We start from the raw sequence: 106,827 nt of genomic DNA, 5'->3' as shown, positions 1-106,827 counted from the left end.
TATTTATAAACTTACAAAAATCAAACTCAACGGATTTCGGGACCCATTGTCTCCAAGGTCAATACTTATCAAAAGTGAAGGTCAAAGGCTTTGATATTTAAATTGTTAGAGCTGGACAGTAGAAGTATTGAATGAATTACTTGAATTAGCATTATTGTCATGTACACTCGAATGAGTGCAGTGAAAAGTTTGCAATGTCACCACTTATTTAGTGCCTTCTTAGGTACAAGATACCTAGGTACTGACACTTAAGTGTTTGGCACAAAATAGAAAAACTATTAAATAAAAAGTCCAGTAAAAGAATGAAATGGAAGTTTTTTTTTTAAGAAAGTGCTTAATTTACAGTCATTCCACCCCAGCCTGTGTCACCTCTACACCTATACAGAAACTTTTAACTTTCATTCACCCTAAGAAGCACAAGAGAGAGCCCATTCAGGTTTATAATGCCTGCATTTTAAATTTGAATGCTTGATTTATCCCTTGAATTTCCGCTCAAAACCTAAACACGTACTTTGCCTTTAAAATCCAATTTCACCTGTGCACATGTCTGGGTGCAGGAAAGCATGAGCACGACTGCTTGCGTACTTCAGCATGTTGTGTAAATGTACGATGTACCAAATTTTATCTGAAATTGGCTAACTTTTGATTTCAGGGAATTTTTTTGTGGAGGGTTACTCTCGCAAGTTTTCCCATGTTGTACAGTAGAGCTAGCCTCATTCACTACAAACACACACACACACACACACACACACACACACACACACACACACATACACAATCACATACCACTATGACACTCTGCTGACATCATCTTGCAATCCAGTGGCAGACACACTTGCCAAAAGTGGGAGCTCTTAGGATTCTTGCAGTCGGCTGCCATGCACCAGATCAAGTGCATTCCATTCAGACCTGTCCTGCATGGTTCCTGTTTGCGAGGTATTATCTTGGAGATGTACAATAGAGGCATGTTATCTACCTGCTTCACTGACAGGAACATAGAGGTCCCGGTGAATGGAGTGGTACAGGAATGTGCCATCCACTTTCTTCAGAAATGGCAGAGAACAGCAGTCTGGTCTGGAATTACCACCCTTTTCCACAGCCCAGAGAAATGCTCAGCAATGTAGGTAGAAGGTTAATGGCCTGTCCTCAGCAAGATCATGTGCTACCATCTTCTCTGTGCTACCTCACATTCACCCTAACCCTGCAACCTACCTTTTGTGCATACCACCCTTACCATTGCATGCAACATCTTCCCTCACTTGCTGTTACCTATCCAAGAGCTCCCATTTCTAAAGTGATGCAACCTCCATGCTGCCTACTCACTTACTCAGGACACCTCCCCACCTTTTACCTTGTCATCTGATCCCTTTCAGACAGTGTTACATTGTAGAAACCTTGGGCAGCATGACATGATGCTGTGACCCCCAACCTTGGACAGAGTGTTGCACCAGCATCCCTCTCTCATCTACACACACCATTCTACTGATGAGGAGTCACTGTAGCTCTTCTGCATCTTTGCCACATCATGAGGGCAGCTATAACTGCAAAAGGGGTAGGTTTCATATCAACGGCAGGCTGATGTTGGGCTTGGTCTTCCAGACGCACAAGTTCCTTGTCCATTTGTATAGCAGCCCTTAAGTGCATTGTACACAGGGATGATCACAGATTGCCTAGATCTACTAGGGATGGTTCCAAAGAGCTTAATGTGGACAATAAAAGAAACAAAGCAACTCCATGGCAATGTGATCATTCAGCAGCACCCATGCAAATAACATTTCAACAGCATGCTCCAAACATTGAAACTTTGAGACCCAGGACAAGGAAGCCAATGGGATGCCTCTACATGGACATGGTACATTATTGCCTCAGTCCACATATAGGCATTGTTCCTGAATGAGAACCTCTCCTCCCACCCTTAACATCCTCAGGACTCAACAAAGGCAGTGTTGCACACTGCCTAACGATGCCAAGGTGAAGTGAGCAGTGAGAGTGGGATGGGGTGCCTTGAACCTGGTTCAGGCCCCCCATTTGACAAGAAGATATGGGGCATCAATGAGTGGAGACGACTGGGGAGGTGACCAGGCCCTCCAACTCCACCCTACCTCCCCACTTCTGATCCTTGGAAGTGCCAGCCAAAGAGGGTCGACTTGTATGATTGGCTCATCCTAACACAAATGCCCTTAGGGTTTCCTGACCAAACCCCCAGGGGCAATGGGGGTCACTACAGAAATGGGGCCCTCCACCCTATTTGCAAACCAGGCAAGCTCAATGCATCTCAGCAGGAGGGAGAGGAAAAGGAAACTCGACTAACGGCATATGTGGGTGACTCAGGAAAACTGATGCAAATAATTTGTGCATTTACAATGTGATTGAAGGAGTTTTTGTTTACAATACAACTTAATGTACAAACTTTGTTTTGCAAACAATGCCATGTTGAAAGTTTGGTTTTCAAGCAATGTTAATTCAATAGTTATGACTTTTCATAAACTGTTATGTTTCACTGTTCATCACTCATTGGCAATTAACAAGGTTCAATGTTTGGGAGTGAGCAATGATCTTCAAATACATCATGTGGGCGCAGGGCTTGCAGTGTGTGTATATGGTACTAGCTCACTCCAACGCTTGAGGACTCCATCCCCAATCTCCATTACCCGCTGTTTGGCTGGTTGTACGCACAAAATCATACACCTGAGGAAGTTGCCCAGCAGGAACAGTAATAGGGAACTGCAAGGGAGATAGTCAATGATGTAGGATGGCCAGGGAGTCGGGATTCTGAGTACCAGTGTGGCCAAGACATGGAGATGTCAGTGTTAGACTGGGATGGACAAGGTCAAAAATTGCATGATACCAGGTTATATTTCAACATGTTCATTTGAAAGCACAGGCTTTCGAAACTCAGCTCCTTTCGCAGGTGTAGTGTGAGAGAGAGTATAAGACACAGAATTTATGAGGAGAAAGGTAACAACCCTAAAACTAGCTGCCTCTTGTTGAATCTTTAATCAGTTAGAAAGGAGTCGACTGATTGAAACACGAAATCCAGATTCCTCTCAAGTCATTGTCCTGAGATAATTAAAGGATTTATCAATGTATATAAGAGGTGACATCTCAAGTCAGACGCTGCATTTTAGGTGTGAAGTTGTGCTTAGAATCTGTCTATGTTTTAAACTGGGGTCAGATGTTTTTTGAGCTAAACAGAATGTATTTGCAGCTACACAAAATCTTGGATGAGCTAATTCATGTGTGTGTCTGTGTATGTGTGTGTGAAAGAGAGAGAGAGAAAGAGAGAGTATGCGTGTATGTGTGTGTTTGACAGAGACTATGTGGGTGAGAGAGTGTGTGTGTCTGTTTGTGCATGTGCGTGTGTGTGTGTGTATGAGAGACGGCCTGTGTAAGTGTGCAGGTGTGTGTGCGTGTTTGTTTGAGAGAGAGTGTGTGTATGTGTGCGTGTGTGTGTGGGACTATATAGTGTGATGGGGTCACCTGTAGTGTGACATGAACCCAAGCCCATGATTGAGGCCGTCCTCATCGGCACCAAACTTGACTATCAGTCTCTGGTCAGTGATTTCGTGAAGTCCATCTTGGAGGAAACTTACCCGAAGATCAGAGGCTGAATGCCCTTGACCCTGAAATGTTTCCCCATTGATTGTTACGTGGTGTCCTTTCATCCATTGTTGTAGCATCTACATGGTCTCACTAATATACTATGCCTTGGGTCGTCATTGCCTGCATCATATGAAATAGGCAATGTTGGCTGTGTCATATGAGTGCCTGCCATGCATGTGGTGGGTGATATTCCCTTGTGTGATTGTAGTATCCATGTCAATGATCTAACATGTCTTGCAGGAATTGCCATGGCAGGGTTGCATGATATAGTAGTCGATGTCATCCAGAAGGCTGGGTAGAAGGGCATGGAGAGGAGGAGCATGGAGAGGAGAATGAGATGCAAATAAATGGGAATAAGGTAGACACTATTTATTAGTGAGATTAAGAATTTGCTGTTCAAACTTTAATGAGAAAAGTGGAAGCTTATCCTTACTATTAAAAATAAGATTTTAGAGGAGAGGAGAGGAGATAATAATGAAATGCAACAAATGGAAATAAAATAGATACCATTTATTAGAGAGATTAAAAAATTGCTTTTCAAACTTTAATGCAAAATTGGAAGTTTATCCTTATGATTAAAAATCAGGCTTTTATCATTCTTGCTGTATTTTTCTATGATTCTTACTGACACTACTGAATGCTTGGGAAAATTCTGCTCAAAGTCATTTAACAAATTTTACTGGATAAATTGCAAATTACAACAGAAAATTCTGGAAAGAAACAAGAAGTCTTCAGCTACAAGCAGGAGGAGCAATTAATGAACTTCGTCAGAATTAAGGATTGGAGGAGTAGCAACAATTTCAGTAAGTTTGGAAAAAGTAGAAAAAAAGGGCAGAAATGAAAGGAAAAGAACTAAAAGAAATGCTGATTACATAGCAAGCTAGTGGTAGAAAATATAAATTATCACTGAAATCATAGAATTTTACAGCGTAGCAGAGATCATTAGGCCCACTGTGTTTCTTTGAAACAATGATCCAATGAGCCCAATTTTTCTGTCCTTCCCTCAAGGTGCAGCAAATCTATCCATTTCAACTACTCAGAGAATGCCATTTAAAGGTTGCTTATAGCTTTGCTTACATCAGCCTTCCAGGTACCACATGCTAGATCACATCAGCCTACTACATGAAACTAATTCCTTATCCACCCTCTCATTTGTTCTTTTCTGTTACCAATCCTCCAGCCATTGGAAACAGTTTCATCTTGTCTGCTCTCAAAACGCATTGTGACTTTGATACCAGTATTTCCTCTTAATCTTCCCTTCTCAAAGAAAGATAAACTAATTTGCATTAGAGTTTTACAGCCTTTGACGTACTTTTGAGGTGTTCTGAAGGGGAGTCATACTAAACTTGAAATATTAACTCTGTTCTTCTCTCCACAAATGCCGCCAGACCTGCTGAGTTGGCAATTTCTCTTTTTTCTTATTTTTGAGTGTAGTCATTGCAGGAATATAAGTAAAAAGGAATAATCCAATGATGTCTAACTTTTTCAATAACTATGGTTCCCCTCACCTGGTACAATTTGAATAAATCTCTTCTGCAACATTTGCAATAGCTTGACATCCTTATTGTATGTCTGTGTAAGACTTTTCTGTTCTTTCGGGATAAAATCCTGATAGGCGATGATTTGGGGAAGCATAAAAGGCATAAGTAAAGCCAATACCATCAAAACAATGAGTTGATCGGGGCAACAAAAAATGGAAAGCAGTCAAACAGTTAAAAAGCAAATCTAATATTAAAAATCACTTCATGTTAGAACCCAACTTATGGTTCAGAATTCCTGAAGGCGAAAACCTTTCCCACTTTTCACTTGGGTAATTTTAGATTCAAATATGAATGTTCAACATTGTAGATTTGGAATCCCTAGAAGGATTTTATGGACATTTTCATGTGCTGCTCAATGCGTTTGTTAAAAGATTTTAAAGAATAACTGAGCAGCGCTTTTGTTGCGATATTATGGGTGGAAATATAATTGTGTGCTTTTATTTGCCATTGAATTGATTCTTAAATATTTCTGGCCTAGGAGGATTTGGATGGTTTAACTTCTGTCTGTCATTGCATTTAATGATCAGATCATGCTGCGATAAGGATCAATAGTATCAGACAGAGTGATGTCAAGCAGCTACAAAATCCCTCCAGACTTAACCTCTACAACAATAAATGAAATCAACCTGAGAGTACTTGAGGCTTTGCTTAACAAACTCTAATTCATGCACACGTGGATTCTGCATCCAAGGGCCAGATGAGTGCTGTAATCTATTAGCTCTAATGACTGTTTTGTGGTTACCCAAGTGCTATTTATAGCTTTCAAGCTGTGATATTGAGTTAATTACTGTAAGCAGCCTCAATGCAGCATCATTAGCAAGCAATGTCTTCATGTGAACTTTTACAAATGCTTCAAAGTTACACATGAAGAAAAAATTTACCTAATCAAATTTAAAATGCTGCGACATGCCCAGGAGGTCAGATTGCAACTGAAACAGAGAAGCAGTTGATAAAGTTTCATCAGAAATTTGCTTATTTGGTTTATAGCCAAATGTTTGGCTGCATTAAATTCAGTATGCCACTCGTTTGCAATAGAATGGAAGTTTTTTAGAACATAAGAGATAAGGGTTTTTCATATAGCTCCTTAAAGCTGCTCAACACTGATATTTGATCTCAATTCCACATCACCAACCAATCTCCATGCCTCTTTTGTTTGGATTCTAAGTGACAGATTTTTGTAAAGGAGATGATTTGGTTGAGTCAGAAAAATTCCCAACCGTTATAGGCCAGTCTACTTTAATACAGAGAACAATACTGTATCTATCCCTCAGACTGTGCTGTCCCCTACCACTACTAGATCCCTTTTTATCACTACATTTGAGTGGCCTTCTGTATCATTGAGTCATGATCACATTGATCACCTTTCCTGCAGTTTAAGTCTTCTGGGAGACAAGCTCCTAATTGGCTGCGTCCTCATTCATCATTCTGTTGTCTGTTCCGCTTAAAAGAAGTTGCAGATAACTTGGACCAGAACGTTATGAATGAACTTGCCCAGGTGTCCCCTCCAATACCAAAGCAGTCAAATCAATACAAACACAAGCCAATACCAAAGCAAAACATTCCCACTTTATTAGAAACAAAATTACTATAATTTTTAATAGTAAACATACTACTGCTAATCCTATTTGGCCGCTTATGGTTGCAATACTTCCCAAGTCTCTTGAAAATTTACATAGCCACGCTCTCTGTGGCTCTGTTCTGAGTCTGCAAAGCTGCCTTCTCCCTCTGTCTCTCTGGATGGTCAGCTGGTCTATGCCTCTTACCATGCTGGTCTCCTCTGAAGGCCGTAGACAAGCAGTCCCAAGAGAGACTCTGCGAGAGGTCTGTGGGTGAATGCTGTTTTTATACCTTTTTAAAGATCTTCTGGAATTTTCTGTAGTTCTGACTAATCAGGGAGATATAATTAATAGTTTGAAACAAGAGTCAATCATTCAGATGGCATGCTACTGTTGAGTTTCTTTCTGAAGCAGGACCTGGTTCCTTTCCCTCTTGGCAGCCACTGTTTAGTGGATAAGTTGTTGGGGGGTGTCTATGCAGGCTAACAGTTGGCTTTTACATTATGCTAATATTATTAGCACCTGGCTGCTGTGTTTGCTCTGTATCTGAAGTGTGCATTTTGTGATTTCAGAGTTTCACTTGGCCAATGTACCCAGAATCCCTTGCCGTTTGGTTTAAGTTGGCAATCTCTATTTTTAGCAGCCAGGAGGCTGTGTGTGCCTATGACTTAGGAAGGACAGGAGCCCTTACCCTTCACTATACCTCTGGTATGGTAAGCTTGAAATGGGAACTCCTCAGCATACAGTTTTGATACTGACTTAACTTACCTTCCTTTCAGTTTTGCCGTGAAATGACCAGACTGATAAAATTGTGCCACTTACCTCTGCTGATCCCAGTTGAGGATATTGTTCATTCCTCTCTCTGTTCCAGCTGTTTTAATGGCCCTTGCTCACAGGCACTGGTCCCACTTTCGCAGTGCTCTTTCTCTCTATCCATTCATACTCCTGTTATCCCTCCTGCATTGGAGATTGTACGGAAATTATTTACCAGGATATTGCCTGGTTTGAAGGGTATTATCTATGAGGAGAAATCAAAAAAAATTGGCTTGTTTTCACCTGAATGTCAAAGGATGAGGAGTGACCTGACAGAAGTTCATAAAACTACGAGTGGCATGGATAGAATGGATAGTCAGTCTTTTTCCCAGAATAGAAATGTCAACTACTGGGTGGCCTAGATTTAGGGTAAAATGAGACAAATTTAAAGAAGATGTGAGAGGCAGCTTTTTTACGCAGAGGGTGGTAAGTACCTGGAATGCGCTACCAGAGGGGGCAACGGAGGCAGATACAACAGCAATGTTTAAGAGGCATCTTCACAGATCATGAATAGGCAGCAAATAGAGGGATACAGACCATGTGGAGGTAAAAGGGTTTTACTTTAGAAAGGCATCATGTTTTGACACCGTCTTGGTGGGCCAAAGGGCCTGTTCCTGTGCTAGACTGTTTTTCATTTTTTCTACTATGCTTAACAGAGGAGTGATAGGCCAAATAGGCCTCCTTCAGTGCTGTCACATTCAAGCCTTTGTGCTCCTGAGATGCTGCTTGGCCTGCTGTGTTCATCCAGCCTCACATTTTATTATCTTGCACTTAACCACTGTTGTCTTTGACCTTTGCTTCTTTCATTCCTACTTTTTCTGACATCTGGACACAGTTGAAATCTCCCATTGCAAATTTTATAAATCAGCCAGGACTTATGATTCTGTTCCACTTCTCCCAACATAATATTGTTATCTTCCATCTACTGATTCAATGGAGTTAGTTGCACTCCAATTTCAGGTTTATTCCAATTAATTCCAAGAACATTTGAGAAACACCAAAATTTTATCCTTATTGTTAGTGATGAATTGAACATTAAAAATAAATTGGTTCTTAGAAATCCTTCAATTCTAGTCAGGCGCAGAAGAAGACTTGGAGTAATGACATGAGAATAAAATGCTGACTATTACGACCTTGCCATGCCAATGTTGATTTCAAAGACTGATGAATGCAGTTCTGTTTTTGATAAAGTGACTTCATAAACTGTGCATGTGAGCATTGACGCAAATGTAACAAGAAGTAATAAATAATATTTTATGCTGGCAGTACTGTTGCATTAGAAAACAATTTAACTGGACAGTGGATGCAGCACCAAATCTTTGTAAGGTTTATCTGAATTGGAGATTATAGTATTGACCCAAATTAAAGTCAGGGGTCCACCACAATTCTACTTCATCAGGGATATTTACGATGCAATGTAAGTTTGGAATGCAATGATTTTATTCATTCAGAAGAATAATGGCTGTTATTATTAAATCATTAGACTTGATTTTTTTATTTCAGTGGCTTTCCCTGCGATGGGCCTGAAAAAGAGGAATTTATTATTTATTTATTCATTTGTGGGATGCGGGCATCTCTGTCTGGCCAGCATTTATTGTCAACTCCCAATTACCCTTGAGAAGATGGTGGTGAGACTTTGTAGAGATTGGTACAACCGAATTGATTGCTAGGCCATTTAAGGGGGAACTTTAGAATCAACCACATTGTCTTTGGTCTGCGGTCATATGTAGGCCGCACCAGGTGAGAATGGCAGATTTCTTTCCTTGCAGGACTTTAATGAACCAGATAGGATTTTCCTGATAAATGGCAATTACTTTATGGCTACAGTAGATTCTTAATTCCAGATTTTTTCCGTTGAATTCAAATCCCACCATTCAAATTCAAACCTGGGTCCCCAGAACATGAGCTGGACTAATAGTCTAGCGATAATACCACTTGGCCATTGCCTCCCACATTTTAATGGTCTAGTGTAATGCTACCTTTTCTTCGGGGTTGACAATCAATTAATGTTCACTGCTGGGACTATGCCTGGAAGAATAAGATGCAATGATTGGATGACAATCTCTCTACCTGAAAGTGAAGATTCAGAGTATTGGGGTCAGCCAATAGTGAGTGTGGCGTTGGAAAAGGCAGATAGTACCACTGATGCAGGGCTGGCTATTGCTAGAGGGCTGTCCCTGGAAAACTGAATTGGATGGATGGAATCCAGTCCACTATATTTGGTTTATTTCTAAAATAGCAGATAGATATCCAACAGGTAGATATTCTGTTATTGGACCATCACAACTTCACCTTGTATCATTCTTGGTCATTGTTTGGTTCCCAAGACAAGTCATGGAAAAGATGTGTGTCTTCCTGATTTCTCCCCCGTTTTATTCAGGAGTAATCCACTGTGACACCCATATTGTTACTCTGGTTGAGGTTAACTGAACTATCTCCAATCGGAATTTGATCCAATGCCCTGCTGATCTGTGCAGCTATGAAATGATGTATATACTTAAATGCATGTACAACTTCAAAGACCAAAATAAATTATCATCTGCTGATATACTGACATCTATGGCTTGCCATATTTTTCATAGAAAAACATTCAAAATAAGCATTTGAAATTGTAGTTACATTAGCGATTCCAAAATAGTTGCAAATGAGAGGGCAATGGCACAAGAATTGTTCCATAAAGAAAAATAAACAACAGAAAGGACACTGAACCTAAGCAAGTATGTACAACAGAAGTCTGTGTAACTGCAGCAGAAGGCGACGAAGAAAAGTAACTTAAATAGAACTATTTCTTTGGCACTGGTTCTTGTCTAAATTGGAATATTGAAGGGAATCTAGTTTAGTCTTCTAGTGTATGATGGCAGCAGAGAAGCAGGGCGGAGCTTGGGTCTGGTCTGCTTCCATCTGCTTTAAAGCCTAGACAGTGACAGGTGAAGGAGGAGGTCTCCAGCAGCAGCGACACCAGGACAAGCCAGGCACGGCTTCAACCCAGCCTGGGGTCTCCCGGCGAGCAAATGGCAGACAATATTATGGCTGAGCCCGTCCACAGCAGACTGGCCACATACATTTTCTCTCTCTCCTTTTCATTCTTTTCTCTTTTCCTTCAACTTTCTGACACCATGAGGAAGCTGGAGTGGTGTCGGCAGGGACTTCTGGCTTTGTAGGCCCAATGCTTTGACATCCAGGAATGGCAGCGGGGCATTGGCTACAGCATTGGTAGAATGGGGACTCCTGGTTGTAGTAGGCCCAGAGTGGGAATCTTGCAGAAGTCCTAGAGCCATGTTTGGGACCTTGGCCTTTGAAGATTAAATCCATGTAAATACTTGCGTTTATTCTTCTTGAACCTCGAAATGGCACTGGATTGAGGAAACAATACTTTTCACTGTATCTTCCAGATAAATGTGACAATAAATAAATCATTCATCATTGTATGACATATGACACAGACCCAGGAATCACATCGGAACACTATTGAGATGAAATGAGAAAGACAAGCTCAGGGTATATGTTTATGGTTCAGTTTTCAAAACCAAAATGTACAAAAACATAAAAACGTCCCAAAAATTCCAAATAATGGGAACTTGCCAAAAATTCTAAATAACGGGCAAAAAGGGGAGAGGAAATACATACAATACCTATCGCTAGAGTAAAAACATTAAGGAACGAATGGGACCAAAGATTGACAAGTTCCCTAGACTTGGTGGGATGCATCCCAGAATATTAAAGGAAATGGTTAGAGATAGTGAGTGCACTGGTAATAATCCTTCATGAAGCCTTAGATTCTGGAAAAGTCCTGGAGGATTGAAGAACTGCCAATGTGACAACCTCATTCTAATAGGGAAAAAGACATGAGAGATATAGGTCTTCTAGCTTGAAAGAGCTTATATTTTAATAAGAAGTAAAGTAGTTCTATCTTAACGCTATTTAAAGACTATTAAAAGATATATACTCATAGAAGCTGATACTATTGTTTGTCTGAATGCTTTGATATCCACAACTGTTGGCTGGCTGATCTTCAAATAGGTTTCTAAATATCTGCTGCGGACATCTTACAGTTATTCATTTATAGATCAATATCAATGCCGTACTCAGCCATCTGCACCCCCAACCCCCCCCCCCCCCCCAAGTTTGGATAATGACCTCACTGCTTTCTATCACCTAGACCAAGGCTTCTCGCACTGTATTTGAAAGACTGGGAGACTCTCTTTGACCTATTGCTTAATTGAGTCTTATTGGTTTTTCTGGAACAGTTCCAACTGTTTTTGGAGCCTGACTGCACCTCTGTTTATGAAGTGCAAGCTGGAGACTGTGTTGACTTGGTTATTGAGTTATAAAATCATAGAACTGCACAGCACAGAAACAGACTTCTGGTCCAACTTGTCCATGCCAACCAGATATCCTCAGTTAACCTAATCCCATTTGCCAGCATTGGCTCATATCCCTCTAAACCCTTCCTATTCATACACCCATCCAGATGACTTTTAAATGCTGTAATTGTACCAACATCCATCTCTCCTCTGGCAGCTCCTTCCATACAGCCACACCCCTCTGGGTGAAAAAGTTGCCCCTTAGGTCCTTTTAAATCTTTCCCCTCTCACCTTAAGCCTGCGATTTCTTGTTTTTGACTCCTTACCCCAGGGAAAAGACCTTGTCTATTTACCATATCCATGTCCCTCATGATTTTATAAACCTTTAAGGTCACCCCTCAGCTTCTGACACTCCAGGGGAAGTAGCCCCAGACTATTTAGCCACTCCCTGTAGATCAAACCCTCCAAACTTGGCAACATCCTTACTAATTCTTTCTGAACCCTTTCAAGTTTCACAACATCCTTCCTGTAGCAGGGAGACCAGAATTGCACACAATATTCCAAAACTGGTCTAACCAATGTCTTGTTACACCTGCAACATGACCTTTCAGCTCCTATACTCGATATACTGACCAATAAAGGCAAACATACCAAAGACCTTCTTTATTATGTTACCTACCTGTGGCTCCACTTTCAAGGAAGTATGAACCTTCACTCCAAGGTCTCTTTGTTCAGGAACACACCCCAGGATGTTATCACTAAGTATATATGTCCTGCCGTGATTTTCCTTCCGAAAATGCAGCACTTTACAATTATCTAAATTAAACACTTTCTACCACTCCTTGTGGGAATCCATTTGTCTCAGAGCAAAGGCATCACTGCTTGAGTTCCTTGGGATAATGTCTTTTCCACTGCTTAATCAGTGACCACTATCCATTACAAAGAATATTTAGCTGATGATTGCATGGTATTCAGGACCATTCACATGATTCCTAAAATAGTCAAGAAATCCATGCAGCAAGACTCAGACAACATTCATGTTTGGGTTGATAAAGTGGCAAGTACCATTATCATGAGCATCCTGCAAGTGAAAACCATGTTCTCTGTGAGGGCCAAGCATGCATGTGGACCCCTGTTGTGTGTGCATCCTGACGGAAGCTCATTCATTATTGCATGCACACTGCAATCATTGATGTGAAACAGGCATAACAAATTTTGTGTACAGTCTAAATCAATGCAACCAAGCATTGAGTAAGTGTACATGCTCATTCCCATGCCTATTTACAGACCTAACCAATTTTGTTAACCCAAGAAGGAAATGACCTGAAACCAGAGGGAAATCTACTTCTTAACAATATATTTTTATAAAGGGGCAATTATTCCACTTTATTGATCAAGCTTCTATATTCATCATTGCACTAAATGCACATTAATTGTTGAGACACAATGTTTCCGCATTTTACATATTACCATCCAATTAATTCACAGAGTGAGCAATGTCACACACTCCAGAATTTCATCATGTGAAAGTATTTTCTGATCACAGTGTTCTTTCACTGAAACATAACTTACAGGAGATAAGAAAAAATATATTTAGAAATCATGTTTTTGATGTAATAGCGTAGAGCTAAAGGAAATTAATTTGAGTTAATGGTTTATTACGCAATCAGTTTACACAATCCACAATTATTTTCAGGCTTTCCAATATTTACAGCATCTCACTCTGTTAACCTTAACTCCAACTTTTATTTGTAAGGTCAAATCTCTTTATTTCATCAAGTCAATACATTTCCAACTGTTTTTTGCTAAACACGTCAAGTTTCTGTCAACAATTTATGCTCCCTCACCCGAGATGTGCAACTAAACCTGAACTATGACATGCCTTTTTCACAACTTGTAAAGGCATGCTAGTCTTAGATAAAAGGTTAGATAACAACATCTCATAAAGGACCAGGAGCATGGAAAATGTCTGAAAATGTAAATTGGCAACAAGAGTTAGGTCTTTTTCCAATGGAAACAAGGGTGACTAATATTAGCTTTGACGAATAGACTGTAGATATTGACGTCAACAGCAAACAGACAGCTGTTTTTGATTTCCTTTTTGCTACATTCCTGATCTTGAACTGAAAATAAAATTTAAGTGAATTCTTTAGCAACGTCCAACTGTCTGAAACTGCTAAGGCGTAGGACAAAAAGCATTTTAATAAACTGTTCATTTCCCAATTTTTTTTCCAGGCGGTTGAATTAAATGTGTGAAATAGGTCTAACTTGTTGCATTCCACCCAAATTATATTTCTACTTGTCTTGAAAGTTTATGATGAAACTTTGTGATAATATGCTAATTATAAAGGCAATGACAGATCATAGATTTCACTGATTAGATTTCACTTACAAGGCAGAGTATGGCTCTGAAATAAATCAAAAGATTAATGTACATCTCACCTTTGCTATTTGGCTATTTTTCTTATGTAACAATTTGGCTTCTACTCCAAGGTTTGTCATGTGCATTTTTTTTATGAAAAGCCATAATAGGAGCTTTTATAGACATGTAAAAAAGGAAGACAGAGATCAAAGTGAGCATATGTCCCTTAGAAAATAAATTTGGGGAGATTGTTTTGGGAAACAGTGAAATGGCAGATGAGTTAAACAGATATCTGGCAACAGTCTTTAGAGTGGAAGATACTTCAAACATCCCATTAATACAAAGCAAAATTACAGTGGAAGAATTAAGTATCATAAAAATTACTACATAACTGTATTAGACAAAACACAGGGAGCAAAGGCAGGTAAGTACCCTGGCTCTGATGGCTTATATCCTAGGATCCTAAAAGAAGAAGCAACAGAGATAGTGGATGCTTTGGTTGTAATTTTCCAAAAATTCATCGGATTCTGGAGAAGTACTAGAGGATTGAAAAACTGTTGATGTGACATGCCTACTCAAAAAAAGAGGGAGACAGCAAGTGAGTTACTATAGGCTGATTAGCCTGACATCTATTTTTGGAAAAGTATTGAAATCAATCATTAAGGAAGCAATAGCAGAATATATGGAAAATCATCTCATTGAGCAGAGTCAGCATGGCCTCATGAAAGGGAAATCATATCTGACTAATTTATTAGGGTATTTTGAGGAAGCTTCAATCAGAGTGGATAGAGGGGAATCAGTAGATATGTTGTATTCAGGCTTCAAGTGAGCCAATATTGTTGCAGGTAGCATATTGGTATGGATAGAGAACTGGCTAATGGACAGGAAACAGAATGGGGATAAGGGGTTCTTTTTCAGATTAGTGACCTGTGACCAGTGGGATTCCTCAGGGAACAGTGCTGGAACAATACGTATCAATGTCTTGGAGGAGGGAAGTCAATATACTGAAGCTAAATTTTCAGACAGCACAAAAATGGGTAGAAAGGCAGGTTGTGAGAGAGATGCAGCAGTTTACAGAGAGAGGTTAACAGGGTTAAGTAAATGGGCAAATGTTGATAAATGGAGTATAATTTGGGAAAATGTAAAGTTGTTCATTTTGGAAGGGAGAATAAAAGAACAGAATATTGTTTTAATGGATAAAAAGTGCACAAAGCTGCAACATAAAGGGAATTGGGGCATACTTGTGTAGGAAACACAAATCTAGCACACAGGTGTATCAGGTAATCAGGAAGGCTAATGGAGTGTTGGCCCTTATTTCAAGGGTGTTGGAATATGACAGTAGAGATGTCTTACTGCAACTGTCAAGGTACTGGTGAAGCACATCTGTGAGCAGTTTTGGTTGTCTTATTTAAGGAAAGGTATCATTTCATTGGAGGCAGTTCAGAGGAAGTTCACTAGGATGAACCTAGGTATGGAGGGTTTGTTTTATAAGCAAATGCGAAACAGACTGGGACTCTTCTCATTAGAGTTTAGAAGAATGAGAGGTGACCTCATTGAGGTATATTGGGTTCTTAAGGAGCTTGACAGGGTAAAAAGGATGTTTCCCCTCATGGGAGAGTGTAGGACCAGAGGGCATAAAGGGACACCAATATAAGAGAGAGATGACAAGAAATATCTTCTCTGAGGGCCGACAGTCTTTGGAACACCTTACCAATTTGGTTGGCAAATATCTGTTTAACACCTCTTCATTTCATAAAACACCAGAGATCTGTGGAGTAGGAGTTCTTGTGTATTATTATACCTGAGATTGATTCTGGATTTCTAGGGGAATCAAGAATTATGGGAAAAATGCAGCAAAGTGGACGTGATGAATGTCAGATCAGCAATGATTTAACTGAATGGTGGAGTATACTCAACGGGCTAAACAGCCTAATCCTATTCCTATTTCTTATGGTTTTATGGTCTTATTCAGAGATATGAAAAAAGAAGATATGATGTTCCTTTTCACCATAAAGAACAATTCTGTCTTAATGCTTCTTCTAAATCTGTGCTAAGCATACAGTCTCATAGATGCTTACAGTACAGAAGAGGCGATTCAAACCATCATATTCATGTTGGTTAATAAAGATCTGACTGCACTAATCTCACTCTCTAGCTTTTGGCCCATAATGGAAATGCAAATTAACATGTAAATACTGCTTAAAAGTTACAAAAATTCCTGATTCAACATCCTTACAGGTGGTTGATTCCAGATTCTTAACATGCTCTGTTTGAAAAGCATTGTCTTTGACTCTTCTCTTACCCTTCAACCTATTACTTTAAATCTATCTGTCCCGGTTTATCAACCCCTTCACTAACATAAAAAGGTGCTTTCCTATCCATCTGGAATTCACATAATCTCTGTCAATTTTCCACTATCGATCTTTGATGGTCCAAAGAAATCAACCACAGCCTAATCAATCTTTTCTCATAGCTTAGTCCCTCCAGCAAGCACACCACCTCTACCATATATTGATCAGAATGCATGCAGTACTCTAGTTCTGATCTAACCAGGGTTTTAAACAGTTTCAGCATAACTTCCTTGCTCTTAAATTTTCTGCCTCATCTAATAAAACCTAGTGTCCAATATACCTTCCTAACCTCCTTTTCTGGGTGCCCTGCTACTTTCAGGGTTCAGTAAATGTGCACACCAAGGTCTCGCTGATCTTCAGGCATGCTGTAATCTTGTGCTGTGAGCCAACCGTAACAGCATTCCCTCATGTTTTCCTGAGATTGAAATCCATTTCCCACTGCTCTGTCCAGATGACCAGTCCATATATTCTTTGTTTTCTGTCATAACAACATTCATGCAAATAAAAAGCAGCAAGAAAAAAAATAAAAAACCTGTATCAAGATTCAAGGGCCGTAGTGCATGGCCATTGGGTGAATTAGGTACTAAGAGAAGTAAGGAACATGGAAGTAATGTGTGATGATGCAGTTGAAAAAAATGATCAGTCTTGATCTTCCTGAAAGACTTGAATTTCTGAATAGCCTATTCCTGCTATTTTTTCTCAGCATGTTCCTAAACACTTGGACATCCCTGCAGATGAAATTTTATTTAATATTCATTGTGTCACAGCACAATGACAGATTCCTGACTGGCACTACCTTATAATGACCATAAAGAATATTTATCTCCAAGAGACAAAATGTAATTACAATGCTTTCAGCATTGAATGAACTCACAGCGAGTTCAAAGATCCTAGTGACAATCAACTGACTTGAAAATGATTTATGAATTATATGGAAGATGTTAGCAGATTGAAGATGTTCCTGGAGTAAACTATCTATAGGGGCCCAGGCTAATGTTCTGGGGAGAGGGGTTGAAGTCACAACACAGCAGTTAGAAGAAGATAAATACAATGAATAAACCTGTAATTGAAAGTTAGTCACATGAAAGTGACCATGAAACTGTTATTGATTATAATAAATGTCTAGTTCACTGATATTTTTAAGGAAAGAAATGTGTCGTCTTACCTGGTCAGGTCTACATGTGACTCTAGGCACACAGCAATTTGGTTGACTTTAATTACCTTAGGAATGGGCTAGAAAGCAACTCAGTTCCCGAGCAATTAGCGAGGGGCAACAAATGCAGGCCTAGTCAGTGATACCCACCCACCATGGAAGAATAAGGAGCATGTGCGACAAACTAAATGAACTAGCCTGGCCTTTTCTCATCTAATGTGATCAGAAACAAGACTAATCCAAGAGGATTTGTTCTTCTTGTGGATACATTGCTAAAATTTGATTAAAAGAGTTCAAAACTAACCAGGAGCCAACACAACAATCCAACTTCACAGAATGGGAGTAGAAGAATGTTGCCACAGTATCATTGTTGTACTATTACACAACTCTCTGAAGACACTGTACCTTTAAGATAGCTAGATGATATAACAATGAAGCTTAAGTGCAAAAGGTACTTACTGTGCATTCAGTAAGTAGTCAGCCTACTGGTCAGTCAGTTAGTCAGCAGTTAATAAGGTATATAATGGGCTGAATATTGTGACTTCTTTGGTGAAGTGTTGGTTTTGTTGACTTTCATGGAGGGTTTCTTTCTATGAGGCCTACATCTTACCAAACTCTCCTCATTAAATCCCTGAACCTGGCATGCCTCTCTTGCCTGTGACACTGTCTTTGGAAAAACTTGCTACTGCTGGGATATTTCCAACTGACCCAACATCCTTGCAGTGGCGCCAACTTCAAAAGACCTTTAGGAGAGGTGATGGGTTAGTGATATTGTTGCTGGACTATTAATCCAGAGACCCGGGTAACATTTTGGGGACCTGGGTTCAAATCTTGCCAGGTGGTGGAAATTGAATTCAACAACAATGTGGAATTTAGAGTCTACTGGTGGCCACAAATCTATTGCCAATTGATGGAAAACCCATCTGGTTTAGTACTGCCCTTAAGACAAGGACATTTCCATCCTTTCAAGGTCTGACCTACGTGTGACTCCAGACCAACAGCAATGTGGTTCAGTCTTAACCACTCTCTGTTAATTGGGAATGGACAATAAATGTTGGCCTGGCCAATGATGCCCTCATCCTGTGAATGAATTAAAGAAAATAAACCGTTTTGTGGATAGGTACCAAGAGGTCACTGAATGGCATAGTGCAAAGAATCAGGATTGGCACCACAGTGGAAGCTGCAACAACAGACAATAGTCTGAGGTTGCCACCTGGGTCAGTGCTGTCCAGTGGGATGAGCAACACTGGATGAGGAAGGTCAATGATTGCCGGCACTCTGACAGGGTATGGGCTACCATTGTTCCTCTAATACCTTTCATTCACTTTATTTCTGTTACTATAAGCACTTCCCGTTGAGACTTATACTGTACCACTCACATCATTGCATGCAACATCTTCCCCACTCACTCTCATCCACCCTAATCCACCAACATCACTAATCCCACATTCCATGCCCTCTGTGCTGTCTACTCACTCACTCAGGACACTTCCCCTCCTTTACCAACAGTAACAGCTATGTCACCCACTTTCATCTCCCATAATATCTTCCTTCTCTCATTCCAGAAGGAATACAATCCACAATAGGGCAGAAAGAGTCAAGGTGGATGTTTGCAACCCAAAATTTAGTACCTCATGCCTTAGATGGAGAGGACACTGACCTTGACTGACCCAAGTGGCTGACTGGCTGTGCCAAAGCCACTGGACTGGTATTGGAGGCTGCCTTTGACTTCCTGTGCTAAGTCACCCTAACCAAAGGCTATCTCCCTAGATGTGACTCATATCTGACTCAATAAGAATCTAACCCTCTATGGCATGTGTTACATGAGCTAAATATCAAAAAGCACAAAATACATCAGTCACACCACAAATAATACAGCAACACACAAATTGGTGAGAAGTTATGCAAACTATGCCAAGCTTCCTGACTTAGTGTCTACACTAAATGCCACAGCAATACAGCAATACTCTGAGCCTGATATCTCTAGATGAGGGGCAAGGCACATAAAGGCAATGCAAGGCTAGATGTTCTGTGCGTCGAAGTGTGCTTAAAGTGAAAAAGCACTAAGAGAGCAAGTGAAAAGTTTGGAGATGCAGCCTGGTCCCGTCACTGAGCTGGGTCTGTGTCATTGAACATAGTATCCTTGCTGCAGCATTACAATAATAATTATCATTGTGGCCTGAGGTGCAGCATTAAAGTGCAAATGTGTGGATCACAGATATGCCATTAGGATCCTTAGAGACTGGCACATGTTGGATGCCAATCCACATGGGCATGGAATGGTTGTAGTCAGTGCCCATAGAGCTTACTGTGTAATATTGATGCATGGTGCCCCACATGGAGACCTATTGGATCAAGCAGCAAGCTGAAGTCACCAGGTGCCTGTTCTAGGCTTTTGATGTTGAGAATTCTAATACATCTGGCTTACTGACAATGAGTGGTATGCTGCAAATACTAACGGGGTGAGGTGTGCAGTTAAGAAGGTTATTACAAGCAATAAACACCATCACTCATAAAATTGTTACACTTTAATAAGAATATTGCCTTGATGCTCACAACTTAGTTTTTAAGTTGCATTGAGTTGTTATAGACGTTGAAATAGGCTTTGCTGGATTTTCGCACAAGTCTACCACATTTGGCACCATAGCCCACATTGTTTGAGTCCCTGTAAGATTCTGCCCAATGTAACTATCATCTAAGTAAGCATATAACCTGGATTGCTTATGTATCTTTGAGCTGCTATGTTCATGTTCACAGTTATATGTTAATAGACTTCCAGATATCTGACCCAATAAGAAGTTGGCTGTCTGTAGTATATGTTACATGAGCTAAATATCAAGAAGCACAAAATACATACAAAGAAGATAGCAACACGCAAATTGGTGAGAAGTTGTTCAAATACTGACAACAAGCAGGAGTTAGACCTGAGCTGACAAAAATTAAAGTGCAATTTTGCGTAATGCAATTCTCCACTGATGCAATCCTGATGATGATGGCAACATTTTCTGTGGGCTTCTTACAGTGTTTCATCAAGTGTATAATCATTTATCTGTGTAGGAAATCTGCTGGCAATGCTATTTACTAACACTATAAAGAGTCAAGTAAAAATAAATTTAAATGAAGCCCAATTTGACTGAAGCAACACAGCTGAAAAGAATAAACAATGTATAAGCAAAGCTAATCAGGATATGGAATACCATTTTTCTGTAAGTTGCGGAAAGTCGGGAACGTGAAGATGTTGCACTCGGATCAAGGATGAAACACTATCTGGTGAGTGGACATTTTGCCTGTTGAAGACCTTAATGCTGATGATCTGCAGCAGTTTTCCTGGAATGTTCCAGAACATTTCATAGATCTTTGGATGAAAGTGAGTGAATCAGATTGCCCATTGCAATGACCCAAATGAAACATTACCAGAGGAATGTTAGCAGCAATTTGACAATACGAAGGCAATCAGAGAACTGGTGGAAAGTGCAAAAGATGGTTGATTGTTCAATTATTCACTCCGAATGGACATGAACAACCCATTTCCAAGTCATAATAAGCAATGAACTGTGAATTAAATTAATGGGAATAGATGTAAATGAGGGGAGTCCCAGACAATCTATAAGTGCTCAATGTGAAAACATATACAGGAAGATGTGAGAATTATCATAGTGTATTGATAAAAAGAGATAATGGGCAATAATTATTGGTGAAGCTATTGGACATGAGGGAGTTGGAAACAAGTTAACATGGAGTTTCTTTTGAATCCTCACAGTTTCCTTCTGAGGGTGTTAAAGGAAGTAGGGGGAGCACACTGTAGGCACTCCAACTATAATCTTTCAGAGTTCCCAAGTTACAGCAGACAGCCCTCTGGACTGGAAATTTGCATATGCTACTCCGCTTTTTAAGAAGAGCGAAAGAGGAAAACCAAGGAGTTATAGACCAGAGATAGATGCTGGAGAATCTGAGATAATAAGGTGTAGAGCTGGATGAACACTGCAGGCCAGGCAGCACCAGAGGAGTAGGAAGGCTGACATTTTGGGCCTATACCCTTCTAGCCTAAGATCTGTCAGGGAGAATGTTGGCATGTATAATAAAGAATGGGGTAACTGAACATCTTGAATCCACCGGGGTGGGTTCATGGTTATCCCATTGAACTTGTTTAAAGGGATGACCAAGGTAGAGGGCAGAGGAATGTCTATGGATGTTGCTTATATGGACTTCCAGAAGGCATTTGATTAAGTCCCAAATAAGAGATTGTTAACTTAGGTAGAAGCCCACAGAACTGAGGGAAAAATTACTGATGTGGCTGGGAAATTGGTTGAGTTGCAGACAACAGAAAGTAGGTATTCTGATAACAGGTAGGTACTCATGAGGCAGACAATGACCTAGTGGTATTATCAGTGGATTGTTAATTCAGAGTTCCAGATAATGCTCTAAGTTCTGGGTTCGAATCCCATCATGGCAGGTTGTGGAATTTGAGTTCAATAAATACCTGGAATTAAGAATCTACTTGTGACCATGAATTCATTGTCAATTGTCGGGGGAAAAACCCATGTGATTCATGAATGTCCTTTAGGGAAGGAACATGTCATCCTTACCTTGTCTGGCCTACATGTGACTCCAGACCCACAGCAATGCTGTTGACTCTTAACTGGGTTGGGCAATAAATGCTGCCTAGCCAGCAATGCCCTCATCTCGTGAATGGATAAAGGGTAAGAAAACTCAAATTAGCAGGATGTGACTAATAGTGTCCCACAAAGATCTGCGTTAGGGCCTCAGTTATTCAAATTATGTATCAAAGATTTGGATGATGGAATAGAGGGTCATATATCCATATTTGCTAGTCACACAAAGTTAGCTTGCATTGAAGATAGTGTAGAATAAAATTACACATATTCAGATTGTTTTCTCTGGCCTTGGAGGGAATAAAATGTAGGTTTACAAGAATGAGACCTAGACTTCAGGGATAATGGGAACTGCAGATGCTGGAGATTCCGAGATAACAAAGTGCGGAGCTGGATGAACACGGCAGGCTAAGCAGCATCTTAGGAGCACAAAAGCATGAGAAAAGTGGTCTAGGCCTGAAACGTCAGCTTTTGTGCTCCTAAGGTGCTGCTTGGCCTGCTGTGTTCATCCAGCTCCACACTTTGTTATCTCTAGACTTCAGGGGCTTGGTTACGAGAAGAGATTACACATATTAGGACTTTTTTTCTAGAATTTAGAAGGTTAAAGGGTGATCTGATTGGAATCCCTGAGTCTGTGTGGGTTTCCTCCAGGTGCTCTGGTCAGGTCTTACAGTCCAAAGATGTTCAGGTTAGATGAACTGGCCCTACTAAACTCTCCCTCATGTGCAGGCGAGGTGAATTAGCCATAACAATAAAAATCCCATGTGGGGTTAATGGGTTGAGGTGGGATTCTCTTTGGTGCTGACATGATGGACTGATTGGGCTCTTTCTGCACCCTAGGGATTCAATTCTATGATTTTTCTGAGGATGAGGTTCAAACATTTGACTGCTCAGTACGCATGCATGCCAACCATGAATATTTTGGCACCAGCTCAGTTTGTTTGCTGACTAAGGGTCAATGTAAACCAAGTTATCTCTCCATGTTGCTGCTGTTTCTCTCATTCCCTCAACAATGCCCACCCTGACTCCTCAACTCCACAGCTTGCTCCTCCACTATGTACAGAATAGGTTCCTAAGGGTTTGCTCCCTCATTAATGTTGCTAATGGCAGCAACCCCATTCGAATTGGACTACATGGGACACTCATCCAATCCATTAACATCAGGTGGACACTGGATGGCAATGACTAGTATGTGGCACAGAGAAATGATGGAGGGAGAAAGGCTAAAGCTAAGGGACCACTTAGAGGTGCAGATGAAGAAAAATTCCAACATTAAGACAAAGTGACACATGACGATAAACTGCCTCATTTGTTGCTTATAGCATTGTTGTGATTATTTTCATTCCTTCACAGGTGATCAGCATCTTGGTGCTGCACTTCCTTCCAGAAAACAGATAAGCTGGCTCATTGATCTCACATTCTTAGGGAAGTGGGTTAGTGTTGGAATTGTTCAGGATCAATGGTTGGAAGGTCAAGCCCACTGGAATTCTGATCAAAAGAGAAAAACCTGGTCCTTGTCCATATGGAATAACCATCCCACCCCCAAGTATTAATCATTTCCTTTATCAGAGAGTGCTTTGCTTAATGATACCTTCTGGAGACTCGAGCATAAAATCAATTCTGAAACTCCATTGGAGTACTGCCAGAGTGCTGCACTCTCTTTTGTAAAACAACGTCAATCTCTTGGTGGATATAAAATATAATCTGTTGCCAAATTTCAAAGAGGAACTGAATATTCTCCCTGCATTCCGGCCAGAATTTATCAGCCAACATCACTTAAATGCATTTAGTGATCATCATCACACCATTTTTCTAAACATTTCTAACAAGGCTGAAAAGCTTGCAGTTCTCTTCTAATGTGTGGGTGAACGTCAAGGGAATAGGTAACATGCCACTCTCTCAAGCACCTAAATTTCTGTTTCATTTTCTATTTGTGACTACTTGAATGTATTAAAATTCAAATTGTCCCGAACATACAAGAGAGGGGATTCTTAATTACTTTGTCCATGAAAAGTTGAGCATGTAATTACTCTGTCCTAAAGTAGTTAGAATTGAATGTCATTGAGGTTGTTTAATTGAAGAAGCAAGGATTCAAGACCGCAATTGCTGCTGCAATGCAAGCAGTTTATAACCCAACTGGTAAAATTATTTCAAGTGAAAACGGAAAATCAGGCCACAAATGCTGACAGGCTCTTCCTTCACACCAGTAAAATTGCTCTGTCAGTGTTCTTGCCAGCATCTAATATTGCGATAGTGGATACTGTGACAGTGAGGTTCCAAGAAGTGTATGTGTAATGGAGTACGTGTTTTGCTTCAGTGATTTAAAGAAGTTATTTGCAACTTAGAAATTCCTCCCTGACAATATTACTTTTTGTTGCTTGATGTAGAGAAAAGAGTCATGCACCATTTTAAAGTGGATGATCATTATTTAAATTTATACATTTTATTTCAAATCTCAGTCCAGCAAAATGGTTATGATATGCAAGTATGAAAATTAATATTTACTGCAGTCTTCGCACAAACATAAAATTCCATATTTGCCATCCATAAGTTGAACTCTGTCTGATTTTCATGTGCTTTTGATTCCATTTTATGATAATTTTCATTGAATGTTTAGTGGTCAATGCAATGGGTGGAATCTTCCAGTTCCTGAACAACGTGGGTGTTGGGCAAGTTATTTGGGAAAATGGGGTGACATTGTTAGAAAACAGATTCTCAACAGCAAGAAAAGAACTCCAATTCTACATGCAGGTTTTGATCAGTGAGATGAACATCTCGCTAGCGAGCAGTGAGAGACTTAATTGTATCCATTTGCAGGCATGAGCATGCTATTATCTCCTAGTCATTCCTCACTAATATGCAGTCTCCCATTCTCTCAGCTATTGGATAGAAAGTAGACAGTTACGATTCATGACACACAATTCAGAGTATCTGATGATTCCAGATTGCCCCTTGGTCCTTCAGGTCTCTATCTTTGACAGTGGTCCCCAAACTCTCAGACCATTTGCCATGGACTGCCCTCAAACCTGATCCAGGGAGGTAACCAGCCTCACCGCACCTTCATAGCACATCTCTAATGCACTTATAGTGCAGTTATGCAACTCAGTGCTTCACTTTGGTGTGAGTTACATTCAGTGTAAAGTTGTAGCCATGGCACTTAGAGCACCAGGATAAGCACCTACTTTCTGAATTCGACCAAAGTGAATTTCAGGCCTCCTCATTTTAGCACTCACTCATTTTGAGCCTACTTGGATGCAGACGTCTCTGACTTGCCTTGCCTTTTTGTGTTTTGCTGACACAGCCAGAGCGTAAAGGCTCACAGTACTTCAGTCTTGCCTCACTGTTTAAAGCAGGCACAAAGCCAAGAATCTTGCCAACAGTCATCTCTCAAGGGAATGAACATGTTTCTGTACTAGGCTACATCAATATCACTCTTGAAGTACGTGGCAAACATACTCAACCAAATGTCTCAACGTCTAACCGGAGCAGTCCTCAGTCCAGCCAAGGAAGACAGCATTCACTCAGGGGGCTCCTGAAACAGTAAATCAAGAGCATTGCCCACTTTCAATCTTGGAGCTTGGATGGAATTAGTCAGCTATTTGGGGTGGTCAGGGTCATGAGTATCACTGCAGTCCGGGGAGTGGGCCACATTCAGTTCTGCAGGTACAGTGCAATCAGTCCAGGATTTGCAGTAAGTCAGTCAGCAAACTGTACATGGATCAGTCAGCATTCTGGACTGTCATCATTCAAGGCGATCCATCCAAGTCAATTGGGGTGTTAGGGGGTTTGGAGCCATCGTAAGGATCATTTCAATGAAATTTTAGGGGCTTATCAGGAGCACTGCTCTGGCAGGGAAGCTGAGGTACACAACTATGGGGATTGGAAACTGCATGCTGAAATGCAGAGGGATCAATAATTATATGTGGAACTGACTCAACATCTAGATGGGGGCATTGATGGACATGGATGGGTTACTATGGGAGGTGTGGGGTTCAATGACATTCACAGCCAGCCTCAACATGGGGGAAGGATGGGAGTTGGGGGTCTGGCACTGTGCATTATCATGGTTGGATCGACTAAGCTGCAGGACAGGGCTCAGGCAGCAACGTTGGGAAATAAAGTGGTAATCCATTGAAATATGTAGGAAGATGCGAAAGCTCAGGGCTGATGGACTTGACAGTGAAGGGAAAGAGCATCAAGATTTGGAGGAAAGACGGGGGACTGGTTTATCAGGCAGATCTTGCAACTCACTGTACCAAACTCAGCCTTCATTACCTTCTGTACTCATTGCAAATCATAAATGTGCACTGAAAATACAAAACAACTGTGAATACACCCACGGCAGGTGGAATAAGTATTTCTTTTCTGTCTGAGCGTTTGGGCTCTACATGTGAGTGACGTGAGAGGCATTTGCATTAATCAGGCACTTTCACATTACAGATTGATGGTCACCTGTAATCATAACACCCTGCATGCAAAAGGTACACAGTGTCCAGCTGTGTTGGATTCAAATCCTGGTCGCAAGTAATTGTGACATATCAGTGGTCATTGAAGATTGACGATAGTTATCTTTGTGAAACAGAAGCAATTGCAGATGTTCTTAAAGGTTGCAAACCACAATTCACAAAGACGATCCAAGATCTCACAGGCAGCACAAAGATGCAATAGCGCACATTACTGGAGCTAGATCCCTATGCCAAAGGGTCATAATGAGGAATTACACAACCCTCTTTGTCAGAGGCCTCCATGTTGCACTATATGGAAGAGTGCGGTAAGCTGGGAAGGACAAGCTGCTTTACAAGGATGGTCAGTGGGAGACAAGGGTTACTCTCTGTAACCTTGGCTGTTGACTCCGTTAAAAAATCCCATGGATGAGTAGGTACACTTTTTGACCAAGGCCAGCATAGAGCAGACAGTGACTGCGCTGAAGGTAAGTTCTGATGCTTGGATCAGCCTGAAGTGGGGCAGGCATGCATGAAACTCCAGATCGAACATGCTGCATAATCATTGTTTGTTGCACTCTGCACAGCTGTAGCAGGCCGGTAGGGGATATGATGGACACTGAACAGCTAGGAGAACCGAAGCAGACTGTTGAGGAGGAAGAGAAGGCAACAAGGAGGGGTATCACACTCACCATAACAAAACAGTGCAGCATGAGGTACAACATACCAGACAGTTCATAATTGACACTCAATTCCAACAGGTATGAGCCAGGTGCAGTGATCACTTATCGACTTACTGTAAATATTAACAATTTGAAAGATAACTGCCCCCGGTCTGTTTCGGGAAACAAATGCAGATTTTATCCGTTAGTTTCCTGTTTGCTTTTTCAGTTTCTGAAGAAAAGTGAATGTTTTCAAATATTTGAAGGCTTTCAGAACATGATGGTTCCACATTCAGCAATGATAAGATGTTGGGCTACACTCGGCATTTGCGAAAGAGTAGCGCTCCCTTAGACAAATGTTCTAATTTGGCATGATACTAAGGAAGACATTAAAAATGACACTAGTGCTGAGAATACCAGGAGGTCCCAGGAATGGTGAGTACTTCTAGCTCTGGTGAGAGGGAAGATAGGACAATTGTGGTGTCATAGAGGTAAGGTGCTTTGGCAAAGTGGCAAGTTTGGGAAGATTGTGTGTGTGAGAAATCATTGCTCATGCTGATAGAGAGAAACCCTCCATTCAAGATACCAAAATTAACAATTGATTTCTGGTAAAATTCTAATGCCTCGGAATGCCTCGACTTTCCATTTTAACCATGTATTATTTTTATATTTCTGGCACTCTGCACATCATGCAGTGTAATCCTGTTTCCCATGGATTACTGAAATACCACACTGTCAACAGCCTTTCTGTTACTAATAGGTTCCAGATTTAACACGCTGTACGGTTAAATAAAACCTGCTGCATTTTGACAGTGGATATGTAATTAATGTAAACACCAGCTTTCTTATTTTGAATAGCTTAAATATATGGCTTTTGTTACGAAACATGGGTAATTTTAGATCCTCAATAACTTTGTGAGATCACTTTTGACTGCGTATTTTTAGAAATTGGAGCAGTATTTGACTTCTTGTCTCATGCTGTTGATGATGATAGCTTGCCAAGTACCTCGGGACATTAGACTTCTGTGAAGAGAGATTAAGTTTTCATTACTTTATGAATTTAAATGTTAAAAATGAAAGGGAGAATTTTATTCAGTTTGAAAGGTTTTAAAATATGTTTTTCTTTTGGCAATAGGTAATAAAAGAAAAAAACAGGACAGTTTCTTTGAAGTAATAGTTGAAAGGAAATAATGCCTCCCAATTTATGGTGCTGATTCTCAGTCAGGGTAACTTACAAGCATAAACAATATTTATATCGAAAGGATTGGACAGTAATTTAAATGCAGGGAAACAATCTTTATTTTTGACCAATTTTTCTTAAAGGGCGCTGATGAAGATTAGATGTCCAGAACACGACGGAAGGAGCCAACAGTAGCCACAATGGCTCCCCAGTCAGTGTATCTCCTGTATTCACCGGGTCTCATGAAGTACTGCCGCCCTCCGTAGTTGGGATGTTCATAGAAGATCCAGTAACCGTCCATCACGTGGCAGGAGTGGATGTCACGGTAACGGAAACGATCGTAGACAGATGGACAGTCTTCCGTGAATTCCATCATTTGTCCTCCAAAATTAGGCCTCTCGTGAATCTTTATTTTATATGAAGCCCCACTTGCCTGTGAGATGAAGCATTTTATTGCTTAACTAGATAAATCAAATACAAATTCATCCATGCTGGAATATATTATTCGTGAATCAGGCATACTAATTCAATGTAAATGAGACATAGATGATCACCAAAACAAACTTGTATCAATGAACTTAGAGGTTATTCGGGATATTAAATGGATAATGAAACTGACCCTGCTGTGACTTCTAAATTGCATTCAGAGGAGAATGAATTCATTTATTTATTTTGGTATCCATTTCTTCTTCTGCATTCCTTGAAGCAAGGACTCTCAGTGGCTTTTAGCTGTAGATCCAATGAGCATCTTTCAATATCTAGACTGAGCAGTGAGATATTTATTTGGGAGTGTAATGACTTCACTAGATTATGGGACCGAGCTCGTGTAGCAATCCTACATTCACACAGATATTCTAATAGCCCAAAAAATAATGAGAAAGAGGAGTCCCAGCCAACATTTTCCTTGTAACTTTGCAACCCAATGCTCAGGTTCTCTCCAACTGAGATCAGCTGATTCAGCAATGAGTGGGGATTTATGCAGATTAAGTAAAACCTGACGGTGGCACAATGGTTCACTTTACTAACTTACAGCAGCATGGACCTAGGTCAGGATCACCATTTGTGTGGAGTTTGCACGTTTTTCCTGTGTTTGCATGGTTTCCATCCAGGTGCTCCGGTTTCCTTCCACTGTCCAAAGATGTGCACGCTAGATGGATTGGCCAAGGGAAATTGCCCAAATGTCGAAGGATGTGCAGGCTGGGTGGGTTAGCCATGGTAAATCAGGGTTACAGGGACAGGTTGGGCCTGTGTGGGATGTTTTTTCAGAGGGTCAGTATGGATTCAATGGGCCAAATGGCTTGCTTTCACACTGTAGGGATTCTGTGATTCATGAAAGCACAGAAACTATCCATCTTTTTTGACATAGACATTCAATTAGTTCCATTCCCTTGCTTTTTCCTCACAGCACTGCAGTCTCTTTTTATTTAATTTTAAGCATTCAAGCAAACAATTTGGACTTGAGTATCAAAATAGTGAAATTTAAAATTTGTAGATGGTACCAAAACAGGGGAGTGACGTAAACGCAGGGCAGGATTACGATAAATTAAGGTAATACTTTAATAAGCTTATGGAACAGAAATGCAAATGGCAAATTAATTTCAATTCTTTTAAAACCAAAATTGCATCAAACAGCCCTTGCCAGGACACCATCATGAAAATGCAAACTTTTGATTAACACAAACTTATTAAACAGGGAATAGAAACGTACTAAATCAAAATGATATTTTCTGAGGTGATAATGTACTTCAGGCCCTGAAGTGCCCACCGGTCTCTAAAGGTCTCTATCCCACTCTCATCGCTATTCCCAGCTATTGCCTCTGGCCTTAACGATTCAGCAGTAGAATTCTCGCCTGCCATGCAGGATGCCTGTGTTCAATTTCTAGCCAATGCATGGGGTGGCATGGTGGGTCAGCGGTTAGCACTGCTGCCTCACAGGGCCAGACCCTGGGTTCAAATTGACCCTTAGGCAACTATCTGTGTGGAGTGTGCACATTCTCCCTGTGTCTGCGTGGGTTTCCTTCCAAAAATGTGCAGGCTAGGTGGATTGGCTGTGCTAAACAGGCCATAATTTTCAGGGATGAGTGGATTCGAGGGATTGATCTGGGTGAGATGTGTGAGGGTCAGTGTAGACTTGTTGGGCTGATGGGCCTGTTCCCCTACTGTAGGGAGTGTATTATTTTAAGAACTTCTATAACAGTGGACACCACATGCTCCATCTAAAAGGAGAACTGTGCTCACATGCAACTGTTAAAATTGAGGGCAGAGAGTGAGGTACAATGACTCCGCCACAGCCCCCTGCCTGGACCTGTTAATGGCCACTTTGGCCAGGCCCAGGAGCAGACCCATGAGGAGGCCCTCTGACCTCTTCTCCCCTCCCTGCCTGGGGTGCCCACAGTTCAGGAGGCATGGGGCTGAAGTGCAACCAGAAACTGAGGAGCAGCACCTTCCAAAAACTAAAACGTGGCAGCTAATGGAAACATTCCACGTGAAATGTACATGAGTGTTGAGTTGGTCATTTTGTTGAGAGAATTAGAGAGCCCCTTACTCCTTGTGAAATGATTGTTTATAAGTGGAAAATGAAAAGAAGTATTTGGAAGTACAGATGCACAAATTAGTAAAATAGCAACAAAGGTTACCAAGGCCATTTAAGAAAAATGTAGACAAAGTATTGGGCACGTTCCTCGTAGGAAAGAATTGAAAAGCAAAGAAGTAATGTTAAATTAGTGATCAATCTCAATTAGATCGTACTACTATGAACATTTATGTTCCCACTTTATGAAAAAAACACTGGTAATTGCAATAGAAAGAGTTGATATGAGAATTCAGCTGTAATGTCGATCAGAATAGATGAGAAGGCCATGGTTTTAGAAAGACAAACACTAATAATGGTCTTAAATGATTTGCTCAGCTAATAAAGAGGTGTTTCCTTCTGAGAGAGTGATAACAAAAAGAAATTATAATTATAAGAGATGGTTCAACTGGGAATGCAAGTGGAAATGCTTTACTTTGAAAGTGGTTAAAACATAGATCTCATTACCAGAAGGAAAAGTTGAGCCAAAAGGATGAACACAAGTAAGAGGAAGTTAGATAAACATGAGAGAAAATGAACAGAACGACGTGGAGTTGAATGAAGAAGGATATGGAGACAAGCGTCTTACAAAGCATTATCATTGATACAAATGAGTTGGACTGAGTAACCTGCTTTTGTATTGTGTATATTTTGTCATACTCTGCACTACTACATTTATCTAATGCCTACAAAATTGAATCTACTTTCACCATATTTTTAGGTGTCGCTTCCAGACTGCAAGAACTCCTGCATAAAAATACTTCTATGCATATCCTTTCTGGAATCTTTGTCAATTATTTTAAATTTGTGTCCTCTGTCACTGACTAATCCATCTGTGCAAACAATGTTTTCTCTTTTAATGATCAAAAACCATCATAATTTCTAATTCCACAATTAAATCACCCCCAAGCGCATCAGTTTTAAGGAGAACCTTTGCTCTTCTGTCCAAAAATCGGGAACTAGTCCTTCTTGGTGTATTCTGGAAAATCTGCTCTGCATCTTCTTCAAAGCTTTAATATCCTTCCCTGAATGATAGTGCCTGGTATCAGGATTATTTCTCCAAGCTAAGGCTTAACAAGTGATTTATGAAGAAAAAAAATCATGATGGAATTGAACTAGAGTTCTCTGATAAGCCTTGCTGAGTTTGTTTTTTGATTGGAGCTTTTGATAGAGGACTTAAATGACAGTAAAGAATTTGGACTCTGATTGCCCTGTTCCTTTGTTCATTGACTTGTGCCAAACATCAGGGTGAGAATGAATGGAATTTCTTATTCTATGCTTCTTATCGTCGAACCTACCAGTAAGGAACAAGAGTAGAACACTTGTCCGTTCGAGCTTGCTCCACCATTCAGTAAGATCATGGCCCATCTGATTTTAACATTAACTCTATATTCCTGTATATGCCCAATAATCTTTCATCCCTTTGGTATTCAGGAATCTTAAAAATAATTAAAGTTTCACATCTGCTGCTGTTTCAGGAAGGGAATTCCAAAGACTCACAACCTTCATATGAAACTAATTTCTGAATCTGTAGATTGTTAAGGCGCAAACATGGCCTTTAGTAGAGTGACATGCTCTTCCTGTCAGATGTGGGAGATTAGGGAGAATTTCCATGTTACTGGCAGTTAAGTCTGCAGGAAGTGCATTTGGTTGTGAATCCTATTAGATTGCATTCATCATTTGGAGAGGAATTTACAGGAGCTAGGGAGTGTGATGGATGGCAGATGCAGGAAGGGAGGTAAACTGAAGATACAGTGCAGTCAGCTAGATGGGTGACCTCCAGGAAAGTAGGACAGGGAGACAGATAGTCTAAGAGTCTCATGTGGCTATCCCCATCTCAAACAAGTATGGCATTTTGGCAAACATAGAGGGTGATGGATGCTCAGGGAATATGGCACTGACAGCCAGGTTTGTGGTACCAAGACTGGCTCTAATGTAAAGAGGGGTACACCAGGTTCCAAGCAGTCAATTGTGATAGGAAACTCTCGTGTCAGAGGCACAGACAGATGTTTCTGTGGCCAACAGTGAGACCGGAATGGTACGTTGCCTCCCTGGAGCTAGGGTCAAGGATATATTGGAGAGGGTGCAGAATATTCCCAAAGGCGAGAGGGACCAACAGGAGGTAATTGTACACATTGGAGCTAATGACATAGGAAGTGACAAGGACAAGATTTTGAGAAGAAAATGTAGGAAGTTAGGTGGAAATTTAAAAAAGTAGGTCCTTGAGGGTAGCTATATTTGGATTACTCCTTGTGCTATGAGCTTGTGAGGATAGGAATAGGAGGATAGAGCAGATTAATGTGAGGCTGAGGAGCTGGCGTAAGGGAGAAGGATTCACATTTTTGGATCATTGGAATCTCTTCAGGGATAGAAGTGAACTGTATAAAAAGGACAAATTGCACCTGAATTGGAAGGGGACTAATGCACTGGCTGGAAGATTTACTAGAGATTTTTGGGATGATTTAAACTAGGAAGGGGGTGATGGGTCCCAGGGAAATAATGAGGAAAGAAATCAGTCTGAGTTTGGTACAGTTGCGAAAAGGACTAAGTCAAACAGTCAGGACAGCAGAAACTAAACTAAGTATGAGGTAGGACTGATTAACTAAATCACATTTACTTCAATGCAAAATACCTAACAGGTCAGGCAGATGAACTTAGGGCATGGTTGGGAATGTGCAACTGGGATATCATAGCAATTACAGAGACGTGGCTCAGGGGTGGACAGGACTGGCAGCTTAATGTTCCAGGTTATAGATGCTATAGGAAGGCAGGATTGGCAGATGGAGTTTAATTTATATGAATGTGAGGTGCTGCATTTTGGAAAGGCAAATCAGGGCAGGACTTACACACATAATGGTAAGGTCCTGGGGAGACCATGGGGTGCAGGTTCATTATTCCTTGAAAGTGGATTTACAGTTGGATGGGATACTGAAGAAGGCATTTGGTATGCTTGCCTTTATTGGACAGTGCATTGAGTATAGGAGATATAAATGTTTTTTGGCTTTGTTGTGGCCATCCAGGATGTTGACTATGGTACTTTTGGAGTATTGCATGCAATTCTGGCCTCTTTCCTATGGGAAGGATGTTGTGAAACTATAAAGGGTTCAGAAAAGACTTACAAGGATGTTGCCAGGGTTGGAGGGTTTGAGATATTGGGAGAGGCTAAATAGTCTGGGGCTATTTTTCCTGGAGTGCCAGAGGCTAACAGATGACTTAATAGAGTTTTGTAAAACCATGTATGGCATGGATCGGGCAAATAGGCAAGATCTTTTCCCTGAGGTTGTGGAGTCCAAAACTCGAGGGCGTAGGTTTAAGGTGATAAGAGAATAACATAAAACGGACCTAAGGAACAACTTTTTCATGCAGAGGGTGGTGTGTGTTTGGAGTGAGTTGCCAGAGGAAGTCGTGGAGACTGGTACCATTATAACGTTTAAAAGGCATCTGGATGGGGAAATGAATAGGAAGGATTTAGAAAGATATGGGTCAAATGCTGGCAAATGGGACTAGAATTATTTAGGATATCTGGTTGGCATGGATGAGTTGGACTGAAGGGCCTGTTTCCGTGTTATATATCTCTATGACTCTAAGTTAGAAGATAACAAACATACTCATTTCTTGTACATTATACAGCTTAAAATTTCACCTTTGTCAATGTGACAAGAAAGTATATGGATAATATTTAAAAGTAACACTTGACCTATGAAGATGCAGCAAATTTCAAATGATAATATTGGATCACTTACATAGCTATAAGTGCGACATGACCTGATGTTGTCATTGAATCCCATCCAGTGCTGGCAGTCAGGGTACTCTCCTTTGGTCAGAACATACTGGTATCCCATGTAATTGGGTCTCTCATACACCACCCAGCAGCCACGCTCAACACGGATGGAGTTACAGCTGCTGATGTAAGAGTGAAGGTCGGCACAGTCACTGCTGCACTCATAGTGCCGACCCTGGAAGTTCCTGTCCTCGTAAAAGATTACCTACAGCGTTAGAAATCTGTTAGATAGGCTGGAGCATAACTAATTTTAACAGAACAAAGCATCACAATAATAAGTTAATTTTTACCTTAACCATTTTGAAGACACTGCCAGAGCTACTCCTGTGTGCTAGGAGTTGGAGTTCATGGCTTTTTATAGGTCGAACCTTTGTTATTTCATTAAGGAATTCCAAGTCAGCAGATTCCACCATGAAATGTCTTGTAGTCTTTAGAGGCACTCATTTGACTTAATGATGGATCAGGGCTTTGTTCAGTAGATTTACGCTGGCATGCCACAAGTACAATATATATCTGATTTCAAAATAAAGTATTGAGGACTTTAACCATTAAGAATCATGAAAATCAGCTGGGGTAACAAGATTAAATTGAGGATAAAAATAAGATTTTTTAAAATTGGAATAATTTTAATGTGTACATGGTTAGAAAATTTTCCAACATATTTTGGCACTATTAAATGATGAAAAATTCCTGCAGCAGCAAATTATGTATTTCATCACATCACATACAGAAACAGTCCATTCGCTCAAACATTTTATGCTGGTGTCTCACCTCCATGTGAGCCTCCTGCTATCTTACTCTTGCATTCTTTTTGCTGTCAGTACATGGATTATGGACTTGATTCATGTGCCTTTTATTATATTTCTTTCTTGTTCAATTTCAGGTTTACTTGGCAAAATCTGTCAATCACACAGGAATTTGATCCTGATCAATCATGGCCTCTTCCATTGTGTCTAGCTTGCAGACCACTAACTATATTGTGTTGTCTGCAATGATATTCTTCTGAAGCAGTAGAAGCATCAAACCGTATGCACAATCATCTGTATCTCCTAAAGGACATCCAGAATGCAATTAGAAAGGTGCTGCTTTTGTATAGCTTCACTTGCTTGTAGCCACATCTTACACCAAGGGTGATGAAGATTTACGCGTATGCAAGATGTGGTAAAATTTCTTCAGTGGTTGGAGTAGGGTAGTGAGGTATCTTCAAATCGTTAGGTAAACCATTTGTGTCAATGTATGCTCTCAGCTTTCCAAGTGGCTTCATTACTACCATGCTGCTAATCTTCTATTTGGTGGGAGTTAAAACTTTCTTGATTACTCCCATCTTTTCCAGCTCTTTTTTAATTGTCTTTAAGGCTCCAGTTGGCAGTTTCCTTGTTAGATTGAGTCATAGGGTCATAGAGTCATACAGCACGGAAACAGACCTGCTGAGCTAAGTTGTCCACACCGACTAGACATCCCAATTTGACCGAGTCTCAATTGGAAGTATTTGACCCTTACCCTTCTAAACCCTTCCTATTCATATTCCCATTATATGCCTTTTAAATGTTGTCATTGTACCCACTTCCACCACTTCCTTTGGCAGCTAGCTCCACATACGCACTGCCCTCCATATGAAAAATTTACCTCCCAAGTCCTTTTTAAAACTTTCCCCTCTCACCTTTAACCTATGCCCTCTAGATTTGGACTACTGATCCTGGGGAAAAGACTTTGACTATTAACCGTATCATGATTTTATAAACCTCTATTTTGCAGTTTGGTTGGGATTCTGTTGTCCTTTTGACTGTGATTGAAGAAAGTCCCTTTTTTTGTCTTATTTCCTTCTTTCCAGCTTGCAATATATGGACGATGATTGGATACTTCCTTGACCCTTCATAGCATACTAACAGTTGAGTCTGGGCTAATACTCTTGGGTAATATAATCCCTTCACTCCCACAAACTCACTCCATAGAGTTGAAACTGGCTTTTTAATCAATGTCTTTCAGTATTCCTCAAAGGTATAAACACAGCATGTACCTGCAGTTTTAGGTATAAGAGGGGGTGTCTTGCCGTTAAGCCAGGTGTCATCAGGCCCTCATTAATTTAGTAATCACACGAGATAATAATCCATTCAGTTTTAACTTCCCTCCTATGAAGGGCTGTTATTTGCAATTCACTTTGTATAAATGTTGCATTTATATTGCATCCTCCACTTTTTGAGGATATATTCTCCTTGAAAACGCCTTAACTCTGTTAACACATTGTTGTACACCATTAGGATGTGCTACATATTCAACAGCTTAGTGCATTGCAATACATTTACCTGTTCCAGCTTTAGACTTGCTTCACCTGAGATGACCAGTACTTGCTTGCCATCGATGACCAGAAACTTCAGCTCCCCATTCAAGTTATGGCATTGAGCTCACAGAGTAATCTGTCCTCTTGGCACATGTATGGGGCCATCAATAAACTTACTTCCAAGGGTTTTGTTTTTGACTTATCATGTTGAGCCTCATTGCACAGGTCAGTGAAGGACATGATGTTGCAATCATGCAATGTCTGTTTGAATATTTTGTTGACCTGGGGTGTGCCCTTCTCCAGTCTTGTTTTTTTTTAACAATCATTAACCACACCTCACTTATCAACTTGACTGAACTAATTTCTTGCACAGTGATTGATCAGAACCTTCAGTTGATATCTCTCCAGTGGCTATCTGGACCTGCTTGTATTAATTCCATTCAGCGACACACAAGTACAAAATTATTTGTTTACTTACATTGAGGACATTGATTTTCCCATACTGTTTGTGCCTTTTGTGCTTGCACAATGTCTTCTGTAGAATTTGCATCTGCCCTTTTGCCTGTGATTGTTTTGCGTTGTCTATCTAGAGCATCTGTCGACATAATGCAAGATCTGGTTTTTCTGCCATGGATATGGTCTATCTGTTGATTCATAACTTGGACACTTCTGCAAAGGTCAGTTGCTCTCCTGAGTCTGTCTTTTCTCAGTAGGCATGCTTTCATGTTTGAATCTCTTGTTCCAAATACAATCCTGTTTCTACTTAACTCATCTTTTAATTGAGAACGTTCACAGGTTTCCGCAAGCTGAGTTAATGATGTTACATATTCCTCATTGTTCATTAGTAGTGAACATGTACTGTTCATACTAATGTTCATTTAAAGTTCAAAATGTTCTATCAATGCTTTTAAAGCATCTGCCATGTGTCTCTTTCTACTTTTCTGGCAGATTTAGCATGGATAATATTTTGAAACTGCTTCTTCCCAACAGTGATAAAATATGACAACTTGGACTTGTACTGGTTTGCTCAATAAATCCTTTATCAGCACATAATTCTGCTATGGAAGAATTCCCAGTACTAACTCATATCCCCAATCATCCAAGCAGGAGCTGGTAAGGGAGAAGCTGCAGCCATTCTTTCTTAATTAGTGTTTTCACAGTGGTCTTTGCTTTTTTTTTTCATTTTTTCAGTGGCAGCTCAAAGCTAAGTAGCTGTTCTTTTTATTTCAGTTTTGAACAATTGCCAATTTTGATACAGGATTTCAGGCATGCAACACAGCAGAGTGCTCAACTTGGGAAATTTACTTAAGTGAAGCTGAAGATGTCTGCCTATACTGAAGGTCCCTTATGGCCCTCACTGGACCTGAAACATTAACTCTGATTTCTCTCCCAGATGATACCAGACCTGCTGAGCTCTTTCAGCAATTTCTGTTTTTGTTTCTGATTTCCAGCTCCTGCAGTTCTTTCAGTTTTTACTTGATATATAGATGTTGTTGCATGTTCTGACATGCATTTGAACACTTTTCGGCGACTTAAACTAACAATAAAATTTGGAGTACTTACAGGGCATGTGACATTCATTCACTGAAGTTGTATTTTTTCATTTAGTGCGATTTAACATGAGAGAGAAAGATTTAAAAGGGACCTCAGGGGGCAACTTTTTCACGCAGAGGGTGGCTGGTGCATGGAATGAACTGCCAGAGGAAGTGGTGGAGGTGGGTACAATTACAACATTTAAAAAGCATCTGGATGGGTACATGAATAGGAAGGGTTTAGAGGGAAATGGGCCAAATGCTGGCAAATGACCTCGATTTATTTAGGATATCTGGTCGACATGGACGAGTTAGACTGGACGGCCTGTTTCCATGCTGAATGACTCTATGGGATACACAAATTCAGAAAATTGTATCCATGCAGAGTTACGTTACATTGAAATCTAGAATAAAGGAAAATTTAAGAAATATTTTGATGCTTATTTTAGGTAAAAGTTACATTGTGGTGATCTCAGCTACGTGAAAGTACACTCAAAAAATGGGTGAAAATCTGCTGAATAGATAGAGATCATTTCAAGGAAAATATTTATATCTGGAAAAAAAATCTGACAAAATTTATGCACCTTTCTTCTATATAAAATTTGTTTTCTGTTTTAAGAATTAAAACAAATATTTAAGATTTACTACTTTCAATTGATATAACAAAAATCTAATTCAATTTTGCTATGCCCAAAAAATCCTGATGGTATAATTACAGGATTGGGCCACTAGATGACTCTGTAATGTGAATTTCTAATGTTTCTTTCTGAGTACATTAGCCACCTGGCATTTTGAAAGACATTTATTTTTATATCAACTGATATTGGGCAATAGGCAATTCCTTTGTGCGGTTTTAAAAGCCTTCCTTATTCGCTAATTTAGCAATTTCATTCAAATGTTGAAATATCCTCCTTGAGAATAAATAAGTTCCCCAATTGCCTACAAATGTCAGCACTTTCGGGCTCAATGTTAACAACACCCAGTAGTGTTAAATAGTAATAAAACTCTAGACAGATGTCAAAAGACTTGCCAACACCTACTTTACACCACCCACAACTTCAAAATCCATCTCTCCAATTTGAAATTTAAATCTTCAACCTGTTAAAACAAATGTAAGAAAAAATTATTGCGTGACTTTCCGATTATTGAATAATCAGTATAATAGGTGGTATAAAAGAGTGTGATGTAATTTTTCACAAATTAAATATAAGTTATAGAGTCATAGAGCTGTACAGCATGGAAACATTCCCCTCAGTCCAACTTGTCCATGCTGACCAGATATCCTAAATTAATCTGGCCCCATTTGCCGGCATTTGGCCCATATCCTTTTGAACCCTTCCTATTCATATACCCATCCAGATGCCATTTTAATATTGTAATGTACCAGCTCCACCACCTCTTCTGGCAGCTCTTTCCATACACTCACCACCCTCTGCATGAAAACAATTCCCCCCAGTTCCCTTTTAAATCTTTCCCTTCTCACCGTAAATCTATGCTCTCTAGTTTTGGACTCCCCTAACCTGGAAAAAAGACTTTGGCTACTCAACTTATCCATGTGTCCCATGATTTTCTAAACATCTATAAGGTCACGCCCTCAGTTTCCGGCTCTTCTGGGAAAATAACTTCAGCTTATTCAGCCTCTCCCCATTGCTCAACCCTCCAACCCTAGCAACATCCTTGTGAATCTTTTCTGAACCCTTTCAAGTTTCACAACATCTTTTCCATAGCAGGAAGGACTGAATTGAGTGCCATGTTCCAAAACTGGGCTAACAAATCTTCTGTACAGCCTCACCTTGACCTCCCAACTCCTATACTCAGTACACTGAAGTTGAAAAATCAAAGTTGATTGAAATATCACAAAAATTGCCTTCCCTTTATTTCTTCTGTAAACACGAGTGTGACAGTTATTTGACCGTATGAATGATTACAAAATTTAGTTTAACGCACAATGATCAAGACTTCCATTGTGCAAAGTCTTCAGGTAGGTTTGACACATTCATCAATTCCCCTAAGCCGCTGCTTAGGGAACTAAAGTTGGGAATTATACAAGTCGGTGAGACTGAGGTGAACATATTATATATGAAGTAACAGGAATTTAATCTTTTGAATAGGTCAGTGGAAATGTGTAAGTTGTTTCTCATTCTTTTCATTAAAAAGGCAATTAGATTGCTTGTTTTGTATCAATCCAAAATGGCTTGGGCTTCTCACTAACTCTAAACTGGGTGGAACAGGTGGATATGGCATTACTTCTCTTGAGCAGTGTTGGAACATTTCAGTCAGGCAAGTGTCACACAGCTCCATCTGTTTACCAGCTGAAACTCGTGGTTGGTCTGCCCGAGAGACTTTAAAATAAATTTGAAATGTTTTAATAATCCTGCCAGTGCTCTGTTAATATTCAATTTTACTGGTGAATCCATTGCTGCCAATGATTCTAAAATATTCAGAAAGAAAAGAACATGAATTGATAAATAATGTTCAAAAGCTCAGTGGTATCCCAAACTTTTGGGGATAACCAATGAAGAAGTTTAGATGTGTGGCCATTGTTAATTTGTAAATCCAGCAGCCAACTTTCATATAGTGAGGGAGACAAATGTACAATTATGGAATGATTTCAGCACAGAAGGAGGCCATTCAGCCCTTATCTTCATGCCGTGCCCCTGTGAGAGCACTTTTACCAGTGTCACACCCCCTGCCTTTTTCAATGCTAACAATTATGCAATTCTCTTTGAAGGCCTATTTCCATGACACTCTGAAGGCACAACTATGTGCAATAGATCTTCCTCATGTGGTGCATGCTTCTTTATTAAATTGGTGTCTTCTGGTTCTTGGCCCTTCTGCCAACAGGAACAGAACTCAATCTGCTCTGTCTAGACCCGTTATGATATTGAACATCCATATTAAATATTTTCTTAATCTTGTCTTTGACAATTCTCCAATCTATGCATATTGCTGAAGTTCATCATTGTTCTTAGAACAATGCCCATAAATAATTTTTATAGCCTCTTTTACACTTCCAGGTTCTTCCCAAAACCTGTGGGTCAGAATAACATCCTTCCTACAACAGGTAGATCAGATCTGGACACAGTACTCCAGAAGAGGCCTTACTAACATCCTGTACATCTTCAACACAATATCCCACTTCCCATGTTCAAAGGTCTGAGCAATGAAGGCCAGCATGCTAAATGCCTTTTTAACCATCTTGTCTACATGCGATAAAAGCAAGATTGTCTTTTGTTGGAAATGATCATTGCTTGGCACTTACGTGACATGATTATTACTTGTCATTTGTCAGCCCAGGATATTGTGCAATCTTGCTGCATTTGGATGTGAACTCCTTCAGTATTTGAGGAGTCATAAATGGTGCTGAACATTGAGAATCAACAGCAAAAATTCTTGCAGTTGGTTTACACATTTTGCCTCTGAGGGAAGAATCTTGAAAAATATCTCATACATTTAAAGGAAGAGATGAAAGAAGGATAAATATTGATCCTGGCTGAAAAGAAACAAGCAGTGCAGCACTCCCCATGGAACTTGTTGGAGCAGAATGGAATCACCGTAAAATGGAACAACCCTCATTTTATGGCACAAGCTGCCATGTGGTAAATGTAAATTTTGGGTCTTTATATATCAAGGAATGAAAGAGTAAATGGGTGACTAAATGAATGGGCAAATTGTGGAGTGAGTGAAGGGTAGGTTTGTATGTGGGTGACTGGGTAAATTCTGGGTCAGGGTGTGGAGTAGTTGAAGTGGATAGGGTGATTAGATGGGTAGGTAGGTGAGGCAGGCAGGTTGGTCCTCGAGTAGTGTGGGTAGGTGCATGGGTGAGTGAATGATTGGTGGATTGATGGGTGAATGGGTAACTGGGTTGGAGATTTACTGGGGATAGTCATGTATTCCTTGGAGTAGTTGGGCATTTGGTGTGTTGTTACCCAAGTATTAGACTGGTCTTTAAGCTCTCTATCATTTCCTGGACATCTACTCAGTTACATATTGTAGAATTGTCCAAATATTTTGACTTGAACTCAGAATCAGCAATATTACAGAGAAATCCAAGACCATTCCCATGTATATCTGTACTACAGGACTTCCAGGGGTTCCCAAAATGCATTTTCATTTGTACAGCAGTCTCTGAAGATCTGTCCTTTTATTTGACAAATATTGTTACAAAAATTTGTAAACAAAGTTTCAGGGTCATAGTATTATGCCACAAAAGCTCACTGATAGTAAATAAGAACAATATCCCAAATCTTAATTTTGAGGGTTAAAATATTCCAAAGTAGCTTGGAACTTTCCCATTTAAGAAATTTCTTATGTAATTTTGGAAAGACCAGCCTTTGCATGAAAGTGGAATTTGAGATGCTTCAGTGATCAAAGTCCTTCAGATTCCTTGTAAAAATAAGTCTGTTCTATTGATTTGTGAAGATGATTTCATTTAACATTCCTGGCCTATTGTACCATGCATTTTCCAATTCCAGCCCAAAAAGAAAGCTCAAAGGGCTTAAGTATTGTTCTTATGCCAGTTCAATGTGGAACCTGACTCTCTGATGCCTGATCAAGCATTAGCTACTGCTATTTATTTTGCACATGAGGAGGGATACGTCAAACCTTTAGAGATCATGCTGCCCAGAATGCTCATTGACCTTGGTTCATGACTGGATATATCCTGAAAAGTTAAGCTGAGTTATATAGTAAGTTCCGTGGCACTCAGTTAGTGAATACTCTTGAAAAGGTTATACAGGCTAAAGGGTTTTAATCAACTGAGATGGGTCTATTTGTGTACTGGTAGCAGGTTAAATCACCTGAACTGCCAGAGTGTTGGGAAATTAACAAGAGCCACTGATTTCCATCTTTAACTACAATGCATTCCCCACTACACAAGCAACCCCCTTGGGACAGATGGGATTACCATTAAAATATGCTACATGATCAGTAGCTTCATTATTAATTCACAGGATATGACTATTGATGCCCATCTTTGAGACGGTGGTGATGAGCTGTTAGAATTGTAGTTTCAACTCAGGGTTTTGACATTAACTCTGAATGCATAATCCTGGATTTCCTGGAATTTAACAGATGATAGCAGGAACTGACAGAACTGTAATTGACTGTCAAGAAAAGCTTTACAAATGGCTTCAGTTTCCATGTCTAAATTAATGCTTTTTTTTCTCTCAGCTCTCATACTGAAAGTGTGCTTTTACGGCTTTGGAGGCAATTTCCAAGAGTGATATAACATTTCTGCTACCTTGAAGTCTATTACTTTTGCTCTGCTCTTTTCAGCTGTATATCTTCAGAAGAGAATGGGAGAAGCTTGTTCACCTCTACTTTCAACTCAGAAGAAGGATGAGGGGAGGAGTAGCACCAATGCTGAAGGCAGTGGGAAAAGTAGCAGCAAGAACAGTAACCCTTGTTCGAAGACACAAGGTGGAGGAGATGAATGCAGACTCCAGCTGTCAGGGATAGAGGGTCTTGCTTTAAGGGATGCAGATCAGCCTCCCAGACATGAATGAGCACCAGTGCCTCAAGAGGCGCAGGCCTTCCCAACAGACCAATGTTGACAGGAGCAGTCTCCTAGAAGAAGACGACCTTCCAAGTGGACCAAGCTAGTGCACCTACTAATAACTATTAAGGTCATTCCTACTGCAAAAGCAGAATGAGGGGACCTTGGGAATTTGTTGTTCTGGCTGAATTCTTGCTGGTCATGGACACACAAAAATCACTCAGTGTATTCGTTATCAAAAGTGATTTAACTCCATCAATGTTTCGGTGATCCATTTCCACTGAAAAATCCATATGCATGTTTCTGTAATATTCCCTGAGAGTTTCCATTATGTATTCATCCTACATCATTCAATTCTCCCATATTATTCACTCCTTAAGGAAGGGGACCGTAAGGAAAAAGGCCAAGATTATCATCTACTCCATACGTTTGGCTACAGGTGGATACTAATGCTTCAGCCTTGCCTTTTTTTATTGATACATACTCATTAATATTTATCTTTGACAGGTACGTCATCCAAACACTTTACACCCCACACTCACTGGCCCACTCACTCTTTTGCCAACAAAGTGACACCTATACCTATTATTTGGAACAGGCTTGAAGAGCTGAGTAGCCTACTCCTGGCCCAAATTCTTATCTACCAATTACTGGAGGCAGTCACATCTAACACACAGGGACAGTTATGAGGCATTTTCTCAACCTCACAGAGGAGGCCGTGCTGAATATTATTACAGCAGTATAACAGAGGCCGCCGTCAAAAGTAGGTTTCTTTCCATTATAGATTAAAGTATGATTTTGCCTGATATATCTTATCACATCCCGCTTCTCTGTCAGTCCATAGCATCATTCGCTAGTCAAGCTTCAGATCTTGTAAATGTGCATCTCCGGCTTTCCCATTTGTCTCTGATTGCAAACCTTTGTCCTTGTATCAGGTGTAAAACAACATTTTTTGTATTCACTACAGCAGGCTTAGATTGATATTTGGGAATTTCTCCTGATCACCCTTTTTCACTCCTACTCCTCTCTTTGCAAGCAGATCTTCTGTGTCACCTTTGCTCAGTTTCCCTTTCATAGATTAGTGCAGCACAGGATCTTTCAGTTCACTATGTCTGTGCTGACTATGATGCCATACTAAACTAACCCCATCTGCTTGCACATTGGTTGAATTCCTGTGTTACCTGCCTGTTCATGTCTCTTTAAATCTCTATTAAACATTGCTGTTGTATCCACTTCTACCCCTTCCCCTTGCAGTGTTCCAGGAGCTGACCACTGTCTGTGTAAAAAACTTACCTCACACATCTCATTTAAACTTTCCCGCTCTTACTTAAACCTATGCCCCCTAGCAATTAACACTTCCATCCTGAGAAAAAAAGTTCTGACTATCTATCTTATCAATGTCTATCATTATTATATATGCTTTTGTCAGATTGTCCCTCAGCCTCTGATGCTCTCGTGAGAGGAATTTAAATTCATCTAACCTCTTCCTGTAGCTTAAACACTCTAATCTAGGCAACAACCTGGCTAACCTCTTTTGCAACCCTCTAACGCCTCTACATCCTTCCTAAAGTGTGATGATCAGAACTGCACACAATACTCCAGCTCTGTGAGGTTGGCATTAGCTGGAATTACAAGGCCAATAATGCAGAAGCTAACACCCATAACTTCCGTTATCTTTTGGCTGATGGAGCAAGTTGTAGGTAGGCAATACCAGGGCTGGATGAGTCTTCGATGATGTTTGCAGCTTTCCGGGGCAATGAGAGGTGTAAATGGGGAGATGATGGCCTTGTGTTATTATTGCTGGACTGTGAATCCAGAGACCCAGATAATGTACAGGGGTCCCAGGTTCAAACCCCGCCATGGCAGGTGTTAAATTTGAATTCAATAAAAGACACCTGGAATTTAGAATCTAATGATGACTGTGAAAGCATTGTCGATTGTCAGGAAAAACCTGTCTGGTCCACTAATATCCTTTAGGGAAGGAAATTGCCATCCTTACCTGGTCTGGTGGACATGTGATTCCAACCCACAACAGTGTGGTTGACTCTGAACTGCCCTTTGGGCAATTAGGGATAGGCAATGAATGCTGCTTAGCCAGCGATACCCTCAACCCATGAATGAATAAAGAAAAAAAATTGAGTCCATGGATGGGACATTGGCTTCTGTGATGGTCAGGGCTGTGCACACAGCCTTAAATAGTTTCTTACGGTCTTGGGCAGAGCAGTTGCCGTACCTGGCCATTATGCACCTGGACAGTGCATCTGACGAGGGACCTTATGGCCAGATTTCCTGAGCTGCCTGAGTAAGGAGAGGCGCTGTTGTGTCTTCTTGACCGTTGCACTTATGTGGTAAGTTCAGGACAGTTTAGTGATTATTATCACTCCTAGGAACTTGACATTCTCAACTCTCTCAACCACAGCATCATTGATGTGGATGGGGGCATGTTCTCCTTCTTTCGTTCTGAAGCCAATGATCAGTTCTTTAGTTTTGCTGACATTAAGAGAGAGGTTGTTCTCATTGCACCACGTCACCAAGCCCTTTATTTTGTTTCAACAGTTTGCTGACAACACCATTGTGGTAAGACAATATCAAACAACTTGTAGATGGCGTACATTCAGAAATTGGCTACACAGTCTTGGGTGTACAGGGAATACAATAGGGAGCTGAGGATGCATCCTTGTGCTCCAATGTTGAGTGTTATTGTGGAGGAGGTGCAGTTGTCTATTCTTCACTGATTGTGGTCAGTGGGTCGAAAAGCTGAGGATCCAGTTGCAGAGAGTGGAGTCGAGACCTGAGACTCAGCGTTTTGAAATCAGTCTGGAGGTTTTATTGGTGTTGAAGGCAGAGCTCTCATCAATCAACAGAAGTCTGAGGTAGGTGTCTTTGTTGTCCAGATGTCCCAGGGATGATTGCAGGGTTAGGGAAATGGAGTCAACTATGGATATGTTATGTCAGTAGGCAAATTGCAGGGGACTGAGGCAGCCTGGGAGATTAGAGCTAATATGGGTCATGACCAGTCTCTCAAAGCACTTCATGATTATGGAGGTCAGAGCACTGTGTGGTAGTCATTAAGGTATGTTGCATGTACTTTCTTAGGTACTAGGGTGATGGTGAGTCTTCTTGAAACAGGGGTGACGTTAGCTGGTTGGAGGGAGAAGTTGAAGGTGTCACTGAATGCCTGTGCCAGCTGAGCCACACTGGACCTCATGCAGAGCCGGGGACTCCATCTGAACCTGTCACTTTCTTTGGGTTGATTCCCAGGGAGACCGATCTGATGTCTGCAGTGTTGACAGAGAGAACATATGCATCTGGGGCTGTTGGGGCAGGTGTCACACTGCTGGTATTCTACTTGAACCAAACGTAGAAAACATTGAACATTGAACGCATCTAGGAGGGATGTGTGATATCAAAGTGTGGGGCTGGATGAACACAGCAGGCCAAGCAGCATCTTAGGAGCACAAAAGCTGATGTTTCTGGCCTAGACCCTTCATCAGAAAAGGAGGGTTGTGTCTTTGCCTGCTATTTTGCTCTGTTTCATTTTGTATCCCAGTATGTTGTTTAGGCCTTGCTGCAGGTGGTAGGATCTTGGATGGTTGCTTCAGGTCTCTAATTTGGTCTGCAGTACCTCTTGGCATCTCTGATGGGTTTGCGGAAGTCATATCTGAACTTTGCTGCATAGGTCTGGGTCATATGCCTTGAATGCTGCAAACCTGGTCTTCAGTAGGCAGTGGATTTCCTGGTTCATCCAAGATTTCTGGTTGGGGAACACCAAAATTGACTTCGTTGGTACACAGTCCTCCATGCATTTGCTAATGAAGGCCATGACATTGGTGGAGTGCTCATCTAGGCTTCCAGCTGACTACTTGAATGTAGTGCAATCCATCGATTTCAAGCAGTCCTGGAGACAGCCTTCCACTGCCTCCAATCAGCATTATATTTCTTTCCGTGAAGGATCCTCCCATTTCAGCTTCTGCTTGTAAACTGGGAGAAGGAATATAGCATTGGATCTGATTTTCCAAAGAGTGGACAGTGAACTGGAGCAGTCAGTCTCTTTGATGGCTGTGTAGCAGTTCCCATGGAAGTTCAGTATTCTAGTGGGGCAGGAAATGTTGGTGGTACTTTGGCAGCATCCACTTGAGGTTGGCTCGATTGAAGTCGCCGGCGACAATGAATGAGGTCCTGGAGAATTTTGTCTCCAGAGTGTTTGTGGCAGTGTAAATTTTACCAAGAGCATTCTTCACATCCACGTGACTGCTGCCAGGGAGGTGAAAGTGAACTCGTGTGGCAGATAGTAGGAATGATATTTTACTGTAAGGCATTCCTGTTCTGGGGAGCAATGGCTCACCAGGGCCACCACATCTGACTGCCAGGAGATGTTGATCAGGAAGCATACCCCACTGCCCTTTGCCTTACCTGAGAATGCCCGGTGATTTATGGATAACACCCCCAGCTTGCAAGGTACATTCAGGTCTGGCAGGAGTGAGCCACGTCTCTGAGAAGCAGGGCACACAGCAGTCTCTCAGTACCCTCTGGAATGTAAGTCTCGATCTAAGTTCATTTATTTTGTTTCCAATAGCTTGGAAATTTGCTAGGAGTATTCTGGGGAGCGGAGGACTTGAAACTGTGTTGTTTCAGCCCCAACTGCAGGCCAGCATGTTGTCCTCATTTCCACACATGCTGCCTGCATCTGGACGGTCCTGGGAGTCTGTGGTGCGAGTCTGCCACCTCGGGAGGCAAAGTGAGATGGATCCCATCGAGCTGGGTCTTCCCTGGGCTGGGACGCTGCGCGGTCAGGGTTTGGGCCTGGGCTGGTCTGGCATCCTCGGGGGCTAGTCATGTCGGAAGGAATTTCATTCCTGGATGGTCCTGAGAGTAGGTGGCGGGGAATGTTCTGCTCCAGAAGGTAAGCGAGTCGGGCTTGGTCAGGCTGGTCCTCCTCAGGGTCAAGTAGATGTGGGATCGGGGACCAGGCCTTGGCTGGTTGGGCTTCCTCTGGGTTGTGTTGCTGTGAATCCAGGGTTAGCTCCGGGCCTGGTTGGGCCTTCACGGGGTTGGGTCGCTGTTGGTGCCAATTCCATTTTGGTTCGGCGTCAGGTCACTGTTGGGTCAGGGATCGGATCTTGGTATTGGGTGTCCTCGCGGGTTCCGTAGGAAGCGGAAGGTTTTCCCTGGGCCTGGGAATCCAGTGTCAATCATACTGGGGTCTGGACATCCATAGGATCATCAAACCTGTAAGTGGATTTGAACAAACATTATTGGCCATATTTACACACTTAGAATTTCGGTTTAAAAGTGTAGAGCAGTTATAAGAAATGTTAGAGTTAAATCTGCTGTAGGAAGCTCGCTAGGGCTCCCCTGGTGTTGCACCACATGGTGAATGTGCTTCCAATATTCCGTATGCGCCAGAGAGGTGCAGGATGTTGATCCAACAATAATGATAGAATGGCAGCATATCGGGATGGTGTTTGTCTGAGAGGAGACTTTACAAGTGCTGGTATTCCTTCCAGGGCTGCAGAAGTCACAGGGTTGGGAAATTCTGTCAAAGAAACCTCAGTGAGTTACTGCTATGCATCTTTTAGATGATACACCCTGCTGTCACTGCATACCTCTGACATAAAAAGTGCTCTGTGCACACAGGATACTTGAAAGTGATCCAAAAACCTTCCGTGTGGCAGGAGTGAAATTCATTGCAGTGCAAATAATAAGAAGTGGATAGGCAATTACTGCTGAATTCCATCAGATATGTTGGAAAAAGAGCTGTCTCATTAATTTAGATTTGACATGGATAACTGATGCATAACGTGAAGCTAACTGAGTATAAGTTTGCAATCTAATGACTTTACAACGAAACGTTTACTGAGACAAGCAAGCATATTTCTTAAATAATACATACAAGAAACAGTTTTAACAAAGATAATGAGGCATAACTGTCCAAATATGAATAATTTGCAGAGATTTTCAAAATACTCATAATGTAAAACTAAATGATCATTTAATATGATCTGAAGTAAACACTCTGTTCCAAATGGTATGAGGATTACTATCCCACTTAGATGCAGCTGGGGTAACTAGACAACGTGGAATGAATTTGGGCAGTTTCAACCCTGTGGGCAAGAACATGAAAGTGGCTGCTTTAACAATAGTTGGTGTGGGAGACTTTGATATTTGTGCTTTCATTGTCTGTTTTTTCATTAACGTATCTTTTTGAAAGACACTATTGACTATACTTACATAGGAATTGAAAGGGCAGTGGAATCAGATTCAGTAGAAGGTTTCAAAAGGGAATTTGGGAAACATTTGAAAGTGAAACAATTCAAGGGCCATTGGGAAAGAGAAATGGAATGGGATAACGCTTTCATAGTGCTTGCAGAGGTACAATAGGCCAAAATGCCCCTTCAGTGCTGTAAAATCTTATGATTCTAGAAATGTAATTATTTACATCATGTGCTTCAAAAGGCATTTAAATCCTTCTAAGTGCTGACTGAATATATGTTTTGTTCTGCAAAAGCATTACGCAGAAAGAAAGACTTGATTGCCTCTAACGTAAAGTATAACTTTATTACTGTTATGAGATTTTTTAAAAAAATCACAACTTTTATTGTTCCTACAAATCATGTATTGAAATAACTCTCGGACAGTATTATGTAATGACTGAAGTCCATACTTTTTAACAGCGAGAGCTCCCTCCGTGTTGATTGTGCTTCCTTATATTCTGCTATACTGGGCATTGACAAAGTAATTTAACTGTACCTCACAAAACATTACCAACTGTTTCTCTTTGTTTCACAGCTAATAAGAAAATGTGAAAGTTAAATTAGACATAATTACTATTGGGTAAATAGTTAGATGTAATTGTGAAGATGAAAGTTAAGCCGTATTGATTCGTTTACCAATGGCAATACTAATAAAACTGCAAACTGTCATCTTTTATGCTGAAAGAGTCAAATATTTATCCTTAGATGATATAAGCAAAAACGTTATTGCGAATTATCAATATATGTAATAAAGAAATTCACTTGAATTGTGTGATAAATCTGTCTGAGGTGATTAATATTCCAGGGGAAAGATTATTTTCAAGACAAGTAGAAAAAATTGGAATTTATATTTTCTTTTAAGACAATATCATTAATTTAATGACAGAATTGCAGTCAAACCTATATTCAAATCAATATTCCTACTGATATGCATTAGTCTCACCCAATTTGAACAGAGAGCAGCATTTGTAATCCATTCATGACTAGGATTTTCCTACCTGGTGAGACAGAAGAGGATGATTATTATCATGCGTTATTGGCTTGAAATGGAATCTTGGCATTTATTGCAAAAGGGCTGGGTTATAAGAGTAAAGAGGTGTTATTACAATTATATAAGGGCTTGGTGCAACCAAACCTAGAGTATTGAGTTCAGTTTTGGCATCCTACTTGAGGAAGGACGTGGTGACATTGGAAGCAGTTCAGAGGAGGTTCACTAGATTGATTCCAGGGCTGCCATGCGAGGAGCCGTTTAATGTCTTGGCTTATACTTACTAGAGTGCAGAAATATGTTGGGATCCTGATTAAGGTATATAAAATGCTAAAGAAAATTGAGAAGGTGGACATCGTACAGCTTTCCCGTTCTCTGTTCCCACGTTCAACATTCAGTTCTTTCTAAGACCCAAACTGCTGACAACTCCAACATAATGGAATGAATATTGCTGCATTTCCTTCCTATGATTCCTTTAGCAGTATGGATACTGGACAATTTCCAATGCTTTGCATCTCCAAGGATGATCAGACATTTGATATTTATGTATTACTCGTAGAGTCATGGAGTCCTACAGCACAGTGACAGGCCCTTCAGCCCAAATAGGCCCATGCTGACCAAAATGTCCATCCACGCTAACCCCATTTCCCTGCACTTGTCCCATATCCTGCTAAACCTTTCCTATCCATGTATTCGTCCAAATACCTTTTAAATGTTGTTCATGTACCCACTCAACCATTTCTGCTGGCAGTTCATTCTATATACCAACCTCTGTGTAAAAGAGTTGCCCCTCAGATTCCAATATATTCTTTCCCCTCTTACCTTCAACTGAGGCCCTCTTGTCCTTGATTCCCCAACCCTGGGAAAAAAAAACTGAGTTCATTCACCCTAACCATGCCTCTCATGGTCTTATACACTTTTATAAGATCCCCTCTCAGTCCTTTGCTCTAAAGAAAAGAAGGTCCTAACTCATCCAACCTCTCCGTATAACTCAGTCACTTGAGTCCTAGCAGCATCCTTGTAAATTTCTTCTGCACTCTTTAGAGTTTAATGACATCCTTGATACACATCTGTTGAGTGTCTCCCAACTCCAGCAGATCCCATGCATGATAAGCATTTCTTGTAATGGGTGGCCTGCTGTGTGTGATAGGATTGCAATTTATCATACCCTGCTTGGTAATTATGAAGCCCTAACTGGAACCAATTTTGTCGGCAAGACTGGTATCAGAGCCTTCAGCTTCCTACCTGTTGGCAGCTTTAATGGTAACTAAGATCACAGTACAAGGGGTGGGCATTTAATTCAACAGTGTTGCGTAGAAGTCATAATTTTTCAAAAGAGGCAAAGCATTCAGACCCCCACATTCAATATCCCCATTAGATTGTGAATGCACTAGTGAACTTTTGACATGCTCAAATTCAGAACTAGGTACAAAGTGGCTGGAGCACTTATTGTCAAGTTGGCCCAGTTGGCCAAAACAACCACGTCAGGTATATCATGCGTATTCTTGTGCCATGAATAACTCCTTCTGTGGTTGTTGTATGTACCTTCTGAACTTCATCCCTCTTGGAGAAATATATGATGATGGAAGCATTGAAGACAAGCAGATCCACCCCCAAAACCCCACAGTCTAGTGGGGATTTGGTGGGCACAAAATGTTTTCTATATTTTTGCCTGTACAAGAAACATACATGACCATTTGCCATGACTTTTGCAAAGTCATCGGAGCTCCCAGAGCACCTTATTGATGACTCAGCTCTGGTCCTGCAGTCAGTGATTCCTATGTGAACTTGGTAAACCGCCCCTCTTGACAGATGGCCACTATTCATCACGCATTGGTATGTGATCAACGATGGTAACAATAGTCCTGTGTCGTATATACATCTTCATTGACACCACTGCCAATTGTGTACGGCTACCCCCCGTGTGGTATCAGCTGATGGTGAGCCATTCCTTATCTTTCACTTGTTGAATCTAGCTAAGCAGAACATGACATGCTGGCCACCGTGCCGCTGTTGATCAGGTGTATGACTTCATGTTTTGAGTGAAGTCTACTTTGCAACTGTTAAGGCTGTCAAACATCGCTTTGGAGAGTGAACTATCAGAGTCTGCAGTTTCCTCTGCACATAACGTTTTGTGAGAGAATCTCATGAAGTAACATTGAAATCTTTGTATTCTTGGAGGTTTCTTGTAAGGTTCTTCAGGTCCAAGAGGTAAATGAAAAGTTTTTTATCCATTTTAATGACCACGTAGTAGGATGTAGTCTAAAAATTTCTTGCAAGGCTATGTAACTGAGAGACATACCTTCTCAATAATAACATGCCATGCTTCTGTACTAGATAATGCTTTTAATATGTAATAGTCTGGCTTGCAACATCTATCCAGCTGCTCCAGGATTATGCCAGTTTCGCTTCTGGCTTTCTTAGTTCCAGCCATGTCTCATTGTATCCACACTTTATGCTGACAACACCCTGATTAGAACTGTAACTTGTTCTTTTTTGAATTAATGCCCTTTCATCCTTAATTACTGCATAATTTGAAGTTTCCACTTCGACACAAGGGTTTTATTTTGCTTTGGCTCACATAATCTTTAGTGCCAGGTTAGTTCACAGGCTTGTTAGTTCATGGGGACCGTTTCCACAGCCAGCCACTCCATGATGCTCTCTGTGTATCTGCTTTGGAGTTGCAGATTTTTCTGTCCCTGTACATCTCCCGTAAGGCTTGGAAAAGCTTTCTGTATCATTCTTTAAAGTAGTTTTCTGTCTTGCAATCAGCGATACCTGTTTCTTTTGAAATCTTCTTTGTAAACAATTTTGCTGAAACCTAATCTCTCTTAGTTTGCATCATTTAGAATTAGTGCTGGTCACCACTGCTCATTTAGTTGTAACAGGGCATCACCATTGCTCGCACACCAGCTGCTCACCATGTTGTATGGGGTCTCATTCAAGCCTGTCGTGTTTTAATATGGATGTAGCTATCCATTTCTTGGTCTAACTACAGTATAAGAGTCTTATTGAGTAAAGAATAGGAAGGCTATTGCAATACTGAAACAATTCACACATTATATGAATGTGATCTACATTACTTCAGATACTGTGAGGTGCACACTACCCACAGATCTCCCACCAATGCCCACAGCACTCTCTCTCAACCCTCAATGCATCACCATAGTGAGGGTACTTACCAAACTTAATCAAGGAAGAGCCCTTTAGATTCATTTGCAACAGCCATGACCCCTCAGTCAGTTTGCGGTCAACCAATGTGGGTCACCATATTGTGCATGTGTGTTCCCTCATGCCTGACATCTTATAGTGTGGGTGGGGATGAGCACCTTTCTGACCTAAAAAGAAGAGGTTTTGAAAAGTTCCAGATACCTTTAAATACATGTTCCTACCCAACATGGACTATTTATACCTACCTCTTGATGTCAAATTAAGTTCTTAAATTTTGCTGTTCACTATTGAGTGATCTGTTGTTTTCCAATGGCTCGGTCAAGTAGTGATGGTTTTGTACAAAAACGTGTCTTTCAATGTAAAGTTACTATTTCTTAAATGTTACTTTATGTCTTCATTTCTAAACTTTTAAACCAGGTGGCCTGTGAAATTAAAACAGGTAGCTGATTTATGAAACGTTAATATGCCCTGAATTCTGGCTTCTTAATTTCGGTGCAAGCTGAAAACAGTTTGCGTGTGTGCGCGTGTGTACGTGTGCACGAGTGCATGCGTGTGTGTGCATGTGTGTGTGCATGTGAGAGAGGGAGAGAGAAGGTGTGGGATGTTTAAATGCAGCTAAATTGTGGCACAAACTATTTGTCTGCATCCTTTGAAGCAAAGGCAGAGATTTCAGGTTCCTGAATTTTAAACTTACTGATTTTCTTTCCTCAGGAAGCCTCCACATTAAGGGACACAGATTTTTCTTTTAATTCTTGAAAAGGAGTAAAGTGATTATAAAAAATAAATTCCATGGTGAATGTTTCTGAATAATTTATAATCAAATTTTATATTAATTCACACTCTTGAGAATTGGATGCATCTGTTCTCTATTATAAACATTTGAGTTATAGAGTTTTCTTTGGGCATAATTGAGAAAGATCAAATTAAATTGCATTGTTAAAGTTATGCTTCTGCTTTCAGCAAACATTAATTTATAGAATTACGCAGACATATCCTTTTACAGTACAGTGTAATTGGGGACCATTGTTGAATGTAATGTTATATTTCCTTTGCAAAATAATCCTTGCTGTATCATCACGATTTAGCTGTCCACATACACAGCCAAACACACTCACTGGACCTCTTCAACCACTGATCCTGAACTGATGCCCACATCACTCCAGAAGCGGGTAACACACTCTGCCACTGGATGCAATAATAATGATAATAATAATAATTATGTTTGGAGAGTCAATTCTTTTTTGCAAGCTCATTGGAGAGATATTCATATTCTGGTTGGTCTTTACATAAATGTAATATAAGTTTTATCTGAAACTTTGAATCTTGTTATGAAAATTCAGATGTATTATTTCAAGAACAAATTCTCATTTTTTTTACTATTGTCTGAGTGATAGCTATTGCTCTGTGGTAGCCGCAAGTTCAGAATTCTTCCTTCATGTCAGGAGATTGTGGACTCAAATCCAAAGACCTGAAGACCTATGTTGATAATTGACTGATGGACTGTTAGTAGCTGAGAGTACTATCTTCTGGATTGAGCACTGAGTTCCCACCAGCCCATTTGGGAGGATTTAAAAGATTCCACTTTGAGAAGAAAGCTGAAGACGTTTGCGGTTGCCATGGTCAATACTTACCTCTCAACATCTCAACAGAAGAAATGGTTATGTGGCCATTATGGCATTGTTTTTCATAGGATCTCATTTTAAAAAAAGCTGCATCATTTCCTACCTGCCAATAACATTCATATTTCATTTGCTGTGGAGTACTTTACAATATCCTGATGCCATGAAAGGATCTATATAAATCCATTTTGCCTTCTGTTTTAAACCATTTGCAGCCAGTGATGTGGACAGTATTAAGGCTGATTAGATGCCTCTAATGAAAGTTATCAATAAGTAAGTGAAAGGCTAAAACATCTTTAGTATTTAAACAAGGCCATGTCCACAGTGAAAGACATTAACAAGGGTAGAAAAATAAGTCTGACAAGAGGAGGAAGAAAAATAGAGTGAAGTCCTAATGTTGCAAATTTAAAAGCCTTAAGTTTACAAGAAGAAGAAAATAAAACAAACATAAAAAGGTACCAACTGACAGCAAATAATAGAACAAAAAATAGAACAAGGAAGAAACATTTTCAGAAAACAAATTACACTGAAAGCTAAATGGCAGGAAGAGCAAATAAATAGCCCAAAACAGACCTGCGATTCATAAGTGTCAATAAAAATCAGATGGATTGTGAGACTCAAATGTGACAAGATTGGCAAAAGTATTAGTGATAATAGGAACTGCAGATGCTGGAGAATCCAAGATAATAAAATGTGAGGCTGGATGAACACAGCAGGCCAAGCAGCATCTCAGGAGCACAAAAGCTGACGTTTCGGGCCTAGACCCTTCTTCAGAGAGGGGGATGGGGTGAGGGTTCTGGAATAAATAGGGAGAGAGTGGGAGGCGGACCAAAGATGGAGAGTAAAGAAGATAGGTGGGGAGAGTATAGGTGGGGAGGTAGGGAGGGGATAGGTCAGTCCAGGGAAGACGGACAGGTCAAGGAGGTGGGATGAGGTTAGTCGGTAGGAGATGGAGGTGCGGCTTGGGGTGGGAGGAAGGGATGGATGAGATGAAGAACAGGTTAGGGAAGCAGGGACAGGTTGGACTGGTTTTGGGATGCAGTGGGGGGAGGGGAAGAGCTGGGCTGGTTGTGTGGTGCAGTGGGGGGAGGGGACGAACTGGGCTGGTTTTGGGATGCGGTGGGGGAAGGGGAGATTTTGAAGCTAGTGAAGTCCACATTGATACCATTGGGCTGCAGGGTTCCCAAGCGGAATATGAGTTGCTGTTCCTGCAACCTTCGGGTGGCATCATTGTGGCACTGCAGGAGGCCCATGATGGATATGTCATCTAAAGAATGGGAGGGGGAGTGGAAATGGTTTGCGACTGGGAGGTGCAGTTGTTTATTGCGAACCGAGCGGAGGTGTTCTGCAAAGCGGTCCCCAAGCCTTCGCTTGGTTTCCCCAATGTAGAGGAAGCCACACCGGGTACAATGGATACAGTATACCACATTGGCAGATGTGCAACGTGAACCTCTGCTTAATATGGAAAGTCATCTTGGGGCCTGGGATAGGGGTGAGGGAGGAGGTGTGGGGGCAAGTGTAGCATTTCCTGCGGTTGCAGGGGAAGGTGCTGGGCGTGGTGGGGTTGGAGGGCAGTGTGGAGTGAACAAGGGAGTCACGGAGAGAGTGGTCTCTCCAGAAAGCAGACAAGGGTGGGGATGGAAAAATGTGTGGGGTGGTGGGGTCGGATTGTAGATGGCGGAAGTGTCGGAGGAGTATATGGCAAAAGTATTCTCATTTTGAAAAACATTCCTTGATACAGTTTAAAGAGAAGCACAATGCCTCAGTGAGTTATTAATGCCTGTTTCTGCAAGAAGCAGTTCCAGGCAATTTATCAGAAAAAGTGCAGAAAGTAGCTTCTAAAACATATATGCATTCAGACTACTTTTGATGGAACAATACAACTGAGATGCCTCAGTCCTTAACCTGCGAAGCCATGCTTTAGAGTGGGTAAGTGAATTATAATGGGAATATGCTTATGTGGATGATAAATTGTTTTCAGGAATTCATAGACTTTGAATTAATGCCACAGTATATCGACATCAGATGTGCAGTCATACTGGGATATGCTTATGAAAATTATGCAATGCGTTTCTGAATTTAAAGGTAAATTCTCAATGATTTAAGGCACATAGTTTTGTTTTAGCTTCTAGTTTTTCATGTGTTAATCCTTTTAAAAGCATCTCAACAAATAAAAAAAAGTTTAGCATAGAACAAATTCGATTTAATTTCATCAGTTAATAATGTTGCCTAATTTATATTTGATTCAGGTCTTTTAGTATTGCTTTTGTTTGGTTTGTTTCACATCGATATGCTGTAAAAGACAAGTCAGATTGTGCTTTAAGCTTCCTAATCCATTATTATAAATATATCATGGAAAAAGTTGCATAAACCAAAGATGCTGCTTTTCAGACTTTATTTAATTTTTAAAATACCATTCTAGTGGGAAAGAAAGGCCACAAGGAAGGACCTTCTAGAACTCCATAATACGACGGCAGGATCCCACAGTGGGAAATGTGGCACCCCAGTCACTGTAGTGCTTGTATTCTCCTTTTTCAAGCAGGTACTGTCTGCCCCTGTAGTTAGGATGCTCATAAAAGGCCCAAGCTCCGTCTATCACTTGGCAGGACTGCAGTTCATGGTAAGGGAAACGATCATGGATAGATGGGCAATCTTCGGTCAGTTCTACCATTTGGCCACCAAACTCTGGCCTTTCGTAGATTCGAATTTTGTATAAACCACCAGTAGCCTGTATGATTAAAATAGAATAAGTGATGCTTAATAATTTTCTAATAAAATAAGTTAAATACATGCTAGGTATCTTCTAGGCAAATACAACTGAAATATGACAGACACTGTTAGATGTGAAACAATTGTAAAGGATAGATTTGTTTGAGTGCAAGGCTATAATTGTGCGATCATGAATCGACAGTGCAATTTATATCTGTACCATACTTCTATTGTTGGAATAATAATGGAAATAGAAATTGGGAGAGATACAACACAGCTTCTCACCATCATTCAAACTAAATCTGTGTGTTTTATTAGATATTCTGGTTCGTGTCCTATAGAAAATCATTCAGATTTTTAAAGTTACTTTTGCTACATAATCCTCAACAAATAGTCATAAAGAATCAAAAGGAAATGTCTAAGACCTGTTCTGTAGTAGTAATATTAGTTGGCCTTCATTTTAAGATAGTAGCCAAAAAGAGTAGAAATTGGTGTCATTTTGACTTTGTGCAATATTATAAAATATGTCATATTGAATCATTTGCTTCACTGCCTTTTATTGACTTCGATGCAAATGTAATTTGGGAGAAGTATTAAACTGATTTATTATCAACTCTATTATATTATTGCACAAAGAAAAAACCCACTGTAATTTGTTGAGTAGGAAAAATTAGTGCAAATTGAATGATTTTCTAAGATGATTTATTTGCACTGTTGGATAATTCATTTCAAAAATAAACCGTTAAATTGATATATATCAAATGGCTTGGAAATAGAATTACTGTTGCTTCAGTGTCGCGAGGTCAAAATGTTGGAATTTCCTCCCTAATTATTGTGGGCCTACCTACAGCTCCTGGCCTGGCTCAAGAAGGCCGCTCATGGTTACCCGCTTAAGGGCAATTAGGGAAGGTGAATAAATTCAGGTCAAGCCAATGGCATCCACATCCCATGAATGAATTTGGAAAAAACGACAAAAAAATAGCATGGCAGGCAAGTTCATAAGTACGTAGCAGAACATAACATTTTTCCAATTTACACCAGACACCACAAAACTTGGTAAGTGAGTCACTAAACTATAAGATTAGTAGTTAGTCAGGAGCTGCACTGAAAAATGAAATAATGTCGAATGAGCGAGTTGGACCAAAGTGTGTTTGTTTCTGTGCTGTATAATTCTATAACTTTGAAAGTCTTTCATCTGGAAAACTGGGCAAAGTTAGAACATATACTTTTGCCTACACAAGGTGCAATTTTTACCCTTTTGCCCAATGGCAAGATGGCGAAATAATGGATTCATTAATGATAGAGAGAGATTCACCATCTTCTCATCAGCTCAGTAATTAAGGTCTGAGCGTGAACATTCTTAGGCAACCTTCTCACCCACCAGCGACTAAGGAGTCTTAAGCAGTCAATGAATGCTCACTTAAGAGTCCCAACTTGCTACTGCTCCAATCATCTGCCTCATCAGCGATTTCCTGACTGGGAAGCGAGGACACTGTCAGGTTAGTTTGAGTGCTCAAAATTCATCTAACTGGGAGGCAGTGAGGAAGGTCCAGGTGGACGGCAAAGGATTGGCTGCTGAAAGCCACATGCCTGGCCTAGCTTCCAACATTCTGGCACCATCCCCACCCACGGCGGACACCCCAAAAGAGGAGTATAAAAATTACATGCTTCTCACTGATGGATCCCCCAGGAAGTAGGCCTGAACTGACAAATTTTAGAAACCCCAGGAGCTGCCAAACTCTGATTTGCTGGCAGCGTTTGGCAACCCAGGACACCAGTGTCGAGGCCTGTGATTTGCTGAGAAGATTGCCCAAGCTGATTGACAGGTATTTGGACACTTTTTTTGGTGCTGGAGGTGACATTTTGGTCACCACCTAACATCCACACCCATACTTAAAAAGTAGGGAATCCTTTGCTTACAGTGAATTCTTACCAATTGACTGTTCCAATGGCGATAATTGCATGATTGAACTGAACTATAAGAATTTGCAAATAAAGACCAATATAAACTGGGGAGAGGGCAGGGGAATGGAACTAGAGCTGAGTGCATTCATGTAAAAGCAGCAGCAAAAGTCGATAAAAATTTGTTTATTTCTAGACAGTAATATTTATAATTCTATTGTCTACTATCCAAACCACTAACAGTGTCTAGCTGTTGAGTAGTACAACCATTGTAATGCTATAAATAGCTCATAACCGAGTAAACCAATAACACAGTGCAATGGGACATAATGCTTACTCTATGACGTCACTGGGCATTGGAGAGTGAGGGGCATTTAAATTAGAAATAATGCTTAGTTGTTGTGATAAACTAAGAATGGAATCGAGAATTCATCACTGTTTTTCCAAGCTATTATTTAGCTATATAGTTATCTTTGTCTACAGCATCTCAAATCTCAAAGAATCAATCACATCTAAGGTTATGTTGGCATTTTGTTCTGATTTTGGGTAAGTTTCTCTGTTATCAGCAGCTTACGATGTGTGTCCAGAGTCACTAATTTTGTTTCCTATCTCAGACAGTGTTAATGCAAAGATATAAAAATTCAATGTTTTCAATTTGATTGTGGTATTAGTATTTTATTCAGATCTACTTTAAGGTACTAGTTAATGCATGCTTGCATTATTCATGGTGAATAAAATCAAGAACTGTAAAATTAAAATGCTCCTCCTGTTCTTGCACGAGGTCAGGAACAAGCAATCCAAAGTCAGATATAGCATGATGAATGTAGACCAAAGCTCCCTTTGTAATATCCTTTCATGGTACCCTAGACGTAATGTTAGAAAGACATCCTTCCTTATATCAGGCATCAGGTTTTGGGTAGTTCACTTGGGCTTTGCAAAAGTACTGCCATTTAATAACCAAGTCTAACACAGTGGATCAGAGAAAGGAAACTCTATTTTGGCTTTAAATCCTAATGGTACCCAATCTGGGAACGCTGATATTGACACTGCACACCCAACGTGAAAAGCTGATTCCGAAGTTCACTACCTCGATATAAAATTCGATGAAACGCTATCCTTTTAAAAATAAATTACAGCAAAGGAACGGACCATTTGAATTAATTGACCTGTGCTGGTGTGTACACTGTGTGTCCACACGAGCCACTTCTCACCCTCTTCATATATGATTTTCCCTCTATCATTTACCTGTCCAGCATTCCATTAAATCTTCCTGTCTGATATGCTTCAACTATTCGCAACAATAGTGAGTTTCAAATTTCACCTACTTGCTAGGTAATTTATACATTAAACATTACAGGATAGAAACCTAATTAATCTAGTAGATTTCAAATCCATTATAATCTTCCAAATACAGGTTGCATTATGTTTATGTTATACAGGCTGTAGATTTCATACAACAAACTGATTGTACGCCAACACTGAAAATAAAGAAGTACCATTCTTTGTGGTGGCTACTAGATCCCCAGAGGTCTGAGTTTACATCGAGCAAGTAAAATGTCAGTGAATAATCTCCTGAAAACTCTATCTTTCTTTCATTTAAATTCTTACTTACATGGCGAATAAGCCGGCATGATTTAATACTGTCATTGTATCCATTCCAGTGCTGATAATCTGGATATTCTCCCCTGGTCAGAATATATTGATATCCAGTGTAATTTGCTTTCTCATAAAGCACCCAACAGCCTCGCTCTACTCGGATAGAGTTACATCGAGTAAAGAATGAGTGCAGATCTGAACAGTCAGTGCTACACTCATAGCACTGGCCCTGGAAGTTCTTGTCCTCGTAAAAAATGATCTGCAGTGAGAAGAGAAAGATTAATTTAATAAAATCTGCATGATATACAAAAGTAATAAATAGCTGCTACACTTCACAATTAATACCAGCCTTACCTTTCCCATTTTAAATTTTCACCCAAAGGGTTGTTTTGATGGACATGGTGCTGGGATGTGAAATGTGAGGTTTATATATCTAACCAGATCATGCGCTGTAATCTAATGCTTTGTTGTTTTAATAACATATATTTGCATATCAGCAAAATTTAGTTGCCATGTCCTTTGTGGACAAAATGATTGTTCAGTATTCAAGAAGTGCTGTCCTCTGTTGATTTGATTTTTGCACGAATGCTTGTGTAGTTTAACGTCGGAATAAATGTTTACCAAATAGATCTTTTACACTTAGTGAATATTTTCTTCATATATTTGATTGTCAAGAATATTAATAATCAACAATGTGATTTATTCTATGAAATAATTTGTTACAACAGAATAAATTCTAACCTTTCCTACACTCTCCATAATTTATTTGTCATCTGGAATGTCTTTAATAATAAGAATTCATTCAGAAAACTGCTGGAAAAGCTGAACTCTGAATATTCTGGGCAGATACTTCCATTAATTAAGAAGCCGAGCTGTGGCAAATCATCCACTGTACTGCCGTACTGATATGATTTTGATTGCTTCATCTGAATATACTTAAAACATAAACATATTCACGACTTTCATTTTAAGATAGATAATACTGAGCAGGGAATGTTCATAATGAGTAATTTAAATCCTGAAGTACCTAGGTACTGCTTGGCTAAACAGGCTGAACCACTGGAAGAAACAAACAGCTATATCTGAATGTGTTGTACATTGACCAAGACTGTCTTCACCTAGTTTTGTTTCTTTCTCCATACTTACAAAATTGAGCTTAAAAACTATTGTTCCTTCATGATTGTTGGTCCCCTTTCCTGTTAAGAAGTTGCATTCCTGTCAAAAACATTAATCAATGGCACTGAAAAATCATTTATCCTCATACTTTAGAACATACCTAATCTGTTTTATGAGGACAACTTTTGGACTGGCAAAGTGACACGGTAGTTCAAGCAGCAGTGCATCCCACTATTGTCCAGTTCTTGCAGGTTACCACCTGTTGCTTCACAGGGCCAGGGACCTGGGTTCAGTTCTCCTCTTGGGCCACTGTCTGTGTGGAGTTTGCACATTCTCCCCGTGTCTGTGTGAGTTTCCTCTGGGTGCTCCGGTTTCCTCCCACTGTTCAAAAATATGCAGGTTTAGTTGGATTGGCCATGCTAAATTGTCCATAGTGTCCAGGGATGTGCAGGGTAGGTGTATTAGACATGGGGAATGCAGGGTTACAGGGATAGGGCAGGGCGTATGTCTGAGTGTGTGCTCTTTGGAGGATCGGTGTGGATCCAATGTGCCGGATGGCCTTCTTCCGCATTGTAGGGATTCTCAGATTCTATTATTCAATTATTTTAATCCTGTTTTTTTTTATCTACCTTCAGTTTCCTTCCATTACCTTGGTCAAGTAATTTTTGAAGTTTTGCATTGTTTCCTAATCCCCAGGGATCAGATGAGTTTCAGTGTACAGAAGGCCATGAGTACAGAGATGCTGTCTAAATAAGAGCCTAGCCTACCCTCATCAGATGTCAGGAGGCAACCCAGTGTTAAGTGGAAAATGTTCAGCTCAGAAACCACGGCAGTCGCCTCTGTGTATATAGATTCCTCATAAATGTTGGGTTAGTTTTATGGGGATGCTCAAAACTCAATGAAGACAAAATCAAAAGGCCTAAAAGTCTGGTTTGGATATAAATTCAACCGGAACAGATCTCACGTTGGGAAATTTGCTGATGATGCTCCGAGATTACATTCCCAACTTTTTTCATTGAACTCCAGCCATTTTCTTCTGAAGGGGGGAGTACTGCAGCTCATTTTCTGCACTGTTATACGTCAAAGGGAAATTCTCCACCAAAATCTTTTGTGCCTTTTGCTTAATAATTGCATACTATCACAGGTAACAGGATTACCTGAAGGTGTCAAACCCATCTCATATTCACAATTAGGTTTCATCGATTGAAGCAAATGGAGAAAAATATATCCCATAAAAATTGATTTTTTTTGTCTGCATTTCCGTCCCTTTTAACTAATTTTATTATATCAGAAATTTATTGATACAGTTCAAATTAAGAAAATGTCAACATTTCCTTTGTTTGTATTTTTATATTTAGTCCTGTGAATGAACATTTTCAACAAGAAAGAATCTAACCATGTCTGGCAGCATATGTAAAGGAAAAAACAGAGTTAACATTTCAGGTCTGGTGACCCATTCCTCAGAACTGATGGCAGCTGGGAAAATGTCAGTCTATATACAGAGAAAGGGAGGGGGCTGGGGGTAGGGAGTGAACGATAGGGTTTGGCCAAAGAGAGAGAAGAGCAGTTGGATAGATAAAGGAGTTGCTAACGATCAGGATGGGAGGGTGAATAGTTGTTAATGGGGAATGTTAGTGACTAACAACGGATAGTGTGCAATGGCAGGCTATGTGGTAACAAGGCCTGGTGTGTGGGGTAGGGGGCTAGGACATGGGAGAGTTTAGGCCCTAAACTTATTGAACTCGATATTGAGTCCGGAAGGCTGCAGGGTCCCCAAGCGAAAAATGAATTGTTGTTTTTCAAGCTTGCCCTGAGCTTCATTGGATCACTGCAGTAAGCACTTCATCAATTTCGCCTCCGATTTCCATCTTACCCTCATTTGCAGCTGGTCTGTCTCTGACTCCTCCCTTCCCTTCCTTGACATTTCTGTTTCCATTTCTGGGGATAGACTGGCCACTAATATCCATTACAAACCCACCGACTTCCCCAGTGATTCCCCAGCTCTGCTGTCAACAGGGCCCTCAACTGTGTTCAACCCATCTCCCGCACTTCTGCCCTCACACCTTCTCTTCCCTCCCGCAACAGTGATAGGGTTCCCCTTATCCTCACTTATCATCCCACCAGCATCCACATTCAAAATATCCTCAGATGTCATTTCCGCCACCTCCAGCAGGATGCCACCACCAGACAAATATTACTCTCCCCTGCTTTGTCAACCTTCCGCAGGGTCCGTTCCCTCTGGGACACCTTGGTCCATACTTCCTTCACCCCCAACGCCCCCCACAGCCCTACAGCACCCTCCCCTTAACTGGCGAAGGCATAACACTTGCCCATTTACCTCCTCCCTCCTCAGTATCCAAGGGCCCAAACATACCTTCCAGATGAAGCAATATTTCACCTGCACATCTCAGAATCTAGTCAACTGCATTCGCTGCTCACAATGTGGTCTCCTCCACAGTGGGGTAACGAAGCATAAACTGGGTGACCGCTTCGCAGAACATCGATGTTCTGCTCGCAGAAAAGATCCTGAACTACCTGTTGCCTGTCACTTCAATGCACCACCCTATTCCCTGGCCAACATCTCTGTCTCTGGCTTGCTACAGTGTTCCAGCAAAGCTCAACGCAAGCTGGAGGAACAACACCTCATTTTCCTCTTGGGGACCCTGCAACAGTCTGGACCCAATATCAAGATCATTAATTTGAGGGCGTAAACTCTCCCATGTCCCCGCCCCCTACCCAGTACACCAGGCCTTGTTACCATGTAGCCTGCCATTACACACTCCCTGTTGTTAGTCACTAACAGTGCCCATTAACAACCACTCACCCTCCCATCCTGATCATTAGCAACTCCTTTGTCTGTCCAACTGTCTTTCTCTCTCTTTGGGCTCTATCCTATCGTTTACTCCATGCCCGACCCATCTCCCTATCTTCTGCATATAAACTGACATTGTCACAGCCACCGTCAGTTCTAAGGAACGGGTCACCGGACCTGAAACGTTAACTCTGTTCTTTCCTTCACAGATGCTGCCAAGCCTGCTGAGCTTTTCCAGCAACTTTGGTTTTGTTCCTGATTTACATCACTCACCGTTCTTTCAGTTTTTGTTAAGAATCTAACCATCCCTCCTTGCCATTCAATGCTATTACCATTGCTGTACACATCATATCCTGGGATTATCATTGACCAGAGACTGATCCGGACCAGCCATACTTTGGCTACAAGCTTGGATGAGAGGATAGGAATTCTGTGGTGTGTAACTCATGTTTTGTCTTCCCAAAGCCTATCCACACCGCACAATTCATGAGCTCAATGGAATACTCCCCACTTGCTTGGATGGATGAAGCCCCAACAATACTTCGGAAGCTAGTCACATTCCAGGACAAAGTATCCTACCTGATTGACACTCCATCACCACTACTAGCATCCACTCCCTTCACCAATGGTTCACAGCAGGAGAAGTGTGTGCCATCTTCAAGAAGCACTGAAGTAACTCAAACAGGTTACTTCGGTCGCACCTTCCAAACCTTTGACACTTATCATCTGGAAGGACAAGGGCAGCAGATGCATAGAAGCAGCAACATCTGTAAGTTACCCTCCAAGCTGCACACCATCCAGATTTAGAACGATAACATTGCTCCTTCACTGGTGCTAAGTCATTATTCTGGAACTCACTTCAGAACAGTACTTTGGATGTACCTACCCTCACAGACTTCGGCAATTCGCCTTTTCCAGGACAATTGGGCAGGGGCAATAAATGGTGGCGTAGAGTCATCCACATTCCTTGAACAAATGAATAAAAGGGCTCAGATACAATCACATTGCTAATTGAAGTGGATGTTCTGGATGAATGTGCGATAAAAGTCTAAAACAGCAAATCTTGCAGAGAGACCCCTCTTTTAAGTATGAATGCACACAAAGAAAAAGTAAAATGTTGTTTGGTTTAAATGTAAGCTTCTCATATTGATTTTTTAAATTGCAGTTGCAATTTTGTGTTTGATTTCAAAACTGAGATCAATTCAATGTTAAATAAATACAAAATACCTTGCACTTTTGGCAAGTTTATAGGCTCATTCTTAACAAGTTATGCCCATTTAATTTTGGAAAGGTCAACTTGCTATCTCTATGCATAATCATCTCATGTTTTAGTTGATCATAGGTTCAATTAGAAATGCTTTTTTTGCATTTAGGTAATTTATTCAGTCTGTGAACTGAACCCTGTTTGTCAGCAGTCCATGATTGTGCTTCTGTGCTGATGTACAAAGCGTAAACTTAATGCATGAACAATTTTGGCAAACATTCCAGCTGCGACCAGCAACATTTCATTCTGCTTCATTCTAATTTTTTTGTGGTCAGTATAAAGACTGATGGCGAACAATGTTATGGCCACAATCTAATATATAACAAAACCAAAAACAGAACACTAGAACATCTATTTATTTTCCTAACACTGTTATTAATGATTTCATACAACTAAAGTGCATAACATTGAGATGAATGTGTATGCAGATTTCTTCAGTAATAAAACTACGCACATAGGAAGAATATTTAACTCAAAAATCCATAATGATGAAGACAGTGAACAATAATGGATACTTTGCAGTTGTCATTTTGGATTCTTGTGCACTCAAGCAATATATAAAAGCAAAATGCTACAGATGCTGAATGTCTGAAATAAAAGAACAAGCACAAAATTGGTCAAATGAGGGAAGGCGGGGGTGAGGGGGAGGTGGGCAACATGGAATTCGTACTTCTGGTTGGGAGCACCGGGCAACTGGGCATAATCCATTCTGGGCACAATGGCAGGACGGGAGTCTGACTGGGGGTAGTGTCATATTGAAATGCAGGTGGCCAAAGGTGAGTTCAGGGAGGACAGAAACTTCCTGTGGTGGAAACAATGATTCATACACCTGCTCGATCTCATCCCAAACAGTGCATCGAACCACTTCATCTTATAGCGACACTAGAATGTATAAAAATGCTTCATAAAATATCATTCACTCATTACTTTCCACTCTTTTTTTAAACAAAGCTCTGTTTACAGCAGGGCCAGTACAAATGTCAATCATTCAGATCCTTTATAGTATCAGAAAACAGAAACTGCAGGGCATTGAAATTTCAAAATCTTGTTTACGAAAGAAGGTTCCATTGACAACAAAGATCAGGGAGGTACAGCAGTCAATCAAACAGTGAGGACCAGCTGTTTCAACAGTCTAATGGTTATCTGGATTTTCCGTTCAACCTCATCGTGTGTTGTATTGAACCATCTGAGCCCCATAGTGAATCTTCAAGTGTTCCTGGTAAACAAGGCTCCTTCACTCAATCTTCTGAGCCTAACTGAGTGGATCTCCACAATAACGCACACCCCGGTTACTCCTTGGTCTTCAATATCCACTTGCCTCGTTTCTTTGAGTGGGAAGCCCATCCTCACCAGCAATGTGCTCGTTAATCCAAAAACAGGCCTTTACTTCTGTGTGCCATAGCAGCATCTTTTCTAGGTTTCATTCCACAGTTTATCAGCCTGACTGACTGAAAATCTGTAAGTCTCTACCCAGCAAAGTTAGCTGCCTCTTACTGTGTGCTAAAGTGTTAACAATTTGTACCTTATATTCAGTAAGATTTGATTTGAATTTCTGTTCCCACAATAAGCTGGGTACATTGACTTGACTCTGTACAGATTTAGTATGTGCTCATGTGTTTGCCTCTGGGTAGATTTCATGGGAAGTAACATCTTACACTCCAAATAGCTCCATTTTAACTTGAATGGAAGGAGACGGTTTAAAGTATAACCATTTTGTAAAGTGCAGGGTTTGCAGCACTTAATTCTGCAAAGAAACATTAAAATATCCTCCCTTAAACAGCTTTTCTTAACTTAGAGCCCTGGCCATGTGATTCAGTTACCATGAGCAGAGCAACTCACTCATGATGGGTGGCATGGTGGCTCAGTGGTTAGCACTGCAGCCTCACTCTACTAGGGACCTGGGTTCGATCCCATCTTTGGGTGACTGTCTGAGGGGAGTTTGTACATTCTCCCCGCGTCTGTGTGGGTTTGCTCCGTTTTCCTCCTATAGCCCAAAGATGTGCAGACTAGGTGGACTGGACTTGCTATATTGCCCATTGTGTTCAGGTGTATCTGGGTGTTATGGCGATGGGTCTGGGTGGGATGCTTCAAGGGGCAGTGTGGACGTGTTGGGCTGAAGGGCCTGGTCCCACACTGTGGGAAATTTAATCTTATCCAAGCTTGTTGAAGCACAATGACCTTTGACCCAGAAGCATTAACAGGTGGATACATTTTGTGCTTAGTTTGGCGAATTAGTTTTTGTTATTGTTTTCATAAATGCTTAAAAGTGACTCTTAAGAGTTTGAATCAATTCTAAAGATATAAATGGAAGTTCCAAGTAATAGAAACACATAGATCCAAATCTTCTGAAGTGAGGAGGTATCTGATTCCACTTACATTGCTGAAGTCCCCAGAACTCTGAGTTATCCTGACATACACATTTCCTCTTCACTTCACTGCGATGTTTGAACTTAGTAATTACTGGTTTAACATAGCCCAGACAGCTCTATGATTCCTACAACAGTAGGATCGGATGGCTAGAACCAAGCAGACTTGGCTGTTGACATTCTGCTGGATCTGGTTTTCACAAGGAATTACTTTGAGATTTTCATTGCACCATAAGACCAGCAAAACTCAAAGAAAATTAGCCACACTAACAAAAGACTGCAGTACCCCATAGGGATGCACAGCCTCCTTGTAGGTAATGTTCACCCCAATCCTGCACCATAAATAGAGCTCAGCCCAGGCCTTGTTACATGGACAGTGCTAACTCCACACCTGCACGCACCTTCCCGCATATTTTCTGGAAACCCTGGCCAGCTGATGGTAAGGCCCAGCATTGTGAGGAAGTCAAGGTGAGAAGGGAATTGAGCAATTTTGTCTTTTCTTGGGGTGGAAGGTGAGTAGCGTTAAGTGAGGGACATGAGCTGTGTCAAAGGCCGGGGGGGGGGTGGGAGTAAAGTGGTTGCGTATTATTCAGGGGTGATGGAAATGGATATTCTTGAGCTGTGTTGGGATGGACATTGTCGAGATGGTGGAACAGAAGCTCTCGGAGGGTGAAGGAGGGGATGAACACTTCTGTGGGGCAAGAGGTGTTAAAATTGTCAAGGATGGCGTAATTGATGGTTTGGGTGATCAGAGTGAACACTGTCAGAAGTTGAAGGAGAGAGTGAAGACTCATGAGGAATGAGAGGGGATGAGCAATGTTGGGGTGAGGGAGGTGGTCAATACTGTCGGACCTGTGGTAGGGTGAACACTTTCTGGGAAGTGAGAATGGGGACATGCGGAAATGAATATTTTTGAGGGAGTGAAGGTGAGTCGCTGCTGCCAGTGGGGATGAATGAGTCGAAATACATTAGTGGGCAGCTGACTGATGGGTGTCAATGCTGTTGAGTGGTGGTGGGGGAGTGAGTTGAGCACTCTTAGGTGAGACAGAGGAGGATGAACAGTGGGACTGGGGAGAATATAATCAGGAGCATAAGGTGTAAGCAGTGTCGTCAAGGTTCGGCTCTGCGTATTTGAAGGTGGTCACCCTGCCGCCCAGCTCCATTCATCCCAGCATACCTTGTCGTAGTCGGTGTCGGAAGTTTCAGTGTGAAATGGTAATTTAGGCAGATTAAATTGGATGCACCTTCTCTGACATTAGACTGTCTTTATTCATAGAATCATAGAAACCATATAGGGTGGAAGCAGGCCATTCAGTCCGCCAAGTCCACACCACGCCTCCAGAGAACATTCCAGCTAGATGCACCCTATACCCAAAACCCAGGACAAATTTTATTTGATGCTGCCTCTAAATGGGGACTAAATGCAAAGCACAGAGAAAAAAAAATGTTTAGATATACAAAATAGTTTAGAATCATTGAATCCCTACAGTGTGGAAGAAAGATACTCAGCCCATGCCAACTCACCAAAGAGCATCCCACTCAGACCGACCCCGTCACCCTGCATTTCCCATGATTGATCAACCTTGCCTGTACATCCAGCATCTGAGGAGCAGAAAAGCTGACGTTTTGGGCCTAGGCCCGTCATCAGAATTTCTGCAGAATCAGCATTTCTGATGAAGGGTCTAGGCCCGAAACATCAGCTTCTCCGCTCCTACAACGCTGCTTGGCTTGCTGTGTTCATCCAGCTTCACACTTTGTTATCGAGGTGCGGCTTGAGGTGGGAGGAGGGGATAGGTGAATGGAAGAACAGGTTAGGGAGGCAGGGACGAGCTGGGCTGGTTTTTCAAGCTTCAAAATCTCCCCCTCCCCCACTGCAACCCAAAACCAGCCCAGCTCGTCCCCTCCCCCCACTGCATCCCAAAACCAGCCCAGCTCGTCCCCGCCTCCCTAACCTGTTCTTCCTCTCACCTACCCCCTCCTCTCACCTCAGGCCGCACCTCCATTTCCTACCTACTAACCTCATTCCACCTCCTTGGCCTGTCTGTCCTCCCCAGACTGACCTATCCCCTCCCCACCTCCCCACCTATACTCTCCTCTCCGCCTATCTTCCCTTCTATCCATCTTCGATCCGCCTCCCCCTCTCTCCCTATTTATTTTAGAACCCTCTCCCCATCCCCCTCTCCGATGAAGGGTTGAGACCCGAAACGTCAGCTTTTGTGCTCCTAAGATGCTGCTTGGCCTGCTGTGTTCATCCAGCTTCACACTTTGTTATCTCGGATTCTCCAGCATCTGCAGTTCTCATTATCTTTGATAGATCCTAAGTTATTTTTGCAGCTGGCAACGATGGTTGTTATTCACTGAACATTATCACAAGGTTGCAAACTTCACTTTTAATGAAAGAACACAAACCTATTACATAAAAGGTGAAAAATGCAAACTTGCTATATAATTATATGGCACTTTAGGAAGATTTTAACATAAACAGCAAAACAAAGTTTCAGCCCAATTCCAAACACCCACTTTACAAATATTCAATCCTAGAAAAATTTATATCTCAAATCCTTACTTGCTTAGTTAACTGACTCTTCGCAATTATCATCCTTTGTTGATGCATTTTTATGACTTCTTTTCAGGTCTGCTGCCTGACATTTTTTCAATTCTGCTCAGTTGAAAACTTCTATACAAACGCATAAAGTTTGCCAACTCCATAAAGTTGACATCCTTCCACTCAGGTGACTGGTGCTCCTGAACTGAAAATTTGACTCTTCTGCTATGATTCTTCTGTCCTCCCCTTTGAGCTGAACTCCTGATTCTTTCCAATGACAGTTACACTAATGACCTCTGGTCTGTTTTCTCTGCCTGTCATAAAGTCAGCAGTATAAACATCCATCCACTAACATCATTGGTGTCCTGTTAAATATTTAACTACCTTTTTGAAAATAATGTGCCAAAGTTACTGTTCCAAACTACAGAGGTCATTATAAATCTGAAACTGCTCATCAGCCTCTATTTCAAAATCCCAAAGATGCCAAAAGTGATAGTATTTCGTATATTTATCACATCATTAATGCCTTGTTTGGGCTCTCAAACTGGATATAAAAATCAACTTCATAATATCCTAATAACTCTCTGGGAAACAAAAACCCTTTTGAGTAATAACGTTAAAATGTTTCCCTTATTTTAAACACTTGCTGGTCGTAAGTTTCATTGCTTTACCTCATTAAATCTCATTTTTTTGAAGATTTCTTTCAAAGGAGATGAAGCTGAGCACTAATGACACCTTGTGGATGAATGAAGACATACATGAGCAGGGAAGAGATGCCCAATATCCCCAAATACCGGACATGGGCCTGGTTTGTTGCATAGCATTGCACACACCAGTTAGGACCTGGAGTAATCGAATCCCTTCTGGTTCTGGTTTAAGGAAGAGCATACAAAATTTATTATGAGGCGATCACAAAACAATGCAAATACAATCAATGAATAGGACAGCCTGCTTGCTAGCCTATAGCATTAAGGTGTGTTATAGATGAAATTTACTTGGCTCTCTTTGAATTGAGAGTCTCAGTGCAACAGTGGAAGGCAAACTATAAGGAGGGACAAATATCTTCAACTAGAACCTGCAAAACATAAATGTTCATAGCTATAGACACCTTCATAGTCACTGACAATGCTATCCTTGCCCTGGTCTAGAATTGCATTTGTAAATTCAGAAGTTGGCAAATTTCAGGCAGGCTGTTCTGAGTGAAATGTGGACATCTCATAGATTGTCCTTTACTAGGTTTTGGGTCGGAGAATTGTCCTCTGAACATTCTGGGTTTGTACGGACCCCTGCTGCCACTTCTCTTCCCTCCTTCTTCTAGCAGATTATTCTGCTACTTATTCTGCCAGTCATGCTGTATTCAAAGGAGAATGCGAATGAGTTGAACCTAAGTTTTAGAATGAACAAAAGCAAAATGCAGTGAATGCCGAAAAATATTTGTGAAGCAGTCCTTAAATCAGTAGGAAATCTGACTACAATTGCAGCATAACGCATTGTAGGTATCGCATCTGGAAATGGCTAGGAAATCACCAATTTCTTTTAAAGAATTGTAGCCAGAAAATAATAATCAATGGGGTGTGATACATTTCTGTTAAAAATCCTGTGCTCTCCTGAGAATAAGAGATGTTGGTAAAACTTTGAGCTCAGAAATGAGACAATTGGCATCAAATTTGTGTTGCAATTTAATAAAACATTAGGACATGCCTGGTTTGCACCCAGATCAAAAAAAACTTTGGCTGCATACATGCAATATTTTCAGCAAAGTGTTTTCAAGTATAATTCATGGCAGGAGACTACATATGGCACGAGGAAAATATCAGGCTCTGTTACAATGACTGATTAAAATTGGACTAATAATATTTTAATTTGTGATCTGGTAATGTATTTATGTGTTCCTTTCATGATAAGCTCATCGTATTTTGACTCATCGTTGTCAATAAACCATCCATCTGAATAGCTGCTTGAAGGAACAATCATTGGTTTGAAAAAAAAGGACCTGGTGCATAAACTTATGTTGTTGCTATGTATTTTCTCATTTTCAGTGTTATGGGGAATATTTATTTCTCAAAAATTATCATAGTTTCAAGATTATAATATTATAAAATGCCTACTTTAGAAGCACAAAAATGCAATCCAAGAAAAATCAATTCTGATGCTAACACCTTTATTATGTTTCAGAATATATCAGCATGACAAAATGTAGCTTTCAACAAGAAATTAGAAATCTCTCATTCGCCTGAAAGATCCAACAGCTGAGCTGTAGCCTCCCCAGTCGGTGTATCTCCTGTATTCACCGGGTCTCATGAAGTACTGTCGCCCTCTGTAGTTGGGATGTTCATAGAAGATCCAGTAACCGTCCATCACATGGCAGGAGTGGATGTCACGGTAGCGGAAATGATCGTAGACAGATGGACAGTCATCTGTGAATTCCATCATCTGTCCTCCGAAGTCAGGCCTCTCGTAAATCCTCATTCTGTAGGAGCCTCGATACTGCAATATACAACAGATAAGGAATGTGAAATCACAGTAAATCTGTTTGGGTATATATCAAAGAACACTCCAAGATTGGAGCACTGGTCATATACTGATGAATTTGACTTGGACCTACTTGGCACAAATTCAAAATTCACAAATTATTCAAACCATGACACAATAATGAACCATAAGGAGGTAGGGATAGACTTCAAGAGGACATAGACAATCTAGTGGAATGGGTGGAGACGTGTCATGCAAAGTTTAAAACAGCAAATTGATACATTTTGGTAGGAAGAATAAAGAAAATCAATACAAAGTAAGGGATACAGTTCTCGGGTTGACTGAAGAAACTGAGGATCCTAGGGGTGTATATGCAGGAGACTGCAGGGCAGTTTGAAAAATACACAAGGAATTCTGGGCTTTACAAATGGAGACAAGGAGTACAGAGACAGGGAAGTTGAGATGAAATTGTCTCAAACATTGGCTTGTCCTTCAACTGGAGCTTGAGGCACAATTTTGCCAATCACAAGTATGACTCAACATCAGCAGTGTCATGTGTAATTGACATACATGCGTGGCTAGCAGGACTTCACTCTCAATTATACATGTGGTAGCTCATTTAATGGTTACTGCCAGGATTGCTTTCCTGTTTGAACAGCACTATTAAAAATAGATACTTAGAAAAGAGCCTATGGGTTGCTACTCAGCTGCTGCCTCCATTTAGCTCGTTGCCTCCTTACACAACAGAGGTGTTGATCAGTTCATCCACTTCACCAACACCTTCCACCCCAACCTCAAGTTCACCTGGGCCATCTCCAACACATCCCTCACCTTCCTGGACTTCTCAGTCTCCATCTCAGGTAACCAGCTAGAAACTGATGCCCATTTCAAGCCCACCGACTCCCACAGCTACCTAGAATACACCTCCTCCCACCCACTCTCCTGCAAAAATTCCATCCCCTATTCCCAATTCCTCTGCCTCCGCCACATCTGCTCCCAGGATGAGGCATTCCACTCCCACATATCCCAGATGTCCACGTTCTTCAAGGACCGCACCTTTCCCCCCACAGTGGTCGAGAACTCCCCTGGCCGTGTCTCCCGCATTTCACGCAACACATCCCTCACACACCGCCCTCGCCACAACTGCCCCAAGAGGATCCCCCTCATTCTCACATACCACCCCATCAACCTCCGGATACAACGCATCATCCTCCGACACTTCTGCCATCTACAATCCGACCCCACCACCCAAGCCATTTTTCCATCCCCACCCTTGTCTGCCTTCCAGAGAGACCACTCTCTCCGTGACTCCCTTGTCCGCTTCACACTCCCCTCCAACCCCACCACACCCGGCACCTTCCCCTGCAACCACAGGAAGTGCTACACTTGCCCCCATACCACCTCCCTCACCTCCAACCCAGGCCCCAAGATGACCTTCCATGTTCAGCAGATGTTCACCTGCACATCTGCCAATGTGGTTTACTGTATCCATTGTACCCGGTGTGACTTCCTGTACATTGGGGAAACCAAGCGGAGGCTTGGGGACCACTTTGCAGAACACCTCCGCTTGGTTCGCAATAAACAACTGCACCTCCCAGTCGCGAACCATTTTAACTCCCCCTCCCATTCCTCAGACGACATGTCCATCGTGGGCCTCCTGCAGTGCCACAATGATGCCACCTGAAGGTTGCAAGAACAGCGACTCATATTCTGCTTGGGAACCCTGCAGCCCAATGGTATCAATGTGACTTCACCAGCTTCAAAATCTCCCCTTCCCCCACTGCATCCCAAAACCAGCCCAGCCTGTCTCTGCTTCCCTAACCTGTTCTTCCTCTCACCCATCCCTTTCTCCCACCTCAGGCCGCACCTCCATTTCCTACCTACTACCTCATCCCGCCTCCTTGACTTGTCCGTCTTCCCCAGAATGACCTATCCCCTCCCTACCTCCCCACCTATACTCTCCTCTCCACCTATCTTCTTTTCTCTCCAACTTTGGTCCGCCTCCCACGCTCTCCCTATTTATTCCAGAACCCTCTCCCCCTCCCCCTTTTCTGATGAAGGGTCTAGGCCCGAAATGTCAGCTTCTGTGCTCCTGAGATGCTGCTTGGCCTGCTGCGTTCATCCAGCTTCACACTTTGTTATCAGAGGTGTTGATCTACTGTTGGAAAAAGTCTAATGACTTGTTAAAATGACCCTTAATGATGTCTTTGCATGTACAAACCCCATATTTGAATTTCTGTTACGGAAGGGAGTAAATCTGACTTGTCGTCCATATTTTTAACCAGCTGTTTCACTCCCTTCCTGCTTCTCAGGTACCTGTACAATTCTCCCCATGAAATTGATTCTGGGCATCATTCTGGGCTGTGATTCTTATTTTGTCGTATCTGTTCTAGAGATGAGGAATTTCAGTTAAGTGCATGGATTGCAGACACAGAGCTTCTCTCAGAGAAGAGAAGGTTGAAAGGGATTTCACAGAGCTATTCATAATCAGGAAGTATTAAAACAGAACTCATTAATAGAAGGTCAATATCTGAACAGGATTAAGTAAGGTTCAGGATTAATTACAATGGTTGCATGATTGAATAGCTCTTCAACTCTCCCTGCGTCAATAAACATTTCAACAACAGTCCTTTCAGCAAAAGATTGTAGGCCTGCTTATGTATGAGGGATAGTTCACCGGCAGTACTGTCTATACCAAAGCTCACAAAATCTTTACTTGGATCCCTGATCAAACCCATCAAAAGGTACAGAGGTGCACATGATTGCAATGAATAGTTCTTTACTATTCATACATTAGAATTATTGGGTGCTTATTGCAAATTAGTGACTAATTAGAAACATGTCAAGACAGGACAGATAAAACTCTTTGTACCATCTTTTGCGATCTTGCTTTTTTAAAATTTTTTTCAAATATTTTAAATAACACAAAACAGAATAATTTGATTCTGGATTTGTCACTCATGATAGTAAATGGCAGTGAGAATAATTATGCTACAATTAATATAAGCAAAGGTTACTTCGTTAAACGAGGGGTTAGAATCAGATTGCATTACAAGGCAATTAACTACTGATGGGCAATAGCGAATGTAAATGACATCAAAGAAATTATGTTGACTTGGCAGTTAACAAATAATCATTTCTTACTTGAGGGTAACTGCGACACGACCTGACACAGTCATTGAATCCCATCCAGCGCTGGTAGTCAGGATATTCTCCCCTGGTCAGAACATACTGGTATCCCATGTAGTTGGGTTTCTCATACAGCACCCACCAGTCACTCTCAACACGGATGGAGTTACAGCAGCTGAAGTAAGGGGACAGGTCGGCACAGTCACTGCTGCACTCATAGTGCCGACCCTGGAAGTTCCTGTCCTCGTAAAAGATGATCTGTGGTGAATAAAACGACATAGTTGATTTGGTGATTCCCCACTTTGATACTTTTTCTAATATAATGTTATTTGTAAATGTGAAAAGATTAAAAGTTGGCCTTACCTTGCCCATTTTGAGCGTCACGGCTGGTTAAATCACCTGGATGCAGCACTGTTCTGTCCGCTTGATATTTATACACTGGACTAAAATGCCTCTCTAAGGAATACTTTTGTTATTCTATTTTTTTCAACAGCATATATCAGCACAATAACAAATTAGAAAAAAAAAGAATTCTATAGGCATTATAGACAAAATCCCCTTATTCAGGTTTGTAGATAGAACACTGATTCTTCTCATTCTGCTTTGACGCTGTTTTAATTGTCCATGAAAAACACGCAAAAGCCTAGAATGCAGCATGAATTAATGTTGTGTCCAGTGAAGATATTTTGGTTCAAATTGAGCACCACAGGTTTGTGATGCCAACAATGTGGGTTCAATTCCTTTACCAACTGAGATTGCTATGAAGATTCCACGTTATGAACCTTGTCCCCTACTTGAGGTAGGTTGGCCATCATGTTAAGCTTATCACCAGTTGTCTCTACAATGAGAAAGCAGCCCTATCATCCTCTGGGTCTGTAATGGTTTGACCTACTTTATTTGTTTCAATACCAAAGCCTTTTCTAGCATGATGCAGTGATTCTTGCTGGTTGAGGTGCAATAGCATTGACCTCCCTTGTGTGTAACCACAGTTTGCAAAATATAGACAGATTATGATATCGATCACTGATTTGGTGATGATATGACATACAATCTGCCATTTTTGAGTTCAAATACTTCTTAAGACCCTCTCTTAAACATAGGTAGCTTCAGATACTTTCAGTGGAATAATTGACATCTCAGCTTCACTATTTGAGACATCACCATCCCAGCATCAGGTGCCAAGGCAGCATTGCTTTCCTGAAGGACTGATGGAGGCTTTTTCATTCAGAAGCGAGTGCTGCCAAGTCATCTGAGGGGCGGTATTATTTGGACAGGCTTTTGAGTTCATTATATGTGGCCACCAGATCAATCATCGGAAATTTCCCCTTCTTTTACAGCATCAAGGGAAGATAGATCAGTGTGTTGCCTTGTTAACTCCCTCAATAACATTGTATCAGAGATAATGGGAACTGCAGATGCTGGAGAATCCAAGATAATAAAATGTGAGGCTGGATGCACACAGCAGGCCAAGCAGCATCTCAGGAGCACAAAAGCTGACATTTCGGGCCTAGACCCTTCATCAGAGAGGGGGATGGGGTGAGGGTTCTGGAATGAATAGGGAGAGAGTGGGAGCCGGACCGAAGATGGAGAGAAAAGAAGATAGGTGGAGAGAGTATAGGTGGGGAGGTAGGGAGGGGATAGGTCAGTCCAGGGAAGACGGACAGGTCAAGGAGGTGGGATGAGGTTAGTAGGTAGGAAATGGAGGTGCGGCTTGGGGTGGGAGGAAGGGATGGGTGAGAGGAAGAACAGGTTAGGGAGGCAGAGACACCCCCCAGTTCGTCCCCTCCCCCCACTGCACCACACAACCAGCCCAGCTCTTCCCCTCCACCCACTGCATCCCAAAACCAGTCCAACCTGTCTCTCCCTCCCTAACCTGTTCTTCCTCTCACCCATCCCTTCCTCCCACCCCAAGCCTCACCCCCATCTCCTACCTACTAACCTCATCCCACCTCCTTGACCTGTCCGTCTTCCCTGTACTGACCTATCCCCTCCCTACCTCCCCACCTATACTCTCCTCTCCACCTATCTTCTCCTCTATCCATCTTCGTGGCAATGCATTTTGGAAAGTCAAGTACAGGTGGAAATTATTTCGTGAATGGCAGACCCCTTAGAAATATTGATATGGAGAGGGATCTGGGTGTGCACATCCACAGATCACTGAAGGTGGCATTGCAGGTTGGTAAGGCAGTAAAAAAGGCCTATGCCATGCTTGCCTTCATAGGAAGGCGCATTGAGTATGAAGATAGCCAAGTAATGCTGCAGCTTTATAGAACTTTAGCTAGGCCACACTTGGAATATTGCATTCAGTTCTGGTCACAACACTACTAGAAAGATGTGGGTGTGTTGAAGAGGGTGTAGAAAATGTTCACCAGGATGTTGCCTGATATGGGGGATTTTTGGCTGTGAAGATCAGTTGGATAGATTTTTTTTCCACTGGAATGCAGGAGGTTGAGGGGCAACCTGATAGAAGTTTATAAGATTGTGAATGGCATGCTTAGCGTGGGAAGTATGAGGTTTTTATCCAAGGACATAGGTTCAAGGTGCTGGGACAAGTTTAAAAGAGATGTATGAGGCAAGTTTTTCACACAAAGCATGGCAAGTATCTGAATGCACTGCCAGAGGAGGTGGTGGAAGCAGACACATTTGCAGCATTCAAGAAGCACCTGGACAAATACAGGAATAGGAAGGGAATAAGGGATATGGAAGTGAAGGCAGTTTTAGTATTGAAAGGCAAAATGTGTTGGTGCAGACTTGGAGGGCCAAATGGGCCTATTTCTGTGCTATAGTGTTCTTTGTTCTAAATGAAGCTTATGCTATGCATTCGATTTTCTCCCAGGTCGTGGAGCCCTCTCCATGCTTCTAAGTGTGCAAATAATATTTCTCAAAGATTGTTCTCTGGAGTTTTTACTGACACTGAAATCCTTCATTTTTATCCTTTTTCCTTATCTTCCTGAATGGTGGTCTCCCGTTCTTGTTTGTGCTCAACTCATCTGACAGCAGTTTCTTTCCACTATAAGCTCTATCCAAGGACATCTTTAGGATTACCTCATTTCTCTTCCTCCAAAAAAAAGATTTCCCCCTCAGAGCTGAACCAGCTCAAACTGGCTCGAGCTGGTTGTGAGGGGACTGGTAATTTGAGTTCATAGCCTCTGGCCAACAGGAGACCACAGAAAGAAAAAGAGAAACTGATCACAGAACAGGTTTAGAAACAGAGAAGATTGAAATTTCAGTTGTATCTCCCGAACTGAGAAGTGATTCTTAAGAAAGATTTTTGAAGATCCTATATCCAACATGGAAAGATACCACCACTTGGAAGATGGCACAACCATTATATTGCTTGTTTGCGTAATTCATCAATTATTCAGGGATTGAAGAGGACATTGGGTGGTTGTTCAAATAACAGTACTATTTAAGGGCATGGGGATGAAGCAGGCAGGTGGCATTGGGTAATACACTGTGGAGCTGGAGGAACATGATGGGTCAGGCAGCATCAGAGGAGCAGGAAAGCTGATGTTTTGCGTTGGAACCTTTCTTCAGGAATAGGGGAAGGGGAAGGGAACTCTGAATCAAATAGAGACAGGAGGGGTTTGGCTGGGGAAGTTAGGTGCGATAGTGATAGGTGAGTGCAGGTAGGCAGTGGCAGGGATTGGTCAGTGGGATGGGAGGAGGGGATAGGTGGGAGGGAAGATGAACAGATTGTGTCAGGTCATGGAGATGGGGATGAGACGGACGGTTGGTCATGGGATGAGGCCGGGGGTGGGGCGATTTTGAAACTGGTAAAGCCTACGTTGAGACAATTAGGTTGTGGGCTCCCAAGGCAGAATATGTTCCTCCAGTTTCCAGGTGGTGGCATTGTGACACTGGACTAGGCCTAGGATGAACATGTCACCCAGGGAGGGGGAGTGGGAGTTAAACCGATTCACGACCAGAAGGTGTTGTTGTTTGTCACGAACCAAGCACAGGTGCTCTACAAAACGGTCTCTGAGCCTCCACATGGTTTCACCTGATGTAGAGGAGGCCACATCAGGAGCAGCAGATGCAGTAGACCACATTGGCAGATGTGTAGGTGAACCTCTGTCTGATGTGGAAGGTTTTTTTGGTTCTTTGAATAGAGATGAGATGGGAGGAGTAGGGGCAGGTGTAGCACCACCTGCGGTTGCAGGGAAAGGTGCCAGGGAAGGTGGGGTGAGTGGAGAGTATGGAATGGATGAGGGTATCATAGAGAGAGCAGTCTCTACGGAAGGCAGATAAGTGTGGAGTCAGACTTCAGATGGCAGAGGTGGCGGACAATGTTATGTTGAATCCGGAGGTTGGTGGGGTGATACGCGAGGGCAAGGGGGATTCTGTCTTTGTTTTTGTTCTGGGGAGGGTTTGTGAGGGTAGAGGTGCAGGAAACGCAAGAGGTGGAGTCAAGAGCATTTTTGACCACTGATGGAGGACTGTTGCGGTCCTTGAAGTAAGAGGGCATCTGGGACTTTTGGGAGTGGTACGCCTCATCTTGGGTGCAGATGCGGTGGAGGTGGAGGAATTGGGAATAGGGGATCGCATTCTTGCAGGAAGGTGGGTGAGAGGAGGTGTAGTCTAGGTAGCTGTGGGAGTCGGTGAATTTGAAATAGATATCAGTTTCGAGGTGGTCGCCAGAGATGTTGGCAGAGACGTACAGGAAGTAGACAGAGATATCAGAGATGGTCCAAGTGAACTTGAGGTTGGTGTGAAAGGTGGCAGTAAAGTTGATGACTCCCTCATCCGCACCATACTCCCCACTCGCCCCACCACCCACGGCACCTTTCCCTGCAACTGCAGGAAGTGCTACACCTTGGGTTAACTTCTCTGCTCCTCTGGTGCTGCCTGGCCCGCTGAGCTCCACCAGCTCCATGCTGTGTTATCTCTGACTCCAACATCAGCAGTTCTTGCTATTTTTGGCACTGAGTAATGTCACTCATCCAGTAAACTAGTGCAGGCAAGATGGTCTCCCTCAGTGATGTTGTAATCTTGTACATCCCAGGCAAGTACAGACTATGAGCACAATATTGAGCTTTGGTTGGACATGTTGGGATTGTACAGATCTATATAGATACCTAAGTGATATCCCAAGTGAGCCTGCACACTCCGGCCACAAAATGTACTGAAAGTCATCAAGGGTGCTTGTGTGTGGACAATGTCCCAAGTCCTCCAGTCACATGCAGTGCAGGCAGTCTGATACTAATCAGTGAGTGATGCCATTTTGAGCCCAATATTCCAGATGACAACCCTTCTCACCCTTCCACAAATAAAGAGTAGTTAATTTCACCTTGGGTATTTCACCCTCAATGAGCTGACATAGCTAGCTGTAACACTATTGCAGGCAGTGTTAACTACAGCCAAATTAACTTGCAAGAGTGTGGGCCGAAATTTACCAGCCCCTGAATGAAGTAGCACCCCCCACCACCAGAGCAAAAGTTGTAAAAATTGTATGAGGCCGCCTACAAAGAGCTTCTCAAAATCAAGACCAAGGAATACAATTTTCTAATGAAACGTAGAACACGTTGATAATGAGATTCTCACTAGTGAGTGACATGGTATTTATTAGCATACATAAAAATCTCTTATTAGCTAACGGTTGCCTTAGTTATTTGTACTTGCCCATTCCCTCAGTCATTGGACGAAGCTATATGGTGATAATTGACAACATGAAGGTTAGAGTGGGTTACTTTGCTTCTCCTACTCTCGGCTTGTTCCTCCATACCTCCATTTTGGACAGCGGTCAGCATCATGTCAGGTCGCACTGCCCATGGTGAGGCTTTTGTTCGTTCCAATCAGAGTCAGAATTCACTCGTCATTGGGTGTGATGAGCTAAATGTCAGGCTCCCTACCACTCTCCTAACTTTTCTTCCCCCACTATGAGCTGTTTTCTTCTGACTTAAGACAAAGGATAGGATTGATTGAGCTAACAGTGAGTAGTGCAGATATTAGTGCAAGTGAATGTAAGAAAAAATGATGTAGAGCCTTGAGTGACTGAAAAGACAGCACCGAGGATGCAGGGTTTGTAATGGGGTGGGCGTGGCTTTGGAGGTTGAGAGCAAGTGATAAGATGTTGCACGCAATTGTGAGAGTGGTGGACCATGAGTGCCCACTAACTGGGAGGTGGGAGGTAGGAAATGGGTGCAGTATCAAAGATAGAGTGAGGTAGCAGAGAGAAGATGGTGGCATTTGCCCTGGTGAAGCAGAGAAGGTCACTGACCTTCTTTCTGCATTGCTGGGTTCTTACCCATTCTGTGGAGACAGCCACTGGGTGGCAACCTTGGACAAGATGGGCACATTGGGTATTGTGACATAAAGGGGTGGGGCCTTCTCTGCAGAGTCATGTTCATCAGTACTGAGGTCCCTGCCCACAAAGTGGGTGCACCAAAGTTTGCTTTTCTGACATATCAGAATCAAATAAATCAAATTGTGCAGGGGAGCCCTGGACTGATCACACTTGACTGGGTACACAACAGCCTTTTATATGTGATGCCTGTGCTGTGAATCGCACAATGTGGCAGCAATGGCAAGTACCTTGATGGGCAGAGAGTGGAAGAATTAGCTGAGTGGGGCACCGTGGGGGCATTTTCCACCACTAATGAGGATGATAGCAAGAAAACTTGCTAGGCCTCTTGGAAAGCGAGCCTGAAAGAATCATGCATTGGATCTGGGACTCAGGGGACTGCTAAATTCCAGGCACCTTTGCAGCCCCATGCAGATGATAACCCCTTGTTCTGAGCCATTAAAGACTTTGTCAAACTGCAAAGACAGGTGCAGAAACATCACGAATGCTTGACAGAGGCATTTGCCTTAAGTATTGAGATATTTACTACCTATTATCAGCACAGTGTTGACTTCAGCTGGCATGGAACTGGCTATCTGCATGGGCAGGTTGACAACCACTTGGGAACACTGTGGTCCAGCACACTCGGCATCTGCTGAATACATATACAGAGCACATCATCAGAGATCTGTTCTTCATTAGTCAAGCCATGGTCGCTCAACATCATTGGCAAGCTGTGAGTCGGACTGTGAACTTCAGCCTCTCTCCAGATGCCCCTTTTTTCTCATGGCGGTGCCAACAGAAACCCAGAGTAGGGGAGGAGTGGCACACAAGCCCTTCAGTGCGTATTTCCAGCAACACCTCCATCCTACCTATGATTGCAAGGCCTGCAGCACTTCAAACCAAGGAGAGCAAGCCTGCACCTCGGTAGAGAACTCTCAACAGAATTGGACACTAGGCCCAAAGGCATTGGAAACAACTGCCCAAATCTTCCAATCCAACAGGATCAACCATAGTACGGATTCTAACTGCAGATGTCAGGACTGTGCATGGACATAGTAAGAGGGAGAAAAAAGGATATGACGGCACAGAGTGGGCATGACTTTAAATAGCCTCAGGATTCTTGAACATTAAAGACTGCCACCAGGTCATTGCAATTTAACGAGTACACCACTTAGGGTATGTGCTATAGGTAGGAGTAGACCAGATCCTGGCCTTCACAAATTATTCCACACCTTATGAGTGAGAGTACAGAGTCAGTGAGGAATCTATACATCTTTGTAAAGTTCATTCTTTTTATCATTCAGTGCCATTCAGTGCTCCCTCGTAACACATTGCCTGCCAAGAAACCATGCGCAAAAGCATTGCCTCTCGCAATTTCATTATTATCATAGTTGATGCTAAAGTATTTCAGGACAACTGATCATTCGACATAAACTCAGGAGCAATGAAGTGCCATTGATTATGGTCAAAATGAAATAGCTAAGGATTTCTCTCAACATGCTGCCAATCCTGGGAGAGTTCACTGCGTAACACTGTTATATTATTTCTTGATGAATGCTGTAAGAACTGCCTAATCTTAAGGCTTGTGATTGCACTATCTCATAGACTGCTCCCTTTTCCCTAATGGTCAGTAAGGCATGTGATTTGCACATACATTAAAGTAGGATCACCCAGCAATATCAAACATTCAATGTTGTGAGCAAAAAGGCATTTAATCAATAACATGAAAGATCAAGGACTGCAAAATCAAGAAGGTCCATATGATCTTTGCAGCTGGTTTCCAGATTAAAACGAGGGTGTTAAACAATTAAATAATATCCAAGCCTATACATTCATCTTCACTAATGTTCTCTCTGGCCTTTTACATTTGATGATGCATGGCTCTTACTATCCTCCTTGGAAAGCCCTCCTCATCAATGCCTTGATCCTTGGTTTCATCTTCATCCCCAGAAGATTACCCTCAATCCTATATTTCTGTTGCATTCTGGACATCCTCTTTTTGTTGGCTCCAGTTATGAAAGGTACAGCATATCTCATAGATGAACGATACCTTGGGCTGTATGGCAAGGCCCACTAGAATGCTCCAGGTATCAAAACCTCAACATAAGGAAGCTGACGGTCTGCTCCACTACACCTTGTTGGGAAAATATTATCATAAAAGAGTTATGAACCATATCTGGAAGGGGTTAGACTATGTCCCCAACAGCCATCCCTGTATAGCCTGACCACCTCGAAAGGAGACAAGAAACTAGTGAGTTCTCTAATATGCAAACATCATAATAGGAGATCTGGCAAAGACCTCAGAAATATGGTATCAATGGTCACATATAATTCGATTATTCATGGAGTGCAAGCCTTTTTGATTGACGTATTTTACAAGTTAGTGCTCGGCACTCCAAAGCAACATGAGTGCAGTCGATTACAATATGAACACAGAGGAAGCTCACAAAGTTGGACACTTTCAAAACCCAAGCAACTTGGCTCTCACCAATGCAGGGGATTGCCATGAAAAGCTGTGCTCTGGAGAAAGTGGCATCCATAACATTCCAGATGCATTTACTGGTCAAGAGTTTATAGATGTTGCACAGGTGCCCAACTATGTGTTGAAGTTAGATGCTGACAGAAAAATTGAGGGGATCCAAGACTGTGACCTGCACAGCCACCATGATGACAATGAGGGTCAGATCTTCTGAGCACAAGTCATCATCCTTCAGATTATGTAATTAGAGCATGATGGGGTTGGACAGTCTTAATTGGCACCCAGCAACCAATGAGTTATACCAACTGCTACAAAGTCTCATCAGAGAACTAAAACCAGATGGACAACACGGCACCAACCTTGACACTGGAAAAGACAACGGCAGAAGCAGCCCTGTCACCCCTGCAAATTTCTCCTTACTAACATCTGGGCGCTAGTGCCAAAATTGAGAGAGCTGTCTCACAGACTAGTCATCCCCACCGGCAGGACAGACCTGGCAGAGGTAGCAGCACAGTGAGGAGGGAGTTGCCCCCGGAGTCCTAAAAACTGATTCCGAAACTGATTCTGAAACAGGTTAAACATAGGCAAGGAAGCCTCCTGCTGATTATCACATACCATCTACCTCAGCTGATGAATCAACATTCCTCCATATTGAGCAACACCTAGAGGAAGCAATGAGGGTGAATCGAGTGAAAAATGTACTCTGGCTGGGGATTTCAATGTCCACCACCAAGAATGGCTCAGCAGCAGTAAAACTGATCAAACTGAGTGGGTCCTCTCAGACGAAGCTGCTAGACTGGGTCTGCAAAAGGTAATGAGGGAATCAACAAAAGGGAAAAGATGTATTTGACATCATCCTCATCAATCTGCTGGTTGTGAATGCATCTGTACATGGCAGTATTGGTAAAAGTGAGTACTGCATAATCCTAGTGGAAACAAAGTCCCACCTTCACATTAAGAACACTCTCCATTGTATTGTGTGGCATTATAACCATGCTAAATGGGACAGATTTTGAACAGATGTAGCAACTCTAGACTAGGCATCCAAGAAGCACTGTGGGTCATCAACAAGAGCAGGATTGTACTTCAGCATAACCTGTAACTTCATGGCCTTGCATACTCCCCACTCAAACATTACCATCAAGGCATGGGATCAACCCTGGTTCAAAGGAAAGTGCAGGAGGGTATGTTAGGAGCAGCACCAGGCAAAAATAAGGTGTCAATCTAATGAAGCTGCCAGACAGGAGTAGAGAGTGCTAACCAACATAAGCAGCAAGTGATAGACAAAACTAAGTGACCCCCTGACCAATAAATGAGATCTACTTTCTGCAGTACTGCCACATCCAGTCTTGAATGGTGGTGGACAATTAAACAATTCACTGGAGGAGGAGGGTCCACAACATCCGCATCTTCAATGATGGAAGAGCCCAGCACATCAGTGCAGAAGATGAGGCTGAATCATTTGCTGCTATTGTCAGCCAGAAGTGCAGAGTGGATGATCCACCTTGGCCTCCTTCAGTGGTCCCTATCTATATCATTATAGATAGTGGTCTTCAGCCAATTCAATTCACTCCACGTGACATGGAGAAACAGTTGGAAACACTAGATTCTGCATAGGCTGTGGGCCCTGATAGCATTCTGGCAATGGCCATACAGCCATAGTGTCATTGAGTCACACAGCACAGAAACAGACCCTTTGGTCCAACCAGTCCATGCTGAACATAATCCCACCTGCCTGCTCCTGGCCAATATCCCTCCAAAGCTTTCCTATTTGTGTACTTACCCAAATGTCTTTTAAATATTGTGATTGCACCCACATCCACCACTACCTCAGGAAGTTCATTCCTCATGCAAGCCATCATCTGCATAAAAAAATTGGCCCTCGTGTATTTTTTAGACCACATTCCTCTCACCTTAAAGGTGTGCCCCTAGGTCTTGAAATTCTCCATCGTAGGGTGAAGACAACTACCATGAACTCTATCTATACCTTTCACTATTTTATACACTTCTATTGCACCCCTAGCCAACCTCTTCCAGTACAGTTACAACACTGGCATCTACTGAGCAATATGGAAAATTGCCCAGATATGTCCTGTATACAAAAGACAGGACAAATTTAACCCTATCAGTCTACTCTCAGTCATCAGTAAAATGACAGAAGGTGTCACTTCAGCAGAAATAAATCAACAATGTGTCCGAGGACTTTAGAGGATTTTGTCATGTCACTTGTCTCATTGAAAATCCATGGCTAATTTCAACTAAATATGTATCATAACTAAGTATTTTTAGATACGAAAGGAGATACTTGAAAATTGAACTGATTGACTTGCAGCAAGACATGACCCTGAAGGGATATTCCGAAAAAATGTTAGAAGGAGAAATGTAACTGTTCTGCAAAACACGCTTCAAGAAGAGCAATACCCTTCTCTGTTATTGTCTGCCAAAAAAAGATACTTTCTCTTTTTTTTTGAGCCCAGGGTATTTAGGACCTTCATTTTGTCAAAATACATAAAAAGCAAAAACAGGATCTGACTCACTAATGTACAGATTGACCAACTACTCAGACCAGAAATTAGCAGCAATAAAATAATCTAGCAACCAGATTGGTTCTGTCCATCAACAGCAAGTAAATATGAGTTGATTATTGCATGCTGTTACTATAGCTAATATGTAAATATCTTTCATGATAATTTCTCTGTTTTAATCACTGAGATATCTTTTTAAATAAAGTCAATTCATCAAATCCAAAGATAACGGGAACTGCAGATGCTGGAGAATCTGAGGTAACAAAGTATGGAGCTGGAAGAACACAGCAGGCCAAGCAGCATCTTAAGAGCACAAAAGCTGACATTTCGGGCCCAGACCCTTCATCAGAAAAGAAAGGTCTAGGCCCCAAACGTCAGCTTTTGTGCTCCTAAGGTGCTGATTGGCCTGCTGTGTTCATCCAGATCCACACTTCATCAAATCCAAAGTATTTTTAACATTCTTCACGTAGTCCTATTTTAATATCCCAATTGAATCTTGCTGTTTTCCCGGTGAATATCTTTGATCTATCGGAATGACTGTCTAAATGAATAGTCACTGGTTTAAATAATAGTTCTGGTGTAGAATCTTGCATTGCCATGTATTTCTCATTTTCAATGTCATTTGGAATATATCTTAATAACCACAGTAGGTTAAAGACTGTTGGGTGTCTGACATCACAGAGGCACAAATATAAAATCCAAAGAAAAATCAGTTCTGTTGCTAGCACTTTTATTATAGTTCACAATATTTCAGCAAAACAGAATATAGATTTCAACAAGAAATTAGAAATCTCTCATTCGCCTGAAAGATCCAACAGCTGAGCTGTAGCCTCCCCAGTCGGTGTATCTCCTGTATTCACCGGGTCTCAGGAAGTACTGCCGCCCCCTGTAGCTGGGATGTTCATAGAAGATCCAGTAACCGTCCATCACGTGGCAGGAGTGGATGTCACGGTAGCGGAAACGATCGTAGACAGATGGACAGTCTTCCATGAATTCCATCATCTGTCCTCCAAAGTCAGGCCTCTCATAAATCCTCATTCTGTAGGAGCCCCCTCGGTACTGCAATATACAATGTAAAACATTCACAACGTGGCTAAAAATATGCCTGTGATGTATATTGAAAACAATTCCAAGATAACAGCACTTCAGGACAAGAATATATGCCAATGACTTGGACTTGGGTCTACAAGGCACAAGTTCAAAATATGCAGATGACTCAGCCTGTGAAGCAGAATGGAACATGAGAAGGATTGTGATAACCTCAAAAGGGCATATACTGATTCAATCATAGTCATGTGGCATATGGAATTAAACAAAGCAACATATAAAGTCATGCACTGTGAAGAATGAGGAAAAACAACTATAAACTTAAGGTATAACTCTAAAGGAAGTGCAGAAACAATTATAGTTGAAGGACAAAAAAAAAAGATACTGCTGAAAAAGCTCAGCTGATCTGGTAGCATCTGTGGAGAGAAGTCAAATTTAACATTCCAGATCAAGTGAACCTTCCCTAGAGCGAGAATAGTTGAAGCATAATTTGTAGAAGATTGCTGGGCAGGTTGATATGGTGGTTAAAAAGACAACAGGCTCCATGAAATTATATATCAAGGAAGACAAAAGCAAAAAAAAAGCAAAAATAAATTGTATAAAACATTATTATGGCTTCAATTGCATTGCATGTCAAATTCTTGATACCTTGCTATCGGAAAAGTGTGAAAGCGCAGAAAAGGTTTACAGGAGTTATTCCAGGGATGAAGAAGTTATTGGCAATGGACTGAATAGCCATGGATAATCAAAAGTTGTTCCGTTGAGGGAAGTGAATGATGAGAAATATTTGACAGTTGCTGATTAGAAGCTGCTCCCATTACTTGGAGACCATGTAATTGTTAAAAGAACCATATGTAATGAACAGAAGAGCTCCTGTGCAGCAAGTGGCTAGAATTTTTAATGCGTTACCTGAAAGGATTGTTAAAATAATGTTAAGTGTGGCTTTCAAAGAGAATTGATTCTGACTCACTAATGTACACATTGACCAGCTACTCAGGCCAGAAATTAGCAGCAGCAAAATAATCTAGCAACCAGATTGGTTCTGCCCATCAATATCAAGTAAATATGAGTTGATTATTGCATGCTGTTACTATAGCATGACACACAAACAGTTTGCAGAGCTATAGGAAAGGTGGGGAAGTCGAGCTAGCTAAATTATTTGTGCACACTGTTACATCGCTTAATCGGTCAAAGGGCCTTCTCCTTTTCAGTACCTATTAAACGCTCTGTAATTCACAGTATGTATGCCTAGGTCTACCACACAAAGTTTAAACTGTTTGAAAAAGGATCATGAATGTTCCAGTTGCTGTGAAGCAATAATTATAACCACTAACAAAGATGAAACACAAAACAATTGGCAATAGGTTAAACCACAGCAAGTTATTAAACTTGATTGTAAGTAAAGTTACATCAAGATTGTTACTGAGAAATCTTGGCATCAGAATGACACTGAGTATTTCCAGAGAAAGACAGAAGAAGTTCATCAAGGAAAGTAGGCATTGCTTCCCCTTGGTATCCTCTGTACCAAAGTCAGCAGAATCATTATTTAGACATTAATCAAATCAACCAGGGGAATTACACAAGAGCACTATTTAAACATTAGTCTTTATATGTGTGTATTACAAATTCATGACTAATTGAAAATGTGTAACAGAGTACAGACAAGATTTTAGTTCCATTTTCCAAATTCTGGTGGTTTCTAGTTGTATTTCATTTTTTACAAACATTCGAAACAATACAATACAGAGTAACTTAGCTATGGATTTGTCACTCATGATGGAAATAATTGTGCTTCATTTGATATTAAAACTTAGAATATATCAACAAGAGTAAGCCATTTGGTCCTTTGAGCCTGTTCCATCATTCAATATAAATCTGAAAATATAGTTAATGAAGAAGCTCAAAATATATTGCACAAAATCAGTAAATGATTAACACACCATAACAAACATAATTCATATCAGAAGATGATCTGAGACAGGTAGTTAACATGCATTTCTAACTTACTTGTGGGTAGCAGCGACATGACCGGATACAGTCATTGAATCCCATCCAGCGCTGGTAGTCAGGATAGTCTCCCCTGGTCAGAACATACTGGTGTCCCATGTAATTGGGTTTCTCATACAGCACCCACCAGTCACTCTCAACACGGATGGAGTTACAGCGGCTGAAGTAAGGGGACAGGTCGGCACAGTCACTGCTGCACTCATAGTGCCGACCCTGGAAGTTCCTATCCTCGTAAAAGATGATCTGTGGGAGATAAAATCACACAAGTAATTTCATAAATTTGCAGTTTCTTAGAAAACATTATGAGCAAAATTCAAAGATATGGAAGTTGACCTCACCTTGCCCATTTTGAGTTTCACAGCTAAGTAAACAAGTACCTGGGATGTATCACTATTCCACGCAGCTTGGTATTTATACTCTGGACTAAAATGCCACCGTAGGGAATACTTTTGTTAGTCTAATGGGTTTCAACAGTGTATATCAGCAAAATGACAAATTATAAAAAAACTGTCATTGCAGGCAAAATCCCCTTATTCAGGTTTATTGATAGGACACTGATCCTTTTCATTCTGCTTTGATGCTGTTTTCATTGTTCACTAAATATTTCAAAGGCCTAGAACTGACAATTCATTTATGATGCATCAAGTAAAGGTATTATTGACGTGTAATTGGCCTCGCTTGCCTTGCTATGATGCTCCATTACCGTTCATGGATGGTGGACAATGGTGAGGACATTTCTAGCTCAGAGTACTGAGTGCCATTTTGAAGTGTTGTACATGATTATGTGTTTTGTGAACCAGAAATGTTCAGGGTAAGGAGAGCATGTTGTTAGTCACTCATTTGACGCTCAACCTGCTGGTGTGAATATCCTCCAATAGGGTGTTTTCTTTGATGTGGTAGAGCCTACATTATCACCTGTAACATTAAACAGAAATTACTGCTGGCATTGTAATACTGAAGAATCCAAGAGGCATATAATACAACACTCATTCAAAGCTTACATTCCTCAGGTGCTGAGTGACTGGGCTAATATCAAACTATCCAAATATTATGTCACCACATAGGCACATGCTTCCAGTGGAGTGTTATGCTTCAAATGGTCTAAGTTAGGATGACCAATGAGACTATTACACCCTTGAGCCACTGTTATGATACATTGGTGATGTCAGCACGTCCCTTAAAATTATACTGGTATACTAGTCATGAGACAAAGCACAGCATTCCACTTTTACAAAGATAAAAACCTATGCCAAACAAATATACTTGGTTGTGCATTTGCACATGGTCTCAATTAAAAACTTATACAAATCGGCACAACAGAGTTTACAAAACAAAACTAAAATTCCGTGCTTCAGTATAATGTTTTTGAGGTTTCACGACTTGTCTGGAAGTGTTGAATGTGCACCCATCTGGAGAGGCATGCATTGTTGCACTTGTTTTGACAATTTGGTTGTGACTTTGCTGGTGGCTATCAACATTAGTGTGCAATCACACACTATGCTACAAGAAGCACATTTTTCGGAAGGTGTTTGGGCAGTTTGATAAGTTGGTTATAAAGACAAACAGGCCCCTTGGCATTATAAATCATAAATAAATAAAGCAAAAAAAGTTGTGATGAATCTTCATGGAACATTAAGCTATTTTCTTTTGAAGTACATGTTCAATCTTGGCAAAGTGCTAAAGGAAAGGTGTGAAGGTGCCAGAAATATTTTTTCGAATTTTTTCAAGAATAAAGGAACTTATTAGCCATGGATGGGCCGAAGTTGTTCTCCTGAGCGAAGTGCATGATGCGCGATATTTAATACAAGTATTCATAACCATAAGATGTCTAAATGGCAACTTTGGAGTGGTTTTCCTCACTCTCTTCCATCATAATTAGTGTGTTGTACATTGGACCGAGTTGGCTTCAGTTCCTCCACAATGTAGAACATAGCACAGTACAGCACAGAACAGGCCCTTCAGCCCACGATGTTGCGCCGACCATTGATCCTCATGTATGCACCCTCAAATTTCTGTGACCATATGCATGTCCAGCAGTCTCTTAAATGACCCCACATCTGCCTAATTCTCCTATTACATTTTCCATCCTGTCTGTCTCAGTATGTTCTGAGCAATCTATCGTATGCAATGGCTAGTTATTGATAAATTAGTGATATTTAAGGTACAGAAGCACTTTTTTCTATACTTGAGCCCCATTTTCTTGCCTCTGTAGGAGGTCACAATCTTGGCTTTATTGCTAGATTTTCCTTCACAATTTAGAACACCCGAATACTTTTGCCCCCTTAGTTTTCCCTCCCCCCAAGAGTAGACAATCTCAGAGTCTTTGATTTTTCATGATACTGAAGTGTTGAAACTAAGCCAGGATTCTTGCCGAATTTTAATACTCAAACATGGTGGCTGCTTATACCAGGATTCCTTCACCCATTCCCAGCAGCCCAAATTTTCATCAGAATGGCTAAAAGTGCTAGTTGCAAGTCTGAACCTTGGATTCCTATCCTGATCAGTTCCATTGTAAAAAAAAGGTCCAATTTTCAAGAACTGTCCTCAGCTTCTCCATGACTTGTGGTTCATAACAAAACAGAGCAGTCATGAATCACAGTCTAAGTTTGGAACCTTTTGAAAGGCTAATTCAAAAAATGTGACCCATGACCCTTCTATGCCAACTCACAGCACCATGCAGCCCCATGGCACCCTATGGCACCTATTGTCAACTCAATATCAATCCTCAGCAGCAAATTTTTTGACCTGAATTGCCTATCTAGGTAACAAAAATTAACCTCCAGATATCAAGTTCTGCAATGTCACGAATGTTTAAATAACTTTCCTGCTTCAAAACTCAGTCTTCTTGAGTTTGACAGCTTCAGAAGTGATCTTGACAACAGAAGACAAGCTTTTCTGGTGTTTTGTTGTTTATTTTGCTGCAATTAGGCTAATGCAACATTCACCTTTTCTGAGAAGGCCTTTGTTTTTGTTATGAGCTTTGCTCTTGATAGCTCTTTTCATTATTGTAAAATAGTATCATGATCAGTCATGATTTCCAGTCATCTGGTGCTGGTTACATTTTCATAGATTTTTGCTGATATCGGAGTAGTTGTGCTTCTAATTGACACCGCTCTTGCCAGTGCTTTGTTTCGTTAGGCCTCCATCTGCTCACTCCTGCATGGCCCTTTCATTCTCTTCTGCCTTTAAAGAAGAATAATCTGTGTCTTGGAATAGTTAGACAGTTAGTTACAGGGAAAAGTAGTTTACACTTGTCATCTGAAAATTTAAGTTGTCCTGGGTAATAATTCCTTTTTCCGGCGTTGCACAAAACGCGGCAAGGTAATGCAAAAAGCTTGTTGCTTCACAGTTAATATCCGTTGATTTGATTGTTCACACCAAGTATTCTGCTAAACAGTTGGAGCCTGGTTACTGAGGTGATAGTTTGCTACAAGACACTCACCATTTAGTATGAATGTCTTGCAATGGTTTGCCAGTGAATTATGATTTGGTTTTGTCCACTATCTGAACTGGGACATCAAATAAACTGAATATAAAATTTATCATGTTAGCGATGGTCAAAGTATAATGGATCAATCTTAAGAACATCTTCAACTGTGTAATCTCAAAGCTTATTGTGTAGGTCAAGTGGTATATCTTGGTCTGCGTGCAGTTTGGGTAATATGGTCATCTTGGTGCTTCAGGCATAATCATCCTGTTACCTGACTTAAATCTGACTTTAAAGTTATACCTTTGGAAACCGTTGACAGATTCAGTTGTATCATGTGCGATCTGTTCTGCCACAAAATGTGCAGTTGAATCTTATGAATATTGAATACACCAAGAACTGTGCATATTAATAATCCTATTACTCCTAGTCCATTAGCATCTAGCAGGTAGAAGATTTTGGGAAGCCCTGATTTTGCTAATGCACAGAAATGGTGATACATTATGCACTCTGACACAGTGTCTTCTAAACTGAACCGCTTGGTGACCTATATATTTTTTTCCTGAATGCACAGTAGTAATATGTTGGCAGTAACACCGATGTTAATATTAGCTTTTAGTCAGCCTACCTTTTCAGACCAAAGGATAAGAATTTATAAAAAAGTTTCTGATTGCCTTATGCTGTATATAAAGTGAACAATATTGAAAGCTTGGGCATTGTCTGAAATTTGTGTTTCACTTGATTTTGGTTCTTAACCTCACTGATGTGTACACATTTATACACCTTCTTTATACTTGCCTTGTTGACAGAATTGTACTATCTAATTGGTCAACTGTGTTTTGTTCTGGGTCTGCCCTGGCCTTTAAATCCAGACTTTCAGCACATGCACGTCCCTCAACATGACACACTTTATAGATATCAAGAAAATTTGGATATTTAATTGTAAATGAGACATAATAGATCTACTACATATTTTATGCATATTATTGCCCGATTAATAGTGTTAGTTATGTCTAAAACATCTAATTGTGTTAGTCTGATGCTATGGCTTCATGCTTCTATCAATCCTCAAGTAATTCATCACACCCAGAAGGTAATACATAAAGATTTAGCTGGTGTAAATATGATGATTTAACATAATGAGCTTCTCATATACTTCCTCTTCTGAAAAGTCATACCCATGATCTTTGCTATGGAATTATGGTAAACTGGTCAGTAGACTCTTAGAATAGCCATCTATATAATATGATCTGGAGTTTGTTAATTCTGAAGTTACTTCTTACTTAAAGTGGACGTCAAATACCTCCCAGATCATTCTTGGATTTTTCTAATTGTCCATGCAAGGACCAGATGCGTTAATTCTATGTAAATCCCCCTTTCAAATGGAAAGTAGAAGTATTAGAGTTATTTTCTGAGGACCGTCTATGGTTTGGTCTGCAAAGTATTACTGCATATGTCATTTGACCATGAAATTCAATGGGGATGTCACCAGATCCCCAATCTATAATGAGGTTTCTGCTATTCATCATTCTACCTTTAAAGTGTTGCATATACCACCTTAAGCAGTGTGACCCTAACTTTGTATCAATTTAAGTTAGTAAGTGCTCCTTCTTTAAGAATAAAAACCTTGCACGTTTGAAAAAAAAATTACATTATAATCAATAGTAAATGAGCTCTGTTTTCTTGGTGGTAAATGCTCAATCTAAAATCTGTACAGACTGACTGTATTGACAGAAATTGATGCTGCCTAAGGGTAAGGAACTCTGTGTTTTCCAACTGGTGTTCAACTAGTTTTCCAAATATCTGTTACCAAGATATTGGAGCCTTTTACAAATCTCATCATTAACATGAATGTGAGTTTATCTCCAATAAGATATTTTACATAATGTATCGATGGAAATATTGTTTCTTGTAGCATAAGAACCTGGGTGTGGACATCATGGCATTGATTATTCCAGGAGATAGCTACTACAGCTAACTATTATGTACAAAAATTATATACCTCAGACATAGAAAGTGCCTTGCCTAGTGTCAGATGTTTGAATTAATCTGGCTTATCCCTGAAGCAGGTGGGACTTATGCTCAGGCATTTGGCAAAGAGTTAGAGACACTACCACTGCACCACAAGAGCCCTCATGGCTAATGTTAATACAAGTGGAAATACTTCACATGCTGTGACACAGTTGTAATTTCATGAGCATGTCACTTAAGGGTATACACAGTTCCTGATTGTGAGACATAAAATATCTGCCATTTCTAACCAGTTGATTACGTTAATTCACCCTAATCAACACACATAACTGTATTCCAACAAAGACCTCTCACTATTGCTACTTAAAGTCACCACTTTTCAAATGAGGTCGTTCTGGTTGCTGATACAGTGCTAGTGGAAGCATTGCATTGTGTTAGGGCTTAATAGAATAGAATACAATATCCTTTATTGTCAATTGTATTCCAGTGCAGAATTACAGTGAAAAGTTTTATAATGGCAGCCTTTTATGGCACTTATCTTAGGTATATGTGCCTAGGTACAAATCTTAGAGTAAAGGAAATGTTTTTATGCATATGAAGATTAAAAGAAAAGAATTTGCATTGCAGTAAGAGTGCCAAACTGCAGCAGCTTAGCACGTGGCACCAGGCCCAAGACCAACAACAGTCCTACATCACACCAGCCTCCAGTCCACTCCTCACTGGCACTCAGCAGCAGCAAGGCATGTTGCACTTTACCGGAATTCCCCACTCGCAGTTCTAAGTCTCACTTCTCGTGCTGTACCGGCACATTCCCTGTGCTGCTCCAGGGCTCGCAGGCCACGCACTGTACCAGCTCGTTCCCTTCACTGCTTTGGGACATGCAGATCATGAGGGATTGCAGGGCTCACAGCCCGCGTACTCTATTGGCTCATTCTTTGCACCGCTCCAGGGTTTATTCAGTCAGAAGTGAGTTCTACTTGACCTTTGGAAGGAGTGGAATTGATTAGTAAAGCCCTTAGGCATGCCATCTTCTGTCACCGTTGAAGCTTTGGTTGAAATCCTCCTTCAGTTGCAACATGATGATAATCCGGAACAGATCTGGACACAGAGGAAGGATAGCAGCTTTCAACAAGATATCTCCTATGAGGCACCAACCCCACAAGAATATATAAAAGGGCTGTTAATTATGCAATTATACTGCACAGTTTTAAATTGAGTCTTGTGTATATGTACATATAAGCAAATAACATTAGACAATAATATTCAAATTTGTCCTAGAGCAGTTACAGAAACAATATTTTCTCTGGAATCTGGGTCATAGCTGACATTGTAAAATCGTTTCAATGTTTTTCTTTAAATCATTGACAATCTGGACATACGATGCTTCTGGAGTATTGTGTCCGGTTCTGGTCGTCCAGTTATAGGAAGGCTATTATTAAGCTTGAGGGGTTTCAGAAGAGATTTACTTGGATGTTGCTGGGTATGGAAGTTTTGAACTATAAAGAAAGGCTGGATAGGCTGGGACTTTATCCATGGAAGTGTAGGAGGTTAAGAGGAGACCTCATAGAAGTTTATAAAATAATGAAGGGTGCAGATAGAGTTTATGGCAGCTGTCTTTTCCTTTGGATGGGGGATTTCAAGTCTGGGGGCACATTTTTAAAATGAGAAGAGAGAGTTTTAAAAAAGACATGGGGACAAATTTTTTTACACAGATGGTTGTTTGCGTGTGGGATGATCTTCCTGAGGAAGTGGTCGATGTGGGTGCAATCACAATGTTTTAAAGAAATCTGTAGCAGTACATGAATAGGAAAGGTTTGGAGGGATCTGGGTCAGGAGCAGGCAGGTAGGACTAGTTTAGTTTGGGATTATGTTCGGCATGGACTGATTGAACCGAAGTGTCTGTTTCTGTGTAGTATGACTCAATGAAATAAAGGGAAATTTTTTCTTTCCAAGGATATTTGGGATCTGAAATGCTTTATGAAACTTAATTCCTTCAGAATATGATATGATGCTAGTGGCTTTTATTTTAAAATTCACTCATGGGACATGGGCACTGCTGGGTGGCCAGCACTTTTGCCCCAACCCTAGTTGCCCTTGAGAATGTGGTGGTGAGCTTCATTCTTCTGGTTGGAGTATAGTGCTGTCACTAATCCTTACTCTGATGTTAGTTTGGGTGGCTGTTCAGTAGCCTCTGTTGAAACATGGGCCACAAATAAAACTCAGTAGTGGATGCACTTAATAAGATAATGTCGATTACGTGATGGTAACTGTGTACACGTTAGATTAACTCAAGAGTGTAATTACTAATACCAACAAGAGGTAGCGAGGATACATATGTCTCCATCGGGAGATGGTGTCAGAGTTCAACTAATTGATTCTCAGAAACTGTGATTCATCAGATGCCGTGGAGCTCGGCATTGCTCAAACATTACCTCTTTCAGAACCATTACTATCAAGCAGTCTTGAAAAGGAGTTCAATTGATACATGAGGATGAAGAAGTTTAAGTGTTACAAAGAAATGCAAGAATGCTTGACTAACATCACTGCTGTCCCAAAGATCCGATACCGGCACAAGATACTGATCAACTTCATTCTGTCCTGTATGTTTCGAAGACACAATGATTCAAACTGTTCTACAGCATTGCATCCAATGCCAACTTGAAAATGGCAATAATGTAACAATGTCCAAGTGCTGAGGAACAAAGGTGCTTGGTATTTTATTTTCTATTCATTTGTGGGATACGGCGTAGATGGCAGGGCAGCATTTCTTGCCCATCCCTAGTTGCCCTTGAGAAGGTGGCGATGAGCTGTATTCATGAACCCCTGCAGTCCTCATGCTGTGGGCTGACCCACAATGCCATTAAGGAGGAAATTCCAGGATTTTGACCCAGTCCCAGTGACAGTGAAGGAACAATGACGAATTTCCAAGTCAAGATGGTGAGTGGCTTGGAGGGGAAATTGGAGATGGTGGTGTTTCTATATATCTGCTGTTGTTGTCCTTCTAGATGGAAGTGGTTGTGGGTTTGGAAGGTGCTGTCTGAGGATCTTTGGTGAATTTCTGCAGTGCATCTTGTAGATATTACACACTGTTGCTACTGAGTGTCGGTGGTGGAGGGAGTGGATATTTGTGGACGTAGTGCCAATCAAGCAAGCTGCTTTGTCTTAGATGGTGTCAAGCTTCTTGAGTGTTGTTGGGGCTGCACTCATCCAGACAAGTGGGGAATATTCCATCACACTCCTGACTTTTAGATGGTGGGCAGGCTTTGAGGAGTCAGGATGTGAGTTACTCGCTGCAATATTCATGCACATGTCCATAGACCCTTGAAGATTGAAAGGGTGGTGAAGAAGACAAATGGAACACTTCCCTTCATTAGCTAGGGTGCAAAATATAGGAGCAAGAAAGTCTTGTTTCAACTTTCTATAGCATTGGTTGTGCCACTGTTGGAATATTGTATGTGGTTCTGGTGGCCACACTAGCAGAAGGATGTGATTGCACTGGAGAGGATGGAGAGGTGTTTCACCAGGATGTTGCCTGGAGTGGAAAACCTCAGTTATGAGGTCTGACTGGATAGGCTGGGTTTGTTTTCCTTGGAGCAGAGGACGCTGAGAGGGGATCTGTTTGTGATACACAAAATTATGACAGCTGTAGGTAGGGTGTTTGTGAGAATATCTTCCCCATAACAAAAGTATCTAAGTCCAGAGGCCATGAGTTTAAGATAAGGAATAAATTGTTTGAAGGGGTAAGGAAAGGTTTGTCTCCCAGATGGTGGTGGAAATGTGGAATGCACTGCCTATCTATTTCAGTCTTAAAGTCACTCAATGACCTGGTCTCCATAGTCTTCTGCAGCAATTATTTCCACAGATTGGCATCATCTAGCTGAAGAAATTCCTCCTTATCTTAGTTCTGAAAGGCCACCCCTTCACTCTGAGGCTGTGCCCTCAGGTCCCAGGCTGGTCTACCAGTGGAAACATCTTTTTCACAAGTCTGCTCTATCCGGACCTCTTGTTTTCAGTAAGTTTCAATCAGCTACCCTCCTCGTACTTCGAAACTCCAATGAGTACAGACCCGGAGTCCTCAACCACTCCTCAGATGACTAGCCCTTCATTCCTGGGGTCATTCTTGTAAAATTCCTTCAGATTTTGTCCAATGTCGGCATATCTTTCCTTAGATGTAGGGCCCAAAATTGTTCCCAGTATTCTAAATATGATTTGACAAGAGACTTATAACGTTTCAGCAGTACATTTCTGCAATTGTATTCTAGCCCTCTTGAAATGAATGCTTACATTGCATTTGCCTTCCTAACTACCAACTTCCTAACTGAACTTGTCTGTTAACCTTAAGAGAACCCAAAACTACTCCCTTTGGGCTTCAGCTTTCCAAAGATGTTCTCCATTTGAAAAAAATAGTCTACACCTCTGTTCTTCCTACCAAAATGCATAACATCACACTTTCCCACATTGTATTCCATCTTTCACTTCTTTGGCCACTCTCCTAGCTTGCTCAAGTCCTTCTGCAGCCTGCCTGCTCCCTCTATCTCTCTTTGTATCATATGCAAAGTCAGCAACAATGATTCCCATTCCTTTGTCCAGATAGTTATTGTATAATGTGAATATTTGTGGTCCTGTCTTGGGCCTCTTCAAAACTTCACAAGTCACTGGCTCCCATTCTGAAAAAGATGCCTTTATCCCCATGCTTTGCCTTCTGCCAGTCATCAAATCCTTTATCCCCTCCAGTACCTTGTTCCTAACATCTTGGGTCCTTAGCTTATTTGCAGCTGCACAGCACCTTGTCAAAGGGCTTCTAGGAATCCAAATAGATCACACTCACCAGCTTTCCTTTGTCTAACTTGTTCATTATCTCCTCAAAGAATTCTAACAGATTTTTCAGGTATGACGTCCCCTTGATGAAGTCACGCTTACTCAGCCCTATTGCACCATTTACTTCCTAACACTCCACAATTTCATCCACAGAATGAACTCTAAAATCTTACCAATGACCAAAGTCAGGCTAACTGACTTATATTTTCCCATCTTCTGCCACTTTACCTTCTTAAGCAGGCATGTTACATTGTGCATTTCCCAGTTTGCTGGGACCATCCCTGATTCCAGTGATTCCTGAAAGATCATCACCAATGCCTCTACAAACTTTGCAGATATCTCTTTCAGAACTCTGGAGTGTAGCTCATCTAGCCTGCGTTATTTAACACCTTCAGATCTTTCAGTTTCCCCAGTTCTTTGTCCTTAGTGTTAGCCACTACACTCACCTCTGCCCCCTGATCCTCTTCCAGCAGTTCTGGAATGCTGCTGGCATCTCCCATTATGAAAACGGATGTGAAGTAACTAGTCATTTCCTCCACCATTTTTTCATTCCCTATGACCACATCTCCAGCCTCATTTTCCACTGGTCTAATGTCCACTCTTGCCAGCCTCTTATCTTTTAGATATCTAAAAAAAACTCTTGTAATATTCTTATGTATTACCAGCTAGTTTACCCTCATACTTCATCCTCACCCACAACATTATGCCCATAACTTTCAATGTGCACTACAAGCCCATTTTCCTTGTTTCATGTATTATGCACATTTAGGTTCAACACTCTGAATCCTGCACTGATTGCCTCCCTTCTCATATTTGTCCCCTTATCTGCTGTGCCTGCAGTTAGATTCATGATCCTTTCCATACTCTCTACCCCATTGCTTGTTCTGAAAACTTTAATAACTTCTGCTGAGTACTTCCCCTGTTTTAAACTTTATCATAATTTCCCATGCAACAGAACCCACTACACTGGATTCACATTGCTAGCTGCATAGACACCGGTCTGGAATCTCTAATCATTATCATCCTCCTGTGCTTTTTAGGTTTCAGTAGTAAGCTTAGGGTTACCTTTGGTGTTGTGAAGCTACAACCTTGCCACTTGAGATATAACTGAATACAGTTACTGTCCAATCATCATCTAAAAACTCATACAAATCCAAACAAAATTTCCTGGATTTTCAATTTGTTGTTTCAGAAATCACTTTAATACTATTCATTTTTTGAAGAGCAGGAGCCTTCTTTCAAGGATTAAGACCCATTAGCTGGGTGACATTTTCTGAATAAATGATCTTACAAATCCTTTGCATGTTGTCTTAAAGACAAGTCATGGTACTTTTCCTGAAATTTGATGGGGGAATCAGTTACCTGAATGAATAATCATTTATTTAATTGGAAGCTACATCACAGAAGTGTAATTAATTTTGTGGTGAGAATGTATTTCTGCATGATTATCATAATACACTGACTGCAGCTGCAGAGAAACGAAAACATGAATTAGCTTTGCTGATCTTTTATTTATTATGTTTTAGACTATTACAGAATGTCAGAATTCAGTTTTCAACATCAATCTAGAAATCTCTCAGTCGCCTGAAAGATCCGACAGCTGAGCTGTAGCCTCCCCAGTCACTGTATCTCCTGTATTCACCGGGTCTCATGAAGTACTGCCGCCCTCTGTAGCTGGGATGTTCGTAAAAGATCCAGTAGCCGTCCATCACATGGCAGGAGTGGATGTCACGGTAACGGAAACGATCGTAGACAGATGGACAGTCATCCGTGAATTCCATCATCTGTCCTCCAAAGTCAGGCCTCTCGTAAATCCTCATTCTGTAGGCGCCTCCTCGGTACTGCAGTAGACAATACAAAGCATTTGTTAAAAATGTATCTATGTATATTGATGAGAAGAACTGTTCGTTAAAACAAAATAAAAGAAAATGTGTGCAGACTTGCATTATCAAAGGCAGAAGTTATAAATGATTCAGAAATAGATTACTGGCCATTGATTAAAAGTTTCCATTTACAGTGAAACCATAGAAGCAATGCAGATAGCACATGAAACAATATACATCCAAGTATAATGCACCATAACTTGGTATTCTAACTGCAAAGACATCATTTGTGAAAATGTGGTTGAATTGCTACTGGTAGTTCTTTGTTGTTAGAGAAAAGTGACTGAAATTCCATCTTGTAAAGAAAGGTTTGTCAATTACGAAACGAGACATCAATTCATTGGATAAAATAAGGCACCAAACAAGGCATGATCCATCTGTTAAAGTGCTAATAGGTAACTAGCTCAGAGATAGTAGGAACTGCAGATACTGGCGAATCTGAGATAACAAGGTGTAGAGCTGGAGGAACACAGCAGGCCAAACAGCATCAGCGGAGCTGAAAGCTGACGTCTCTGAAGAAGGGTCCAGTCCCGGAAGGACAGCTTTCCTGCTCCTCTGATGCTACCTGGTCTGCTGTCACCTTGAATCTGTAAATACCTTCATCAGAGGATCTTGGGGATCAAAAGAAACTACTGAATCTTTCACCTGAAGTTTGGGAGGTGAGATCCTGGCCTAATAAAAACACTCACCATGCCTGAACAGCTTCCTAAACTCCACAGTCTCTGACAACATTTCCATTATAATAATTAAAGCGAACCGGAAAAATAAACCGCTGGTGTTTAGTTACAGTTCAGCTGTATATACTGTCTAACCAGGAACGCACGTGAAATAGTCGGTACTTTGGTCAAATTCACCAAGCAATGGAAAAGTATAAGGAGGGTAATGAATCTTTTGCAGCATTGATACAACGCATTTGCTTACTAAACACAAATTTACAACAAATAAGAAACATGCCAATACAACACGTTTTTTTTCCATATTCCCAATTTTGGTTGGTATTTGTGATATTGTATTTTCTCCCCAACATATGAAGTAAGACAAAGCCGACAAAACTAGAATATGGATTTATCACTCAAAAAGAGGAAATAAGCTTAATAATTCAACTAATACAAAAGGCAATTTCATTATTGATGGAGGATTTGGAAATGTAGATGGTAAAACAATGGAAGAAAAATGATGGCTTATAAGAGGTATAAAGCATATCAACAAATGATTGGAAATGCATATTTAACATGTTCATCAAGCTTACTGGTGGGTAGGAGCGACATGACCGGATACAGTCATTGAATCCCATCCAGCGTTGGTAGTCAGGATAGTCTCCCCGGGTCAGAACATACTGGTATCCCATGTAATTGGGTCTCTCATACAGCACCCACCAGTCACTCTCAACACGGATGGAGTTACAGCGGCTGAAGTAAGGGGTCAGGTCGGCACAGTCACTGCTGCACTCATAGTGCCGACCCTGGAAGTTCCTGTCCTCGTAAAAGATGATCTGCGGAAATTACACAACAAAGTCAATAATTTCCTAAATTTAAGATTTTTAAAAAATATCATTATCAAGTTATCAAATGTAAATAATATGTACATTGACCTTACTTACCTTGCCCATTTTGAGCTTCACAGCGAGTGAACCAATTACTTGGGATGTAGCGCAGTTCTGTTCAGCTCGGTATTTATACACTGGACTGAAACGCAACTCGAGGGAATACTTTTGTTATTCTAATGGTTTGATTAGCGTATATCAGCAAAACGACATATTAGAAAAGCAAAGACCTATATTCATTACAAATAAAATTCCCTTATTCAGGCGTATTGATGGGGCTGATTCTTCTCATTTTGCTTTGATGCTGTTTCGATTGTTCCTGAAAACATTCGAATGGCTAGAATCCAAGTTCATTTATGTTGAGCCCAGTAAAGGTATTGTCGCTTTGTTGATCTGCTTTATAACTTCGTTTCCAAGAATGGATTGGTATTCTCTGTTTGTGAATATCAAGTATATATTAATGTAGCAGTTGCAAACAAAAACTCAGCTTAATTTATTACTGTTCTTTATTTTTTGATGGAAACCAAATGTTTTTCTTCATTCTGGCAATGCAATCAGCATTATCTTCCACCAGCTTTGTTATTGTACAATGTATACATAGCAGCTAAGTGGGATGTTACAGGAGCATTGGCTGTTTGAGTAAAATTAAATTTACATCGGA

General features: G+C 41.1%; 5 protein-coding genes across 9 annotated transcripts; all 5 read right to left on the bottom strand.

Moving 5' to 3' along the window:
* Positions 1–28,675: 28,675 nt before the first annotated feature.
* On the bottom strand, positions 28,676–35,776 carry LOC125454129 (gamma-crystallin M2-like). 2 transcript variants are annotated; one of them, XM_048534545.1, is made up of 3 exons: positions 35,768–35,776; positions 34,893–35,135; positions 28,676–29,013 (listed from the first exon to the last, which is right to left on the bottom strand). In XM_048534545.1, the coding sequence occupies exons 1-3, from the start codon at positions 35,774–35,776 to the stop codon at positions 28,738–28,740; spliced, it is 528 nt and encodes a 175-aa protein (XP_048390502.1). In that variant the 3' UTR covers positions 28,676–28,737. The 2 variants fall into 2 exon arrangements, with proteins under 2 accessions (XP_048390502.1, XP_048390501.1); XM_048534544.1 differs by lacking the exon at positions 35,768–35,776 and adding an exon at positions 35,221–35,242.
* Positions 35,777–58,721: 22,945 nt separating this feature from the next.
* LOC125454132 (gamma-crystallin M2-like) lies at positions 58,722–72,810 on the bottom strand. 2 transcript variants are annotated; one of them, XM_048534546.2, is made up of 3 exons: positions 72,601–72,810; positions 62,493–62,735; positions 58,722–58,997 (listed from the first exon to the last, which is right to left on the bottom strand). In XM_048534546.2, exons 1-3 carry the CDS (start codon positions 72,646–72,648, stop codon positions 58,722–58,724), a joined length of 567 nt encoding a protein of 188 aa, XP_048390503.1. In that variant the 5' UTR covers positions 72,649–72,810. The 2 variants fall into 2 exon arrangements, with proteins under 2 accessions (XP_048390503.1, XP_048390504.1); XM_048534547.1 differs by lacking the exon at positions 72,601–72,810 and adding an exon at positions 62,831–62,920.
* A 1,913-nt stretch (positions 72,811–74,723) lies between these two features.
* On the bottom strand, positions 74,724–83,911 carry LOC125454118 (gamma-crystallin S-1). 3 transcript variants are annotated; one of them, XM_048534499.2, is made up of 4 exons: positions 78,544–78,552; positions 78,207–78,438; positions 77,729–77,736; positions 74,724–75,066 (listed from the first exon to the last, which is right to left on the bottom strand). In XM_048534499.2, the coding sequence occupies exons 1-4, from the start codon at positions 78,550–78,552 to the stop codon at positions 74,794–74,796; spliced, it is 522 nt and encodes a 173-aa protein (XP_048390456.2). In that variant the 3' UTR covers positions 74,724–74,793. The 3 variants fall into 3 exon arrangements, with proteins under 3 accessions (XP_048390456.2, XP_048390454.2, XP_048390455.2); XM_048534497.2 differs by lacking the exons at positions 77,729–77,736; positions 78,544–78,552 and adding an exon at positions 83,876–83,911 and having other exon boundaries at positions 78,196–78,438; XM_048534498.2 differs by lacking the exon at positions 77,729–77,736 and having other exon boundaries at positions 78,196–78,438.
* A 6,342-nt stretch (positions 83,912–90,253) lies between these two features.
* Positions 90,254–103,282, bottom strand: LOC125453971 (gamma-crystallin S-1-like). Its single transcript, XM_048534164.1, has 3 exons — positions 103,187–103,282; positions 92,525–92,773; positions 90,254–90,529 (listed from the first exon to the last, which is right to left on the bottom strand). Exons 1-3 carry the CDS (start codon positions 103,280–103,282, stop codon positions 90,254–90,256), a joined length of 621 nt encoding a protein of 206 aa, XP_048390121.1.
* Positions 103,283–104,275: 993 nt separating this feature from the next.
* On the bottom strand, positions 104,276–106,254 carry LOC125454116 (gamma-crystallin S-1-like). Its single transcript, XM_048534494.2, has 3 exons — positions 106,224–106,254; positions 105,873–106,115; positions 104,276–104,581 (listed from the first exon to the last, which is right to left on the bottom strand). Exons 1-3 carry the CDS (start codon positions 106,230–106,232, stop codon positions 104,306–104,308), a joined length of 528 nt encoding a protein of 175 aa, XP_048390451.2. The 5' UTR covers positions 106,233–106,254; the 3' UTR covers positions 104,276–104,305.
* Positions 106,255–106,827: the final 573 nt, after the last annotated feature.

The sequence above is a fragment of the Stegostoma tigrinum genome, chromosome 7 (genome assembly GCF_030684315.1).
Source record: "Stegostoma tigrinum isolate sSteTig4 chromosome 7, sSteTig4.hap1, whole genome shotgun sequence".
NCBI classification, from domain to species: domain Eukaryota; kingdom Metazoa; phylum Chordata; class Chondrichthyes; order Orectolobiformes; family Stegostomatidae; genus Stegostoma; species Stegostoma tigrinum.
Note: the sequence above shows the minus strand (reverse complement) of the source record. Positions and strands in the feature narration are given on the sequence as shown.

Excerpts from the sequence above, each read along its gene's own strand:
- LOC125454129 (XM_048534545.1), bottom strand. Across the intron at positions 29,014-34,892 it reads CATGTCGCACTTATAGCTAT|GCAAGTGGGGCTTCATATAA; the intron begins GTAAGTGATCCA and ends TTCATCTCACAG.
- LOC125454132 (XM_048534546.2), bottom strand. The coding sequence starts at position 72,648 with ATGCATCAACAAAGGATGATAATTGCGAAGAGTCAGTTAACTAAGCAA. Across the intron at positions 62,736-72,600 it reads AGAGTCAGTTAACTAAGCAA|ATCATTTTTTACGAGGACAA; the intron begins GTAAGGATTTGA and ends TTCTCACTGCAG. Across the intron at positions 58,998-62,492 it reads CATGCCGGCTTATTCGCCAT|GCTACTGGTGGTTTATACAA; the intron begins GTAAGTAAGAAT and ends TTAATCATACAG.
- LOC125454118 (XM_048534497.2), bottom strand. The coding sequence starts at position 83,911 with ATGGAGGTATGGAGGAACAAGCCGAGAGTAGGAGAA. Across the intron at positions 78,439-83,875 it reads ACAAGCCGAGAGTAGGAGAA|ATCATCTTTTACGAGGACAG; the intron begins GCAAAGTAACCC and ends TATTCACCACAG. Across the intron at positions 75,067-78,195 it reads CGTGTCGCAGTTACCCTCAA|TATCGAGGCTCCTACAGAAT; the intron begins GTAAGAAATGAT and ends TGTATATTGCAG.
- LOC125453971 (XM_048534164.1), bottom strand. The coding sequence starts at position 103,282 with ATGGTGGAGGAAATGACTAGTTACTTCACATCCGTTTTCATAATGGGA. Across the intron at positions 92,774-103,186 it reads AAGAGGATCAGGGGGCAGAG|CCACAGATCATCTTTTACGA; the intron begins GTGAGTGTAGTG and ends TGATTTTATCTC. Across the intron at positions 90,530-92,524 it reads CATGTCGCTGCTACCCACAA|TACCGAGGGGGCTCCTACAG; the intron begins GTAAGTTAGAAA and ends TGTATATTGCAG.
- LOC125454116 (XM_048534494.2), bottom strand. Across the intron at positions 104,582-105,872 it reads CATGTCGCTCCTACCCACCA|TACCGAGGAGGCGCCTACAG; the intron begins GTAAGCTTGATG and ends TGTCTACTGCAG.